At 41.8% G+C, this 144,179-nt stretch overlaps 1 protein-coding gene across 2 annotated transcripts; it reads right to left on the bottom strand.

The window, feature by feature from the left end:
• Nucleotides 1–72,669: 72,669 nt before the first annotated feature.
• Nucleotides 72,670–138,370, bottom strand: ATP6V1H (ATPase H+ transporting V1 subunit H). 2 transcript variants are annotated; one of them, XM_006112183.3, is made up of 14 exons: nucleotides 138,213–138,370; nucleotides 132,511–132,633; nucleotides 121,311–121,413; nucleotides 118,580–118,669; nucleotides 116,948–117,061; nucleotides 115,639–115,743; nucleotides 112,604–112,657; nucleotides 105,628–105,725; nucleotides 102,999–103,191; nucleotides 99,818–99,996; nucleotides 99,152–99,277; nucleotides 93,102–93,203; nucleotides 86,807–86,920; nucleotides 72,670–73,043 (listed from the first exon to the last, which is right to left on the bottom strand). In XM_006112183.3, the coding sequence occupies exons 2-14, from the start codon at nucleotides 132,612–132,614 to the stop codon at nucleotides 72,983–72,985; spliced, it is 1,443 nt and encodes a 480-aa protein (XP_006112245.2). In that variant the 5' UTR covers nucleotides 132,615–132,633; nucleotides 138,213–138,370; the 3' UTR covers nucleotides 72,670–72,982. The 2 variants fall into 2 exon arrangements, with proteins under 2 accessions (XP_006112245.2, XP_014432923.2); XM_014577437.3 differs by lacking the exon at nucleotides 138,213–138,370 and adding an exon at nucleotides 137,234–137,306.
• Nucleotides 138,371–144,179: the final 5,809 nt, after the last annotated feature.

Genomic DNA, 144,179 nt, shown 5'->3' with positions numbered 1-144,179 from the left:
CATCCTACTTTTACTGCTCTGTACATCAGCTCTCTCACACACACACACAGAGCCAGCTCTAGGCACCAGCAAATTAAGCACATGCTTGGGGCAGCACATTTCCAGGGGCGGCATTTCCAGGTAAGTAGCCACCCCTGGCAATGCCCGGCCCCGCCCCACCCTGCCAATTTTAAAGGGCCGCGGGAGCTCAGCTCTGGTTGGTTGTCTCCGGGAACTGGCTGCGGAGCATGGCATGGCCAGTCTCCGCCCCTCCGGCTCCAGTCCTGCCACGGCCCCAGCCCCCTTCGCCGGCGAGAGACCACTCCCTGCCAGCCTCCCAGCTTGCTGCACCCACCCCGCCCCGCACCCCTATGGCTCCACGCTGCCCATTCCCCACACCACTCCTGTGCCCCGCACCCTGCTCCCTTGCACCCCTGTCCCACTGCTCTTCCTGTTCCCTGCGACTCTCTGGCTCTGCACCGTCCTTGTACCCCGCACCTGCTCCCCTCAATCCATGCACCCCTCTGGCTTTGCGCTGCCCATTCCTTGTGCTGGCCCTGCACCCCGGTCCCTGTGCCCCTATGGCTCTGCACCCCCTCTGCACCCTGCAGCCCCTTTTCCCTGTGCCCCTCTGGGTCTGTGCCCCTCATTTACCGCACTCCCCCAGACCCCAATCCCTCTGCCCCTCCTGTTCCCTGCGTCCCATTTCCCAACCCCCTGAACCCCGCTCCTCCCAAGTCCTGCATCCCTCTGGCTTTGCACCTCCCATTCCCCGTGCCATCCCTGTACCCCCCACACTGTTCCCCACACCTCTCAGGCTCTGCACACCCCAGCACCCCAGTCTCCCTGCTTCCCCCGGTCCCCACGCCCCTCTGGCTCTGTGCCTCCCATTCCCCATGGTGAACCCTGATCCTTCTGTTCCCCATGACCCTCTGGCTCTGCGCTGTCCCTGCACCCTGCTCCCCCTGTGGGTCGGGAGTGAGGGGTGCTTGTCCATAGGGAGGGGTTGGACAGGGCAGGGAAAAGGCTGTTGTGACTAGCAGTAAGTGAAAGGGAAGGAGGAGTTTACTTGAAGCACATTTGCCTTTATGGAAAAAAATAATTAAAATTATATTTGCTATTTATGGGGCTAAAATGCTGGGACAAAAACAAACCAAAAAAAATTGCAAAGTGCAAACATGTAAAAGTCAACAAACAAGGGGGTTGCAGCAAAAATCTAGAGCCGGCCCTGCTCGCGCTCACTCTCTCTCCCACAATTTATTTTTTTAGTTTTTATGGTAACTTCTAATCAAAATCATATCACACACCTTTAGCCAAAGCTATTTTATACATTAAATCCATCTTCTGATGACAGTCAGCTTGATCACTGGAAACTTTTGTAACTGAGAACCTGGTGAACTTTCTAGGAGAGAAAGCAAATACAAATTGTCACGACACATTATTCCTCATTGTAGAGTCTCTGTATGAGGCAGCTGGCAGGATATTGCTAATCTCAGCAACTTTAATAACTAAAAAAGTCCACAATAACTTTTGTCAATACATGTTGGGATTTCCAAAGAGAGCTGGGCATCTGGTTCTTTGAAATTCAGTTCCCTCAGGCACCGTTCAAAATCCCAGCCCAAGTGTATAGAACCAATAGGTGATTTGTGTTTATTCCAAATCCTTGAATATTAACACCCCTCCAAAAAGGGAACACAGATGATCCAACAACTCCATGTTGGAATGATACCACTACACACGCACCTGAGAGAGATTTTAGGCCGATGGCCAGAAACTTTCCAATCTAAGATCTCCAGTGAGCAAACCAGGTAAGCACACAGTTAATTTTAAGTCTGAGGCAATGGTATTTAAGTATATGCTCAAGTGATTTGCTGAATCAGGACCCTACGTATCTATCCTGTAATTAGATCAGTACAAATGGCTCTTAGGCCGTGTCCACACTCAGGGGTTTTTTCGGGAAAAGTAGCCTTTTCCCGAAAAAACTTCCCCTGCGTCCAGACTCAAGCCGCGTTCTTTCGAAATTATTTCGAAAGAACGCGGCTTTTCTTTCGATGGCGGTAAACCTCATTTCACGAGGAAGAACGCCTTCTTTCGAAAGCTCCTCTTTCGAAAGAAGGCGTTCTTCAATGTAAAGAGGCCGTCTTCGAAAGAGAGCATCCAGACTCACTGGATGCTTTCTTTCGAAAAAGCAAGCCGCTTTTTCGAAATTTCTCCGTGCAGTCTAGACGCTCTCTTTCGAAAGAGGCTCTTTCGAAAGATGCTTTCGAAAGAGCCTCTTTCGAAAGAAGCCTGCAGTCTAGACATAGCCCTGGTGTCTATGTCAGGGATGGGCAAGATACAACCTGCAGGCCAGAACCAGTCCACCAAGCCTTTGAATCTGGTCTGTGGCCTGCCCCACTGGGACCCAGAGAGCAGCCCCAAGCCACTCAAAGCAGTTGTCTGCTCCATGTGCCTCTCCTAGCTGGCGGATGGGGGAGGGAGGATTTCACATGCTACTCCTGCCCCTAGCACAACCTCTCAGCTCTCATCGGCTGTAAGCAGCCTGGGCCTGCAGCAGGCAAGGAGTCTGCCTGAGAGTCTCACTGGGCTTCTGGCTGGGAGTCATTTAGGTAAGCAGAGCCTGCCTCTGGTACCCTACCCCCCCTCTGCAGCCCAACTCCCTGTCCCAGGTCACCATCCAAATCCTTTGCATACGCACACCAGGTCACAACTCCCTCCCAAACCCTTCCTTCATCCCTCCCCCAGGCCAGAATCCTCTCCTGCACTCATACCCCCTCCTGAACCATGCACCCCAATCCCCTGCCCCAAGTCACAACCCCCTCCTTCACTCAAAGTACCTCTCAGACCCCACCCCCTCTCCTGCATCCCAATCATTTACCCTCAGCTCCTTTCTGCACCCAATTTCCATCCCTGACCCTGCACTCCCTCCACAGAAAAGTGCAGCCCTTGACCACTTTCTATAATTGTGGAGTGGCCTCTCATCAAATATTGTTGCCCACCCCAGTCTATGTGGAGCCTCAGTGACTTCACTGGGACCCTTCACAGGCACCAGAGTATCCCCAAAAAGGTAAACTTACAGAAGATTCCACTTTAATAGCAACTCCCCTCCCTGTAGAGGTTTAAAATGATTCTTCTCTGTCTGTATCAAAGGAAGGCCACTCCACCTCACTACACTACCTAATGGCTGAGAACTGAGCAAGAGGAGATCAGCACTGTAATGCAGACCTTTGATCTAGGTTACGCAACTTCAGCTACATACATAAGGTAGCTGATGTACTTAGATCAATTTACCGCATTATCTTCATCGCGGTAAGTTGTCAGATGATGCTCTCCCATTGACTTTACTCTTCTCTTTCTGGTGGAGTACCAGAGTCAACAGGAGAGTGCTCGGTGGTCGATTTATCTCATCTATTCTAGACAAGATAAATCCACCCCTGCTGGCTTGATTGCTGCCTGTTGATCTGGCAGGTAGTGAAGATATGTCCTAAGTCAGTAAAGAGTCTGTAGCCAGCTGGGCCCTGTGGCTGGGCCTGGCCGCAAATAGTGAGGCTCGGTGTTCTGGGCCAGGCCAAGCAATACAAAGCACTCAGGCTCAAGCCCTTGAAACTGGGCAGAACAGAGGCAGTCTGTGGCCTAGCTCCTGTAAGGGGGGGAAGGGAGCACGCAGGTTCAAGCCCTGTGGGTGGGACAGAGCAAAAGCAGTCTGTGTCCTAGCCTCCAGGGAGGAGCAGATAGCAAACAACTCAGGCCTTCTGCCCTAAAGAAGTTAGGCTGCCACCCAGGCTATGTCTAGACTGCAGGCTTCTTTCAAAAGATGCTCTTTCGAAAGCATCTTTCGAAAGAGCCTCTTTCAAAAGATCGCATCTAGACTGCAGGCGGATCTTTCGAAAGAGAAATCCGCTTTTTCGAAAGAGAGCACCCAGCGAGTCTGGATGCTCTCTTTCGAAGACGGCCTCTTTACATTGAAGAACGCCTTCTTTTGAAAGAGGGACTTTCGAAAGAAGGCGTTCTTCCTCGTAAATTGAGGTTTACCGCCATCGAAAGAAAAGCCGCGTTCTTTCAAAATAATTTCGAAAGAACGCGGCTTGAGTCTGGACGCAGGGGAAGTTTTTTCGGGAAAAGGCTACTTTTCCCGAAAAAACCCCTGAGTCTGGACACGGCCCCAGAGGTGAAGTGGGCAGCAGAGGATAGGAGGAGCCAAGTACTCCCTTCATCAGGTCCCAGCCAAGGGAATCCTGCCACTGGGCCAACAGGAATTCTGCCGAACCGCGCTGACTGCAGCTTGAGCAAACGCTATCAGACTAATGTCTGGTTTCCCTGAAACAAAATACAGGACTATGTAGCACTTTAAAGACTAACAAGATAGTTTATTAGGTGATGAGATTTCGTGGGCCAGACCCACTTCCTCAGATCAAATAGTGGAAGAAAATAGTCACAACCATATATACCAAAGGAGGCCACTTCCTGCTCCTACAGGGCTTCATCATTCACGGGTCCTCAGGCTCTTCAAAGTACTCAGTAGCCACCAGCTCTAGCAGCTCCTCAGAGTATTCATGCAGAGGCAGTGGTTGATACAGGTCAATCCCTGGTTCAGGGCCAGCAGCATCTTCCTTTCCAAGCTCTCCCTCACTGAGCTGGAGATCCCACCTCTTCTACTTCCAGCACCAGGGGTGCACCCATCCTGGCTCGACCCCCCAGGGAACACAGAGTGGTTTCTCCCAATCTGCACCTGAGGGAGGCCACTCCACCTTGCTACTCCCCATATTAACAACTTCAAGTTAATAGCAACATTTTGCTGGGAACCAAGTCTGTGCCATTGCCTTTGATGTTAATGGGATTTGGATATTGACACTGGCATACTGCTTCTGAGCAATTTTTTTATTTTTTTTTAAAGAAAGGCCCCAAGGTGTGCAGAGCTGAAGCCCGGGAAAGAAGTTGCTGGGATGTGCCCCGACATGTGCTCAGCATGTCCCACTGCTTCCTGTGGGGGTTGCATCCTTGGAAATCTGCCAGTGTCCATAAAGCGAGGGGCTGCTGGCTGGTATGGGACAGGAGGATGTGGGCGGGGCTGGGGGAGAGAGCCCTGTAGCAGGGGCTGCAGCCCAGCTGCCAGAGTTTTGCAGTATTTTCCTGGACTTCCCTGCTGGGGCACTTTGCATGGAGTAGACAGTGCTGGGATGTGCTGAGCCCCACCCCATGGAGAGTGCAAGGAAAGCTACCATGCCACTCTATAGGCCAACAAAGCCCCCTCTCTCTATAGAAAGCCCAGGCAGATGGGCTGCCACCCTCCTCTCCCCTTCTTCTCTGCCCACAAGCAAGTTTGTAGGATTGCAGCCAGGGAATGCTCAATCCCAATGCTTCCTTCCCTGGCCGCAGCTTTGCCAGCCTGCCTTCTGCTTATTATCAATTGCCAGAGAATCTTAAGGTTTTGCTGGATACCAAGGGGTTGCTAATAAGTGGAATCTACTGTTCCTGATCAGGGCCTAAATTACACAGGAGAAAGCAAGGGAAGGAATAACAGATCAAAAATAGTCAGATGAATCACATAAGTGCTGATTTTTTTTTTCATGGAGACTTAGTGTAATAGTGGAAAAGCAACAGTTAGTACTGGAAAGAAAGCCAAAACCAGACAAGGAGGAAAGCAAAGATGCCTGGCACAGGAAGGGAGATGTTATTCCAGGCATAGGGAGCAATGTGACAAGAAGTAGGAGAGGGAAAGCACGAGCAGGCAGTGGGAACAGCAAGATGAGAACAAGACAGAGCAAGAAGCAAGAAATAACAGGAAATGAGAAAATCAGACAGGGCGGTGAAGACCTCTTCATGGAAAGCAGCACAAGCCAGTGAACAGATGAGACAGTTCAGGGGAGAGAGACATTATTTTAGCTGCTGTACTTTGGATAGGTAGACAACAGCAAGTTTGTAGGAGAAATAAGCACCAATAAATTGATACTAAGTGCAGATACTTAGCGTATATCTTCTCCAAGAAGGTCATACAATATTAACATAGGCAGAGCTAATTCAGACCCTTTCCTAATTATTCTTCAAGCCATCTTCAAATCTGTAAATATTTTTACATGGAACAATGTGACTAAAACTAAGGAGTTCGATAACCCCATATTTTTCCTGCTTACAAATGAACAACAAAAACGCCATGCGCAGTATGAATCCCAACAGACTGGTGTCATCTAAGGTAAGCAGGATTTGGTTTGATTCATGCAAATAACCCCAAATGGGATTATCCATGAAATCAGTTCTGGAAGTGAACTGATGGCTTAGATAGTGATATAGGGCACTACAAGTGTTGGCTTTGTGGATCACTGATCCACTTTCTGTGGGGTGGCTGCACATTGTGAATGGACTCCACTTTACTATAAGGGGAACCAACATGTTCTGGGACCAGCTAGCTTGAGCATTCAACAAACACCAAAAAGGGAGGGTAAAAAGAGGGAATATATGAGGGTTTTTCCAGCATGCTTACCTCTTCCATCTTCCCACATTCTCTACCTGAAGAATGCACCAACTGAAAAGGGAACTAGGAATACAAACTCCCATTCAACAAATTACCTTTTATTACAGGTAGAAATTAATGTCCTATATTAGGATATGTCCACATTTGCAACTGATTGACAAAAATTGTGTTGTTCAACAGTGTGTAAGCCCTCACCCCTCAAATGACAATTTTTTTGCCCAGGCAAATGCAAGTGTGAATGCTGCTTTGTCAGCAGGAACACTCTCTTGTCGAAAAAAGCTAAAGACACTAGTGGGGGCTGGAAGTATTTTGTCAGAAAAAATACCAAGAAACAGCATTCACACACACCAACTTTTAGTTATGGGGTTGTGTTAACAGCCTAATGGTTAAAAGATGTGTAGTGTTACTTAGTTGAAACATTGTCCAGGTTAAAGTGATTCTCACATGAAGAATGTCTAGGAGACTCAGCTAAAGATTTTTTAAGCAACATATTGAAAGTTTAATCCTCGTGTGATGGGTGGGGTCACAGAGAACACCTTGACTCTGTCACCTCATGGGCTGATCATATCACTGAGCCTGCCTGCCTTCTGAGGCACCCCACCACCCTGTTCTGCTGAGCCAGAAACTCTGGTCAATCCTAGCAAAGGCACAGAGTTGGGGTCACAGCCCATATCAGAGCAACACACACCGAGAGCAGCTCAGGTCTGGGAAGGCTCAGTCATAGGATCTTGGCACAGCACCCAGCTGCACAATCCCAATGGGATATCTGTATATCAGCGAAAGGAAGATGCTCAACTGTTGTTCCCCCCTCCCAGCTATGTGTTTCTAAAATGATTTTATTAAGTAGAAAAAGTAGGATTTAAGTGGTTGCAAATTATAGCAGATACATCAAAATAAGTCACTAAGCAAAATAAAGTAGAACACACCAGCCAGCTGAGCTTAATAAGTCTAAAATACTTGTTACAAGTCAGCTCCAAACAGGATGCACAACCTCTTGGCAGGGAATCCAAAGCAAAGCAAAGCCCCCATCCTCTCAGACAGTCTGTGGTCTGAGTGATGTGGGGCTTATTATCTAGTAAGACAAAAGGAAAAAATATGTAGCACTTTAAAGACTAACAAGATAGTTTATTAGGTGATGAGCTTTCGTGGGCCAGACCCACTTCTTCAGATCATATACGATCATACACGATCTGAAGAAATGGGTCTGGCCCACAAAACTCATCACCTAATAAACTATCTTGTTAGTCTTTAAAGTGCTACATATTTTTTCCTTTTGTTTTACCAAGATCAGACTAACATGGCTACCTCTCTATTACTATCTAGTAAGAGTCCACTATCTGTCAGCTGAGCATGTGATTCTCTTTCCCCAGGCTGTGTCATATAAATACATTTATATGTATCATTTACTATTTCCAGAAAAAGAGCACAAAGTCCAAAAAATACAACATCAAATGCTATACAAAATGATACTAGGGTCAAAGTATGTCAGTTAAGAGTGCCAGAGGAGTTCTCCCATCCTACCCTCTCCCTTTTCTTGTAAGAGAGAATGGAGACTTTCATTTCTCTTAAGCCTTCTAACTCTTTGGCTCCTGTACACTCAATATATTACCACACCAGATTCTGATCATATGTTGAGGGGGGACCTTTTCCTTGGAGGCGTCCTATTGATTTCTTTGAGAAAGTTCAGAGTAAAATAAAAAGGGCGGTACAATCTAGATTTATATATAGCTTATTGTCCTCCCTAAAATAATTTTGCATGCACCACACAAGGAAAAGTAGGAAGGTGAGCTGTTTTGCTCATACTTCTGTCATCCTTAGAAAGAGGCAATGCTGCAGTCTTTAAGACTCCCTGGAGTAGCAAAGATTTTGGGTACTATTGCAAAATAATTGCTGTAGTAAATTGTTCAACCATCATCCTGAATGGCTGCAATTAACAAGAGAAAGGAAAGCTTTCAGTGGGACTAGCATTCAATGCCCCTTTCCAAGGGAAAAAGTAACATCACTAACTATGCAGTTTTAAAATTCACTGGAACGATGTCTCTGCTGAGCCAATATCAGCTTCCATGGAAACAAAGAGAGAAACTGTAGCTAACATTGGCATAGAGGTTGGAACTTGGATCAGATTCAGCTAAGAAGTTGAACATGCCATGATTTGGCAGATAACAGCGATAGATTTTTGGAGCTAGATGTCTATGGTACTTTTTTAAAAGTTTGTCTTTATGCTTCTTCTTTCATTCATCTGCATTTCCCATCATAAATGCATATTTGAATTGAAACTAAGAAGCACCACTCAGCCAGGTGCTCCTACCTCAGATACCCTACTGCTTTTGGTCTGGCTGAAACCAGTATGAGACATGGGGAAATGGTCATATTGGAGCTCCATTAAGATGCAGTACAGGGTAAGGCTGCAGAGCGCAGGCACTATCAGATCAAAGCATACATTTCTATTCCATTCTTTGCATCATGTCCTTCTTGTCTAAGGAAAAGTGCAACAGGTTTTGTTCATCTGGAGACTGGTCCTCATCAGAGAAATGGAGAGATGTTTAGCTTTTATGGAGCTGATTGAAAGCACTCTTTTCTTCTGACAGCTACTTGAGATGTGCAGTTACTGTTACGAGTGTTGTAACAGCCATTGTGCTCAGTGCTAAGTGTCTCTGTTCCAGAAAGTATACAATCTATCCAGCATGGGCCCACTGAGTCAATGGCAAAAATCTCACCAACTTCAGAAGTAATACGAGGTGAGCCCTCTACCCAGCCTATGTGAAAATCCCTGCTATTGGCTGAAAGAGATGATCATTCAGTACAAGCTTTAATTGAATCCACTGACTGTTGACAACCAGCTCAGACTGCAGAGGGCTACACAGTTACCATGCTGTGTGACTCAGCTACAGTGCATCATTCTGGAACCTGCAAAATGGCTCAGAGTTTAAGGGCAGACAGGAATACAAAATCATCTACATAAGAACTGCTATACTGGGTCAGAACAAAGGTCCATCTAGCCTAGTATACTGTCTGCCAACAGTGGCCAATACCAGATTCCCCAGAGGGAGGGATCACAACAGGTAATCCTCACGTGATCCCTCCCCTGTCACCCATCTAGTGGCCTTGACCCAACCTTGTGCTATGGCTTATTTATCCCTGGAGGCAAGCCCTCTAAAAGAATGACAGAGTCCCACGCCACTTTGAATTTAGAGGTCCCAGCCCACTCCCAGCCCCAGGTCCAGGCCCCTGATATATCTAACTTCTTACCTCTGGGGTCATACTAAAAGATTATATGACATTTATCTATTAACATTTAAGTCATTATACCAATAGCATGCATATTAAAAATGTAACTTTAATTGCGAGTTTCCACTGCAAGCAAAATTGTTCATTTTAGGAATGCTTTTCTGGCTTTGTGGTGTGCAAACTCATTTATAATTGAAGAAAAATCTAATGTATGTGCAACATCACTGTTAATGTTAAGCACTAGGAGACTCTGCTGTGAGAGTAAGAGATTTAAGCTCACTTAAAGCCTTTCTCACAAAGTCCAAATGCTATGCAACTGGTTTAGCACCATCAGTTCATGCTAACCTTCTCATTGTTGACATGCCATGAAGGGAAATAGTCAGATGCTGCTTCAGAATTTCCCACTTTTGAGGATTGCCGCTGAAAAGGTTGTACAATTGCTGGATTGTTCCAAAGTATGTAATTGCTTCCTTGCATGATTTAGCAGAATCAATGCTGACAAGATTTAATGTGTTGTTGCCACAACTTGAGAAAATACACTTTGGATTTTCCTCAAGATGGGCAGTTTGTACTCCATTGTACTTTCCAGCCATATTGGATCCATAGTCATAGGCTTGGCCAATACAAACTTGAAAATTTACTTTAAAGCCTTCCAGAATTTCTAATACACAAACAGCAATTTCTTTTCCATTTTTTTCATGAAATTATTGAACAAAATGAATCATTCTTCAATTGAACCCTTTGAACTTCTTGCAATTTTAAGATATTGAACAATCAAGGTTATCTGTTCTGAGAACAGTCTGGAGTTGCATCAATAATAATTGAAAAGTACTTTGCATGTTGTATCTCTGCAAGAATTATTATTGGTATCAATGTACCACACAGCTCAATAAACTCATTTTGTATTCTGGTAGACAGATAATGGACTTGCATGCATTTTCCACTCTCTTGTGATTCACAAACACGCTTTACATGGTCTGATAAAAGTGGGTCATCCTTGGTATACTTGAGCTTCTTAGCAAGTAAGTTTCCATTTGTAGGGTTACCCATATGTTGACTGAAACCAAACAAAGCCAATCCCCGTTCAGAAGGGAAAAGAATGACATTCAATATGTGCTCAAGGAGTTTTTCCAGTTATTCATTTCTGTGCTTATTTCACTCAGGAGTAAGTTTTCAATTGAGCTGTCAGCTAATGTTGCTCTGCTAGCGGATTTCCATGTAACAGTTATCTTTATGCAATATAGGTTGAACCTTTCTCGTCAGGCACCCTTGGGACCTGACTGGTTCTGAATGAGAGAATTTTCTGGACCACGGAAGGTCATTACTGTCTAGCAGCATTACCAACACTTCCATTACTCACTGGGCTGTTAGAGGACATTTAGGGGTAAATTGGAGCAAAATAACAGCACAGAACACTGAGAGCGAGGACTGGTGGGTGTAAACATATTTGACTGGACTGCAGGAAACTTGACCACGCCCATGAACCAGGATGTATGTTTCTGAACCAGAGAGTTCTGTACTAGAGAAGTTCAACCTGTACTGAAGTTTCATATGCACGTCTTCGGTCTTTCAACTTCCTCCAATCTCTACTGATGCTCCAACCAGATGGATCAGACCGTACTGATGCATTTGAAATATTACTGTTAAAAATGAAACAGGGTACACAATACATAGAGTGCTTTTCCATGCTCCAACAGAGCTAGTCTCTTGAGTATATCACTCCATTGGGAAGAGTTTTTGTCAGAAGATGAGCGGCAAAAGCATGATTTTCAGCATCTTTCGGTATATTACTTGGAATCTGAAAACAACTAACTTTGAGAAAGAACTACATTTGAGCAACATTGTTCTTATCAGGAAGTCCAATATCAGGTTGTGATGCCACTGTTGTTATACTGTGTCCTGTGCTAGTCATAACTTTTTGCTCTTGCTGTGCAGCATCTCCAAGGTCCTCATTTTCTGCCTGCATAGTCTGTAAATAGAGCGTAGATTCTGCATCTATCGTTACTTTTGGCATTTCTGTGTCTTGATTAATTACCTCATTTTGAGGAATTGGCATTGAGTGAGTTGAGTGAGTGGCATTTGTGAGTACAAAGTTTTCATCATTAGAACTGGAAGTGTCATTGTCAGTATGGTCACCATCTAATGGCTAACGCATCTTTTCTATGAGAAATGATGTTATTGGCTTTAAACTCTTAACTGCTGCTTCACTCTGTTGTTCTCGCCGTCTCTTACTTGCACCACTTTCAAATCTTCACTTTGTTTTTATAAAGGGGTTCTTTTAAAACACAGTAACACGCAAATTAATTTGCTAAAGGTTATTGGTTACACAAACTTTTAATTGTGTATACTTCACAATGAATATTATATATTAACAATTTGGGGGTGTTGTTTACTATTGCCCTTATAGCCTGATTTCAAAGTCTTGAAATTTTGTCTGCTAACATGTTCCCATTATTAAATTCCTCTAATAACTTGTTCATTATTATGAATATGAACATGGGGTGATTGCCAGATTAGATGTAAATTTTATTAAACAACTAGAATTAAAAGTTTATTATCACAAAAAAAGCCTTTAAAGGGGACTCTAAAACTGGAAAAAGAGGTAGCTTACTGCTGATCCTGACATGGTTATTGTATACAAAGACACATGAGAAAAAACAGGAATATGAAAATCTGCTATGCAGAGATAAACATCTAAATTAAAGGTTAAACTCACCCTCAGACCAAGCAAAATCACTTTACAGTAACAGAATTAATTACAACGTTCAAAACCTCTAAACTATGCAAAGACTGTAAACAGCCTTTCATAACGTAGAATCACTAATCACAGAAGCTACTCCAGTCAGGCAGATGAAAACACAAATGTGACTGAAAAATTAGTGAAGACAATTTTTTTTCAGATATATACAACTTCTTTTGTTGTCTCTGTTACAACTGCAAGATATATACAGTAAAACTCCAATTGTCCGGCATCCAGTAGTCTGGCACTCCTGATAGTCCAGCACCAACTGGAACCCAAAGTAATCTGGCCAGCCAGTCAATTGGAGCTGTTCTGCGCTGCTTCCCCAAGTCCGCCACTGCCACTGCTGAAACTAACCAGCAACGGACTTGGGGAAGCTGTGGAGCAGAGCAGCTGGGGTGCTGCTGGGTGCCGAGCAGGGGGGTGGAAAGGCACCGCTACGGGACCAACCAGGCAGCACCCCAGCTGCTCTACTCCACGCCACTTCCCCAAGTCCACCGCTCATCAGTTTCAGCAGCGGCAGCAGCAGACTTGAGGAAGCGGCGTGGAGCAGAGCAGCTGGCGTGCTACCCAGTTGGTCCCGCAGCACCACCCCTCACCCCCCTGCTTGGTGCCTGGCAGCACCCCAGCTACTCTGCTCTGCTCCGCTTCCCCAAGTCCGCTGCTGCTGCTGCTGAGACTGACAAGCGGTGGACTTGGGCAAGCTGCACCATTCCTGCCCAGCCCCCAGATTCAGTGCGGGTCCGGCAGACCTGTCACAACCCCTCCACCCACCCCCCTACTGGAGTAGCTCCCAATACTCTTGTATATCCGATAATCCAGCACCACCTAGGTCCCAAAGGTGCCAGATTACCAGAAGTCTACTGTAATAAATGGAAATGACTTGGTAGAAAAATGTCAAAATTTGAGGCACCTTTCTCTCCTGAGCCATCCCCTCCCTGATAGGGCCTGCCTAGAGAAGGCAAAATTGGCATCATAACTTCTGCATACACACACACAAACACACACTCACACACATACACTCTCCCCATAGCAACCATGGAGATTGGGTTGTGGCTGAGGCATTCCTGGCTGCTGGAGTCATGGGCAGTCATGTGCTCTGGCTTGCACTGGAGTCCAGACTGGCCCTTGTAGCCAAGAACAGAGGAAGTATGAAGGTAGCAAATAACTAGCTTTGCTCTCTTCTCCTTGGATCCTACACTACACTCAGCTCAGGTGACCTGATGAATGAGGTTCCTTGAGCACAAGGTGGATATAACATGCTATGAAACTGACATGGGAGTATTTTTCATGCTTTTTTTTTTCTGTTGTAAGTGACCACATTAGGTGGAAGGCCCTGCATCAAAATATTATCAGGATACGTCTAGACTACAGGCTTCTGTCGACAGAAGTTTTGTCGACAGATACCGTCGACAAAACTTCTGTCGACAAAGAGCGTCTAGACTACATTGAGTTCCGTCGACAAAGCAAACTGCTTTGTCAACATGGTAGTGTAGACACAAAGGACAGTTTACATGCAATAACACCTTCTGTCGACAGAAACTCTGTCGACAGAAGGCGTTATGCCTCGTAAAATGAGGTTTACCAGTGTCGACAAAACTGCTGAGTTCTGTCGACGTTATGTCGACAGAACTCAGCGGTAGTGTGGACGCAGGTATAGTTTTGTCAACAAAAGTCCACTTTTGTCGACAAAACCCTGTAGTCTAGACACACCCTCAGAGTGGGTGGGAAAGCATATGCTAAAATGTGCATGGGCAGTCCAGAAGCAATTTCTCTCAGTACTTTACAGTAAATTATTATTATTTGGGAAAAACACTTTTGTGGGTAGAGCAATTATTTTATCATTTAAAGCCACTTTCAAGTGGAGTTCATATTACAGAACTGCTGTGCATGTGCTGAATTCTGATCCAGATGGCCTCTCTGTTCTCTAATTCAATCTCCTTGCTCAAGTGGGATTTAAATGGAAGCTTTAGAGCTGCTGGAGTCTGTAGAAGCCATGTACCATACTTTCAACAAGCAAACCCTCACACAATCTGTGGAGAATGGAAAGAAAGCCTCATTTAAGCATCTGAAGAGCCATTCCAGGCAGTCAGATACCTGAGTATTTTATATATTTTATTGATCTGCTGCCTTAAGTTGAAAAAAAGTCAGGCCCATTAAGGCTGCTGTGAAAGAAGAGTAGCACTTCCTTTGCCTACATTTTTAATTAGTTTAATTTTAAAGTCTCAGTGAGTTACCATTCATTCTGTCAGTAATCCCTATCTCAAAGAGATCAAAAGCAGGCCTGCATTAAGGAACCTGCTCCACGATATATGATTGACAGAGTAAGCTGATTACACTCTGAAGTTAAATTAAACTGTGAGAGATCAATTTTCTCATTTAAAGTTACTGTGCCATGGAAGTTCTGATTTAAGATAACCAAAGTAGTCCAAAAGAGCAGGTCATCCACACTGTTCTTATGATAACAAGATGTTTATTTTCTTTGTTAGCCAAAATAAAGGAACCAAACAAGAACATGAGACACATTTTCAAAATGTCCAGAACCAAAGATCACTGTTTTGCTCCTGTACATCAGCCAGAGTGACTTGCTGGTAATAAACTATGTCAGTTTCCTGACATGCAAAGTCAGTTAGCTACCCAAATATATTTCCCAGACACCGCCAGCACTTGCTCTACCTTGCAGGTTAACCCCAAGGCTGCGTCTAGACTGGCAAGTTTTTCCACAAAAGCAGCTGCTTTTGCGGAAAAACTTGCTAGCTGTCTACACTGGCTGCTTGAATTTCCGCAAGAACACTGACGATCTCATTCAAGATTGTCAGCGTTCTTGCAGAAATACTATGCTGCTCCTGTTCCGGCAAAAGCCCTCTTGTGCAATTGCTTTTGAGCAAGAGGGCCAGTGTAGACAACGTGGTATTGTTTTGTGCAAAAAAGCCCCGATCGCGAAAATGGCGAGCAGGACTTTTTTGCGCAAAACCGCATCTAGATTGGCACGGATGCTCTTTTCTGCAAATGCTTTTAACAGAAAAACTTTTCCGTTAAAAGCATTTGCGGAAAATCATGCCAGTCTAGACGTACCCCAACTGTATCTCAGCTCCTGAACTCCCCAGGAATCTCCCCCTGAAGTGTCTAGCTCCTGTCACTGGACATTCACAGTAATTATCAAGGTAGCCATCCACAAAGAGGCAACACACATAGTGGAAAGATTACAGCCCAGCATTAGGTCCTTAATAGCAACACAGCACTGTAAGTTGAAATATAAGTTTTGTTAACAAAGATTCACAGATTCAAGTTAGTATTGAGTAAGAATACTGGAAACAGAAGTAGTTACAGATAAAACAAAAGCATAACCCTTTCTAGAGACTAAAGCTTCACTTTAACAAGCTACAATCCTTGTTTGAAGCAGCTTCTCATCCTCCAAGTCTTTCTACACAGATTGCTGGATTTCAGTGAAACCAGGAGCTAAGCCAATCATGAATCACCCATTCTGCCAAGAGTGTTCCTCTGTGAAATGGATAACAGTGTGTTGTCTTTGCACCCCCATCATAGTCTGGGGGAGGGAGGGGAGATGGGAATTGGCAACAGCTTCCATGAGCCCCTGAGCAAGGTGTGTGTGAGGGGGGGCATATCCATGCCCCCAGAAGGGGTGGAGCTGTAGATGGAAGGGGCAGGACTGGGGCAGCCAGCCCTCAGCTTCACCGAAATCATAGTGCCAGACCCTCTAGCCCTCAGAGCCATGTGGAATGTGTGGTGCAGGGCTCCGGTGGTGATTTAAAGGGACCATTCCCACCTTTTTTTGCCCTAAGACCCACTCCATCTGGGAGCATGGAGCCACTCCCCACCACCACCACCCCCTATGCCTTGTCTAGGGCCTGGCATATTTTTTGGCCCCACTATTCTACAATAAGCGATAGTGTAAACCTTGCTTAAAACAAGATCACTGTACCCCAACTTCTTTGGAATACACTTGCACTTCTCACATGAAGTGTGCGCAAGATCAGGGCCTAACAGACAAAATGTGGGGGAATAGGGGTAAAATATACAAGCTGAGTAATGAGAACCATATCTGGCGAGTATGCTATTTCCTTCCAAATCTCTTCCCTTTGTTAAGGTTGCCTTGTCTGTTTTCAGTATTTTATCCCTTCCTTTTTTTTTTATTAGAAAATATTTCACCATCCATTACAAATCCACCATTTGATTTATATCCACTATCATGTCTTTACTTTTTTTCCCCCTTTTAAGTCTTATCATAAAATTAAATACTGAATTTCCTTTATAGCCCTTTTAGGCATACAGTAAATAAGTTCCACTATATACAATTAAAATAGGTGTTTTGAGGTTCAGAATAAATTCTTATCACTGCTTGGAGTTTATCTCTTTAAAAATTTGGCTATTGTCAGCCGACGGTCAGGGCTCCCTATATCTGTCCCTAAGACCGGCTGAAGTTCTTTTAAATTGTGCCTGGTTCTGTTATAGCAACTGATGGAGTCAGGTTAAAACTTAAACAGTTACAGGTTTATTTGAGGAAGCTTATAAATCATATGGTTGCAATGGCTATTGTTCTATTTCTTAACTACTAGCAAAATATAGATCTTAAAAATGGTTACAAAGAAGATAAAGATAGAAAAATAGAAATAATGGTACCAAGTAACAGCTTACTCTTTCTATGTGTACACTTAAGACAGAAGACCACATCCAGGTACAATTTTTACCCCCTTCTGTGCCTCTCGACTCCAGCATGTCAGGCCAGGGCCGGTCCCTCAATTCCTAGGAAAGACGAAAATACGAGGTGGGCGTCCCCATAGAACCTCGGGAGGTCAAACACCTAACCTGACCAGCAGGTAGAGGGTAGAATGACACTCAAAGTGAGTGTGTGCTGGACCTATCTTTTATACTCATGGGGTCACGTATTTCTCTTTCTTGTCTGTCATGCCAAATGGGGCTGGTCTGTCTTCTGTGAGACCAGTTCTTACAAGGGAGTTGTGAACTTAATTTACACTTGTAAGAGAGAGAACTAAATTGGAATTACTGGGGATTCTTTTCTCAGTGGGAAATTCCTCTTCCAGGGACTGTGTGTATGTTCGAATCAACATAGGTGCCAGCCGGGCACTCTCGCATATCCTGATCTCTCATCAAAGCAGATCAAAGCTTAATGGCTATGCTGATTGCCTTAATCGCTCTCTCTCTCCACATATCTGTATTTTTCAGCTTCTCAGGATCAGATGAGCCAGCATAGACTATGCTGATTTTATTGCTCCTTCTCTGTCCTGTATGCTTCAGAGAGGCAAATAAGATGGATGTGATGGGGGTTAGTCTGTCTGGCTACAGCTATGTAAATAGCAAAGCTATCCAGGAATTCAGTTGCAGTGATATTTTGTCTATTAAGCTTTACTTGTGTGTGATAGCTATGGATGTACTGAGCCAATAGTAAGTAAATCATATTATTGGCTTGTGATATCTCAGTATTGGAATTTTGTTTACTCAGAGTTTCCAGATTTATAACTGAACACTTGATTAGACCTCTGTAAATAAGGATTGGATTTTTGCAAAGGGATTATAGTTTTAGGAAGACTTTTTCTATTACAAGGAAATGAAAAACAAATATAAAAACATTCACTTTTAAGGCCGTTATACAAACAAAAAAAATATTTTGCCTTAAATCTTGCAAAACACTTCAGTATAGAATCATACTTGTGTAGTGCTGGAAGAGCTCTCAAAAGTTCATCTAGTGTGGCCACTTTCACTGAGGCAGAACCAAGTATACCTAGGCAACCCAAGACATATGTTTGTCTCACCTGGTTTTTAAATCCTCCAATGATGGGGATGCCACAACCTCCATTCAAAGTCTATTCCCCTGCTTAACTATTCATAAAGGTAAAAAGCTTTACCAAATATCTAACCTACCATGTTTTAGCATAGATAACCCACGGGTTATGCAATGTTTTACAAACCTCGCTACCCCGCCCTCCCGTGAGCTATACTCGTCCGTGTGTAATACAGGTTTTGGTTTTTTTTACTTCGGTGACGGATGAGGTTCCGAATCAGAATCACTGACATAGCCTGAGCAGCTGTCACAGGGAGGGACCAAGCAGGCAGAGCAGAGGGGGATGAGAATTTAGGGAAGAGGTAATCAGCTGTGGGGAGGGAGAGGAGATTCCCCTGCTGTGGGAATACCCAGCAACCTTTCTTCCCCCTGTTGTGTCTGTCTGAATGTGGCTGGCTCTCCATGAGAGGGGGGGTTTAAGGACACAACTCCTTTGCTCAGCTTCTGGCTCAGCTCCTGGCTCTGGCTGCCTGGGGCAGACAGCTCACCCAGGGGGAGTGCACAGCATGGGCAGAAGGCAGCTGGGGAGGGTTGGAGACAGTGCGAGGGGTAAGCCCAGTCACCGTCCCTTCCAATGCAGCCTGGGGGCAGATAGCTCACCCCGGTGGGAGCCAGTCTGTCAGCCCTGTCGGGCTACAGCCATCTACTCTGCGCTTTGGCAGTTGTGTATCTGGGAGCTCAAATGCTTCTGCGCGAAAGGCTCAGACCATTCCACCTGAGTTAATTACCTCATTATCTTTCATTAACAGTACCTGTGGTTCACCTCCCACAGGCTATACACGTGCACAGGGTATCTAAGATGTTTTTTACTCAATCAGGGAAAACCGCAGGTAATACACGAGTGCGGGTAATACTCATGTGCGAGTTATATACATTAATTCTGGCATGCTCCAAATTAGCCTGATCATGTCTTTTGCCTTTCATTGAACTAGGGATGTAAAATCCCATTTAATCAGGTAACCGGTTAACTTAACATTTAACCAGTTAACCAGCTAAGCAGGATCCTGGGGAAGGGACCATTTCAGCTTGGGTGAAGCAGCCTCCTGCCTCTCAGAGGGCCCAATGGGGCTGGAGCAGCCCTTCACCCACAACCTGCCACAGGTGCTGGGGCTGCTCAAGGGCACTGGTTAACCATTACCTAGTAAGCATCACCTGATTACCCATTCCAAGGGCTCGACAATTAATGTAATCTACTAGCCTGTGGCAAGTAGATTACAAGCCGGCACAGCCGCACAGCATAGTCTGCGCATGCGCAGCATGCAGAACCGTGCGGCTTGGCGAGCCCTGCCCATTCCCATCCCTACATTGAACACAGAGAACAATTGATCACCATCCTCATAGCAACCCTTAACATATTTGAAGGCTGTTATCCAGTTGTTTTCCCCTACCCCCCGCCATCTTTTCTCAAGATTAAATATAGCTGTTTTTTTAACCTTTCCCAGTAGGTCAGGATTTCTAAATTTTTTTTTTTTTTTTTTTTTGGCTGCTGCCCTCTGGACTCTCTCCAATTTGTTAATGTCTTTCCTCAAGAGTGGCATCCAGAACTGCACATACTAGGCGGCCTCGCCAATGCCAAGCAGAAGAGAACAGTTACCTCCTGTGTCTTACATACGGCAGGCCTGTTAATACACTCTAGAATGATGTTCACTTTTTTCCACAACTAACTGCATCACAATTTTGACAATATAGTGGATTCCATATGGAATAACCCCTATTTCAGTAGCTCTACCAATTAGCCAGTTATTCCCAATTTGTAGTTGTGCATTTGATTTTGCCTTCTTACATGTCATACTTTGTGCTTGTCTTTATTGAATTTTTTTTCCAGCTTGAAAGCCAGTTGCCCAATTTGTCCAGATCCTTTTAAATTCCCATCTTGTCTTCCAAAGTGATAGCAACCTCTCCCAGTTTGGCAACACCCCCAAATTAATTCCCACTCCATTATCTAAAGCATTAATGAAAATATTGAACAAGTGAACCAGAACAGACCCTAGCAGGATCCAGCTAAATAACTGATAGCAAACCATTGCTAACTACTGAATATATTCACTTTCTCTTTGTACATGTGTTCCTCTGTCAAGGTGTTCTAGCATGCTGAGTGTCCCATGGGGTATGTCTATACTACCACCCTAGTTTGAACTAGGGTGGTAATGTAGACAACTGGAGTTGCAAATGAAGCCCGGGATTTGAATTTCCTGGGCTTCATTTGCATCTTGCCGGGTGCCGCCATTTTTAAATGTCTGCTAGTGCGGACTCCGTGCCACGCGGCTACACGCGGCACGAACAAGGTAGTTCGGACTAGGCTTCCTATTCCGAACTACCGTTACTCCTCATTTCACATTTCACAAGGAGTAATGGTAGTTCGGAAATGGAAGCCTAGTCCGAACTACCTAGTCCGTGCTGCGTGTAGCCACGGGCACAGAGTCCGAACTAGCGGACATTTAAAAATGACGGCGCCCGGCAAGATGCAAATGAAGCCCGGGAAATTCAAATCCCGGGCTTCATTTGCAACTCCGGTTGCCTACATTACCACCCTAGTTCGAACTAGGGTGGTAGCGTAGACATACCCATGGTTAGTATGGGCTTTCAACCAGTTTTGCATCCACCTCAATTCCATCTAGACCACATTTCTCTAGTTGGCTTATGAGAATCTCAAGTGCAACAGTGTCAGAGGCTTTACTAAAATCAAGACATACCATATCTACAGTTTCCTTCCTAATCACTAGGGGTATGTCTACACTACAGCACTAATTCGAACTAACTTAGTTAATTCAAACTAAGCTAATTCGAACTAGTGCATCTAGACTAAAAAATTAGTTCGAATTAGCGTTTTGCTAATTCGAACTAGCATGTCCACACTGAGTGGACCCTGAACTGAGGTTAAGGATGGCCAGAAGCAGTGCCGGCAGGGCATCAGATTAGGACTTAGAGCGTGGAGCTGCTGCCTCAGGCTAGCCAAGGGCTGTGCTTAAATGGACCCGACCCCCACCCCGGACAGACAGTTCTCAGGGGTTCCCCGCTTGCAAAGCAGTCCTGGCTTGGAGTGCCCTGAGTGCCCACACTCGGCACATCACAGCACTCGGCCATCACCCCGGCTGCACTTGCCGCAGGCTGCCATCCGGAGGGGGGGGGGGTCAATCAAGGGGCTTCAGGAAAGCTTCCACCCCGAGAAGCCCACAGAGCCAGCCCAGTCCTCCCCATCGGGGGCTCGTACCCCATTCCTCCCTCACCTCCTTCCACTTACCCCTCCCAAGCCCCCCTTCCTGATGTACAAAATAAAGGACATGTGTGTTCAAAAATAGAAACTCTCTTTATTGAACAAAACTCGGGGAGACTGGGAAAAGGAGGTGGGAGAGGGGAAGAGACAGGGTGGGAGAGGGGAAGGCAACTACAATATCAGGGGTTTGGAACAGGTCCCATATGAAGAGAGGCTAAAGAGACTGGGACTTCTCAGCTTAGAAAAGAGGAGACTGGGGGGGGGGGAATATGATAGAGGTCTATAAAAGCATGAGTGGTGTGGAGAGGGTGAATAAAGAAAAGTTCTTCATTAGTTCCCATAATAGAAGGACTAGAGGACACCAAATGAAATGAATGGGTAGTAGGCTTCAAACTAATAACAGAAAGTTCTTCTTCACAAAGCAAATAGTCAACCCGTGGAACTCCTTGCTGCAGGAGGCTGTGAAGGCTACAACTAGAACAGAGTTTAAAGAGAAGTTAGATAAAGTCATGGAGGTTGGGTCCATGGAGTGCTATTAGCCAGGGGGTAGAAATGGTGTCCCTGGCCTCTGTTTGTGGAAGGCTGGAGATGGATGGCACGAGACAAATCGCTTGGTCATTGTCTTCGGTCCAACCCCTCCAGGGTCCCTAGTGTTGGCCGCTGTTGACAGACAGGCTACTGGGCTAGATGGACCTTTGGTCTGACCCAGTCCGGCCATTCTAAGCTCAGGGCTCAGGGTCGGGGGGTCTCAGTGGACCACCTTGATTTTCATGCACACCTGCTCCTGGGTGGCCAGGCTGGCAGCTATCCTGCTCTAGACGGCCACTCTCCTGTGCCTAGTGCAGAGGTCGTGGATGAGGTCCACGATCTCCGCACTAGACCAGGCAGGCGCCCGCCTCTTGCGGACCCGGGCAGGCTCCCGGGAGCCGCCAGCCTGGTCCCAGGAAGAGGCGGAGGGCTGGGTGGCAGCGGGTGGCTGGCTTGAGCCGTGCCAGGTGCAGGGTCTGCTGGCTGGGTGCTGGCAGGCTTGCACCTGGCACGGGCACCGTAGCCAGCCCGTGCCCCTTTAAGGGCTCCGGGGCCGGGAGGGGGGGCAGACAAGTTTCCAGAGTGGCCACCAGGGAAAGCTGGGGAGGGCTAGCCTCCCACTAGTTCGAATTAAGTGGCTACACAGCCCTTAATTCGAACTAGCTAATTCGAACTAGGCGTTAGTCCTCGTAAAATGAGGTTTACCTAGTTCGAATTAAGTGCACCGCTAGTTCGAATTAAGTTCGAACTAGCGGAGCGCTAGTGTAGCGCCTATCAAAGTTAATTCGAACTAACGTCTGTTAGTTCGAATTAACTTTGTAGTGTAGACATACCCTAGGTCAGTAATGCAGACAAAGAAGGAAATTAGGTTGGCTTGGCCTGCTTTGTTCTTGACAAATCCCTGTTGGCTATTCCTTATAATGCTATTATTCTCTCACAAATTGATGGTTTTGTTCCAGTATCTTTCTAGGTATCAATGTTAGGCTGAGTTGTCTTTCCCCGCATCCTGTTTGTTCCTCTTTTATGGCTAAGTTCTGCAATTGACACTCTCCAGTACCCTTTTCTTTGAGAGAGACTGACAGAGACCAGAAGCTTCAGGATCTCTACCAAGCATTTATAAATCTCAACTACCCACCCAGAGAAATAAAAAAGCAAATTGAAAGAGCCAGACGAATACCTAGAAACCATCTACTTCAAGACAGACCCAAGAAAACCAACAATAGAACACCACTTGTCATCACCTACAACCCCCAACTAAAACCTGTCCAACACATTATCAATAAACTACAGCCTATATTGGAACAGGATACCATACTCAAAGAGGCTCTGGGAGACAGACCCATAGTCTCATATAGACAACCACCTAACCTCAAGATGATTCTTACCAACCACCACAGGACATACCACACTAATACCAACCCTGGTACCTTCCCTTGCAACAAACCCCGTTGCCAGCTTTGTCCACATATTCATTCTGCTGATACCATTATTGGACCTAACCAAGTAAGTTATAAGATCAAGAACACATATTCCTGCGCATCCAGAAATATAATCTATGCTATCATGTGCCGAAAGTGTCCGTCTGCTATGTACATTGGACAAACATCTCAGACACTTCGCCAAAGGATTAATGCCCACAAAACAGATATCAGACAAGATCACAAAGAGAAAACAGTTTCTTGCCACTTTAACCAGAAAGGACACTCTCTAAATGACTTAGCCACCTGCATTCTGCTACAAAGACCTTTTACATCTGCACTTGAAAGGGAATCCTCTGAACTGTCATTCATGTTAAAATTCGACACTTATCACCAAGGACTTAACAAGACTTTGAACTTTCTCACCCATTACCAAGACAGTTTCCCCAATTATCACCTGTAATACCATTAACTCACAAACATCCCACTCTCCCTACCTTTAATATCAGCAATTCACAGACACTTACCTTCCTTCCTCCCCCTTCCCACCCCCCCGCATCCCCCTTCTGTTCTGCAATGTGATTTGTCCTTTTCATATTTGTTCATTTTTTTTAATTGTATCCTTTGGTATATATGGTTGTGACTACTTTCTTCCACTATTTGATCTGAGGAAGTGGGTCTGGCCCACGAAAGCTCATCATCTAATAAACCATCTTGTTAGTCTTTAAAGTGCTACATTGTCCTGCATTTTGCTTTCTTTGAGAGCTCATCCTGAGTTCTCAAAGATAAGGACTAATGGTTCCAAGATTGTTCCAACTAGTTCCTTAAGTACCCTAGTGTGAATTTAATCAAACCCTGCAGACTTGAATATATGTAAATGATATCTTTTTAGTGAAAACTGACGCATTTGCTAATTTTCAAACAGCTGTGCTATTAAGGGCAAAATTCTGCTCTCAGTTCTGCATGGCAGATCTCATTCCATGTTGCTTTTTCTACATTTGTAGGGCTTCAGAAAATTGCCCCCAGGAGAATTACTGTCATCGGGGGTGACAGGCAATCTTCAGTGATCAGCAATTTTCCTAGAACTGTGACCACTTGCAATGAATGGTTGAGGGTCTGTTTCTTGTAAGTGATCATAGCTCTGTGGAAGTCGGTGTGGAAATTTCAAAAAAGGAGTGGGAATGAGCAGCAGGGAATGGATCACTTGATTATTGGTTCTGTTCATTCCCTGGGACACCTGGCATTGACCACAGTCAGAAGAGAAATTACTCGGCTAGATGGACCTTTGGTCTGACCCAGTATGGCCATTTTTAATGGATTTATGACTATTTACAGAAGTTAAGGATCTACCCATAAGTTTCTTTACTGCTGCAGAAATAGAAAAAAATGAGTTGGGGAGAAATCATTATGCACTGGAACAGCAAAGGAGTATATGTAGCTAATGCTGCATTTCTCAAACTGTGGGTCCCGATGCGCTGGGAGGTCACAAGCAACTTAGATGGGGGTCGCGAGCAACTTAGAGAGGCTTCACGGTATCACAAAGTTTGAGATCCCCTGAGCTAATGGATGATTTTACCTCTGAAGTTTCACTTGAGCCATTTCTTTATTGTAGCTAGATCAATGATCATCAAGTATCATCTATAGCACAAACCATGGCTGCTATTGCAGAAAGGCCGAGGCTTTTTCTCCCACGCTCACGATAACTATCTTGAAACTTGTTGTCCAAAGAATCTGTCCTCTAGTCTAGGCTAATAGTACTAGAATTACTCCTTACTCCAGTTAGTACTGTGCGTTCCTTGGGCACTTGTGGGAACCTTTACAATTGAAGAGTTTAGAGCTGTACAAGAACCAGCATTTCCTTCTTGTGGGGAAGTTTCTGACATTTTTCTTGTTCCAGATTATAACAAAAAGTCTGCGGTGCAATACTTCATTAGGAATAGAAAAAACATCACTTCTGAAAGAACCAAAATGGAGTTTTTCAAAAATTGCCAGCCCAGCTCCCTGGCCATCCTGGGCTATGTCTACACTGCGTGATTATTTTGAAATAAGCTATTCAAAAATAGATGTGCAAAATAGCACGTCTACACAGCCAATGGCCATCGAAATAACACTGAGCTATTTTGAAATAGAGTGTCTACACAGATTGGATGCAGAATCACATTTAAGACCACCTGGAAGCACTTCAAGCAGCGCATCAGGACAGCACTCACTTCCTGGAGCTTCTTTCTAAGGCTTTAGCTTAAAGAGACTCCTCTGCACAGCCATGTCTCTGTTTCGCCTCCTGCTTGCTTATCTCTCTGAGGGACACCAAAGCACTCCCAGCTATGGAGCCAGAGCTGCCTCCCAGCAGTTGATGGCTTTTACAGCTTATGCTGCACCTCATGGTGCAGTTTCTATAGGCTGCCCTCATGCGAGGAACCTCCTCTCTGCCCAGGTGCTGCTCTTGCAGTGTGACCACTCCCACTCTCCCCTGCACACCATGCACTGCTGCTTCTGACGACTGGACACCAGTTTAAACTAGTGGGACCAGATTGTCCTGGAGCAGTGGGACGACCAGCCATGGATCCAGAACTTCTGCATGCACCTTTCTGGATCTGTGTGAGTGGCTCTCCCCTGCCCTCAGGCAACAGAACACCCACATGCGACCTGCCATCCCCCTCCAGAAACAGGTCAGCATTGCACTGTGGAAGCTCGCCACACTAGACAGCTACCACTCCCTTGGGAACCAGTTTGGGTGGGGAGATCAACCATCGGAGTTGTGGTCATGCAGACATAACTGCCTTATGTCATTGTCTCGGGAGGGTGGTGAACTGCTGGAATGGGGTTTGCCCACGGAAAGGGGGGGGGCTGCTGGTGGTGATGGTGGCTCCCTCCCTGAAAAGTTTTTTGGTGCCACCCTCATCAAGGCCTGTAGGGAGAATGGGGCAAGTTGATGTTTCTCCTGGTGTGAGCGGGGAGGGAGAAGAGGAAAAGAGGAACTGGACTTGGGAACCCTGTGATTCTCTGTTGGTCTCCTTCTGCAGGTGGTGAGGGCCCTCAACACCATTCTGCTGCATCTGCTCATCGTCCTGGGTGACATGAACCCCATCATCACCAGTTTGCCACCATGGGCTTCCCCAACTACGGGGGGAAGGGCTATTGACAGCACCCATATCCCTATCCAGGCCCCTGACTATTGGGCATTGGATTCCATCAATCACAAGGGTTACTTCTCCATGGTCCTGCAGGCCATCATGGACCACTGAGGCCAGTTAACTGATGTCTACGTTGGCTAGCTGGGAAAGGCGCATGATGCCCATGTGTTTAGGAACTCCAGCATCTTCCACAAGCTTTATGCCAGGACCTTCTTCCCTGACCATACCGTGCATGGTGGGGGACACAACCTACCCTCTGCTCCCCTGGCTGATGAAGGACACTTGGACTGCACCAGGGAACATTTTAATGCAAGGCTCAGCAGGACCTGCATGGTTGTGGAAGATTCCTTCGGGCATCTCAAGGGGAGGTTTCATTCCCTCCTCACCTGCCTCGAGCTCCACAAGCAGAACGTCTCCTAGGTGGTGGCTGCATGTTGCGGAAAAATCATGCCAGTCTAGACGTAGCCTAGGTGAGTTGTTCAAGAAGGTCAGGCTATAGGCTGCAGAGATTTTTGGTACGATTAACAAGACAAGGAGTATGATTAGTTCTCAGTATCTTGTTGATTGGATGTAAAAAGCTCATCCAATAGTTGGCCAGAAGATTATTTTACTCCCTTCATCTGAGGAGATGGGTCATAACAATTTCACTCGAGCTCAACTGTCCAGCCATGGCAGGATTTATTTCGGTTCAGTTGAAATTGATTTAACTAGAGGAAGATCTGGGGGGTAACTCTTCACTGCATTAGGACAAATATTAAGATCTGACACACACAGAGACAAGGGGAGAGAAGGTGTTTTGTAAAAATCCTTTTTTTTTTTTTAGACTAATATAAGAGAGCTGCCATCACAGGAGGATAGACACAACCAGGACTTTAATGTTAGCGTTGTGAAAGCATGCTGAAAGCCAAGAGACATAAAAAACATCATTTCCTTTTTTGCTCTGATTAGGATTGTGGGGTTCTGGGGTTTTTTGGTCTGAGGATAAAAGGTCTCAGAGACATAGACCAGAACATTACTGATTACCTCACTCTCCAGATATAAGTCAGCCAACATAAAAACAAAAGTATAGCTACTTTTAGGGCCTTGTGAAACAAGGTTTTGATTGTATATACAGTAAAGATGGGCTTAGTCTAAGACGCCATTCATGTTGAAATTCATAGAAGCTACATTTGCCATGAACAGGATATTTTCGTTTAGATCATTGGGATATGGACAGAGAATGCCTCATCTTCCAAAGAATGAGCCACCTAAGGCCCCACCATGTCTGGAAGAGATATCTGTGATTACATATGATAGAAGAGGTCCTAAGCTATGTTGTATTTTAAAGGTTTTTGTATCTTAAGATCATGTTGCAAAGACCACAAGGTAAAGCAGGATGTAAAGTTGCACCGGGGGAGATCTAGGTTGGATATGAGGAAAAACTATTTCACTGAGAGGGTGGTGAAGCACTGGAATGGGTTACCTAGGGAGGTGTTAGAATCTCTATCCCCAGAGGTTCTTAATTCCCATATTGAAAAAGCCCTGGCTCGGATGATTTAGTTGGGTTAGTCCTTCTTTGGGCAGGGAGTTTGAAGAAACCTCAGGTCACCGATTCCACCTATGATTCTATGAGGAGGAGTCAGACATGCATGCTTGTGTTTTCACCTTTTTCTTGTGCAAGTGTTCCATAGCTACTCTTGCTTTAAACTTTACACCTGTAACTGATTCTGAGGACTGAAGTAAATGATTTGAGTTCTTGGGCCACTGAGCCTAGGTACATGACAAAAAGGAATAGCTTGTAAGCATTTCTGTGAACAAATAGTCATTTATTCTAAAGCCTATACAGAGTTGAGCACACACAACAAACAAGAATAGCTCATTGGCTAAGGAGAATGGGTTATCGGCAACCTTTCAAAGCCCCCTTCCCAGCAGACTCAGAGCAGTCAACATGAAAGAGTGATCGCATCTTGGAAGAGAGTTCTTAATGACCAGAATGGAGGCAACAATTGGATTAAAATTAGTACCATACAAAGAAACAAGTTAGGCCTTGTGTACACAGGGGCTGCAGCTTGCCATTGAAAAGAAGGAATCTAACTTTTTGGCTTCACATGAAGTCACTGCAATTTGTATAGCCTTTGGGAAGCTGCCAATTTAGCTCGGTAGGGGATAAGCTTGTTCCCTGCTCATTTAAACTTTGCCTCACTATTCAGAGCAATTGAAATCTTTCCCCTCTGTTTTAATTTTGTGGTTGCATGCTAAAAATGCTAGTTCAAATAGCACGGAAATAGAACAAACTATTCTTAGAATGACAAGGTGCCGGGGTACATGCTGCTCGGTGAAAATGTTTTTCTCATTTATATAAATGAAAAATAAAAGGTTTCGTGCAGCATAATTACCACTGTTAAAATGGCAGCAAGAGAGTTTTGGCAGCAATGTAACACGCGCATTTGTCAAAAACTAAACTAATTTTAAATACTGTACTTTCTGAATACCAGGCTGTTCTTGGCTGCTGGCTTCTTCTGTGCAGATGGCCTTCCCTTGTGAACTGGGGAAGAGCTCCTGGAACAGAGACCACTCCAGGGCTGGTGACCTATGCATAGAGTGACCATATTCCCTTATGACAAATACAGGACACCTGGTAAAATGTCTCTGATTGCTGATGAACTCATTGAAATCAATCAGAATTATGCACTGCAGTACAAATGCTCCAACTAACATTAAGTTGACTGAGCCCCCATTAAAAGACACACTGCATTATTATCCATCTAGATATTTTAGGAATGTGCATCCATCTGTCTGAGACACCATTTGTTCAAGAACTCCTCCTAAACAGTAACAACTAGGACCCCCATATTTGGTTTACAGCTTCCTCTTTTCCTCACTTAAAGCAAGGTCAGGGGTTGGTTTTGCCAGGAAAACAGAGGCTTCACAGCTGGAGCAGTGCCAGCCTCACCACCATAGATGTCTCCAGTAACTCCCCACCTCTCAGCCCCCTGCACTGAGCCCCCCACAATGAAGGCCCCCACCCTTGCCTTGATTTCTGTACCCCCATCCTTGGTGCTCAGACCCCTACATTTCCCATCCTTGCTGTGAATCCCAACCCCTGCCCTGAGTCCTACACCTCCCACCCCCATTTCTTACAGTGTCTCCCACATGCCTCCAAGCCCACTGCCCAAGTGCCATGTCCCTCACCATCTTCCCTGACCTCACAAGAATCTGGTCAACACTGGGAAAATCCTTTAACAACAAGTAATAGGTAAAAAATTAAAAATATAAATTTTCAATTAAGTGGTTATTGCCATTTGGAAGTGCTTGCCTTGGCCTCATCTTGCTGCCCTGCACAGTGGGATATTTCTTGTGGTCTTTCCTCAGATCCCACTGAGGAGTACTCAAAGAAACTACACCATCTGCTCAGACACTCCCTACAGAAGCACAGGAACAAATCTCCACACACATCCCTAGAGCCCCAACCAGGGTTATTCTATCTACTACCCAAGATCCATAAACTTGGAAATCCTGGACGCCCCATCAGCTTGGGCATTGGCACTCTCACTGCAGGACTTTCTGGATATGTGGACTCTCTACTCAGACCCTACACCACCAGCACTCCCAGCTATCTCCCAGACACCACTGACTTCCTGAGAAAACTACAATGCATTGGTGATCTTCCAGAAAACACCATCCTGGCCATCACGGATGTCGAGACTCTCTACACCAACATTCCACATGTAAATGGAATACAAGCTGTCAGGAACAGTATCCCTGATGATGCCACAGCACAACTGGTGGCCAAGCTCTGCGACTTTATCCTCACCCACAACTATTTCAGATTTGGGGACAATTTATACCTTCAAACCAGTGGCACCAGTACAGGCATTCTCATGGCTCCACAATATGTCAACATTTTTATGGCTGACCTGGAGCAACGTTTCCTCAGCTCTTGTCCACTAGCACCTCTCCTCCACTTATGCTACACTGATGACATCTTTCATCATCTGAACCTATGGGAAGAAGGATCTGGAAGAATTCCACCATGATTTCAACAGTTTCCACCCCACCATCAACCTCAGTCTACAGAAGAGATCCACTTCCTGGACACTACAGTACAAGTAAGTGATGGTCACAAACACCATACTATACCAAAAACCCACTGACAGCTATGCTTACCTACATGCCTCCAGCTTCCATCCCAGACACACCACATGATCCATTGTCTACAGCCAAGCACTTGCTCCAGCACCTCAGACAGAGACAAACACAAGATCTTCACAAGCATTCTTAAAATTACAATACCCACTCGAGGAAGTGAGGAAATAGATTGACAGAGTGAGACATGTACCCAGAAGCTACAAGACACACCCAACAAAGAAAATAATAGAACACCATTGGCCATCACCTAGGGTGTGTCTAGACTACAGGGTTTTGTCAACAGAAGTTTTGTCAACAGATACTGTCGACAAAGCTTCTGTCGACAAAGAGCATCTAGACTACATCCAGTTCTGTTGACAAAGCAAGCCGCTTTGTCGACATAACAGTGTGGACGCAAAGGACAGTGTAGATGCAATAACACCTTCTATCAACAGAACTCTGTCAACAAAAGGCGTTATTCCTCGTAGAATGAGGTTTACATATGTCAACAAAACTGCTGAGTTTTGTCGATGTTATGTCGACATAACTCAAAGGCAGTGTGGACGCAGGTATAGTTTTGTCAACAAAAGTCCACTTTTGTCGACAAAACCCTGTAGTCTAGACACACCCCTACAGTCCTCAGCTAAAACCTTTCCAACGCATCATGAGCGATCTACAACCCAACCTGAACAATGATTCCTCACTCTCACAGACCATGGGAGGCAGGCCCACCAATCTGAAGCAAATTCTCACCAGCAACTATACACCACACCACAGTAACTCTAACTCAGGAACCAAATTCTGCAACAAACCTCGGTGCCAACTCTGCCCACATATCTACACCAGTGACACCATCACAGGACCTAACCACATCAGCTACACCATCATGGGCTCATTCACTTGCACATCCACCAATGTAATATACGCCATCCTGTGCCAGCAATGCCCTTCTGCCATATACATCAGCCAAACTGTACAGTCCCTATGTAAAAGAATAAATGGACACAAATCAGATATCAGGAATGGTATCATACAAAAACCTGTAGAAGAACACTTCAATCTCCCTGGACACAGAGTAGTAAACTTAAAAGTAGCCCTCCTGCAACAAAAAATCTTCAAAAACAGACTCCAAAGAGAAACTGCAGAGCTACAATTAATTTGCAAATTTGACACTATCATTTTAGGATTAAATGAAGACTGTGAATGGCTAGCCAACTACAAAAGCAATTTCTCCTCTCTTGGGGTACATCTAAACTACATGGCTCCGTCGACGGTCCCATGTAGATTCGTTTACACGAAAAAGGGAAATGAAACTGTGATTTAAATAATCGCCGCTTCATTTAAATCAGCTGTCGGCAGTCTAGACAGAGATCTTCTGACCCCAGAACCCTTCGTCAGCAGATCCTGTAAGCCTCGTTTCACAAGGCATACAAGATCTGCCAATGAAGGGTTCTGGGTTCGGCAGATCCCCGTCTAGACTGCTTCACTGTGCCGACAACCAGCTGATCGGCACAGCGCGGTGGCCATTTTGATTTAAATGAAGCGGCGATTATTTAAATCGCAGCTCCATTTCCCTTTGTCATCCTGCCTAATCTACATGGCTCCGTCGATGGAGCCATGTAGTCTAGACATACCCTTGGTGTTCACACCTCCACATCAACTGCTAAAAGTGGTCCACATCCTCCCTGACTAAATTGATCTTATTATCTCTATCCTTCTCTTGATTGGTACTCTTTTCTGTTCATGTGCCTGTATATTTATACCTGCCTCTGGAATTTCCACTACATGCATCTGACAAAGTGGGTCTTTGCCCACAAAAGCTTATGCTCCAATAAATGTGTTAGTCTATAAGGTGCCACAGGACTTCTCAACATTCTTGTGGACTGTATTTGTCATGTAAGTCAGTTTTTCGAAGGATCCATTTCTTTTTCAGCAACTTGTCATAAAACACAGCATGGTCTACGTCAACCATTCATTCACACAAACAAAATAGCCTTCATGGGAGAAACATTGAGATGTGAGTTTTCAGGTGACCAAACTGCATTAATTACTGAAAGACATGTTCATTAGAGGCTGTGGTGCCTGGCACAAAATGAACTCAACTGCCTTTGCCAGATCTGAGTATTCTACTGTCTTAGTGTCCATCTCTTGAAAAATATTCCACCACTTTAAAAATGGGAGTTTTTCCTGTGTATTCCAGTCAGACACACGACAGGATATTTTTGGGTTTGCATTTGTCCATTCATCAAAAAGATTATTCCCATCTATGAAACCTGGGAATTCTTGTGTGGCAAAAGCAAAACTTCTCTGTGTATTATCCCACACTGGCATGCTTCTCAACAGAGCCCATTCAAGTTTATCTGTGCACTCAAAAGTCAGGTTTCCAGTGTTCCAACTATGTGTCAAATAAAAATTTGTGATTGAATTGTAAAACTTCCCTTACTCCTCATGACTATGAGAAGTTCCAGGGTTGATGGGGGCACCCTTAACATTCAATTTAGTGAGGCCTTACTAGACCCACTAAATTGAACACCGGAAGATCGACCTTAGATGCATCAAACTTCACAGAAACTTAGATTGCCTTGATGGGCAGAGAGAGAGAGGGATTATATTGTGGTGTCTGCCCCACTTCCTCCCTTTTAGAAGCATTTCCAGCTATCACAGCAAGGTGATAGTTTGTGTGGGAAGAAACTCCATCCTTTTCCTTTGTTCAGATGTAGTTTTTTGTCCCTGCCCCCTCTCTCACCAAAAACCAGCCACTTAGCAGATAATGGTCCATCGGCATTCTTAACACCTGGCTGAGGCTTCAGCTTGCCCTTTGTCTCAGTGGTACTGGTTTGGCCACTCCTCAGACTTACCTGGAAAACATACTTTTCATTATTTCAATTAACGTTTCTAAGTTCATATATAGTCCTGCTATGTGCATTTTGCCATGACAGCAAATTATAAGGTTTTTAAATGATACCTCACAAGGCATACCTCATGTAAATATTATTACAGTACTGTGCAGGGTGTGAACCGAAAGGTATGTTCTGTCATAGTTAGATACATACATAAGTGCTTTGTTGAATGGGGGCCTTAGAGGACTTCAATTGGTTCATATAGTTTGGGCCAGCCTCATCTACAGTAGTGAATGTCACCTATCTGAATGTCAAGCTGTGTTGGTTATTCTGAAGTTATTGGGACTACTCATTGATTATGGTGCAACTCACATTGAGGAAGGGTATCCAAATCTGGCCCTGAGTGATCCTGAAGAAGCATCCTTTTGCAAAGTACCAGGTACCATTTTCGTTAAATGAGCAATATTGTACTGGCTGCACAAACTTGATTTAATTGACCAATGTGCTGATTGGTAGAGTCCTGCATGGATACAAAATTTGTATACATATCCATATCTGCAAAAATGAAACATGGCTATCCTCAGATATGTATCTGCATCCATATTCATATCTACAAAAATGAGACGTGGATATCCACATCTACATACATGGATATGGATACCCATGGACATAAAAGCAGATATTCATGGATTTTCAGGGCTCCTCTGAAATTCCTCTTTCTAATGATGCAGAAGAGAGCTACAAGTGGCCTTGAAACACAAAAGGAACATGTTTCCCAGGCCCATAACCTGCTTGTGAATTTCACTAGCAAGCACCCAAAACACTAAATATCCCTGGTGTTTTACTTAAGCTGGGCAGTGTGTTAAAAAATAAATGGACTGGTTGGCAGATGCTCATTACTCCTAGCTGGAACTATAATTCAAAACATGAAAGAGAAATGCTAGGGAACTAGAACCGGCAAGAAGTATTTAGGCCAGCAAATTTGTCAATTCAGTATTTCAATGGATTTTCATTATTCAAGCAATAGTTTTACGTGCCATGACTGAACAACTCTGGCTAGAAAAGCAGAATATAAAAAATGCCAGCATTTGAAATGTCTCTTCAAAAAAGGGATATGCAATTAGTGCCACAGAGGTTACAATTGTTAATGAAAATATCCTGTACTAAATACATGAGATTATTTAAAAGAGCATGTCGAAGAGCCTGGAGTAGAGATCAAGAGGAAAACAAGGTATTTTGTTCCCCTCCACCAGCAGAGACATGATTATAATTAATTATTATTACATTGCTATTTAATAAAGTATAATGTTATCCATTCAATATTCCAATCATCTCCCAGTTGCATATTCCCATCACAAAATTTATTTGACTGAGAAACTGAAAGACGTAATGAGATTCATTTGATTTTTTGCCCAAAATATACCTGCACATTCACATGGACCATGCTATATTTTCAAAAAACACATTTGTTATTTCAGTTCCAAACAAATAGAGTTGCAACTAAAACAGTCCATGATGGATTTTTAAGGGACAAAAACAGTAGATTTATTTGTAATGTGTTTTAGTGTAAATGGACATTCACCCTACAGAACATACCCCATCCAGGGCTCTGGGAGCCCCAGACAATTTTAGGATGCACTTATGTAAGATGAATAGCATTTACAAAACACCCGTCTCCCAAATCAGCCGCTCTTCGCCTTACAACCAGACATCATTCATTTATGTCACGTGACCAATATAATGTTTTAATACCCCACTACTACACTTGTCCATCAGACAAAAAGCCCACCCTCCACTGTCTTACCCAGTGTCCTGCCATACAGGTGAATGTTGGAGTATGACTGGAAGGCCATTGTATTGGGACTATTTTAGCCTTTGGCAGTAAGGAGGCCTAAAGTCATGAGGCCTTTCATAGAATACCAGGACTGACAGGGATCTCAAGAGGTGATCGAGTTCAGTCCCCTGCCCTCTTGGCAGGACCCAGTACTGTCTAGACCATCCCTGCTAAACATTTATCTAACCTACTCTTAAATATCTCCAGAGATGGAGATTCCACAACCTCCCTACGTAATTTATTCCAGTGTTTAACCACAATTATTGCAAATGCTCTTCCACAAAGCCTCTCTCTTTTTTAAAGGCAGTTTTATATTCTGCATGGACTTTATATATTGAGGGATTGATCTTGTTAAATGGTTTCACTGTTGAGTATTTCCTGCCTGTACTGGAAGGAAACATTCTTGTAAATGTTTTTGCCAACTTCTGCCACAATTCAATACATTGATCCTTTGGATACCAACAATGAGCTATCTTTGATTGGGATTCATTCAAACATAATAAAATCTCACTTTCTTGACATCTCTCTAAAGGCCTCACCACATTAAAAGTAGAAGCAGACATTAACTTTCTGTAATTGATTTAATAAGGAAAAATATAATCCATATGATCAGTGATTAGTACTTTGAAATAGATTGTGTGATGTCAAAGCAACACAGGACAGAACATGTTGTGGGGGAAAGTCTGCTCAATCACAAGCCTACAAACTGTTTCCCTCTCACATGAAACAGACACTTAGCTGTTTACTCAGAAACTCCTCTTAATTTGTAGTTCTTCTGCACTATAATGTTAACTCTCATAAATATGCCAGATAAGTAGCTGCTGCCCTACAAACTGAGGCAAACTGTTTGATTAGTTTAAGGATAGATATCTGTATTTGTGGGGAGGTGGAACAGTGAGAGCAGCCTTGGAGACTGTGTTTTTCCTTTGAAGGATTATTCTAGATCCATTAATTTGGAAAATCTCCCATTTCACGCTAGTGGACTATTGAGTTTGTGTCAACCAACTGAAATTCAATAGTGTGTAATTCTTAAAAGTATCGGTAACAATTGCTTTAAAGATATGATTTAGAAAATAAAATGTATTGTTGTGAGAAAAGAATACAGTCCGGATTAATGAAAGGAAAGAGACGGAGCATTCCAACATTACCTATCTCTCCTGCCACATTGCTTTCAGAGAAACCTCACCACCTGCAGAGAATGCCTACACCACTTTTTAAAGAACTCCCATTTAGTCCTGTCCCCATTAGAAATACCTCAATTTGGGTGCCCTATATGAAGGTCTTCTTTGGTAAAGACTGGTGCAAAGAAATCATATGTCTTTTCCGAAGTCTGCTTATAACTTTCACTCTCTTATGGTCCCTATTCTCCATCAAAATTTATTGCACAATTCACTTAGAGAACATCTGGTCACATGAATTTGTCTTTGCTACTAGCTCTTCTTTTCTCTCCTACTTTCCATCTTGCATTTCTACCTACTATTGTTCACACTGCTTTCAATGATTTCAGTAAGTCTGGCTTTCCATTTTCAGGAATGTACTGAAGGACTCAACCTCTTGATCTTTGGCATTTGACAACAATGATTTTTTTCTTCCCTTGTGTTGATTCGGTCATTTCAATGCTATCATAACCACACTCTGGCTTTGGTTTGAGTGTGATTTCATGGGGACTGGAGGTTCTAACCTTGCAGTAGTACTGGTCAAAAATGGATATCAGTTTCCACACACAAAGTAACGCAATATTTTTTGTTTCCTTCTAGATATATTGTAGAATTTTCTGATTTTCAATTAAAATTACTTGAAATGAAAATGGTTTTAAATTATTTTATTTTAAAAAATCAAAATTAATCGTTTTCCAATAGTTCATAAAACCGTTTTTCATTAAAAGGTTTCCATTTAAAAATTTGTGACCAGCTCTGCCTTTTAGCTTTCTACACCTCACTAAACCATGAGAATTGCACAATCACATCCCCTATTGTTGATTCCCCATCCCCTATTGTTGATTACATCTAACCTACTACCTAGGGATGTAAGCGACTAGTTGATGATTCGATAAGCATAAGCTTATCAAATAGTCAACTAGTCCTTCAATTAGTCACTTTTCCCCGCCCCCTTGCTGCTTCTATAAGAGGCACCAAGGCGGGGGGGGGGGGGAGAGCAGAAGCCAGTGCTGGGGAGAGCTGGCATAAAAGCAGGTTCCCCCAGCACCATCTCTGGGTGGCGCAAGGGGCACAGGGGGGGTAGCGGGATGCTGTGCCTCTGCTTTTTAAATGTATTAAGAGCCAGGAGCTAACTCCAGTGTGGCTCCCCCACTTATCAATTAATCGACTAGTCGATTAGTAGATTAAACTAAATTTAACATCCCTAATACTATTACCTATAGAACTACAAATCTTAACTAGATATTGTTTTAGAATTCAAAGAGGCATTTGTAAAATATACATGCCAATGAATTAACTTCATAACTGTAGAAGCACTTTTCCCCAATACCTTCTTGGTGCCCTGTTACCCTCGGGAAAACATTATCTTGTTCTGTGAATTATTGAATCATTCTGCATGTGCAAAAGCATACTTATGGATGTTCTACTGTTACTAGGCTTACATGAAAGCACTTCTAATTAAAATGTTGGACATTTTCCACATTATAACAATCTATTAAGTTTGTGAGTTCTAATACAATTATTTCTGATATGGCACAAAACCAGATTTTATTTGATTATTATTATTGAATTTTTATTTAAAGCAGAGGCAAGCTTATAATTTCCTGAAAGAAACAAAGTTAATATCACTCTGGAATGGACTTACCAGAACGTATATTTACAGTACACATACAGGGACCAGTAGGAAGAGGATTTTCCTTGTAATAGCAGTAGTTGTTGTGTTTGATTCCTATAAGTCGCATCCCATATGTCACTAGTTTTTAGACAGTTGTTACATGTCAGTGTAACACTTCGCCACCCATGGTAGAAGTAATATCAAAATAGTGTGCAGCTCTGCTGGGGGTGAACATGCAAAATCCTGGGGAGGAATTCTCCCACCAACAATGGTCCCTCTATGCTTTTTGAGTGGTATATTGAGACTGGGGATGTGAATGGTTAACTGGTTAATAGGTAAGCATCACCATTGCTGGGTGATGCTTACCAATTACAGTTAACCGGCCAGAGCTGGAGCACCCCCCCCCCCCAGTGGGGGAGGGGGTCCTCCACCTGTTCCTGTTTAATCAGTTAAACAGTTAAACATATAATTTAACCAGTTAACTAAATGGGATTTTAAATCCCTAACTGAGACTGCAGAAGCACCATAGAATTCCCCTCATGCCGCTGCCACTTAGGGTTGCTGAAGAAAGACTTATAGTAGGCTCTTGCAAGCGTCACTCTAGAGGCTGTGCTAGGGATGCAGTAGTGCACAAAGGGGTGACTCTATAGTGCTGTTGTGGGTATTTTGAGCATCTGTGGGCTGTGAAGCTGCAAATAGGCTGACCAGGCAGGGCTGCTGAAATTCAGAGCAGCCACTGGGGCTGCTTTAAGTTACACTAGGGGCATACCAGCCCCAACCAGTTCACAATCCTGAAAGTGCAACAGTGATTTAAATCCTTTCACCTGGTCTGTCCCATGTGTGAGTTGTGCTTCTTGCAGGCATTACTGTCTCACCCATAGTTTTAGGACATTTCCCTAAACCACTGTGGGTTCACCCTCCCCTCCATTCCCACCCACAGCCCTTCACTCTCTCAGCTCTAACAACCCATCCTGTTATACACTCAACAACAAGGATCAAGCCCTAGCCCTGGATTTGCACACATTCTTAATACTGAGCACATCTCACTGGAGGCAACTGGATCACTGTTATGCGTATCAGGAAGCAGGAGTGTTTGCAGGTTTGGTGCCCCACAGATGCATCAAGTGTTTCTGCAGAGATTTCATAATAATTCAATTACAGACCCCAGAGTAGATAGCCAACAACTCTCACCACCACTCCTATGCTAGCCCAATGATCCCTCCTAATTACAAAAGCCCTTAGCACTGAATTCAATCCCAATTTTTAAAAAACTTGCACTTCTCACTGTCTGGCAGGTGGCTTTTGTGAAGGTGACTGGGTGGCTAGTTTTGATGATGGGGAGAGCAAAGTGTTTCTGTACACTGATAGCCGCCAGGTAGACACAAACCAAGGTTCAAGTGGGTTCAAACCCTGGTGAAGTCTATTGTCCTGTACAGTTTGGTGATTTGTTCTAGCTAGAAATTCTGAGCAGTTCACAGCACAGAAAAAGAAGAAATTCATGGGAGAGTGGGCAGTGTGCAAGAAGCAACAGGGAGAAAGTACAGGCAGTCCCCGACTTACGTGGATCCGACTTACGTCAGATCCCTACATACGAACGGAGCTTTTCTCGCCGCGGAGAACGCGGGCGGCGGGACCAACCCGGCAGCACCCCAGCTGCTCTGTCCCAGGCGTCCAGATTCAGCCACTGCTGAAACTGATCAGCGGCTGATTCCAGGAAGCCCGGGGCAGAGCAACTCTGCCTTCGGCTTCCTGTAGTCAGCCGCTGGTCAGTTTAAACAGCGGCTGAATCTGGATGCCAGTTCCGACTTACATACAAATTCAACTTAAGAACAAAACTACAGTCCCTATCTTGTACGTAACCCGGGGACTGCCTGTAGTCTGACTTCAGAAGTAAAGGACGACAACATAGAATCTAGTGCAGTCAAGGATTGCAAGCCAACTCCCAGGAGGGGTTCACTAATAAATTCGATGGAGCATGGTGTTTGCCACATCTAGACCCATTTTTTAAAATAAAAAATTAAAATTAAAAAAGCAGATAATATGAAGCAGGGGCAAGGAAATACAAATGACAAAAAAGTCTTCAGACTTGGAAAGGCTTCAATTTCGGCCACCTTTTATGAGTAGTACTTTTTTTTTTAAACTGCTGGTGCAGTTACATATTCTGATTGCTTGGACACAACTGCACACAAAGCTGCACACAACTGGCCAAAGAGAAACATTGTTCAAGCCAACTAGTCACACTCATCCAGCCAAATAGCCACATTAGACACCAGGATTATACAGCCGTGTTATGCAAGGTGCTAATTGCCCTCAATCCCTGTTCACTTTAATAGGAATTAAGGGTGTTTTTCACCTTTCAGGATCAGGACTCTGTCAGTCGGATCCTTGATGCTGATTAGAGTTGCATATAGGTAGTATTGAAGACAGCTGCAAGCTCAAGCAAGAATAATTGTGTAGTGGGAAGGTACCTCAGAGAGGCTATTTTTCTGTTCTCACTACCTCCATGCCCAGGATCAGTGGAGAAGCCGCCACAGATCTAGTATTTGCCCTTTCTGTGGATCTTTTGCCCATTCTGAACTTCCTGCTTTCAATTAACAGGATACAGTCAGTCCCTAAATCTTCATCATTTTGATGATCCTGTCCTGCAAGGCACTGGGCACCACTTGCAACAGGAGTGAAGGAGTTGCAACAGAAGCTGGAGGAAATACTCCACATCTTGCAGGATCAAACCATGACATGCAACTTTCCTTTAATCTCAGAGCAATTGGCATAAACTTTGCTGAACAACAGCTGAGCCTGTGTTACTGCTTGAGAATGATAATGTTCCTATGAAAAAGAAAGTGGGTGCTTTTCAGAGCCTCAGCCTACCTGGGATTTCAGTATTTTGGCCTTTTGTGTTGTTGTGTGGATTCACATACGTAACAACAATCCATTTCCTGAGTCTGTGTGGAGAAACACTACTGGCTTTTAACTGTATAAAGAACAGGGACAATCATTTTGTACAAGGCATTCATTAGAAAGTCTAAATCAACTGCCATAAAGGAAATGACTTCAGCTTTATCTTTGTCTGATTTATATTGGCAAATGTACCCAACAGGGAATGGAAGAGGAAAAAACAAAGCAATATAACACACTGAATGGATGGCCCATTTTTAAACTAATGAGGTGAGAGCAAACAATCATTAACTGTAATAAATAATCCTCCTCCGTTTCTGCTACAATGCCTTGTGTATCAGGCAATTGAAACTTTAAGGATAATTGAACTCCTTATTGCAGACTGGCAATTTTACAAGTGAATTCATGAGTTTTCACTCCTAGCAGGGATAAAAGCCTTTACTGGGCTCGTAAGTGTAAGAAAAAGATGACTTAAAATCTGTAATCCCTTTCTGGCTTTTGTATTTTACAGTTTGAGGTGACAGTAATGTCAGGAAAATTACATTGTATTTTCAAGAGTATATTTCACAAGGAATGTGAACCAGATTCTGCACTCAGTTATAGCTGAGTACACACAAACACATTACATTGCACGATTGTGACATTCTAGAAAACAACTATGTTCAAAAGCTAGAAGTAGGGTCCAAATCTCAGACCTAGGAGAATATAGTATAAAGAATTATACAGGTGACATGGCTGTAACTGAAGGCAGAATTTGATTACTTGTGTGCCGTCTTCAGAGCTGGGAGGCCACAGATTGGCAGCTGTTGGCTGTGCACCCAACTCTGAAGACAGTGCCCCACCAGCAGCAGCACAGAAGTAAGGGTGGTAAAACCATACTATGCCATCCTTCAAGGGAGCCGATAGGATCACTGGGCCCCTGAGCAATGTGGGGGCAGGGAGACAGTTCTGCACTCCTGGAAGGGGTGGGACCTCAGGCAGAAAGGGCAGGGCTGGAGCAGCCAGCGCCCACGCCCAATCTGGTGCTCAGAGCCCACCAGAGTGTGCGGTGTGGAGTTCCAGAGCACACTGCCCTGTGCTCCAGCAGTGATTTTAAAGGGTCTGGGGCTCCAGCCACTGCTGTAGTAGCAGTGGCAGCTGGAACCCCTGAGCCCTATAGAATCACCAAGGGCAATTGCTCTCTTTGTCCCCCTCTCTGCCCCCATTGGTGGGCCTGCCATACTTGCTTCTGTGCTGCTGCCTTTAGAGCTGGGCGGTTGATGAGGACCCAGCTCTGCAGGCAGCAGTGCAGACCTAAGGATGGCAAAAGCATACCACACCATCCTTCTGTACTGCTGCTGGCGTCAGCTCTGTCTTCCGAGCTGGGATGCTGGCCAGCAGGCACCACAACTCTCCAGCTGCCACAGATGTTAAGGAGCAGTACTGCAACACCCACTACAATCATGTTACAACACTCCCCTCAACATCTTTTTGGATCGGGACCCCTGCAATTACAACACCATGACATTTTAGATTTATATAACTGTAATAAAGAAATTTATTATTTCATTTTATAAATCTTATAGCCATGAAATTGTCCAAATTGGATCATGAATTTGGTAGGACTCTATCCATGACTCCACAATCACAAAATTTGCTACAAAATTCACTTCTTGCCACAAAATTGTGCTCCAGAATCTCTGCTTTTTCTCTTTTTAATCCACATTTCTAGCTTTCATAATCGTGAAGAAAATCTTAACTGATTTAAGTACCATGGGCTTTTCCCAAATTTGGACCATTTCTGAATTTTTTAAATTGTAATCAGCTTGTTTAGGAAATGTTTTTTATTTAAGTTTCATTTTCCCTAAAAATATGCCTCTAGAAAGAACATAGATTTGTATTTTTAAATTTCAGCCGCAAGATTGTTTGTGGAGTCATGTTGAAGTACACCATACTTCAAGACACATGTGCTGTGTGTTTTACTTCAGTGACTATGACCTTTGAAAAAGACGGGGGCTGGTTTTCAATTTAATAACATTTCAACAGCAAATATATTTTAATGCCCACAGGACCATTCTCAAAGTTCACAAAATTGTTTGGGTAAGTGGGGGGAAGTGGCTAAAGGTTTATAAAAATAATTGCATTTTCTTCTCAGAGGTTTCAAATCTTTACTTGGACGCTTGAGTTTACTCTTCAGAGACTTAACTCTGCAAAATGCTGAGCATCCTCCGCTCCCATTCAGACTCTCCCTTAATTACAGGTTGATCAAATCCCCACTGAAGTCAATGGGATTGACTTGATCCAAATGTCCATTGAATGCAACAGGATTTGGAGCAGACCCTTAATGGTCACATATTCAGATAGTTTCCCCTGATGACATAAATGATCTTTAAAAAGGCATCTCTCCCAGGTTTTTACTGGATAAGCATGTCATCTGTATTGCCATCTTGGAAGTCTGGAACTCTTAATACATGCTAAATTACATCATCACCAGACCATAGCAATTTCACTGATGTCGCATCCTATTAGAGTTAAGGGGTATACTTCATCATCTCAGTGTCAAAATAACACATAAGAAAAGCAAGTTGAACTTACCCTATCAATAGAATAGCAGAGTATCAGCAGTGACTTGTAATTGATCAACAATTGTGTAAATATTGTCTTGTGAACACAAGTAGAACTGCTGCTCCTTTTTAATTTCTCCAAAAGTTCAGCAACACAGAGCATTTACTAAGTCACAATCCAATACGGTTGACAAAAAAGGTATGATTCTTATTAGTAAGACTCCTTTACTCTTTTCTCTCCTTTACTCTTATTCAGTGTAAAAGGGCCTTAAAATGGAGCTCTAAAACAATTTGCACAGTGGGGGTGGTGTGTGCCATTGAACCAATCTGTAAATCCTGTATATAATGGAAATCACTTCAAGCCAGAGGGTGCAGCCCAAGTTCCAGCACTTAAAATGAATGTAAGTGTAATGTTAGTCCCTTTTAAACAGCCAGAGTGGTATAAAGGGGCCTTAATATAAATAACAATCAGGGATACAGTCTCTCTGTGAAATCCTGACTCCAATTAGAGTTTTGCCATTGAAATCAATGGAGTCAAGATGTCATCCTCTGTCATCTATTTTCCCTCTCATATGCATTATGGAGTCAAGGATTTGCACTTCGGTATTTTCCAGGATCCAATACAAGCAGCTGATGTTTCTGCTTTGGGGAATAACACTTTGCACAAGAGCAACCTCTCAAACAATGACAAATAGAACTTGGCTTTCATTTATTCCTAGAATATTGTTTTTTTGAATAGAAAAATGTGTGCATCTTTTGTTTGTATTCGCAGGAAATAGGGCAGCAATAATATGTGCACAGATGCTTTTCAAACAGTAACACTGAGAGATCAAAGGTAAAACAGAAAATCATGAAACTGAAAAGCTGGGTTGCAAGACTATTGCATGATGCAAAATTGTAGAATGAAACCTTTTGCTTCCATATCATGTACTGTATTTATTTATATTATGGTGCTCTGCACTTAAAATAATATATCAGTCCTACAGAGAGAGTAAAGCAAACTGGACTTTATAGGCAATCTGCTATAGTTTCTAGAAGAAAGGTACCACAGCAGACAATAGGCATTTCACCAAGGTTTACTATGGATATATAAAAGCAGTGAGTCAGCGACCAGGGAGTGAGTCAGCAAACAGGGAGTTTTGAGAGGGAGTTTGGAAGGGAAGTGGGACAGGGCCAACGTATACTTCCCTTTCTTTATAGTTTAGTTTAAAGGTTTTAATCAAAGCTTCCTGGTTTAACTAAAAACCCCATCAATAACCTAGGAAGCTGTAGGAGAGAATGCTGGCAGAAGCCCAGCAGCAGAGTGGGGGCTATCCTGTTTGCACTCAGTGTAGCATGTATGATTACCTGCCGTATGGGCAGGTGGCATATATGTGCATTCGATGCAAGTAGCTCCTGGCCTTCAGAGACCGCATACGGGCTTTGGAGGCCAGGGTGACTGAACTGGAGGAGCTGAGGGAGGCAGAGAGGTATGTAGATGAGGCTTTCCCAGAAACTGTAGAATTGTCCCACCTGCAGTCAGACAGCCCCCGTGCTGTTAAGGAGGATGAAAGGCTCAGGGAAGGAGAGCAGTCAACGGGAGCAGAGGGAAACCTTCCCATAGTTGGGACCCTCCTTCCAGATGTTGGGGTATCCTCTCACACTGAGGTTACCTCTCCAGAGGAGGGAACTCCAGTCATTAGGAAAAGGCAGGTGTTAGTAATAGAAGATTTGATCATTAGAAATGTAGATAGCTGGGTTTGTGTGGCCAGACAGACTAACCCCATATCATCCATCTTATTTGCCTCTCTGAAGCACAGGGCAGAGAAGGAGCAATAATATCAGCATAGTCTATGCTGGCTCATCTGATCCTGAGAAGCTGAAACACAGATATGTGGATAGAGAGCAGCTAAGTCAATAAGCTGGCCTCGAGGCTGCGGCTGGCACCTATGTTGATTCGAACACCCTGGAAGAGGAATTTCCCACTGAGAAAACAATGTCCAGTACTTCAAAATTTAATCATCTCAAATCTCTCTTACAAGTGTAAATTAAGTTCACAACTCCCTTGTAAGAACTGGTCTCACAGCAGACAGACCAGCCCCATTTGGCATTACAGATAAGAAAGAGAAATACGTGACCCCATGAGTATAAAAGATGGGCCCAGCATACACTCACTTTGAGTGTCATTTTACCCTCTACCTGCTGGTCGGGTTAGGTGTTTGACCTCCCGAGGTTCTATGGGGACGCCCACCTCGTATTTTTGTCTTTCCTAGGAATTGAGGGACCGGCCCTGGCCTGACATGCTGGAGTCGAGAGGCACAGAAGGGGGTAAAAATGGTACCTGGATGTGGTCCTCTGTCTTAAGTGTACACATAGAAAGAGTAAGCTGTTACTTGGTACCATTATTTCTATTTTTCTATCTTTATCTTCTTTGTAACCATTTTTAAGATCTATATTTTGCTAATAGTTAAGAAATAGAACAATAGCCATTGCCTCAATAAACCTGTAACTGTTTAAGCTTTAACCTGACTCCTTCAGTTGCTGTAACAGAGCCAAGCACAATTTAAAAGAACTTCAGCCGGTCTAAAGGGACAGTTATAGGAAGAGCTTGGGCGTTTGGATCTGTGTCACTCCCAGGTGACAGGATCCACTGGGGCATCTTTCAGTCTTTCCTCAAGGCTGCCCGCTGCGAAGGAATTATGAAATTCTAGCAGCTGAAATCTAAGATGTAATAAGCTCTTCCTATATAACGGGGCGTCTGTTGGCCTGCTGGCCACCCTCTGCGATGGGACCCCGGTCCTAGCAGTAAAGGCACGGACGTTAAACCTTTTCTCGGAAACATACACACACACACTGCCCTGACCATCGGCTGACAGTTTGCAATTACCGGGAGAACCGTCTGGTGACTTGCCTGCCTGGTTCAAAGATTGCGGATCTCTCGAGGCATCTAGATAGACTTATGTGTAGTGCTGGGGAGGAGCCAGTGGTCATGGTACATGTAGGTACCAATGACATAGGGAAGGGTAAGCAGAGATGTCCTGGAGGCCAAATTTAGACTTCTAGGAAAGAGATGAAATCCAGGACCTCTATGGTAGCAGTCTCAGAAACACTTCCAGTTCTACACAAAGGGCCAGGTAAGCAGGCAGAGTCTCAATGTGTGGATGAGACGATAGTGTAGGGAGGAGGGCTTTAGATTTATAAAGAACTGGGAAAACTTTTGGGATATAGAGGAAGAAAGTGGATCCAGTGCACTTAACATTAAAAAGGTTGCAGAGCAGTTATTAAGCTAAGAGATGGGGGAAAGCCGATTGGTGCAGAGGAGCACGTGGATCGGACAGACATGTCTCTTAGAGGAGAGTTTGTTAATAGAGATTCTCTAGGTTTTAGTCAGGAGGAGAGGATAGAAGAGGATAAACTATGGGCCAGATCAGATGAAAAACATTCACATAAGAAAGAATCTGACATCAGAAAAGGGCAGACAAACAGTGACAAGTTTTTAAAGTGCTTATACACAAAAACTAGAGGTCTAAAAAATAAGATGGGTGAACGCAAGTGCCTCATGTTAAAGGAGGATACTGATATAATAGACATCACAGAAACCTAGTGGAGTGAGGATGGGACACAATCATTCCGGGGTACAAAATATATCGGAAGGACAGAACAGGCTGTGCGGGTGGGGGAGTGGCACTATATGAAAAAGGGAATTTAGAATCAAATTAAGTAAAAATCTTAAATGAATCAACATGTTCCATAGAATCGCTATGGATAGTAATTCCCTGCTCTAATAAGAATATAACCATAGGTATCTATTATCGACCACCTGATCAGAACCATAATAGTGACTATGAAATGCTAAGGGAGATTAGAGAGGCTATCAAAATAAAGAACTCAATAATAGTGGGGGATTTCAACTATCCCCATATTGACTGGGTACATGTCACCTCAGGACGAGATGGAGACACAAAATTTCTTGATACCTTAAACGACTGCTTCTTGGAGCAGCTGGTACAGGAACCCACAAGAGGAGAGGCAATTCTCGATTTAGTCCTGAGTGGCGTGCAGGATCTGGTCCAAGAGGTAACTATAACAGAATTGTTTGGAAATAGTGACCATAATATAATAACATTTAACATTCCTGTGATGGGAAGAACACCTCAACAGCCTAACACTGGCGTTTAATTTCAAAAAGGGGAACTATGCAAAAATGAGGAGGCTAGTTAAACAGAAATTAAAAGGTACAGTGACTAAAGTAAATTCCCTGCAACCTGCATGGACACTTTTGAAAGACACCATAATAGAGGCCCAACTTAAATGTATACCCCAAATTAAAAAAACAAAATAAAAGAACTAAAAAAGAGCCATCGTGGCTTAACCATGTAAAAGAAGCAGTGAGAGATAAAAAGATATCTTTTAAAAAATGGAAGTCAAATCCTAGTGAAGTAAATAGAAAGGAGCATAAACACTGCCAAATTAAGTGTAAAAATGTAATAAGAAATGCCAAAAAAGAGTTTGAAGAACAGCTAGCCAAAAACTCAAAAGGTAATAAAGTATTTAAGTACATCAGAAGCAGGAAGCCTGCTAAACAACCAATGAGGCCCCTGGACGATCAAAATACGAAAGGAGCACTTAAAGATAATAAAGTCATTGCGGAGAAACTAAATGAATTCTTTGCTTCAGTCTTCACAGCTGAGGATGTTAGGGAGATTCCCAAACCTGACCCGTCCTTTGTAGGTAACAAATCTGAGGACTTGTCACAGACTGAAGTGTCATTAGAGGTGGTTTTGGAATTAATTAATAAACTTAACAGTCACAAGTCATCGGGACCAGATGGCATTCACCCAAGAATTCTAAAAGAACTCAAATGTAAAATTGCAGAACTATTAACTATGGTTTGTAAGCTATCCTTTAAATCAGCTTCTGTACCAAATGACTGGAAGATAGCTAATGTAACGCCAATATTTAAAAAGGTTTTTAGAGATGATCCTGGCAATTACAGACCAGTAAGTCTAATGTCAGTACTGGGCAAATTAGTTGAAACACAGTAAAGAATAAAATAGACACATAGAAGAACATAATTTGTTGGGCAAAAGTTAACATGATTTCTGTAAAGGGAAATCATGTCTTACTAATCTACGAGAGTTCTTTGAAGGGGTCAACAAACAAGGGGAATCCAGTAGACATAGCATACTTATATTTCCAGAAAGCCTTTGACAAGGCTCTTACATGAATTAAGTTGTCATGGGATAACAGGTAAGATCCTTTCATGGACTGAGAACTGGTTAAAAGACAGGAAACAAAGGGTAGGAATTAATGGAAAACTTTGAGAATGGAGAGAGGTAACTAGTGGTGTTCCCCAAAGGGTCAGTCCTAGGACCAATCCTATTCAACTTATTCATAAATGATGTGGAGAAAGGGGTAAACAGTGAGGTGGCAAAGTTTGCAGACGATACTAAACTGCTGAAGGTAGTTAAAACCAAAACAGACTGTGAAGAACTTCAAAAAGATCTCACAAAACTAAGTGACTGGGCAACAAAACGGCAAATGAAATTTAATGAGGATAAATGTAAAGTAATGCACATTGGAAAAAACAACCCCAACTATACATATAATATGATGGGGGCTTATTTAGCTAAAACTAATCAGGAAAGAGATCTTGGAGTAATCGTGGATAGTTCTCTGAAGACGTACACGCAGTGTGCAGCAGCAATCAAAAAAGCAAACAGGACGTTAGAAAACATTAAAAAAGGGATAGAGAATAAGATGGAGAATATCTTATTGCCCTTATATAAATCCATGGTACGCCCACATCTTGAATACTGCATACAGACGTGGTCTCCTCATCTCAAAGAAAATATACTGACATTAGAAAAGGCTCAGAGAAGGGCAACTAAAATGATTAGGGGTTTGGAATGGGTCCCATATGAGGAGAGATTAAAGAGACTAGGATTTTTCACCTTGGAAAAGAGAAGACTAAGGGGGGGATATGATAGAGGTCTATAAAATCATGAGTGGTGTGAAGAAAGTGAATAAAAAAAAGTTATTTACTTGTTCCCATAATATAAGAACTAGGGGCCACCAAATGAAACTAATGGGCAGCAGGTTTAAAACAAATAAAAGGAAGTTCTTCACACAGCTCATAGTCAATCTGTGGAACTCCTTGCCTAAGGAGATCGTGAAGGCTAGGACTATAACAGGGCTTAAAAGAGAAGTAGATAAATTCATGGAGATTAAGTCCATTAATTGCTATTAGCCATTATGGCTAAGGAATGGTATCCCTAGCCTCTATCTTTCAGAGGGTGGAGATGGATGGCAGGAGAGAGATCACTTGATCATTACCTGTTTGGTTCACGCCCTCTGGGACACCTGGCATTGGCCACTGTCGGCAGACAGGATACTGGGCTGGATGGACCTTTGGTCTGACCCAGTATGACCATTCTTATGTTCTTATGGATACATTCAGATTAAAAGAACTAGCAAAACCTTCTTTATTAGTGCCATCTACCTTTTGTCAGCTGACTCTCTGGGCAATGGCCTGAGACATCAGCCACACACCTTTACCATCTTGATGAGATACAATCTTTATATTAATGGACCTCTTTCCTCCATCCACAAGACATGCTCAGGCTGCCACCTTCCACAATAACATATATATAGAACTAGCACACAGACACCTTCCTCAGTGCACCGAGTGTGTGGGGAACATTTGTCACGGCCTTTCCGTACCTACCTCTATGTCCATTCAGCCCCATTGGTGCAAAGACCCACACGTTGGCTCTCCACACCAAGATCAGTTTCAGCAAATATTGTCACACACCAGTGCATCAGCCATTTTTATGACGACATCACATCGCTACGGAATGGTGGGAGCTGAGCAACCCTTTTTTCTTGCTCTGAGTCTAACTTGAATATTCTTCCCGCACGTTCAACACATCACATATTTGTATGTGAGAAAGGGACAGCAATAATGACAAGCGCAATCTCTTGAAGGCAGTCTGAGTGCTTCAAATAAAATTGTTAGCTCTAATTATTCATCTCATTAACCATTTACCAGAGGAAATGCAGGCACTGGGGAGAGCATAAATAGAAGTGAAAGAGGTCTCCAGTGCAAGCCTCATAAGCACTAAATTATCTATGCATATAGGGATAATTATAAAATTGATCCTTGTGGGGGAAAAAAATTTGTTTCTGTTTATACAGGCCCAAAAGGAACACAAATGGCTGAAAATGTGTTTTACCCCTATTCAATTTGAAAATTGTGTTTTTGCTTAGTTTTCAAGTCCACTGTCTCTTCATTCCATACAAGAATAAGTCAATGTAAGAGTAGACACACACTCACACGCATTCATTCCATGTAATATGTTTGGGGTATATCCCCAGCTGATTTAAAATGTCATCGCTCACCAGAAGGCAACGCAGATATGACAACTGATGTCAGCAGAGGCTCTGCCCCTAAATATTGGCAATACTCAACTTTGCTACAGTTGCTCATCAAATACTTGAAATTCTGTTTGATGTTTTAAATCATCCGTAAGAGTGGTTTATAGTTCAAATGCTCCCTTGTCACAGACCCTTAACGATTTGTGATGGCCTGCAGCTGAAGCCACTTAATTTTAAACTTTATACTAATTTTGAATCCTTATAATATCAATTGTATAAAGAGGATTTCAAGGTAATTTTCTTACTTGTCAAGTTTTTTTTTATTATTATTAATTATTATTATTACTACTACTGCTTGGACCTCTCTTGTCTGGCACTCTCAGGACTTGATCAGTCCTGAATGAGGGGCTTTGCCAGACCAGGGGAGGTCCCTCCCATAATGGGTTATGCTGCCCTGCTGCCTCCAGTCTAGGGCTCCAGCCTGGCCCAGCTGCTGTTCTCCCCTCCCCCAGCTGCCACCAGAGCTGACGCTCTGGGGCTGGCGCTCCCTAGCACTGCTGAGTCAGGAACTCTGCAACCACCTAACTCAGCGGCTGAAGCCAGAGCACTGTAGCTAGGGCCAGGGCCAGAACTCTCCAGCTGCTGGAGCCAGAATGGAACCGGAGCCCTGGAGATGGGGCCAGAGCTCCCTGGCCACAGCTGGGCTGGAGCTTTCTGCCATACTGCCCATCTCCCCCCAAGGGTCTCCCAGCTGAGTCGCTTGTTTCCCATTACCATGCTCTTGCCCCACCATCAGACCTCCATGTTCATGGGCTTTGTAGTGCAGGAACATCCATGGATGTTGTCAGACCAGAAAGTCCTGATTGAGGGAGGTATAGATAATTGATATTGACCACAGTGCCTCAGAAACCCAGACATGGACGAAGATTTCATTTCATTTCAAAGGATAACTAGTCTATTTGCTTATTCCATGATAAAATGTGCTGGGTGGGGGGAGGAGGAAGAGAACTACCTGTACTATTGGTTTACTAGTGAACAGAAATTAAGCTTGAATATCTTTATCATCTTAATTTATCTATTTTAACTCTTATTTTTATGTACACACTTTCCTAAATAAATTCACCATCATACTTTTCCTAGTAAAAACAAAGCCTTGTTGTGCCGAACTTCTATTCTAACGTCCATATGATAAACAGGCAGGGGATAAAGGAAATTCATAGAATCGCCTTTATGAAGTGCCATCATTTTGATACCACAGAATCATAGAACATTAGGATTGGAAGGGACCTCAAGAGGTCATCTAGTCTAATCCTCTACTCAAAGCAGGACCAAGCCCAACTCACTCATTCCAGCCAGAGATTTGTTGAGCCTGGCCTTAAAAACCTGTAAGGATGGAGATTCTACCACTTCCCTAGATAACTCATTCACAGTAGTGAAATCGTTTTTGCTGATATCCAGTCTAGACATCCCACATTTCAACTTGAGACCACTGGTCCTTTTTCTGCCATCCTTCACCACCGAGAACAGATGAGCTTCAATCCTCTTTGGAACCCCTCCTTCAGGTAGTTGAAGGCTGCTATCAAACACACACATACACCTCACTTCTTTTCTACAGTCTAAATAAGACCAATTCCCTCAGCATCTCCTCATAAATCACGTGTCTCGGCTCCTTAATTTTTGTTGCCCTCCGCTGGGCTCTCTCCAATTTGTCCACATATTTTCTATAGTGGAGGGGCCCCAAACTAGATGCAATATTCCAGATGTGGCCAAACCAGTGCTGAATAGAGGGGAATAATAACTTTGCTTGATCTGCTGGCAATGCTCCTACTAATGCACCCAATACACCGTAAGTCTCCTTAGCAACAAGGGCACACAGTTGACTCCTATCCTGCTTCTCATTCACTGTAATCCCCAAGTCCTTTTCCACAAAGCTGCCACTTACCAATCCTCAGCCTATAGCAGCATATGAGATTCTTCCACCCTATGTGCAGGACTCTGCACTTGTCTTTGTTGAACCTTATCATATTGTTTTAGTCCCAATCCTCCAATTTGTCTAGGTTATTCTGGATCCTATTCCTACCCTTCACAGTATCCATCTCTGTGATAAATTTCACTTAGTGTGCAATTTGCATTTAATTTAGAGTTTATGACAACAAGGAGACTGATTTTTTTTTAAGTGCAATACATTCAATGCTTACATAGACACAAAATCCTTCAGGCAGTTTTCAGTAGTACAAGACCAGAAAGCAAGAATTATGTTTCAGTTTCGAAAAATTTCAGACCAGCTCTAGCTTTCAATCCATGTGACAGTATTCACATCCAAGCCCATTTCAACTAAGTTTGATAGTAAGCTCAAGAATTTGTTACTAAATTCTCTCCAAAACCCAAGTGCCATATTTACCACTTCAAATACTCATTTAATATCTCTCTCTCTCTCTCTCTAAATTTTAAAAAGCCACCACACACCAACCAGGTGAAATCTGTTCTTAAAAACTCCACACTGCTTAGTCACTTGAGTACTTTTATCCTCCAGCCTATTTTCTTCTTAATATTTTTCTCTTACTTTACTCCACCATTTTAGGTCACAATGTTGGATTGATAAGGAGGTAATTGTCAACATCGCTCTTCTTTATTTTATGAAAAGACCAATTCTGCAATTGGTTTGCACCAAATTTCTGGTACCTGTTCAGTACTTACAAATTTTACAGAGGCAAAGTACTTTGAAGTTTGTTGATTTCCTCACTATTCTAAATGCACATAATCCAGACTGGCTCTACTCAAACTACTGTGGCCATTGGTTTTAACAACAATTAACCCTTAGGAAACCCAGACTGAAGACAAATTTAAGAACGTGTGTGAACCAATTCTCACAGTAAACTTAATTAACCTTTTGAACGCCAGTTGGCAGGAATTTCAGATCTCACGTTACTGATCCACTTTCTGCTCTTATTTCAACTACTGTCCATAACCATATGTATTTGAAGCTTTGTAGAACTCCCTTTTCTTATGACAAAGGATAGCATGAAAGCAGGTACATTTGTTTTTTCAACATAAACATTGCTGGAACTATAGGAAGCTGCAGGGCAGAATCATCTCCATGGCAAACTAAAGGCTATTCATTCTTGGACTCCTAATGATGCAGTCAGGTGGAAGAAGTATTTTTGTGAAGAACAGTTTTCCCTATCCACATGACAGTGGCATGATCTCACCTGCAAAGTGGGCAGTAAAATGCAATAGATAGCAAAGAAATATTAAGGCAATACGCATTGACTTCTACATGCTGGACAATTTGCATCTCCAGTCCTTTTACAGAAGCAATATTTTAACTATTTTTGATCTTGTTCTTCATGAAATTGTGGGCAGCATTTCACAAAGAAGAGGGTGAGCCTGCTGGGTGAATGGCAGAAAACTTTCCAACTTGCATGTAGGTGTTAGGTCATATACGTCTGAGGAAGAGTTCAGCCCTTCTCAAATACTCACCCAGTCTTTTGGGGATCACTGGGAGTGACAAAACAGACCCTGAGGAAAACGTCCTTTCACAGCTCTCTTTCTAATACATTATATACTTTTCAGACACCTTTTCTGATTACAACTATAGCAGAAGCACAGAGATCAACTCATTCCCTAAAATAAGGTACTATGGTTTGGGACCTGCCTAAGGGGCTTTTTGTTGGATATGAGCTTGGTCTTTCTAGACAGCAATTGTCACTCTAAGATCAGCCCATTTTCCAGTCCTCTGATTGATTCCCCATGAATCTTCAAAAAATAATAATCAGTTAAGTAGATTATCTGACCAATAGAAAAAAATCTTACCCATTGCTTATGTTTACAACGTATCATTCTCCCCCAAACTTTATGAAAATTGGCTTATGAATATGAATATGCATAACTTGAAGATGCTTTTATGCAAAAAGCATTATGTAACATCAATTTTAACATTGCAATCTGCTGAAACCGTATATTCTATTTTTGTGCATGCATCATTCTGGGAGTTTGAAATATGAAGTGTGAATCTGGTTGTAATTCTAAATGTGCTAAAGAGGACCATGAAGGATACTTTAGGTTCTTAATGACTCTGTACTCAAACCAACAACCTGGTCTTTTTTGTCCAGAAAGACCAAACTGTGGCTTGACCACCTGATGCTAGAACCCATTTTGTATCTGGTACTTTTCCACTTGAAGTGAGAAAAGTTTGAATTCCTGATTTAGGCAAAAGTGGGGGTAGGGAAGAAACCAAATAATAGAAAGTTGTCATACACCAGAAGACCACTCCCGTCCCCTTGCCACCTACGATGCCTTCTGGAAACATCTTAGACTGAGCAGCAGGAAGCACTGGACCCAAGCTAGGAGGCTACTTAGCTTGTATATGGTATTTAGAAAAATTATTTAGGCTAAGAATGTGTATGAATAAAGTTTTAGTAGATAAGGGCTAACTAATGTTTTGTTTATTTAGTAATTTACTTTGATCTGACTCTTTTCACTTGCAATGATTTAAATCCTACTTTTTGTACTTAATAAAAACATTTGGTGGTTATTAGACCCAGTGTAAATAATTGGTATGGGGCAGTGAGGAGCAACCACTATGCACCTCTCTCTTTCATTGATAAAGAGGGTGAATTTAAAGTTTCTCTTTGTAAAAGTTTTGCACAGAGTAAGATGGATTTAGGTCCCTTTTGGGGGTTGGTTTTCTGAGCCCTTATAGCTGAGTTGGCCTAGAGCTGAACTGGTTCAGCATCTGCTTTGCTCTGCAGGTGGGGCAATTACCCCAACTCTATGCCTTGGTTTAGGGAGACCAGAACTTCTGTTCCAGCAGATCAGGGTGGTGGGGAGCCCCAGAAAACAGGAAGGTGGTCAACAGTGGGATGATCAGCATACCAGGTGACAACCCAAAGGATCTAGCCCATCACACAGATAGGAATTCTGAAAGATCTTCCTGATAATATCCATGGCTATGCACAATAATATATGTTATTACAAATATTGTGTAGTCACTATTACCACTTATTTGGGTGATATGAGAGTTCTACATTCATCTAGCATTTTGTGGGACAGTGGTACATGCTATCAAAGCAGTAAGTAGTCTTTGCACACTTTATTCACAGCCAGCTACCCTAAACATTAAAAATATTTAAAACTACACAAAAACCTTTTTGGCTGAAGAAGACCTTCAGTCTGGAGTTTGTCAAATAGTTGTATCAGTGTAAATCAAGTTTGCATTGCAAGAAGCTATTTCAGAAGCTCAATCTAAAACTTCAAATACAGGCAGTGGGCAAGATATTTCTTACTGGTTCAATAAACAACAGAAAGCATAGAAGCTGGCAAAGTCCATCCTGTCTGCTGGTGGAATTGGCAAAACAAACTATCAATCACTATATCCAATCTTAAATTCAGTAATTTTTCCAAAGATTTTACGGCTTTTCCAGCTGAACACTGTAGTCATCTTCATCAATAACACACAGCTGGTTTTTACTTGCAGCAGTCTGAAATTAAATTAAACTGGTTTGCCTTTGGAAATAATGGCCATTACAAATCGAATGCAGTTTGCACAGGGCACAGAATGGTCTGTTAGCACTTGATCAAGTGGAAACAGAGTATTTGGAGCCAAAACATTGTGGCTTGTCATGGAATTCATGGCTTTAATCCTTGAATCAACATGTCCATCCAAAATGAGAAAGTGAAAAAAAATGAGATTGAGCTTTTAGTCTGTGTAACTAACCAAAACGTGGCATGCCAACATCAAACTCTTTCTAGATCAAAGCCACTTTATTGCAAAGGGGTAAAATAAGACTTCGGTCAATGCACTGAGTTCCTCATATCCCCTAAGTGCTTTCTTTTGACACAAGTCAAAATAAATCACTATGGCACTGTAAGGAGATTATTGGAACTTAGGGCATTGTGCACAATTTAATGTGGCAGGAAATTATAGCAGTTATTAGGACTCTGGGAAAGCAAGTGCCAGCTCTTGCCAAGGCTGTCAGTTCTTAGCAAATGCCTGCAAACTCATAGCTGGAGATCAGACCAATTCACTTATATGTTAGTGTTGCTCAAAATAGATATTAATCTTATAAGTTGATATTTCATGTTTAGATTCTACAGAATGTTTCTAAGATGCTATTTGTTTCATCTGTATTCCACGCTATAAGGAAATATGCAAGTTTGCTTTTTAACTTAGAACAGTGGTCTCCAACCTTTTTACACTCAAGATCACTTTTTAAGTCTCAGAACAGGCAAAGATCTACCACCCTGCCCCTTCCTTGAAGCCCCGCCCTCTCTATTCTCCTGTCCATCACTTGCTATCCCCAGCCCTTATACACTCTGCTAAACAGTTTATTTTTAAATTATGCAATATATAAAATTAAAATCATGTTTATAGTTATGAAATAAATGGTCTGTTTTTAATTCATGCTATTTAAATGTCAAATGAAGCATTTACAATTATACATTTTGTTCTCTGCTATTTTGTAAATCTAAAATCAAGTATTGATAATTATATATTTTTTCTTCCAATAACAAAGTCTCGGTGTTATTATCAAAGTCAGTCTTATTGCCCCTGAGATCTACCGGTAGATCGCGATTTACTGGTTGGTGACCACAGACTTAGAAAATGTTTGCTCTAAACTTGTAAATTCAAATGGGAAGAACTATCAAAAACAAATGAACTCTCAAGGAACATCACAATACAAAGGATTAATGAACAGTCCTATTGTATCTTGCTACATGCAAGCAAGCTCATCCTATGGAGCTGGAGGATGAATGAAGGAAATAAAACAATGACAAGACAATTTTTCATCTCCTGGCTGTGTGTACTTTCACAGTGTCAGAGCCACTAAACTGAAGCCAGAGATACCCCTAGGCTGCCCTTCAAGAAATTTTGAATTAACAGAGCTCTGGTGTCATTCATAGGATAGATTGCAAGGAATCCGTGTATATATGTTGCTTGCTTTAACATGTTAATAACTATTATTTACTCTTCTTCCTAGTTAATAATTTTCTAGTTAGTTTATTACAGGATTGGCTGCATGCATTGTCTTTGGTATAAGATCTAGAGCAATATTTGATGTGGGGTAAATGACTGGTCTCTTGAGGATGGGAATAAACCTGAATGCATTGTGATTCTTTGTCATTTTTCACTAAGTCCACCTTGTCTGGGTGACATGATAAATGGTAGCGTCTAAGGGGACTGTCTGTGATTCTATGGTAAGATTGTTACAATAATCCAAGAGTTCACAATTGTCACTGGCTTGGTGAAATCTAATTACAGATCATACCATCGGCTTGGGTTGTCTGCGCAGAGGTAGACATTCTCAACTGTGAATCACTTCAGACAGTGTGACACTTGTATCCGAGGGGGGAGCAATGTAGCCTTTTATATGATTTTAAAAGTGTGGGGTTGGTAAGCCCCATCGCACAAGCATTTCTTAAGCCTAACGCCAGGTATGACTAAGCTAAAAACCTTGCAAGCGACAGCCGGTAGGTCTTGCCTTTCAGTCCTATCTACTTACCTACCGAATACATAATTATCTTTTTAACTATTGATACACCTTGTATTTCCACAGTCCTAAATTTAATCCTATTTAACATATGTTTATATATGACAAAACATGTCAATTATATTGCATAATAAATTAAACTAAAATCATCAGCTATAAACATCCAGGAGAGAATGATGAAGGAACTTTGTGTAATAATGAAAAAAAGAGGATTCATTTACTGGAGGAAAGTGGGAAGAGAAGATTCAGGATGCTCAAGGTAGACATAATACATTTTAACTAAATCCTTCAGACACAGGAGAATAGTGATTTCAGGTAACACTGTGCAAAATAAGAAAAATTAGGCTTATGTTTTTTCCTACTAGAGGACAATTTGCCTGTAAGAAATCTTACACAGATTGGCAAAACCAGCCACAGGTGATTTCAAAATTATTTTAAAAAGACTTAACAGGAAAACCAAGAGTACCAAAAGAAGCTGGATAGGATCTGAAATTTTCATGCTATCTTTCAAACTTTCATTTTCCTGTGTACAAATACACAGAACATAGTCTCCAGATAATGGTTCAACAAGTGCAGAGAACAAAATGTATGTTCTAGAGAAAGCCAGTCAAGCTTATGAAATTTGTCATTGAGGAAGATGCCAATTCAGGTTACAGCATACAGATGCCTGAATATTTTCTAACTAATTGACAAGGATCTGCACCTTTTTTCTATCCCTTTCTTGTATGCTCCAAAATTAGTTAATTGGGCAGATGAGCACAGCCAGAATTTTTAGTTGGAGAAATTTTGCATGTACCATGCAATGGGACTTTCCCTCATTCCAGCATATTTAGAGTGTGTTCAATTGCTAAAGCTGTGCTACCAAATTCATACACATTCTTGTAATTCCTCTTCTTGCTTCTAACACCAGGCCACAATCTTACTGCATTTATTCTAGGTTTACACTGGTCAATGGAGTTACCCCTGTTTAACATACTACAACTGAGATCAGCCACGTCTCAAAAAAAAAAATCCATTGTGGTATGAATAAAGCCCCTTGTTCATAGAAGATTAGTAATTTTGTGCACTTCCATTGCAAGCATTTTCCTCCCATCATGGAAGACAATCACTGCAATTTGCAACCCACTCAAATCTTTTTCTGATGTAACATACAAGTGCTGATTTGGAAGAATGCCTTTGCATTGTCGAAGTCTCATAGCATTTGCAATGGCTCCAGCGGCACTACATACAAATCATTTTGCATTAGTGTTACTCTATTCCAGAACTTTGAAACATTCACAATTGCCTCAGTTCCACTTTTCATTTCTGCCCCTACAACATGCAGAACATTTCTTCAAGGTGCTGAGAGCTCTGGACTCCAAAAAAATCCACTGGAATTCAGCCTTTCCTTCACAAGAGCTACTCAAGACACATCTCAATCGAGTCCTAATTTCCTATTGACCTCTGCTATAGATCCCTTACTCAACCATAATCTCTCCTCCTCACCCCACCCCCAAATGCCATGTTTCTTCATTAGCTATAACAATTCCTAAGTAAGACCCTGTGGCACCAACCATCTGATCTGTGTGAGGAGTGAATGCTTCTGCTGACATGGAGCTCCACAAGTGTCTACCTATGGAGGTTAGGTTGCTGGACCAGCACTTAACAGGGATGAAATGAAGAATTCATATGTAGTAAGTATTCCACATAGCCCATTAGTGCAGTGAACCTAAACTATGGTTTCTCTGTGCAATCTGCTTACATGGACATAAGGGCCTAGCAGGTATCGTGTTACCAAGCAACCTCACGTACTCCTCATTGACTCTGTTAGAAGACTGAGCTCAACTCATGAAAAACCCATTTTTATACCCTGAAAAATGCTTCATTTCTTCAGCCTGTACCTCTGAGAAGGGGATAGAGTGCCTCTGGGAGGCTCTGTCAAGCTTGCTCCTTTCTGGATGCAGTATTGCTGATTCTTTAAAAAGCCACACACAAAAAAGCAGTTTCCATGGTGCAATGCTTACATGTAGTCGCCCTCACATACTACACATTCTGTACTGCCACTGTGATGATTGAGAGTATTATTTTTCAGCCACTGGTCTAGGTAAACACAGTTCCAGAGACAGCACTATTGTATAAGTATTCTAATTCCCATTAGTGTTCCAGCGGTTACTTTTTCCTCCTTTACTGCTAATGGTGTAGAAAAAAATATTATCCAGCTGTGATGGACCAGGCAGGGTCTGGGCACCACTGAGGGAGTCAGCTCAGGCTGAATTGCCCAAAACCAGGGCTACTTACAGCTCTCGACTGGAGACCTTTCCCAAATAAGCCACAAGCCAGTGGCACAGAGCGCTTCAGCTGCGGATCTGGCCAGCGGGAAGCCTCATGAGCAAAACCTCTCAGATACTCCAGCTTTCCCTGTGCCACAATCAGCCCCAGGCCTTACACACAGGTGAGAGGTTATAAAACCCCATCTCACCAACTTCGACCAGATCCTCCCAGTCCCAAAGAACCAGTCACAGTCCCTGGTCAATTTACACTTTAGATCTCACCCACGAAAGCACGCTGAGCCAATCCTTTAGAATCTAAAATCTAAAGGTTTATTGATAAAAGAAAGAAAAGGTTGAGAGAAAGATTGTTAAGAAGAATACATTACATACATCAGTCACCAAGTTCTTGATGCTGGCTCTTAGCAAAGATGTTACAAACTGCTAGCTTAAAAGTCTCTGGTGTATATCTTGTATCAGGATGGGTCCGCATTCCTTCCCGGCTCTCTGTTCCTAACAAGGCTGCATCTGGAAGCAAGAGCAAGACTGAAGACAAGATAGAGAAGGCCTCATGGGATTTTTATATTCCTTGTGTCTCCCAAACTGGAGCCAGCCACATGATCAAGTGACCTATCTGTGTTTCACATGCCAGCAGCCATGAGGCACTTGACGGTCTGCAGGCTTCTAGACACATTCTTCAGGTGTGTATTGGCCATTCCCCAGAGCCATTGTCCATGGAGCAGTGCTAGTTAGCCCAGCTATTCACTGAGCAATCCTTCCTCACAATAGGCAGTGCAGGCCCATTGCTCCCTCCTAGACAGAGAACATTTACAGTATATGAACAGAGCCCATATTCATAACTTCACATATAAAAATCATATAAACACACAAGTAGCATACATAGAATCCGTAGCGTATAAGCTTCCATTTGACACCTCACATGGCCCATTTGGTACAGAATTTGAGGCAAACACCACCCATGGGTGCAACAGTGATCTGTCCACTCACTTTAAAACTCAGTGACACCAGCTTCTACTTTGGTCAGAACATAACCAGAAATATTATTTTTCATGCTGCCACTTCGAAAGCATCGGGGAAAGAATGAATTCTTGGCTTGACAGACTCTTCCAGGAAATATTTACCCATTTAAGTTAACATGCCATGTTAAACAAGTCTAACATTTATGAAGCTATTAGCCAGGATGGGTAGGAATGGTGTCCCTAGCCTCTGTTTTGCTAGAGGTGGATGACAGGGGAGGGATCACGTGAGAATTACCTGTTGTGATCCCTCCCTTTGGGGCATCTGGTATTGGCCACTGTTGGATAGGATACTGGGCTAGATGGACCTTTGGTCTGACCCAGCATGGCCGTTCTTATGAAGACATATTAAATACATGCACATGCACACAGACAAAGGCAAAGTTTATAAAAGAACAAGAGTCTCTCTGTTCAGAATGACAGGGCCAGAAGAGTGCTATAGAACAGCTTTAAGCAATTCTAACAGGCACAGCTGGCTGTGTGGATATAAGATTTGGAACGGCATTTTCAAATGCTTTCAGCATCGGCTTAACTGTGCTACTACAACGTGCACAGGGTGTCTTACCTTTCTCTTTAGTCACTGATAAGTGCTTTTTAAAACCTCTTCCCCCTCTCCTCCTTAAGGAATGAAGCAGGTTAACAAGACAGGTCTATTGTTTGGGGCACACAAGATCAGATGGCCAGTTTAGTTAGGGCTGAACATGCTGCTGTGACATCAGGACTCCATTTGGTATTACGTGTCATGTGAATTTAGTGTTTATGAAAGGTGATGAACTAAGAACGGAAGACAGAAATGCAGGCAAAAAGCATAGGCAAGCTGCTGTGGCAATATACATTTCCCTCTACTGCCATGCCACTGAGACTCAACCTCTGCTCAGTGCACAAGCCCAGGAGCTGAAGAAGTGGCTTATGTCCCCCTTCTCCTCAGCCATAAGAAGTGGCTTATGTCCCCCTTCTCCTCAGCCATGGACCTCCCTGTTGAGAATGCCACTTTCAGACACAACAAACTTATTTCAGAGAATGTCTACACCTCAACTGGCCCTAGAGACTCCAGACACATCACCAGCCTAAGCACCTACACTGCCATTAAACAAGGCCAAGCCTCACAAGCCCAAATCAGCTAGAACAGGCCCGCCATGGGTTATAATTGCAGTGTAGATGTACCCATACTCTACCTGTAGTAAACCCATGGTTTCCATGCAGACCTAGCCTACCCTTGTGTCTAGAGATGAAAGGCCCAGAATCAGTCACCAGTCCCCTGAGCCATCCACTCCCCACAAGGGCTGTTTTGTTTTTGGGTCTGATTTTGTTTAATCCCATCTCAGCAGGTGCTGGCGGATGGGATATTGCCCACCTCTTGCTTTCTCTGTTGTCCTTTGCAGACCAAGGGGGAAGAGTTTACCTGCCATTTCTAACTAGTTGATGAAATATGAAAAAAAATGAAGTAAAGAAACCAGTTTAGTGGGAAGAGAAATTCTTGTGTGGAGGGAAAAAAAACAACTTCCAGCTCTAGGAGCAGGTGGGTGGAAGGGAATTGTCCCTCCATTGGGAGCAGCAGGTTGCAATGTCATCTGTGCCAGGTCCTGCCCCACAGTTCCATTCAGACTCACCCACGCTCTATGGGCTTGGCTGCTATTTATGCCTCAGAGAATATTTTTTCTGCAAGCACAGCAACGGGAAAGGAGAATTGAATGAAGCAGCAGTAACCACTCCTGGCAGGAAACAAACTAGGACAGCAGTGTCATCGCAAAGTAGATAAGCTAGGCCGTTCAATTTCCATTTCTCCCTCCCTGTCTCCTCCACAAGGATTTGGCGGCACAAGGTGGAAACAAGCTGTTATCCCTCCACCACTTCAGGCAACAGTATTTGTATTTAAAAAGTAAGGTGGTATGGGAGCACCAGGAGAATAGCAAGGCAGCTACCACGAAAACATTTCACTGAAACCCCATTTAAACTAGTGTCAGCTAAGGCCCCGGAGGTTTTCAAAGGTAGCCAGAGAGGCTCTTTATCTTCTCCTCACATGGAGAACAGAAGCCACAGGCATAGTTTCTTTACAACATACACAAGGCCTCCCTGACCGGTGAATATACAGCTGAGGCATTCTTCATTCACTGCCTTTATTATATGCCTCAGGTGGATTCTATAAATGTTCCCCAATTGGAAAAGTCACTCTAAACACATTTATGATTTATAGCGCCCAAATGCCTGACTCAGGATCAGGGCGCTGTAGTGACAGACACTTTAGACACAAAATAAATGACAGCCCCTATCCTCCAGGATCTCACAATCTATATATGGAGACACAATAAGAAAGTTGTGGGAAGAACTGGAAGGGAAGGAAGTCAACAGCCGAATGCAACACCAGGCTACACATGAGGTAAATGTACAATTTGAAGGTTGTTTTTAAAGATAAACAAGCACAAATATTAATCAAACAACCAAGAGGGCACCTGCTTAGCCATTTCTTACGAAAAAGCTGTCAAAGTAATTTATGCAGCAGTTAACACTTAGCTATATTTGATTGTTGAGTAACTGAGAACTGACAAACAAACAAGTTATCTACATACGAGAAATTCTCCATTTGCAAATGGATTTTAATTTGAGATTACAAATATTGTCTCAAGTCCCCCTCAGAAAGAAACCCAAGTTAATAGATTAAATTTTAGCTATTACACTGTTTATGATGCATAGATGTATTGAAGAAGAGCTATTTCTGTTCCATATATGAGACAAAACAGCAATAGATACAGCCTGAATTTTAAAATATTTTATTTACTGTGCTTTATGATTTAGGAACCCCCTTACTATAGATTATCCTATTGGGCTGCTATCAAGTCATGATCTATCAAGTCTGCCTAAAATGCTCAGCATGGCAAGTACACTGAATCAGGGCAATAAATTGAGGTTATGGCCTTGCTGACAACATGAATAATATTCGCCCTGCTCCTACCGCAGAAAGAAGTGAACAAGGAAATATTTTCTATCTCCTCAAAACACCACAGACAAAGCACAGTACTTCCAGTCACTGGTTCCAGATGAATATTGCCATGCCTCATTTGCATACCTAATGAGCCGCCATTTTGCCCAAGGTGCTTTTGTGCAAGAAAGAGCAGTCTACGCTGCTCCTTCTTGTGCAAAAACCCCCTCTTGTGCAAGAGTCGTTCTGCCTGAAAATAAGCGGCAGAACAGCTCTTGTGAAAGAGCAAGTTTTTGTGCAAGAAGGAGCAGTGTAGACTCCTCCTTCTTGCACAAAAGCACCTTGCTCAAAAATGGCAGCTCATTAGGTTTGCCTCATTTGCATACTGTGCTTCATTTGCATATCTTCTTGCACAAGAATGTGCAATGTAGACGTAGCCTAAGAGTATACCTTGAAGTGCCATAGCTATTCCTGCTACTGCATTTTAAGTGCAGACTATCTTTGTTATTGAACATAATAGCAACCATACTGGGTCACACCAATGATTCTTCTAGACCAGCACCACGTCTTCTGACAAAGGCCTGAGGGGGCAGATGCTTCAAAGGGAATGGACAGAAGGGGGGCAACTATTAAGTGATCCATACTCTGTCATCCAGTCCCAGCATCTGGCAGGCAGAATCTTAAGGACGCCCACAGCTTGGAGTCCCTGACCATCTTGGCCAATAGGCATTGATGGACCTATTCTTCATTAACTTGTCTAATTCTTCTTTTAACCCAGTTATAGTTTTGGCCTTCATAAACATCCCCTAACAATGAGTTCCACAGGTTTACGGTGTTGTGTGAAGAAGTCCTTCATTTTGTTGTATTTAAACAGGCTGTTTATTAATTTCATTAGGTGACCTCTAGTTCTCGTGTTACATGAAGGGGTAAATAGCAACTTTCTCCATCTTAATCATGATTTTATAGACCTCCATCATAGTCCCTCTTAGTTGTGACTTTTCTAAACTAAATAGTTGCATTCTTTCAATCTCTCCTTGTATGGAAACTGTTCCATACACCTAATACTTTTCTTGTCCTTCCCTATACATTTTCTATTTCTATTTTGGAACTGCATGCACTGCATTCAAGGTGTGGACTTTGTGTACTACAGATTTATATCATGGCATTGTAATATTTATTGATTTATCTCTTTTCTAATGTTGCCAAATGTTCTCTTACTTTGACTGCTGCCACACACTGGCTACGTCTAGACTGGCATGATTTTCTGGAAATGCTTTTAACGGAAAAGTTTTTCGGAACAGAGCATCTAGATTGGCACGGATGCTTTTCTGCAAAAGCACTTTTTGCAGAAAAGCGTCCATGCCAATCTAGACGCGCTTTTCCGCAAAAAAGCCCCGATCGCCATTTTCACGATTGGGGCTTTTTTGGCGGAAATCAAATCCAAGCTGTCTACACTGGCCCTTTTGCACAAAAGGGACTTTTGCCCGAACAGGAGCAGCATAGTATTTCTGCAAGAACAGTGACAATCTTACATGAGATCATCGGTGTTCTTGCGGAAATTCAAGCGGCCAGTGTAGACAGCTGGCAAGTTTTTCCGGAAAAGCGGCTGATTTTCTGGAAAAACTGGCCAGTCTAGACACAGCCACTGAGTGAATGTTTTCAGAGAACTATCCTCGAGGACTCCAAGATCGAGAGGTAATAGCTAATTTAGACCTCATCATTTTGTATGTATAATAGAAGAACATAATCCCAACATGTCCTACTTTGCCCAGTCACACAGTTTTGTCAGATTCTTTGGTAACTCTTCAGTCTTCTTGTCACTGAGTAATTTTGTAACATGTGCAAAAGTTGCCACCTCATTGGCTACCCCTTTTTCCAAATCATTTGAGAGTATGTTGTACGCAACTGACCCAAGTACTGATCTCAGGGGGGCACTGCTATTCCTATCCATTGTCTCCTGTCTTTTAACCAGTTACTGATCTATGAGAACACCAATATGTTAAATGTTAATAACACATTTAAAGCTATATTTTTAAGTCAAAATGGTAGGAGAATAATTCTGGTGCAAATTATTAGTTTTCCTGCCAATTACTTGAAGAGTCGCAAGTTTGGAAAGCTGTAGCATTTTAGTGAGAAAATGGAATCAGACATAATAGCAAATCTGGGATTTTTGATTCAAGATAGGGTAACTAAGGCTCACAAATGTTTTATAACCCATCTGTTTTCCAATGATCAATTGCCAAACTAGACAAGTATAATCAATCTAATATGGGTTACGGCTATCCTCAAGTTACTTCAATACATGAGAAATCTAAACAATTACTCTGTGTACCATCCCTTGAGCCACATATTAATCCTTTTCCTATCATTTAACATACCTGGAAGAGGAAACCTTTCAGAAGTGCTACCTTTGATACTCTCTCCATGGATTTCTCTCTGAATTCTCAACTATGGTTTTGAAAATCTCCATATTGTTCTATCTTCCTATTGTCACTATTCTCAACATAGACCATCAGAATTAGGTCATCCTCTACTCCAGTCAGTAAACCAACTACCACAAAATAAAACAGGCAAAATCATAGCTGCTCTTCCAAACCACTAGTTAAACAGGTCTGCCAGGTCTCAGTAGAACAAAGCTTCCCACCTTTATCTCAGTACAAAGAATCTCATCACCACTCTGAGCCATATTTTTCTTTCAGTTTCAAAAGAGTAATAACACGGCACTGGTTTACCTGGGTTAGCCCCTGGCAGGCCACCACCACTATATTTACCTGCCCAGCCACAGATACTGGTGATCACAGCTCCCATTGGCCACTGATCACTGTTCTTGGCCAATGGAAACAACAGGAAGTGGTGTGGACTAGGACACCACTTCCTGCAGCTCCCATTGGCCAGGAACAGCAATCCACAGCCAACTGGAGCAGCAATTGCCAGTACCTGAGGACGTGCAGGTCAATATAGTGATGGGAACTTCCAGGAGCTAATGCTGGCAGACCGGAACCGTCCCATGAGCCAGTGTTTGCCCACCTTACTCCTTTCTGATGCAAACCTATATCAAATTCTTTCCTTCATTCCTTTCCTCCATAGCTAGTTCCACATGCTGACTGGGGTGGTTAATGGCTGTGGGTATTCGACCCCTTATGGCTCAGCTACTGTGGCTTGTTTTGTAGGTATATTTACCTAACACTCCCTAAACTTGTAATCACTAACAGTCACTCTGTTAAGCTTCTTCTGTAGGCTAATAAGGGAATTTATGAATAGGAGAATCTTAGTCCCATGTGCTGCTGACTATTTATTAGATAGTGGTACCTGCAGGTCAACAGGTGGAAGTAGTTTACATGGGTCCCAATCCTCTCATTAAAGTCAATGGCAAGATGGTCATCAAGCCATTTAATGGCCCTCAATTTGCACCTACTTTAATTCTTGTCTAGCCCAGATTTCATTGGGAAGATGAAATGAATGTAGTGAATTAATATTATCAGTGCAGAAATATCAGTGTTATTTTTAACATGCCAGGCAGTTCTAAATAGACAACAGGAACTGCTCTGTAGAACCTGCCTAGAGGCAAAGTAGAAGTTTCGAAACCTGGGTACAGGTCTGGTAGTGGTATCCCTTATGACATAGCCTTTTGCTGATTCACAGCTGAACTGATACCATCAGATAACTAAGTGAACATTGGCCTATCAATCCTGAACTGCAACACGTCTGGTTCTTCCAAGTTACTGACAGCCACCATTTGTTCAGCCAGGCATGCAAATTATACTTGTGCAATTTTCATGAGCTGCTAAGAAAGCTCAACATTGCTAGACTCCAAACATTGCTAAAAATCTTGGCAGTTGTGACATTTCACACATTGCGAAGGGGACAAATTCAAATTCAAAGTTTTACTTCCCATTACTCATTTACATTTCAAACCTAAATTTCAGATAAAAATGAGCTCGCTACCTACTGATCAGCAAGTCATTTTCTTCTATTGAGAATTATGTTGGTTGCATAATTAAAGGTAGACTCAAGGTGGCTTAATCATTCTAGGAAAAGCCACACAAAATAGACGTGTCCAATATAATAGGCTTCAACCTTTTCCCAAGAGCCTCCCTTGGGCTAGTACTTTTCTGGGTTAAGTGCCAGTTTAGCTGTTTGAATTAAGGTAGTACTTTGATTGTCCTGTCATGAATCGGGGCCTCTTTGTGCTGGGCACTGTACAAAAACGTTTATATCCCCTGAATATTTTAAAATCCAAGTAGACTTCAATAGATTACTTATAATTAAAAATCAAGTCCATGCCATAAAGGACAACAAATATAATTAGGGGTATGGAGCAGCTTCCATATGATGAGAAATTAATAAGAATCGAACTATTCAAGATGGGAAAAGAGTAACTAAGGAATATGCTAGAGGTCTATAAAATCATGATGGGTATAGAGAAAGTAAATAAAGTGTTATTTACTCCTCATAATGCAACCAAAGGTCACCCAATGAAATTAATAGGCAGTATGTTTAAAACAAATGAAAAAATAGATCTTCATATAGCTTTGCCAGAGGGTGTTGTCAAAGTCAAGATTATAACATGGGTTAAAAAAGAACTAGATAAGTTTATATAGAATCAGTCCATCAAAGGCTATTAGCCAGGATGGACAAGAATGGTGTCCCTTGCCTCTGTTTGCAGGAAGCTGGGAATGGGTGACAGGGGAGGGGTTATTAGATGGTTACCTGTTCTGTTCATTCCCTCTGAAGTATGTGGCATTGGCCCCTGTCAGAAGACTGAATATTGGGCTAGATGGACCTTTGGGGTCAGATCCAGTATGGCTATTCTAGTGTGATTCGTTTCAGTTGCCACCACTGCACTTATGGTCGTCTTACCTTCAAAAATATCCAATTTCACCGTCTTTACTTCCTTCTCTGCTCCCTTTAATTTTAATTTAAGCTCTCATCACACATTCATTGCCAATTCAAACCTTAATCAGCGGTGTTCCCATTGCATTTTCAGACACTGGTCATTTAAAAAGTATTATAAAAGTGGAAGATGTCCTCAAGTGATGAAACTGTGCAGTCTGCTGATAAAGACATTAAACATTTATTATAGGATAATTAAATCCCGTTTATCTTGACACAAATTTCAATGAAAAAAACAAAAGTGTGTTAAAACTACAGAATTTTTGCCAAGGGGAAATGGAGTTAATATGGGAAGAGGCAATTATAGTGCCTTCATCAAACATGTCTCAGAAGCCAAAAGACACTGCCAATATCAGTTAGATTTCAGCAATTTGAAAACCCTTACACTATCCTCATGCAAGAAGGAAGCTGTTGATATACACTTTCATGCACAAAAGTCTCAACTTTGCATACATCCCTGTATCATACTGTATCGACGAGTTCCATCTGCTTGACATTTCATTGTGAACAGAGGCAGCTAACAGGGAGTTTCGTGAGACAGTTTAGAAGGGGAATGGAAAGGGGGCTAGGTACACTAAACTAAAACCAAAACTACCTGATTTAAATAAAAACCCTGTCAATAACCTCGGAAGCTGTAGGAGAGAAGGCAGGCAGAAGCCCAGCAGCAGAGTGGAGGTTATCCTGTTTATTGCACACAATGTAGCATGTATGATTACCTGCCCTGTGGACAGGTGACGTGTATGCATTCAGTGCAAGGAACTCCTGGCCCTCAGAGACTGCGTACAGGCTTTGGAGGGCAGAGTGGCTGAATTGGAGGAGCTAAGGAAGGCAGAGAAGTACACAGATGAGGCTTTCCGGGACACTGTAGAACTGTTCTTACTCCAGTCAGATAACAGCAGAGGGGCTAAGGAGGATGAAAGGCTGAGGAAAGGAGAACAGTCAACTGGAGCAGAGGGAAGTGATCCCATAGTTGGGACCCTTCTTCCAGAGGATGATATGGTATCCTCTCGCACTGAGGATACATCTCTGGGGAAGGGAACTCGTAATTAGGAAAAGGCAGGTGTTAGTAATGGGGTATTTGATCATTAGAAACACAGATAGCTGGGTTTGTGATGACCGGGAGAAACATCTGGTGACTTGCCTGCCTGGTGCAAAGGTTGCAGAGCTTTTGAGATATCTAGATAGACTTATGTGTAGTGCTGGGGAGGAGCCAGTGGTCGTTGTACATGAACGTAACAATGACATAGGCAAGGGTAGGATAGAGGTTCTGGAGGCCAAATGTAGGCTGCGAGAAAAGAGATTGAAGACAGGGCCTCTACGGTAGCATTCTCCGAAATGCTTCAGTTCCACATGTCAGGCCTGGTAGGCAGGCAGAACTATAGAGTCTCAATGCGTGGATGAGACGATGGTGTCGAGAGGAGGGGTTTAGATTTATTAGGAACTGGGGAAACTTTTGGGATAGAAGAGCCTATACAGGAAGGATGGGCTCCACCTAAACCAAAATGGAACCAGACTGCTGGCACTTAACATTAAAAAGGTTGTAGAGCAGTTTTTAAAACTAAGGGATGGAGCAAAAGCCGACAGGTCAGAGGAGCACATGAATCGGACAGAGACATCTCTTAGAGAATCTCTATTAATAGATGCTCTCCTATGTTCTAATCAAGAGGAGAGGATGGAAGATGAAGAAGTATGGATCAGATCAGATGAGAAACAATCAAATGAAAAAGCCTAACATCAGAAAATGGCAGACAGATAAAAAGTGACAAATTTTTAAAGTATTTATACACAAATGCTAGAAGTCTAAATAATAAGATGGGTGAATTAGAGTGCCTCGTCTTAAAGGAGGGTATTGATATAATAAGCATCACAAAAACTTGGTGGAATGACAATCAATGGGACACAGTCATACCAGAGTACAAAATATATCGGAAGGACAGAACAGGTCATGTAGGTGGAAGAGTGGCACTATACGTGAAAGAAAACGTGGAATCAAATGAAGTAAAAATCTTAAATGAGCCTAAATGTTCCATAGAATCTCTATGGATAGTAATTCCACGGTCCAATAATAAGAATATAGCAGTAAGGATATATTATCAACCACCTGATCAGGACAGTGATAGTGACTATGAAATGCTAAGGGAAATAAGAGAGGCTATCAAAATAAAAAAACTCAATAATAGTGGAGGATTTCAACTATCCCCATATTGACTGGGTACATGTCACCTCAGGACGAGATGTAGAGATAGAATTTCTTGATACCGTTAATGACTGCTTCTTGGAGCAGTTGGTTCTGGAACCCACAAGGGGAGAGGCTAATCTTGATTTAATCCTAAATGGAGCAGAGGATCTGGTTCAAGAGGTAAATATAACTGGACGTCTTGGAAATACTGACCATAATGTAATAAAATGCAACATTCCTGTGATGGGAAAAACACCTCCACAGCTCAACACTCTGGCATTTAATTTCAGGAAGGGAAACTACACAAAAATGAGAATGCTAGCTAAACAGAAATTAGAAGGCACAGCGACAAAAGTAAAATCCTTGCAAGCTGCATGGAAACATTTCAAAGACACCATAATAAAGGCCCAACTTAAATGTATGCCATAAATTAAAAAACAAAGTAAGAGAACCAAAACAGTGCCACAATGGCTCAACCACCAAGTAAAAGAGGCAGTGGAAAAAGCAGAAGTCAAATCCTACTGAGGAAAATAGAAAGGAGCATAAACTCTTTCAAAGTGTAAAAATATAAAAAAAAAGCCAAAAACCCAGCATTGGAAAAAGTTCAGAAAAGGGAAACAAAAATTATTAGGGGTTTGGAACGGGTCCCATATGAAGACAGATTAAAAAGACTTGGACTTTTCAACTTAGAGGAGACTAAGGGGGGAATGTGATAGAAGTCTATAAAATCATGACTGATGTGGAAAAAGTAAATAAAGAAAAGTTATTTACTTATTCCCACAATATAAAGAACTAGGGGTCACCAAATGAAATTAATATGCAGCAGTTTTTAAAAAAAAAGGAAGTTTTTCTTCACTTAGCGTACAATCAACCTGTGAAACTCCTTGCCAGTGGATGTTGTGAAGACTAGGGCTTTCAAAGACGATTTTATGAATTACTCTGTATATAGAAATAGACATTTATTCTTTTTTTCATAAATGGACATTAAATAATGCTGAAAGAAAAAAAATCAAGAGAGTCAAGACAGTGTCCTGGAATGAATATACTTTAATAAGGTTATTATGAGACAACAATAAATACATACATACAAAGGCAGTACGTATCAGCAATGTTTCTTCAGAATGTTCATAATATAGTTGGATGTCAACTGGCAGATTTGTCAGAAGTGGCTGAACGAACACTAAATTTTACTAGTTGACAGCACCAGAGGAAAACAGGAAAGAAGTTGACACATTAGCAGCAGGAAATATTGCAACCAAGAACATTTGCTTTTATCAATTTAACATATATATATCCAACTATACTCAGGAAGGAAGGGGTTGCACCGTACAATCTGAAATGTTTAGCTTCGTGCCGTGGCTGTTGGAGGTTGTTCCGACTGTAACTGCTTCCCAAGATATTCCCTGAAATACACAAGATAAAAAAGTTTGTGAAAGATTCCCATGCAGAATATCTCAAGCCAAGTAAAGAAAGTTAAATCATACAACAACAGTGACTAGCGATATTGGATACCCAACCTGAGATCCCCTAATGGCCAGCGCTTCATTTTTAAAGGGTGGTTGCTCAGCAATTTTTGAAGCTAAGGCAAAAGGTTTCCATTTGAGCATCCCCGCCACCACCACACCCAAAAAGTAATCCAAAGTCATTAGTCACTTTTGGCACTGCACAGCATGTTGACTAGTGTTTTCGCTCATCCATAACTGCTGTAATTTTGCACACTGCTGAGGGTCACATATGCTGCTGGTAAATTGTTTAAAAGATTATTCATCCTACTATGCACACATGTAATTCCTGGTAATGTTAATATGCACACCCACTGATAGTATATGTTTCTCAGTTTGCACGACCTCATACAAATTACAGGTGGAAAATTTAATCAGGTTCGCTCGCTACCAGGACTCTCTTGTATTAATGGTGCTTCCTTCAGGCCAATGTAAAAATATATATTAACTCCCCCCTCCTTGCCCCCATTTTAAACATACCAGACCTATCAAAACCTGGAACTAAATTAACATCCAGAATCTTCAGTATTCCCAACATTTTTGAATCTTTGGTAGATTCCATCCATCACACAAATAATGAAAATTATTTGAAATTCCTCTATTAATCAGTTTTCTAAATAGTTTTCAGATCATCACTGCAATGTAGTGCCAATAAATGATACACAAATAGGAGTGCAAAGCATAAAAATGATCCCAAGGACCTAATCCTACAAGGCACTGCTGAATGCTTTCATGTCCAATTAGTTCTCAGGGGAAGTGGAGGGAACTCAGTACCACACAGATCAGAAAGGGGGTGGGAAGAGAAATTTTTAAAAGCAATCTGTAGCATGCTACTGACAATATGCTAGTACCATTTTTTCAATTCCTCAGTTGGAACAGGTGGTATCAAAAGACGTTAAGTAAAGGAGCCATTCCCCCATTATATCACAGTTACTACTAGAGGAGCAGAATAGCATAAATTGCTTAAACGAAGGCAGAAAGCCACCTTGGAAAAAGACATTAAACCAAGTTAATGTGACTTCAGATTGTAAGTTTACCTGCATTTTTCAGATCACCATTGGCAGCCCGTTTTATTACCTACCTCTCTGCCCTAACTTCAAGCGCTAAAGAAAAATGGTTTTCAAAAATCTTCAAAAACAAAGTTCAAAAGGAAACACGTCAGAAGCTTGCATTTTCAGTATTACATTACAACCTGTTAAATGTGAGTTTGAAAACCTTTACATAACTACCTTATAGTATGGATGTCCTGCAAAAGTACCACAAAAGTCTCCAAAAAGATGACCAGTGACCATCGTCCTCACCCCTGACTAAAGTTTTGTTGAATTCTGGCACCTTATTAGAGGAAGTGCTATTCAGTTTTACATGCCCCCATTTTCTATAGCACAGATAAATCTCAGCACCAATGCTGCATTCACTCATAACTAGGCCATTTAATTTGAAGATTGGGTGTGGGAAAATACTCCAAGTGTCCACAAAAGTAATTTTACACCTTGCACTTTGCTAGCAGTAAAAACATGATCTCACACAATTTGAATGCTTTAGAAATATAACACACAATATTACTTTCCTACATAGTCAGATGGTTACCAGTATGTATTAAATAAAAGCACCCACAACCTGAGCAAACAAATGTCAAATGTTGTCACAGGATCATAGTACCATAGTGCAAACAGATACCAGTCCTGAGACCTGCTAAGGATATGTGGCTCCTCTTCACAAGCTACCAAATGCTGCAATACAGGGAATAATATTAACCAGAGCTGTGGTACAGTGGTTTGTGCCATAAGGTCATGAAGGCTCTACAATGCCATGCTGTTGAATTAAGAGCAATCCCTCAATCCACAGGCACTTGGAATAAGAAAAGCAACTCATGCAGTCCCTGAAATGTAGGAGCATTGTATCTTCTCTGACCTACACTTCAGGTCTGGTTGGGATGGCATTTATAGGCATTTATATGATGGCACTGCAGCATGTTGGGAGATAAATAGCAACTGTGAGCAGTTCTGACTGCCTTCACAAACACCGGAAGAGATTAGTGTTATGCTTTACTAACTGCTGAAAGTTAGACAACTGGTTCTCTTTCAGACTCTTTAGTGAAACTCTTTCAAACCAACATTTTAGACATTCTGTTTAGAGAATAAGCAAATAGTCAACTACCCGATAAACCTAAGCTTATCAGGTAGTTGAGTCACTTCTCGATTAGTCACCTCCCCACCCCCTTGGGCCTCTGTATTAGAGGCAGCAAGGGTAGGGGGAGGGGAGCAGGAGCGAGTGCTGGGGGGAGCCAGCTTAAAAGCCAGTTTCTCCCCAGCACCGTCTCCACAGAGGAGCAGGGGAGGCAGAGGCGCAGCGGGAGAAGCATTGTTTTGATATCTTAACATTTATTTGGGAGCAGAAGACTTCCGCTGTAAGACTGATCATTTTCACACAGCTCAGGACCCGTGAGTGGGGATTGCTCTTCCGCCAAAAAAAGCAGAAGAGCAGACGCGTTCCCTGGACACGGCAAAGTTTTTCTGGGATACCAGAGATATCTCGGGAAAACCCCATAGTGTAGACGTAGCCTGAATGCCAATGCCTGAATGCCTTTAGAGATTATCAGTTAGATACTCTGGTATCAAGAGTTTGACACAGACATAATGGGCAGTTCATAACATTTTAGTAGACGGAAGTATTAAAGTAAAAGGCAGAGTGGTTTCCTTTGACAGACAGCACTGTGAAATGAAGCTATATTGATGTTTTTGAACTTAACTGTGTATCTAATAAGAAAATTCAATCCAAAATTTGATCTTGTCAGAGAAATAAGTGTATGAATTTGAAAAGTTGGTTCAATTGCAACTCTTCATCTTTTGAATAAATAAAAATGTCTGAATCCAGGAACATAAAACACAATACATAGCATGACTATCGACAAAAGATAAGTAACCACTAGGTGAGCTTTTAAAAGGTAAGAAATCGGAAAAGAACAACAGGAAGCACATTTTTAAAGTTATTACTGGATATACATCAGTTCATTTGACTCATCCTACTAATCTAAACTTGTTTCTAGTTACTATGAGAGACTGATTTTCTTAAATGTACTCAAAAATATAACATATTGTGGGTGTATCAGTGGTTCTAACTACATAGAACAGTCTCTAGGGGAGTGGGGGGGAAATCTATGGTAGAGAATGAATCTCCAGAATGTTCTGAACAACAGTCATCAACTGCCGGAAAGTAAATTTAGGAAAACAGAGTTTAGTAAAGCAGGGGGAAAACCACAAACTCAGGTCAACTGCAGCTACTCATGTCGTCTCCAATGCCTTTTTTTGGCCATGAGAATCGGTCTGCACTATACACTTAGAAGCTAGCCCATTGCATATGCATCTAATAGCATACGCTGTGATTTACAAAGTCAGGCACTGCTGTTGTTAAATGGGGATGAACTGAAAAAGAAAGACATCTTTGCTTAAGCCTTAGGACTGCAAGGAAGAATGATCCAGTGGTTAGGACACAAGTCTGCCAGTTGACAGATCCAAGTTCCTTTCCATGCTCTGCCAAGCATATGACTGTGGACAAGTCTCTCAGGATGTGTCTATATTGAATATATATCCACATTATAATTGGGAGCTGTGACTGCAGAACAAGGATACATTCAAACTAGCTTTGATACAATAGCAATGATGTTGCACCAGCACAGGAGGCTGCATATGCTAGTCCTGCCCACCCAATACCATGGGTACATACTCAAGTGACTGCCACTCAGCTTGTTTCTCTTACTCAAGCTAGCATCTGCAATCACACGTCCTGACCGCAGTGTAGACTTATCCTTATTAATCTGTGCCTCGATTCCCTGAGTCACCTCAGAGTTAGTTGCAAGGAAAAATACATTGAGATGCTCAGATACTACAATAATGGGAGCCATTTGAGTGACTAACAAATAAAAATGGCAGTGAATGTTTGCAACAGGAACAAAACTAGAATGCATTTCAGTTAGAGAGCATATCCTAAAAGACACAAAGCTGCAGATGAGCCAGGCCTGAATGACAAAACATCAAGCAAGACTGAATTGTTAATCTTAACACTACTTATAGCATTAGGTACCTTTGCAGGAAACAAAAATATCAAAGAAACAGGACATCTCACACCATATTTTATGTATGCAAGAAGAACATAGTAGTGGATCAAAAGACAGGACTATGCAGCACTTTGAAGACTAACAAGATGGTTTATTAGGTGATGAGCTTTTGTCACCTAATAAACCATCTTGATAGTCTTTAAAGTGCTGCATAGTCCTGTCTTTTGTTTAAGCAAGCCCAGACTAACATGGCTACATCTCTATTACTATAGTAGTGGATGTCTCTTTAAATGGGATGCATGCCACAGCAAAGGGGATACAACTCTAGGTTAAAATTTACTTGTTTAAATGCACGTTAAATATCTCCTTGGCTGACCCCAGTATCACTTAACAGGCAATCTATAGATTAATACTTAGTGATCTAAAAAGTCATCAGTAGTACAGACTGTGTTCTTTATCACTTTGTAACATGAACAATTTTGAGTTCAGCATGCAGATTGCTTTTTATAACATTTTAATACAAGCTATTAAGTACCCAGTAGGAAACCTCACTTTTCAGGACTAATTTTCCTTCTAGGATACATTGTCTAAAAAGCCTTTTTTCACCAAATATGTTTTATGACACTTAAAATTAGATGTTCCACAAAAACATTTTCCACATACTAGGTTTTGATTTAACCCAGTGTTTCACAACCAGGGTTCCGCGGACCATCATCAGGGGTTCCATGAGAAATTGCAGAATAAATAACACTGGGTGGGGCCTGGAGCGTCTGTCACGCCCTTCGCCTCCCACCCTGGTGCTCAGCTGACTTCTGCGCAGCTCAGCCGGGCCGCCGCACGGGAGCAAGCAGCCATTTGGGCTCTGAGTGAGAGGCAGGAAGGGGAGGAGAAGAGAAAGAGTGAGAGGCCGGAGGGGAAGAGAAAAAAGAGAGTGAGGCAGGAGGAGGAGGAAAAGAAGAAGAGGAAAAATGCTCCATTTTTTTCTTACAACGTAAACTGACATTTATCTAGCTATCAATAAATAAAATAAATAAATAAATAAAAGTTTAAATTGTAATATATAATAAACAGCTCTTTACAATTAAATTTTCTTGAAAAAATTTAGCAGTAATTGAATTGCGCTCCCTGATCCCAACTTTTTCTGGCCAAGCAAACGTTTTCATAGGTAGGGGTTCCTCGGGATGTGAAAAATGATTTTAGGGGTTCCTCCATGGGAAAAAGGTTGGGAATCACTGATCAACCACATGACTGCTTAGTAAGAATAAAGCAATATCAGTACAAGTTATTTTCACTCGTTTCTGTAATGTATTGTGACAGCTGAAGTTTATAAACACATTAAGGATAAAGTCTCCGATTTAATATTCATCTAAACGGATTCATTTCTTCCCAGTAATTTCAAATTCAACTTTAAACTTAATTAATATCAGGCAGCTTAGTTTTCATTTGTGTTTTACAGATCAAGAAGCCTTTATTTACTATGCTAAACAGAAGGCAAAAAACACTTCAATGTTTAAAAGCTTTAAATTTATACAGATGGCAGAATAATTCAGGAAGGCTGAAATAAATTAGGTCTGACTGACAATTTTAACGAGACCTCTTAACATCAAGGAAAACTTTAAAGTGGCAATTATCAGAGTGAAATTTCATCCGAAAAATTCTACCTTGCTGTCAACTAGCAAATGACTTTTTTCAATTACTGTGCATGGAACTTTAAAATGCAACATTAATTTGGAACAAAAATGTAAAACTACCCATGATATGGAACACATACTGCAAATGAGGAAAGCAAATTAGACCTACAGAAAAATAAGTAAGTAAGTTGTACAAGAAGTCTAGGTTTCAAGTAAATGATCATCATGCACTGTGAAATCCTGGGGAACACATGCAGAATACAAATTTCAATCACCCAATTACACAGACTGCAGTCTGAAATACATATTTATGTACAAACAACAAAATGGAGACCTCAAACATTAGTAGGCAGGGAGCAAGTGTCCTTGCAATCAATTACTTCTTTGCTTATTTGTCATCTAACTAGATGAATGGTCTATAAGAGTGTTTCTTAAACGGTGTTCCGTAGCACACCGGTGTGCCACGAGGCAGGCAGAGGTGTGCCACAGAGAACAGAATTCAAAATGGCCACCCATTTTTTGCTCAATAGCTTTCCCCAACCCTTCCCCCCCTCCCCAGCCTCAACCTCTCTCACCCACCCCCACCCCCAACAAAACAATCCTTGGTGTTCCTCATAAAAAATTATTGTTTGGTGTTCTTCGGTCTTAAAAAGTTTAAGTAACACTGGTATATAAAAACATTAATTTTTATCTAATATAGCTGTTTGCCCATCTTAAACTTTTCAATTAGCAAAACAATGTTAGCTACACATTTTATGTTTTCTATTACTGAGAAATATGACAGCGTTCAAGATTAAAACTGTGTGAAGCTGGCTACATCAATATAGTTCAATTTTTCTTAGTACGTGGATTGCATTATTATTCACTGAAGTACCATTTACTAGAATTAAGCTTATAGTTTGTCAGCTTTAATTACTGAGCTGTTCATTATTACAAACAGATGCAAGACAGCATAAGAGATACAGATTGGACCTCCTTGGTCTGGCACCCTCAGGAAGGTCATTTCTGGGCCAACCCCTGTCATTAGCCACCCCCATTTATGGTCTTGCTGCCAGCCTCCCAGCTGGCTTCTCCCTGCCACTGACCCCTCCGCACGCAGGACCTTAAAAGAGTTAAAAAATAATTATATAAGTTCATGAAGGATAGGTCCATCAATGGCAACTAGCCAGAATGGGCAGGGATAGTGCCCCTAGACTCAGTTTGCCAGAAGCTAGGAATGGATGACAGGGGGTGGATCACTTGATTTCCAATTCTGTTAATTCCCTCTGCAGCTCCTGTCATTGGCCACTGTCAGAAGATCAAATTATATTCTAGATGGACCTTTGTAGAAACTCATGCAACCTTCCTGACTTTGAAAACTATATTTTCCTTGAGCCTCCTAGAATGTTGTCAGACAAGCTCTGGCATAAATAAATACATATTTACAGATCCCAGCATGCCAATTTATCATGCTAAAAAGTCATGAAATGAGTTAAAATGCAATAAAAATAAGGTATTCAAAAGTTTAACAAATTGAGGGGGAGCACTGAAGAGTCTCTTCGCCTGGGACACCATTTGGTCTAGGACCAGCCCTGCCTAATGATGGTAAGAAGCCAGCTTTGTGCTGACTTAACCTGACCCAACAAAAAGCAAACAAAAAACTCCCCACCAAATACACATTTCCTAAAGGCTGCATAGTGGTATGGATCAATATGTCTAAGGAGAAGCTGAGAATGTTTGACATCTACTCATATTTTCAACTCGCTTACCAAAGAACTGACGATATGTAATGCCATATTACTTCCCTTATGCGCAGGATGAAGGCGAGTATGCTCAGAGTCATGAAGAAAACTAAGGAAGCCATTTCCACTTTCTACAGAGGGAGGGAGCTTTTCTACCCTCCACTTATCTCTTCACGGCATATGCAGAAAAAAGGGAAAGCAGAGCCAGGAGGCTAACTGAGCTTGCATGATTCATCCACCCTCACAACTGCAGACTAGCTTCCAGGAAAATTGGGAGTTAATGCTAGCTCCAGAAACACCAGCATGTGTGCTGACTCCTCTCTGAAGAGCCAAAGAGCACAGCTGGGAACACTGCAATGCTGGCTACACAGATGAGAACTGCTGAAAAGCTCCTTCACAGAGCAATGTGAGATCTGTGGGATTCGGTGCTGTGATTCCTGAGAATCGCTGGTCTCCGCTGCTTTTTTGAAGCTTAGCCCACTAGCACTCCTGCCAGCTCCGCAGTGACAATGAAGTCTCTGATCTGAGTGTTAGCTTGATCCCTTTGGCACACTTAAGCAGAAGGTAGGCCTCAGAGCTGTACAACGTACATTTCATTGTGGGTGACTGATGGGAGTATGAAGCACATATTCCAAGCATAACATTTAGAATCAAGTCAACATTCCATGCCAGCAAGTGGGATAATGGCAATGGCTCAATAAGTTAGTTAATGGGAAGCTACTTTCCTAGATTCCAAGACCAGAATGGACCAGGGTGACTTCCCATGTAGCACAGTCCCAAAATAATTCCCAGAGCACATTTTGGAAAAATTCCCAATCTTGATTTTAAAAAGTCACAAGTAATGGAGAATCCATCACAAACCTTGGTAAGCTATGCCAGTGCTTAATTATACTCCGTTAAAAATTTACACTATTTCCAGTATGAGTTTGTCTAGCTTCAACTTCCAGCCACTGGTTCACATTATATTTTTGTCTGCTAGATTGCAGAGCCCAAAATCAAGCATTTATTTTCCATACAAGTATTTACAGTCCGATCAAGTCATCCTTTAACCTTTGCTTAGATTGAGCTCCTAGAGTCTATATCACTATAAGGCACATTTTCTAAACCTTTAAATCATCTCATGGCTCTTCTCTGAACCCTCACCTTTCATCAACATCTTTCTTGAACTGTGCACACCAGAACTGGATACATTATTCCAGCACAGTGTTTTAGTCCTACTTGAGATTCCCTCTTTACGCATCCAAGGACTGCTTTAGTCTTCTTAAGCCAGAGCATTACACTGAGAGCTCATGTTCAGCTGACTGCCCATCACAAGCCCCAGATCTTTTTCCTTGTCCTAGAGCTCCCACCCCTAAGTAAGGCTTAGATTCTTTGTTTCCAGATGTACGCATATAGCCATAATCAAAACACATTGTTGACTTGTGTTCAATTTACCAAGCAATCTGGATCACACTGAGTCAGTGACTCTAAACTGCACAATCCCCCTCTGCACATGAAAAGTGAACCAAGGCTCCAAATACCTTTTCCAAAAAAAATCTCTGCAGTCCTATATATTTTTCCTGGCTAGCAGTCCATTTCCACATTCTTCTGCCTTCTTTCACTCATGGGACAAGAAGATCACATGGGCATTCTTCAGCAGCATGCCTACGAGTTCCCTGGAGTCATCTATTATCTGAGAGAGATCCCAGGATGCAGTGTCATTAATGTCAATATGAACCATCACCCATTGATCTTGGTCCATCAACTTCAGAAGCCTATCCAATTTCAGAGCAAAATCTTGTGTCTTGGCTCCCAGAAAACAGCACACCATCCTATTGTCCATCTCTGCCTTGCAGAATGTTTTCAACTCTTCTGAATACTGAATCCCTAACAAGCATCATCTGTCTTTCATAGATGATTGGAGAACTCTTTGTGGGCAAGCTTCATTTTCTTACAAGTTGAGTTAAGCTGTCATCCACAGGTATGTCCCATTCATCTCTGTTCCTTTGGATCTTGAGACATGTCTTCTAAAGTTTCCACATTGCATACCTTGTGTGGATTGGAAACGTCCAGCAGTGTGAACTCCTTTTGATCCTTTGCTTTCAGGTGGCTACACAGTCTGATTATCCTCATTGGTTTCCAACTGGGTAGAATGTAGCTGTGACCTTTTGCCTCTGATGGTTATGAACTCATCTCCTCTCTCTCGCAAACTCCTTGGACACTCCTTATTGTTCATAGATCTTAAAATGGGGTATTATGCCTTGAGGCACAAGAAAGGCATGTTGCTGCATTCATCAAACAAATGAACATGTTTACTGGCTCTTTTTGCGCTAGTATCTTAAAACTGCTTTAATTTAGAAAGTTAATGCTTTTTTTTTTTTTCAAATGAAATTCTTCATTATATACACACTGTTGCAACTGACATTAAGTTGCGGATACTAATCCTTGGCCTCATTAAATGGATGCAGTATCCTGCCAGAACACAGACACAGAAATTGGCAGAGAGAGATGGTCTCTCTAAAACATAGCTAACATGACTCTTCTAAAACAGGATAGCATGTAGCCACTTTTGATCAAGACTAATTTTGTCCTCCTTTAACTTCAACACCAGTGAGTTTTCTTTTGCTTCTCTTAAAACCTTTTAGAAACCAAAATCTAACCAAGTTGTAAATAGAATTTTCAGATGGTTTGGAAATTAACTGAATTTGAAGAGCAATTTTATAAGCTTTATAAACACATGTTTTAAGCAGAAAATCTACCATATCTCTCCCTCATTAAAATTCTTCTTTAATGATAAGTGATTTGGTAGGAGGCTACTGTACAATCAAAATGTTGTGACATTCAGGGCTGGTAAGTCACTTGAGTAATTCCAAAAAAGCATTTCACCTACAACTCTGATTTACTAGTATTCTACATACTGGACATTTTGTAAACATTAGCACCAAACTCCTTCCCTCTGTAACTTCACAAAGTTTGAAAGAGGACCAGACCGGTGCTGCCATGCAGAGATCACAAATGGTCTTCCAGAAATTTAACTGGCGACAGTGGTCTAAGTGAGGCAGGTGCATTCTCCCCCCCCCCCCCCCCAACAGAAATTACTGGATTTCCTTTACTTAAGGGGAACGGAGACTAAAAATATTCTTGGGCTGCTTTGTCAGAGCAAAACAAGAACATGGACAAATGAGACCCAAAGAGGGTTGCTGATGTTTACTGGGTTATTTGTGTGGTGGCAAAAATTGAGCTTGAATCTCCAAAACCACCAAATACCACCAGTTATACACACTGCATTCTTTAAAAAATTAAAAGCTTCCATGGGAATACTCAGCCTTTCTTTGCACATTCCCCTTATGAGATGGGAAGCAACACAAATAGAATCAAGATTTACAGGCCAAATCTGCGAAAACCTCATTTACATGAGCTAACTGTAAATCCTGTCTACAAACTACAGGGTCAGAAACTCAGCCCTGGCCAAACTCCCTTTGTGCTGCTCCACTTCTATACCATCTCTGTCCTCCTCCTATATATGGGGTAATATTGCTCTAGAAACCCTGGGCTCCTCAATGTCTATTCCAGCTAGTATAAACAAAAACAGCTTCCTTATTGCAAAAGACAAGGAGGTAGTTTAGAGACAGATTTACCTCCCCTACTGTGCGAGCATGCTAATCCCATTCATTTAAGTGGGAGTACTGCACGCATTGAAGGTGAAAGACAACATTAAGAGTGCAATTTGGCTAAGTGGTAATGTGCAATAAATTCAATTTGGCTAAGTGGTAACAATTTATTTTAAAAAAAAAACCCTGAGGGGGGTAAACACAAACAGAGGGAAAACAGCTATGGTGTAAACTGCCAGAAATGAGCTGAATTTAAAATGGAAACAGTTGGGCTAAATATATATATGAGAAACTTTTCCTGACCATGAGTGCTATTGCAAACAATAGTGACAGAAACACCATTGTTTGGAGTATGTGTGATTAGATTTGACAAGGCACTAGAAAATGTACAAAATGAAACTGTCTCCCGTTAGCAAAGATGGACTAGAACAGTGGTCCCCAACGCGGTGCCCGCGGGCGCCATGGCACCCACCGGGGCATTTGTGTGTGCCCGCCGACAACCTGGGCCAGCCCCGCCCCTGGCGCCGCTGCCGGCCTCAGGCGCGCGGCTCGGGCGGCGGCACTGGCCCTGGGCCCACGGCACAAGGCGCTCGAGCGGCCCCGGGGCACATGCCGGCGCCGTGTGCAAGGGCATCCCCACCCCCCGGGTGCCCGGGAGCCTCTAAAGGTTGGGGACCACTGGACTAGAAGATGATCGAATGAGTCTTTCCATCTCTAACTTGTATATAGTGATAGCCTCGTTATAATTCCTAAATAAATTTGCAGTGAACCCGAATGGCACATTCCCAACTAGTAGGTGAGAAGTACAGGGTGACATTTACTACCATTAAACTGTGAAGCACATTAACATCATAAAAACATACAGTCTGAAAAATGTCAGAAAAATGTCAGACCACCATTTAATTTCCATCTATATTTGCTCAGAAATCAATGTTCCTTTATTTAAGTCCTCCTTATACAGTGAATATTCCTCCTGATTTGTACAATATGTTGCTTACTTGTATCATCTTTATGTAGGAGAGAAAGGATAGTAACGTGTGTATTGAAGGGAGGAGGATTATAATAAAAGAATGTTTGAGGGCTGAAAAAGAGTGCACTAGGGGGAAACAGGTTTGTATGGTTAATTACATAATACAGGTCTTTTAACACACATTTTATTAGCCTGTCACTACAGTTACTAGGAAGAGATTTTTTTCAATCTCTCTCTTTATGTTGTTACTAAAACTCTCTCTCCGCCTCCACACTATTATAATCATCAATGCTTAGCTCTTTATATTGCATTACATTGGTCTCAAAACGTCATGTACAATCATAAGCAATTCCAAAAGCATGAAGTTCTCAAAATAGACAAAATTTAAATATGCAGTTTAAAGTCATAATAAAATAGGTGTTTGTCTCAATATTTTCCCCTCTATTATACTTATCAACATTAGCATCCCAGCTTCTATATTAAATTTTATCCAAGCCATTTTGGAGTAATCTAGTATAGAAGACAACCTTTGGGTATGTTTGCATTTACTAGTCGGTATGGAATACACCACTTATTCAGACTTGGCTTACTATCAGCTCTACAATATGTATCTCCAATATATTTTGGATAGGTATTTTCAGGACTGCTAAGATGAAGTAAAAAAATTAGGTCTTGTGAAATAACTCTTTTTCATGACACAGAAATGAGGTATTTCAAAAGGGAAGAATTCCAAAGAAAAACGTGTTTATATAGGAATTTAGTTTTCCATCTAGTTCAACAAGTTACAAATTGGTTATTGTATCTGACAAACAAACTGCATAAGAAAGTGAAAGATCACATTTTTCCTATGAGAATATTTTATTACAGTTTATAGCGTACATAGGTGATTTGAATGTGAAATGTACGCTATATGTGAAAAGGCACGTTTTTAAAAGATCTTGCCACTTCTAAAGGTTGCCTTAGACATTAAATCCTTCATCCACAGGACATACAATTCTTCTCCCACTACAATGAGGAAGGAAAACCTACAGCAGCAGCAGGTTCTTAACACTTGGGAAAGATTTTCAGGCCTTGTTTAAAATTAGCCAGACAGCATAGCACTAAATGCTAGCCCCTTCAAAGGCTGTCAAATGCTATTCCTTAAGTAATTCAAGGAAAGGGGCGTTAGTGAGTTACTCTGAACATTATTAACACCACAGAACTTCCACGCGCCTGAGGCCGGCACCGGCGCCACTCGAGCACCGCGCGCCCGAGCCCCTGCATGTGCCCCGGGGCTGGGGCCGCCCGAGCGCTGCGCACCCAGCGTCGGTGTGTGTCGCGCACCTGGGGCCGGCGCCTCCCGTGCACCGGGGGCGGGGCTGGCCCAGGTTGTTGGCGGGCGCCCACGAATGCGGGACCACGGTTCTAGTGTAAGTGTGATGTGTGTTCCGCTGAACACTTGAAAAAAAAAATCAGACAACTTAATTCAATTAGTACAAAAGCAGCAAGGCAATGGAAGCCAAAATGATAATTTTTCATGTTAGCACAATTTCATGTAAAATTTTAAAAATACTGGGTTCCCCAGAATGGTTATTTCACTACAACATTAGTTTAAATATTTCTCTATAAAGAGGATCTTTTCTTTAAAAAAAAAAATTGTAAATGGGATTCTATCCAATTCCTCACAGGTAATAGTGACTAAAGTAAGTTTTCACATACCAGTTGTGAACCATCAGCTTCTGCACAGCCAGAAGAGCATTATAGCGAACTTGCTGATCTTCGTGATGCATGTGGTTCATTACAAGCTGTTTACCACCAAGCTGCTCAATCACTCTGGGGAAAAAAAAAAAGCACACATTTTCAAATATCTTGCAATTACATCAGCCTCTGCCTGCTGACAATCAGATAATCTTAACAACTTAGGACCAAGGGATTCAAACAGCAGGCTTATGAGTCACAAAGAAAATGGTAAAGGCCATTAATTTCTTATTTCATATTCACAGTAAATGTGAGGATTTCCTTATTTCTAAACACTTTTGTAGGCACACTCCTTGCCTCCCCTTTTTCAACAAGAAAGCCCTCCATATAAAAGTACTACTTCTACAAAAATCCCAAACACCAGAAGCAAAACTAATCAAAACCAACCCTAAACTGATCTCTGAAGGGACACTGCTGAGTGCCTGACCCTGAACAAAGATACCAGATCAACTTTCACCATAACCCCTGAGCCTTCCCTTTGAAAGCATGCCACTACTTCTAATCACAAGTGGAGAGGGAAGTCTCATAAAAAGCCGGAAGGGTCAATCACTGTGTCTCAGATAAAATCCCTGTCTGGTAGTTTAGTTTTCCCCCCTCCAAATGCTGCTCTTGCTTGCAAAATGACAGTAGCCACTCTCATCTAACCCACACTCCCAACAAGTGTTCTAATCGAAACAGCAGAAACTTCTCTCCCTCGACATGCTAATATCTCAAAAATAATTTATTCCTGTTCTCTCCCCCATGCCTTTTATGTCCTGTTTTCTTGGCCAGGCCTTACAAAAAAAAAACCAAAGGCAAGAAAAGGAAATATCTACTCATAGTATACAATGGACAGAGAGAGAGAGAGAATCTAGATATATTTAAAATTCAGCATTGCTATCCATCAATTGTTCCTCCTGTAGTCTCCTCATGAGATTAGCATATCAAGTGAATAGCCAGTTTATTAATGAGGTATATATACACATGTTTATTGCATATTGCTCTCACATGTCCCAGATAATTAACAGTAGTATCCTGTGAAAAAATTAGGGATGAACTCATATTCTTACATATTAACTTGTTGCCTGCTACTGTACCTCAAATGAGTAGTCTGTATTACTGTCACTACCCTATTTATATTTGAATAACTGTTGAATAATGTTTAATAGATGAGCAACATAATTATTTTTAAATTAGGCAATAATATAGCATTCTTGCTGGACTTCAACTTCACTGACATTATAATTTCTAACTTGGCCATAACAGTAAATGAAACAAAGAAACATTATCAATGTGTTACTTTACACAATGGTAAGATGCTTTGTACAAAATGACTGCTTTCCAATCCCATTACCATTATTATATATCAATGTCCTCAACATGAATACTAAACATTCTTAATAGCATAGGAAGCTCATAAAGGTTTATTTCTGTTTAAGGCCTCCTCCTACCTTTCAAAAAAAAAAAAAAGTTATAAAATACAAGCAATAGCTCGTTGTAGGGCTCTGACTTTTACAAGATGCTAAATAGTAAAAAAGTAGCAGAAAGAGATGTTCAAATGTTCTCCTCTTACAAGTTAAAAAGAAAATGTAAAATTCTCTGTCATCACAAATAATGCTGAGCACTCCAGGTGACAAACACTACAGTGGAGCAACACTGGGGCTGAGAATTTAAAGTCATGAAATCCAGTATTATTGTTCCTACATCAAGTATAACTTGGCCTACTTATGCATATGCAGTATTTTGTGTTACTATGCTTGATGTTAGCTCTGCCTTAATACAGAAGTACAAGTTCTGAAAGCAACAGCTGCACTAGGAAATCCAACTACAAAAGTTTCCTTCTCCAATCCATGAACACCTCAGATATTTAGTTTAATGTCGCCTCTTCCTCTTCTTTCTCCCTCAAAGTTGGATAAAGGCAACCAGCTAGTCCAACTAGTGACAAGTTACAGGCACCTGCACTGTGGATGAATGACTTTCACAGTGAAATAAGGAGATGAGCAGTAGCATGAACAAAGAGAAAGAAACCTGAATTCATTCAATCCATTCTAAGTTGAAAAGTGAGGAGTTCGAATAAACTAAGAGGAATTCAGCAGTGGAGCAAGGAAGAGTATGCCAGCAAAAGGCATTAAAATTTACACTTTGCTTGCACAAGACCAGGCTGAGGTCAGAGAGATGGTCCTCAAGATGCTCTCTGATCTTAGGAATTAAAGAAGAGGAGAATTACTCCATGTGTTAGTCAACATGGTTATCACCAGAAGAACATCTCAGCCGAGTCATGAGTATACACCTTCTACTATAGCACACAGTGACTTTGAACACCGAAAGGGTTGGAGACCTCTTCCCACCTGAGACCTGTCTCTTCCTTCTCTTGTCAGAGGAAGGTGTGCAGGAGAACGTGGGATCCTATTTGATCTCCCCTGACAAGCACTTTGTATTAGACCATAGGAATGATAATAAAATAGGATTACATACTATTGTACAATCATATTGTTTGGCAGTATAAATTAACATAGTTCCATTGATTTTAACTGAGCTGAATAACTAACACTTGAACTTGAGGATCTGGTACATCATTTCTAAATGTTTAATATTTGTAGCTTTCCTTAAACCAGTGTGGTGTTTTGAAATAACCTAATCAAAAGAATAAAAACAAATCTTTGGTCTAATGACAAATAAAAAAAAAGAGTGGAGCATCAATAGCCAGGACGGGAATTCTAACTCTCACCTTAATGCAATTAATAACTAAAGGATGTTTTACCTTTTTATATTTAAGCTTCACGGGCTTCAAGTTCTAAGGACAAAAGTTTTAAACAACTGAACTTTTTGCTAAACAATGGAATTCTTCTATTCTTCTGAACCAGCCTCCAGTGTCACAAGATTAACTGAAAATGAAAATTGCCAATATGATCCCACATCTAGATTCAAATTTGATAATTTTATACTGAAATCCAAATATCACATGGAAGGAAATGGAAAATTCAGCTTTAAGTGAAACACCGCTTTAAAGATAATATGCTCAAGTCACAATGAATAAAGATTTCATTAGTGTTCCCGTATGTGCCTTCTAAAGAACAAGTTATTATTCCTGTTTTAAACATCTGAGCAGGGCTCTCTTTTAGCAGGAAACATTTTGGTTCATATTTTGTAATAAAGAGCTACAGCGCCCATACAGATTTTTGTACCTAGAAGATATTACTCTACTTTCAGTATTCATAACTTAATATTCAAGTATGAATGTTTCATTATGAATGTGATATTTTAATGGACTGGAATGACAGGGTTATTTTCCTGCACCCTCTGACTTTGAAGTTTAAAGCTTTGCTGAAGAAGTAAAAAGTACAAAGCTATGGTGAGCAGGGTGTGATGGTAGCATCACGGAGTACACTTTTAAAACTTCAGCTGGGGACTTGTGCGCACAATATGGTTTTGGATTATGGAAAAAGTTTAGTAACGTATTCCTATTTAAAACCCAGCCTAAGAATATAAAATATTGACTACACCCTATCTTCAGACAAAATTATGGATTGTTATCTCTTCCTAAACTCTAATTGAAGGTCATAGATTTCTTTCAGCTCAGTCAAACAACTCTCCAGTATTGTTCAATACATATGGTCTGATGGCCACACTTGAACTTTCAATAGATTCTAGACAACATACTTGATTTGCTCTTATATTTTAAGAATATCTGCAGTTCTAGTAGCTAAAATAAGATTAGAGCAGCTGTCAATTCTCCGTACCCCATAACTGTGTACACGTTCCCTTCCCACAAGTACACAGTGAAATCAGTTACTAAAGTTTTAATAAGGCTCCAGTAGCAGTCAGGGATAGTGCACTAATCTAGATGTGCCTCTAATCCATGCCAGGAATTCTCTTACAAAAGACAAGAACTTTTCCATTTTTTTCATTAAACCTCATCAGGAGATGAATTACAGCTCATCATTTCTTCACAGGGGAATTTTTTTTTTTAATTACATGTATAAATATGACTTGCAAACATGAGAGCTGCAAAACCCTATCAAGGTCTCTGAGACAAAGGCCACAAGTGTGTCAGATCAAGATCAGCAGATGTGACTAAACAGGTTCTCTAATATTACATGAACAAAGCTATAATATGGTGACAGGGTGAACCAGGCCCAGGCACCTCCCTATGGAGGCCTCATGGTCCTGCCACACCTTGTCCCAAAAAGAAGCAGAAGAAAAGTCTTCCAAACAGCGTAGAGCAGTTGCAGGGAAGCAGCCAATGACAGAGGTGTAAGGAACAGCCAATCAGTGCCATATAAAAGGAGCTGCAAAACAGAACAGTAATCAGTTGATGCCTACAGCTAGAGGAGGGAGAACTGTGTTCCTGGCTGGATGAGAGCAGCAGAACCATGGACAACTCAGTGTACACAGGTACTTGAGGAGCCCCTGGCTGATTGCTGGACTGAGCAAGGACTGAGCCTAGGGAGGGTCACAAGACAACAGTGTCTCCAGGAAGGAAGCTCTGGGGGTAAAGCCCCATACCAGCGCTGGGACAAGTTAAAAACTGTATCCCAGAAAGGGTTTGTTCTGTTTCACATACAGAGACTGAGAGAGACTCAGAGGGCTGAGTCACTGAAAGACCACTTGAGAAATCATTGACAGGGGGTCACCATAAACTAAAAGACAAACAGCACACCCATCTAGAAGGCAAATCAGAAAAGTGTGCTTGTGAAAGGTGGTTAACACACCCCATTACCATATGGTCTTTTTAAAAAAAAAAAAAAAAAAAAAGTATCTGACAGTACATAACTTGTAACCCTTTAAAAACCTATATATCACCTACTAATATTATGAACCCTGCCCTGCAGAAGCATCTCACTTTTCAAGTTTCATAGATTTTCAAGTTTTCTAAGTTTCACAGATTTCTTCACTGACAGACCATTGTAACATTTGTATTTGTTTGCCTAATATAAATAATAAGTTTGTCTGCCTTTATACTATATCAGCGATATTATACATTTCAAGTAAAATATGTAATATTTTGGGTAAGGTATTTAAATTTCTATGTATTTTAACTAATATTTTATATGGAGTATGGTACCAGAATATAGTAGTTTAATTTATCTCAAGAATTACCAAAGCAATATTTTATGAGAAATAAATCTTAGCTTAAAAACAACAAAATGGTTATCACGACAAGAAACTGAAGGATTTGTTACTATGTGGAGAAAGCCCTGTAATATTATATTTTGTATTAAGATCTTGTCTTTTTAGATATATCTTTGTTAAGTGTTCTTACAGAATCTCTGTAACATTTCTCCTATAACTTTGTATTAAGATATATAGATCTTGTAAAAAAAAAAATGTCTTTTGAGCTCTCCCCTTTCCTTGATTGCCCTGTTGAAATGACTGAGGTGTGAATGGAGAATGAAAGGTGAGCACCTCTAGCAGCAGCTGCAAGGGTGGAGGAGGTCTGGGAGCCAGATCCAAGACAAGACCTGCAAAGTGAGCTCGTTAAGAAGACTGGACATACAGACACCATGGGAGTCAAGCAGCAAGTGCCTGCCCTTGGAAGAACTCTCTTTGAAGCAGCATTAAGAAAGGCCAGTTGATGACTAATTGGCTGCAGGAGAGGGATAAATAGGAGGCATCTTGCAGAGGGACCCCCGGTTTTCCTCTTGTCAACATGGGAGCATCGATCCGGATTGGCAGAAGCCTGGCTCCACCCCTCCCCCATCTAACTCACCTGGCCAGTGCAGTTAGGGGGAGCAACTTTTGGTAACAACAAGATGGAGTGTGCTTGTGTGTGTGTGTGTGAGAGTGCATGAGCGTGATGTGTCATATGCATATGATAAGTATTGATTATTCTGTGTGTGATCAATAAATGTGGCGTGTTGCCTTATCCCTCTGAAAAAGATCCCGAGTACTTCTTTTAAGTACAACAACTAAAGCTTCCCCATGACTAACGCAAGACTAATATTCTGGTGTTTATAATAAAATTCTGATAAATACTTTCAATATTCATCAGGTCTGTGACTGAAGTGATTATAATAGCTACTAAATGCCTGAACAATTTTCAAGAGCCCTTTAAATGTATTTTCCTCCTTAGTTAAAATCCCCAGAAAAAAATTTACTTTATTGCTCACAGGACCAAACAGCTATTTAATATTCCTAACTACCTGTTTTATAATTATGTTGTGGAAGTTGCAGCTCTTGTTGTACAAGCACAGTGTTTAGTAGGTGAAGTGGAATATTCTGCTGCCTTGGCAGTAAGCATCGTGAGTGATAAAGGCAAAGAAAGTGTTTAGCTTACCGCTTCCCTCGAGGATAATGTCGTACATATTCACCCACATCATGAGCAGCTACAGCTAAGACTTGCGGATCATCAGAAACCTCCAGAAGCTTTGTCAGGATTCTACAACAGGATTTGAAACAATCAGATGCTAATTTCTCTACAAAGTTCTAATTTAAAGTAACTTCGTTTCAGAGACCAGAAATACATCATGTGTCACCTGTTCAGTAAAACTGGGATTATAAACACAAAAACACACTTCTCAAGCAACAAGTAGAAATTGAATAGCAAAAACTATCTACTCCAGGCAAAAGGCCATCGCAACAGCATCTGCATGCAACTGCCTCAACCATTTTATATATAATGTTGTTCATATCACAAGCCTGCAGAATCAACAGTGAGAACTTGAGCTCAAGTCCACCAGCCAAGCTTATGAAATTCAACAGTGTGGAGAAAAAAACTACAGAATTTGCAGGTCTACAAGCTCTGTTGCTGCTAACTCCATTCCATGATTAAGTGCCCACTGTACCCATAGCCCTACCCCAAGAAACAGGACAGATGATTCAGAATCCCAGAATACATCATGGCTTTGTGGCTTGCTGTATGTAGCATGCCAAAATGGTCCTATCAGAATGGTTGTGTGATTCCACCAAACTGCTGTCAACACACCTTTCATGCACTACCCCCCACAATGGTTTCCTTGTTTACTGTAAGCTATCCCAATGACAAACACAACCAGATTTTTTGACAGAGCAGGATGACAATCAATCATTATCCATGACTGCAAAGAATTAAAGTGCATTACAAGAGTAGAGAAGAAGACATGTTACTGGAGATGGAGAGTTACAGCATTTTAAAACTTTCTAATTGTGATTTTCTAGTTTCAAAGACACCATTAACAGCAAAGAAATATGCATCCTTTTCTGCACTTATCTACTATGCTTCAGCAAGTAACTCTGATTTTCTTAAAAACCAAGATTACAGAGGAGATACCACATCAGAATCAAGGAGGACGTTTGTTAGTTATATCCTTAGCAAGACAAAAGATATAATTCTGTAAGTTTCATAAAGAAAAGAGTGCTCTTCAAACTTCAACTCAGTATGCAAAATAAAGATAAGCAATTTGAAGGCAATTCAACAAGAAAACATTTGCCAGTGTAACTCTTCACTAACAAAAATACAATTTGACATTCACAAATTATGGTGGTCAGAGACCACAGGTTGTTTAAGGTAAGTCATGGAAACTTGGTGAAAGAGGAGGGACAGACTGCCAGAAAAATTGATGTGTCTGTGCTCAGTGTGAAAGGAAGAAATATGAGCTCCCAGGATAAAATATTAGTAATTAAGAGAAATATTAAAGTAGGCTTAAAAAGAGTTGTTTAGAACAACTCCACTCAGGAAGTTTCCACACCAAAACAATAATAATCCTAAAAGTCTGAAGTGAAATGGCTTCATAGCTTGTGCGTCTCACTGGAATCAGATCTGAATTTCAAACAGGCCACTAAATTCAATACAGAAGAGGAACAAAAATATTGTAGGATTAATTATTTAGCCCAGTCTTTGTTCCTGTCCCTTTACAGTTGGATAAGAACACCACTTGTATAGAAGGTTACATGAGCACTTCAAAACTTCTGCTGTAATTTACCAAAAAAGACTAAAAGATCACTGATTGGGATGAAGAATGCAGAAACGGTTTCTGAACAAGTTGTAAGGTTCTCCTCCCATATCTGCTTAATGTGTAAAATTATAAATGGTCCTAGTACAGAAACAATCATCATTGCCTGGATAAAGATTAGGGTTGGGGGCTTTCTTTCACCAGCCCCAAGCTCCAAAATACAAATTAAAAAAAGACGAGAGCAGCTCATTGTGCACTGAAGATACTAAAGTGTCTCAGACAGAGTCAGAGAGAGGGATTGTATCAATTCTAGGGCTGTTAATTAATCACAATTAACCCACATGAGTAACTCAATAAATTATTCTAATTAATAGCAGTTTTAATTGAACAGAATACTAACTGAAATTTATTAAATACTCCTGATGTTTTCTACATTTTCAAGTATGCTTCTACATTGACAGAAAATACAAAATGTACAGAACTCGCTTCATATTGTAATAAACATATTTCATTATAAATATGGTAAATAAAAGAAACAGTATTTTTCAATTCATCTCAGATACTGTACTATAATCTCTACCATGAAAGTACAATTTACAAATGTAGATTTTTTTATTGCTAAACAACTGTGTTCAAAAATAAAACAATGTAAAACTGTGGAGCCTACCAGTTCATTCAGTCATACTTCTTGTTCAGCCAATTGCTAAGACAAGCAAGTTTGTACACATTTACAGGAGATAATGCTGCTAACTTCTGATTTACAATGTCACCTGAAAGATATTTATGTGCCAGATATGCTAAACATTCATATTCTCTTTCATGATCCAACCACCATTCCAGAGAATATTCTTCCATGCTGATTAGTAGTAGAGAGGTAGCCATGTTAGACTGATCTTGCTAAAACAAAAGGAAAAACTATATAGCGTTTTAAAGACTAACAAGATGGTTTAATAGATGATGAGAGTTCGTGGGCCAGACCCACTTCCTCAGATCATATTCTGGAAGAGAATTAAAAAAAATATGTTAATTAAATTTGTTAGTGACTTACTTGGGGGACAATTTCAAGTCTCCTGCTCTGTTTTACCCACATTTTTGCCATGTATTTCATATTATAGCAGGCTCAGATGCTGACCCAGCATATGCTGTTCATTTTAATAACACTTTCATTGCAGATTTGACAAGACACAAGGAAGGTACTAATGTGAGATTTCTAAAAATAGCTTTGTTACTTGACCCAAGGTTTAAGAATCTAAAGTGTTTTCTAAAATCTGAGAGGTTTGTGGGGTGGAAGATGCTGTCAGAAGTCTTAAAACCGCAATACTCCAATGTAGAAACTACAGAACCCGAACCATCACACACAAAAAAAGCCAACTACCATGTGTTAGTGACATCTGACTTAGACAATGGAAATTAACATGTCAGTCCACACTGCTTTGGACTGTTATCGAACAGAACTAACCCATCAGCAGCATGGATGCATGTCTTCTGGAATGGTGCTGAGGACACAAATGGGAATACTTCAGGACACAAATAGGAAGACTACAATGTAAATAAAAAGTAGTCAGCATTATCTCCCGCAAATGTAAACAAACTTGATTGACTGAGCAATTGGCTGAACAAGAAGCAGAACTGAGTTTGACTTGTAGGTTTTAAAGCTTTTCATTGTTCTATTTTTAACACAATTATTTTTGTACACAGTACAACATTTGTATGTTCAAACTTTCATGATAGAGAGATTGCACTATAGTACTTAGAAATATAGGACTGGAAGGAACCTCAAGAGATTGTCTAGTCCAGTCTCCTGCACTCATGGCAGGACCAAGCACCAACAAAAACACCCCGACAGATGTTTAACTTGCTCTTAAAAACCTCCAATGATGGAGATTCCACAATCTCCCTAGGCAATTTATTTCAGTGCTTAACCAGCCTGTTAGGAAGTTTTCCTAATATTCAACCTAAGCCTTCCTTGCCGCAATTTAAGCCCATTGCTTCTTGTCCTATCATCACAAGTGAAGAACAATTTTTCTCCTTCTTCCTCTTAACAAATATCAGAGGGAAGAACAAGAGGCATTCTGTTTTACAATCCTTAGTAAAAGAAAGATAAGCAAAAATGTCCTCAGCATCTTCTCTTATACTTCTAGTCGCATCTAGGTTCTGTTTTTGGCTTGCTAGCACCTACCCAGGCTCCAGTCTCAAATAGTCATAAAAGATTAACTGAACTGTGCAGTGGATGAAAGAGGTAAAGTTGGAGATCATCTACACAATAAAGGCACCACTTACTATATCACTTAACTAAAGCTACCCCCCGGCATACAGATTAAATGGGGGTGTTGCTCCAGAACAACAGATCCTAGTATCTCAGCAAATATATACACTGAAAAAAAACTCAAAAAAAAAGGGGGGGGGGGGACGGACTCAAGCTTTTGAGGGACATCTTTTAAGAGAAATATTGATTTAAATGATTGATCATAGCCCAAGGTACTCTGAGCACTACCAGAACCTCAGCGAGAGACTTTCAGCAATTCAAGCAGATGACTGCTAGTTCCTATTCTGTCTCCTCAAAGGTTGACAAGCTAGTCTGAACAATCTTAAACAAAGCAAAGTGAAAAAATTATTGAGGCATGAAACACTGGTTTCTGTAAGTGTGACAAGACTCTCCAGACACCCGCGTGCCTACTACTGGGACTCCATAGATTCTGTGCTGAAGGTCAAGAAACTCTGTTGCACAGCCACAAGCTGTCCAATCTCATGCCATGCCTTCTTCTTTATCACGCACTCCAACCATTTCCGGGTTTTACATGTTGTATAAATATTGGCTGCAACACTGACACTGAGGAACAAATTAGAACAAGAAGGGCCACAAAAATCAACCAGACAATTAACAGAGCATTCACAACAATTTAAAATCCAACTTTAACTGGATTCTGAAAGCCAGCCAAAAAGAAAGGTACTTATCATGGACAGAGTAGGATCAGTAGCTGCACTATTAAATCCCACCTCAGAAACTAGATACAGTGTGGACCGTAACGTATTGAGCCAAAGGTCTCACAGAATAATCCCATATCTCTAAAGAGATCCTCAACCTCAAAACCAAAAAAAAAGGTATTATTTAGAAGAGTGATGGGACGTCTCACAAAATGTTGAGTAAGGTACAGTGAAGTCAGATTTTGGGATTGTATTAGCGGGTATTACTTAAAGTTTATTTAACTGAAATAGTTCAAACATCATCATGTGAGACTGCAAATTAAGCCAGCGTTTTTGACACGATATCTATTATGTAATCAACAAAGTTGTGATGGGGTATATCAACCCCACACTGGAGAGCAGAGAGTGAGCTCTGCCCAACTGGTTGAAAGAGTCCCTCCTTTACGGCCCTGATGGGCATGCTCCCAGTGGAACTGGACTAAAAAAACCCTCGGACAGCTCAGTCCAGGCGGCCCGCTAATGAGGAAGGAGCCGCTGGGATAACCCCAGAGTGGTATAGCCACCTGTTGCCGGCAAGAGTAAGTCTCAGGTCCGACACTGGGTTCTCAAAGTACAAAGGACACTACATAAGTATCTGTCAAGCACAAGTAGTTTATTTCCTGACAACTAACAGCTGCACCCCTTAACTAGAAGGGCAACATAACAAAGAAGCGGCATCTCTTACGTCCCTTCCTGCTAGCCGGGGATCCCGAGTCGGCTGCGGACCAAGTGGGAGGTTGTCTCAGCTTCCGAGGTGCCGGTACCCAAAGCCCATCGGTGAGGTCCACAATGCTGTGCTTTGGTGCAGCCTTAAATACAGTTCTCTTGCCTTGTTTTGCAGTTTGGAAATTTCCAGGGGTTACTCATTACGTGCTGATGTAGGGCTTTGCTCTTAGTTATCGATCTGGTCCTGATCTAGTTCTACTTGTTCTTTGGCCTTGTTTACGTGATCAGTATGTTAGGGTAAAAAGAACTGTGTATGCGTTCTTGCCCTTTATCCTTATCTTATACTTGTTCTTGCTATACTGGCAACAATGCTTATCTTAAATGGCGTATGTTCCCAAAGACTTGCTTCTGGCTCATCAGATATAGGGGAAAGGGGGGAAAGAACGCAGGCCTCATCCCCCCTAAACTTGTATGTACAAAGGTCTTCTGCAATTAACCCCTACTCCACCAGACCTTCCAGCAGCAGGGGCCTCCCAGAGGAGGTCACCCCTCAACAGAAGTACCTTGCTCAGTTAATGAAAACAACCAATTCAACATCTAAGCAGATAATTCTCGCTTTCAAAAAAAGCCGCACACACTTTGAATACTAATGTTCTGACCGCCTCTTCTTCCTGGGTAATGTTTCTACAAAACTAAATTACGGTACTTATTGTTCATGTTGAAATAAATACCACAGTACACTTGGTTTGAATTTGAAAACTAGAAATATACTTTAGAGAACAGTAAGGCGAGAGAATGAGAAGTTTATGAAAACTCAAGAACTTACTTCAATAGCTCATAATTCTTTTCGTTTAATCTCACAGCATTCTCTCGCCAAAATTTTTCAGATTTGTGTACAGGACTCCATTCCAATCTTCCTGACTTGAGTTCAGAACTGTACTCATCAAATGAGCTAGGATGCAAAAAAACACACAAGGTAAAATTCTAGTTTCCCAGGAATGGGCCCTGAACAATATATAAGGAGATGAGCTGCTGGAGAAACAGTAGGATTTATTACAATAAACTGAAAATCATCATTTTTACAAAGCTGTATCAAAATTCTTATCTGGGTAAGTTGTTAAAACATTGATGGAACATCCTAAAAAAAACATGAAAGTGAACACAAGTTGAGGGAAGAGGACAAATATTTTCTGAAAGTTCTCTCACTTGGCCCACTTCAGAAATGTAAGCCTTAGGCCTGATGTACACTAGAAAATTAGGCAGGCACAACTATGTTGATGTGGGATGTGAGAAAAATCCACATCAAGTGACTTTGAGCCAACTTAAGTATTCTATCACCCAGAAACTGAGCTGTCCATATACTGCTAGAAAAATACAGTGTAGCAGATCATCACCAGTGTATCTACATTTTCTGTTTCAAAACATAATAAAAATCAGTAAATTTACCAGTATTTCAAGTGATAGTGTTAAAAGTGTATACTAGAAAATATACCTAAGATCCTGGACACTCTCACCAAGTTTTTCCAGTAGAAACTTAATATCCTCACTTATGTCTTCATCATCATACTTCTGCTGATCCAAGTTCTCTAGTTGCTTTAGAATTTTGCATTGGATCATAGCGAGAGCATATTCTTGGCGAGTTTCTCTTTCAGTAGATTTTTCTAAAAGATTCTGAAAAAAAAGACCAATTTAAAAAATTCAATGTAAATAATCATTTACAATTTAAAAATACTAATATTTATTACCTATTTTTCAGCTAAAAACATCTAAGATGCAATTAAATTATGCAAGAAGGTATGCATTTTCATCAATAGTGTAAATCTTTTATAAAAATGCTTACTTGAGAGGGCAGTATTATGAGTCAACAAGGATTTCAACAGGTTTTGGCCCTAATTTTCAGTTAGGTTAGTTCAATTACGTGTATTACTTTGCAATGGTATGAAAGTGACTGATTTACGTTATTCCCACATAACTTCCAATACAGAGAGTAATATAATGGTTTTAGGAACTAGAGACAGGCCTTGTCATGCACAGTTCACGTCTGAATCTAGAAGTCAGCCTCCTCAAAGTTTGGGCATATTCAGATCAGAGATTTTAGCTCAAACCCATCTCTATTAGTAGGAAGAGTGCTGACAATCACACAATGAAATCATTGGCTGCTGCATTGAATCCTAATATCAGTTCAATTTAATCAAGTTGAAATTATGCTATTCAATCAAAGTCAGTCACTTTTTATTCTGATAATGCTTATTATCAATATAAAAAAGCCTCAGTAAGCAAAAGATATGTTCCTATGATATCTTTCAAGCAAGGGAGAATTAACTAGACCACCAATATAACATATGCACTGTGGTAGAGCTGCAGGTCCCAGAATATTAGACAAGGCCAATGAGGTAATATCTTTGACTGGACCTGAAGAAGAGCTCTATGAAAGATCAAAACTTGTCTCTTACCAACAGAAGTCTGTCCAGTAATTTAGTAAAGTTTCAATTATCATTTCTACTAAATTTCCCAATACTTTGCTTAAATTATAAGCAAGCGATGTTCATATTTAGGGTTCTTCAAACTAGGGATGTGAAGGACTAGTCGACTATCCAATAATCAATGCTTATCCGATAGTGGACAGTATAGTCGACTAGTCGTCTTCCTCCCCCCACCTGCTGCCTCTATCAGATAGAGGCAGCAACGGGGAGGGAAAAGGGGGGGGGTACTTCAAAGCAGCAGCACCGCACAGAGCCCGGGGTCAGCTGCTCTGTGAGGCACTGCCACTTTGAATGCCATGGGAAGCTCAGCATCAGGAACTTCGCGGCATTTCACAGTGGCAGCACTACTTGAAGCCCAGGATTAACTGGGGACTCCTCAGCTGACCCCAGGATTCACGCTGCTGCTTTCAATGCTGCGGAGAGCCCAGCATCAGGATCCTCGCAGCATTTCAAAGAGGCAGCACCACTTGGATCCCAGGATCAGCAGGGGAGTCTGCAGCTGACCCCAGGCTTCAGCGCTTTCGCCTTTGAAATGTAGCAACAGCCCTAGTTGCATCGACTATTCAGTTAGTAAATTACCCAATACTTATTTCTTTTAAATATAACCATTGGTTTTTTTTTTAAATTTACTCTCAAGTTCTACTGATGCCCTGAATAGACAAGCACATATAAACTAGCTTAAATGGATGACAAGATACTCCCAATTTCATAACCTATCATCCTTTACATCCTGACAGCTGGAAGAATGTTTAGGCACAAGTGCCAACCAAGATTTCTGTGGTAACATTAATACACTTTTTTGTGCTTTATATCCTAGAGCTTTTTAAAGAAGATTCACAAAAAAACTCCAAACATGCATTTCCTGTAGACAAAGGTATGTTATTGGACAATCCTAAAAACAAAAAGGTATGCTACTCAACAGTTAGCATAGACTGAACATCCTTCTCCAATCCAGAGCTATAGACTAAGGAGGAGAGAAAGTGATAGGAAACCTCTCTGCAAAACATGATGATGATGATGATGATGATGATGATTCAGGAAATTTTTAGCCAAACACAGAGCAGACTAAAATGAGAAAGCAGATTCCTGTGTTTTGAGTTTCTCTGCCCAGAAGATCCAATGCACTGTTGGACTCAAGATCCAACAAGTATCAATTTGCATGAGACATCATATATTCATACACTATTATGGTAGGATTGGAGAGTTTTCTGAGATTGTTATGAAGACCAGAAGGTTACTTTTCAACACGTACAAAAGTGCAATGAATATCACTGCTGAAGTACACACGTTGCAATTTAAGTTCCATACTTCAAAGTTTTAAAATTCTTATACTTCTGTTAAATCAAAAACAAAATTTAAAAACACCAGAAAGACTGAAATTCAAAATGAAGATTACATCTGTGTCAGATATCAAGTTTCCAAATACAGAAATTACACTGGAGCCCAACCAAACCATGTACAACTGTAGTTCTTCCCATAAAAAGGAAGTTTCCCATGTCTGCACCATCCTCCCTCAATTAGCCATTTTAATTCACTATAATATACACAACCACATTTGAAAGGTGTGTGCACATAAAACATCCAACGCCTGAGAGCAAAATGGGATGACACACAAACCAGAGAAATGTGTGCATGCTCGCCCACGAGCACACTTAAAGATTCAGGAGGTAACAATGCTTTGGTATTATAAAACATCCGATAGGATCAGCCCTTTTCACACTTTATTGATATAATATTCACAAGAAGTCAACCACTCAGCACTTTTGCATAAACATCTTATTCCAATACACAAGTCTTAGGAAGTTTCTCCTCGGAAAGGCCGGTGAGAACATTTTCTGTCAGAGTTGGTATTTTTATGAAATATCTGCAAGGGCAATTCACCCTTTACTAAGTGTTAAGGGGTATAATTCTTGTGTGGTAACACCAATTTTTCCAGCAGCATTTATTTAAAATACATTCTGTAAATAGATGAAGGAACATTCATATTGGGATCTGCCAGTTTAGGAAGTCACAGACAACTGCATACATTTTACCCTACAAAGAATCCACATATTGACTCTGAAAGGAAAGCCAGAATTAATGTGAACTGCACAGCCAATCCAGCACACCTGGAAATAATCTAGGGACACAGTTTTTTGGTAAGAGACAAGTTCACGTAACCACAATACAATTACAGTCAACTACACTTACCCGAAATGCTGCAAGGATGATCCTAGTTACTTTCTCTTTGACAGATTCTTGGAGAATATCAGACAGAACTGGAACAATATTATACCTTCGCAGATATTCACACATTTGAGGACTGAACGCCAACAACCATATGGAAAAAATCATCTGATACTGGAGCTGGAAGCCACATTTGTTGCTCAGGACTCCCATGATACTGAAAGACATTTAACATATGTAGTAGAGCAAATGTTTAATAATGGGCAAGTGCACGGTGTACATGACCCTGAACATGTGAGATTTCTTTAATTTAGCAAGAGCTCATTGGCAAAAGCTACATTAAGTTATATACACAACCGAGGACTGAATGAAACCAAGTTCATGACACCCAGCACTTGCACTTATCTGATCAACTTAATCACTTTATTCAGGTAAACTTTCATTTTTAATGAGTTACTAGGGGTCCGCACCCTCTGCTCCCTACTCTTGCCAACCCCCGCACTTTGGCTGCTTTCGCTTCACTGAGAGAACCTGTTGATGTCATTCTGTCACCTGGCAGGAAAGATCAGATGAAATCAGACTGACACACATTTCCAAGCCTTATGGTTGCAAAGAATGTTTTCTAAATAGGATCTAATGCAGTACTTCTCTAAATATAACCTACTACAGTACATTTTACCTCCCGCATTCAGATTAACTGCCACTGGACAGATAAAGTAATCTAGAGAATGTTAATATAATTAATATATGTCACTATCATTTTAGGAGAAACGTGCATCTATTCTGGGATTGCTTAGGGAGTTGGAGAGTGGACAGAAAAAAAAAAAAGAGTAAGACCATGATCTTTGGACGTCCCCAGTTTTATCTTGAAATGAAACAGTTTATCGCTCTACAATGTGCGCAAAATGCAAATTAATGTGCACTCTTTATGATGTGTCTTCTAATCTCAGCCTGTATTCAGAGTCACGCCAGGTCATGAAAGTCAAATACTTATCAAGAAATTAGATGGAACTATGACCACAGTAATATATCTACTGAACAGAGTTTTCACTTATGTGCAGAACAATAAGTAGAGCAGGCCACAAGATTTTAGACAATACCGTTTTTAATAGAAAATATTAATTTGATAAAAATATTGTGGAAATATTTTGATTCTCTCAATTTTATGAAAAACTGTCCAAGTGCTTCTTTTCAACAGAGTCAATGCACTTTGTTTCAACTTCATTGTTTTGGCTATTAAATTGTATTAGTTTATTTCTATATGCTAACTGAAATACACACATTGAACTTACTAAAAGGACATGCATCAGGTAGATATTTGCCAAACAAACTTTTTCAGAATCTTCATTTCACCAGAAATTTTGACTTTTTGATCCACTTCAGGACAAAAGGATTTTTTGTTGTGAATTTACCATAGAATGAAAAATTTGAATCTCAAATCAGTTCTAGTAACAGGTAATTTACAATACAGAGATTAATAATGATTTTTTCCAGGTCAGGCCAGTGACAAGTTTTTGAACTCCTGAAAAACTATTTATTCCATTTTGAAAATAATTGTCAGGGTTTGGGCAGAAAATGACCTATTAAAAAATTGCATAATAAAATGGAGATATAATTCCACAAATTATCACTTTTCACCAATCCTAACATTAAAGATCACTTCAAGTTTCTACCAGACCTTCAATATTTTTTAAATCTAAGTCTCATATGTAACAAATCTCCTGCATAGCGTTCTAACCTTAAAGACAAATAGCTACGATCACCTTTAAGTTAATAAAACAATACTTTATGAAGACCCAAACAGCTATGTGGCCTCAATGAGCACCCCTAATTTTTCAATCATGTATTTGCATGCATAGATTTTTATATGAACACAAATAAGGGTTTCAGGCCCAAACACTATACCTATAAGATGAGAAAAGTCTTTTGAAAATTAAGCTTAAACACTTAGGCTGCATCTAGACTGGCAAGTTTTTCTGCAAAAGCAAATGCTTTTGCGGAAAAACTTGCCAGCTGTCTACACTGGCCACTTTGAATTTGCACAAGAACACTGATGATCTGATGCAAGATTGTCAGTGTTCTTCCGCAAATACTATGATGCTCCCGTTCGGGGAAAAAGCCCTCTTACGCAAATGCTTTTGCGCAAGAGGGCCAGTGTAGACAGCTGAGAACCGTTTTGCACAAAAAAGCCCCAATGGCGAAAATGGCGATCGGGGCTTTCTTGCGCAAAACCGCGTCTAGATTGGCACGGACGCTTTTCCGCAAAAAGTGCTTTGCGCAAAAGCATTCATGCCAATCTAGACGCTCTTTTCCACAAATGCTTTTAACAGAAAAACTTTTCAGTTAAAAGCATTTGCGGAAAATCATGCAAGTCTAGACATAGCCTTACATTGCAAGGAAGGTCATTTGGGGAACAGACTACTGAGCATGTTTGAAAAGCAACTACGGGTTGGACCTCTCTGGACCAGCACTCTTGGGGCCTGACTGGTCCAAGACAAGGGAGTTTGCCCGACCATAGGAGGTCTGGGAGAGGGAGGTGCCAACCTTCTCACTGGGCTCTGCTGCCCTCTAGCAAACCACAGATGTTGCAGGACCAGAAAGTCCCAACAGAGGTTCAACCTGTATTCCTGTATAGAGTAAGCAATACACTCACCAGTTTACTCCATCTGCTTCTACCCATGCAAAGCGATATTCATTGACCCGGAGCATCAGCTGCAGGCATCCAGCCACACACTGCACATATTGGGAACTCTAACGTGGAAACAAGGCCACCTTTATTTTAAGATAATTAAAACATTAAATATTCTTGAAATTTTATAAAAACCTCAGTAGGTCAGAGACTGAATTACAGAAAACAGTATCACACAAATATGAATTTTTGAAAGAAAGCTTCAATAATTTGAAAGGCATTTTTCTAAAAAAAGGGACATAACATATGCCCTGTAATGGTGAGTCTGTAATTCAATCTAAACTAGTGTAGGAGAATCATGTGTGTAGATGGATGCTAGTAGAAACTCTTGCAAAATAATATTAAACCTGTGATTGTGACCAGATTTGCTTTATACAAGTGTTCAAGTGCCATGAAAAAAACAGGCAAGTATTCATGCATGCAGGAGCATGTGTCACTGTTTTATACACCTAAAAATGCTTGGAAACCTCTGCAAGTCCTTTGGAAGGCCATTGAATTTCTGACTTTATGCATTGCAGTTTGAGATGGTTACCTTCAGGAAGTGAAATGCTAACCAGCCTCTTCATCTTAAGAAATGAAGATTTTTGTCAACAATCAGCGAATCTCCTTTGCTAAACCCTTTATTAATAACTTCTTGGGTACTACACTACTACTGCTTTGTTGGCATTCAGAAAAGGTTGACACTTGATTCCATGTTTTAAAAAGAATTCCATCAATGCAAACAAGGTACATAAATTTTCAACCTTTCAGTGAATGTGTTATCCAGAGCGAAGAGAGGAAGAATGGAGTTCCTCTCCCCCCATCCCATCCCCTTCCAGTATGAAGGGAACTGTGGGGTCAGTCAGGAACAATTCAGCATGTGAGCAACTTCAGATTCAACTGCAGAATTATTATTCAAAGCTTTCATTGAAAAAAAGAGAAGTGAATCACTAGCCACCTTCCTTCCATTCAATACACCATTGACTCTACAGCACTAGTGAGGCCATTCTGAGACAAAAGTTACTCTAGTTAGGATCTGAAGAAAAAAAGAAAAAAAAAGACTGTCTATAAAGGAATATCACCTTGCCCTTACTGAACTTTTTGGAATTCTCATCTTCTTACATCTGTGATTCGCAAGTGTTATTAGAAGTGTCTTCATTTGATGGTGATCAATAAATACGTATACTTCAGAAAAACTTCGTAATCAAACCATTATGGCAGACTACTGAAAGTGGAATACTGCTACAACTTTGGCAACTAGCAGGATTTCTAACAAGAAGCAGGTTCTCTGAGGAAAATATCCCCTCCCCCCAGAACTCCAACTGTAATCTTAGCTCTGTCACAGACCCTCTCTGTGGAACTAGATATAAATTCAGAAACCCAGAGGCAGAGATTAGAATAAGAGAAGACGACAAGAGGATAGTCAGTCATGCTGCTTGAGCACATAGAAAAAGGATTAGAGGACAACAAAAGTCACAATGTACAGGGCTTTGATGCCAGTAACAGTACTTGCCCACTGGAGCAACTGTTGCAAAGATTGGAAAAATGAATGTTAAATAAGCATTAAATATCTAGTAGCTCAAAAAAAAAGGGGGGGGGGGGATAGGTTATAAAAAACACTATCTACACATGGTAAAAGACATTCACAATCCCCAAAACCCAACAATCTAAGTAGAGAAGAACTCTGAGTATGAAAATATGTACACAAGTAGGAGCATTTTCTAACATCTGAATATGCCTTCTCTCTGTGTGTGAAACCAAAGTCCATTGTTTGCTTCTACACATTTAGAACAGTTCCTCCCACTAAATTAATTCTTTGCCTTGTTTACCAGTATGTAAATGGCCTGTCTAAAGCATCTCAACTTGATTTAGCATAAAAACATGTATTATTTCCCAAAAATCACCTCCACATTTTAAAAAGGGGTTTTAAATTATAAACAAATTGTTTTATTGTATTAACAAAAGAGCCCATAAGTTGTATAACCAAAAAGTTTCCCAGAAGTGAAGTCTGTTATATTGGAGAATAATCTCCAAAATAAAGCTGAAAAGCCCAATCATTTGGTATTATATGTTCCTCTGTATACAAACACACTTATATATGAAGTAGTCAATGGGCTAGATTGATTGAGAGATGAGGGAAATCTTTTTAATCTCAACAGCTCCATGACTGTGAGATATATACATGATAAGCTGACTGAAGTTTAAAGGGTTATTTGGACTGCATATTATACTTTTCATAGTCACAGCAAAACTCTCAAGGTGCCATGAGAATAGTACTTTACTCTGATTTTCTTCAGATTCTCAAACATTTTTACTAATTTATCAGAAAATATTTAGACATGGTTAAAACACTTAAAGGAAGAAAGACTTTTCAAAGCAAGTCCTATATGAAACGAAAAAGTACAAAGCAATAAAAGATGCTGACAGTTCCACAAGAACAGCAAATGAATTTTTTCACCCAGTTCCCACTTCCACCTTTTTATTAGGGGGTGTAAAAATGCTTTAAAATGTAACCATTGAACTGTTAAAAATCCTAGCAGTTACGTACACTGTGGGCTCTGCAGAATAAAGATTATACTGCAGACCCCACAGCCCAGCCAGCTTCCCAGAAGCAGGGCCAGTAGCTGGGGATGCTCTAGGAGCCTGATATAAGCACTCCTGTTCCCAGCTGCTGGACCCACTCCCAGAGAGCTGGCTGAGCTGTGGGCTCTGCAGTATAAGCTTTATATTGCAGAGCCTACAGTGCAGAGCAGCAGCCAGCTCCCCAGGAGCAGGGCTGGGAGCCAACATGTAACTATAACGGAAACCAATAAACTAATGTTTTATCAGTTAACCATTTAAACAGTTACACTCTTGCATCCCTACTTCATATAACCAGACCATTTATATCAACAGATAAGTATAGGGGTTGCCAGGTGTCCAGTTTTGAACAGGTCAGTCCAGTATTTGAGCTTTCTGTTTGGGAAACAAAATTGAGAAAATATAAATGAGAAAATATAAGTGCCTGGTATTTTCTAAAAGTAAACTTCTGATAATCCGGCACCTTTGGGACCCAGGGGGTGCCGGATTATCAGATATGCCAGACTATCAGAAGGGGGGGCTATGAGAAGTCTGGGGTGGTGGGGGGGATGCCACCCCAGACCCCTCATAGCCCCCCCTTCCGAAAGTCCGGCTCAGCCCCAGGCGTCCCTGATTCAGCTGCTACTGAAACTGACCAGCAGAGGCTGAATTGGAGACGCCTGGGGTAGAGCAGCTGGAGTGCTGCCGGGTAGGTCCGGTAGCGACGACCCTTGGCGCTGCGAGACCAACCCGGCAGCACCCCAGCTGCTCTTGGGGACACCTGGGGCAGAGCAGCTGGGGTGCTGCTGGGTTGGTCCCGCAGCACCGCTCCTCGGCGCTACTGGACCAACCCGGCAGTCCCCCAGCTGCTCTGCCCCAGGTGTCCCCAGGTCAGACGCTGATGATACTGATCAGCGGCTGACTCCAGGAAGCCCGAGGCAGAGCTGCTCTTCCCCGGGCTTCCTGGAGTCAGCCGCTGGTCAGTTTCAGCAGCGGCTGAATCAGGACGCCTGGGACAGAGCAGCTGGGGCGCTGCCAGGTTGGTCCCCGCAGCACCGCACCTCGGCGCTGTGGGGACCAACCTGGCAGCGCCCCAGCTGCTCTACCCCAGGCGTCCCCAAGTCAGCTGCTGCTGAAACTGATCAGTGGCTGATTCCAGGAAGCCCGGGGCAGAACAGCTCTGCCTTGGGCTTCCTGGAGTCAGCTGCTGGTCAGTTTCAGCAGCAGCTGAATAGGGGAAGCTGGGGGCAGAGTGGCTCCAATGGTCCGGCTGCCAGAGCACTTCTGGGTTCCTGATGGTGCTGGACCATCGGAGTTTTACTGTAAGATGTAATATAGATTGTGATGTAATGTCAAGTGTGTTTGGTATTATTGTTGAAACCATCTGGCAACTCTAGATAGGTATTTGTTTTCATAAATCTGTCAAACAAAAGGGAATATGGATGGAAGCATCTGCTGTACACAACAAAATCCTTCACTCTTGCAACAAATTTACTGTACAAATGTCAATCATTTTAGTCACTTATTTGCAACATAGGAAGTACCTCTATACTACTGAAACTAAGAATTGCCACATCTTTAAGACACCATCTTCCATTACTGCTTTCAATTAAAATATAAACCCCTCATATCTTTCATTAGGATGAGGCATAATTTCCTTCAGTTTGTGTAAAAAGCTGTCACTGTATCTTGAATTCATCCTCCGATTACAATTTTACATACTGAAGGATATATGAAAGTAAGATTAGTCACTGTTCTAAGGCCATCTGCACAAAGGAGAGTTGAAACAGCAGTATTGTAAGGGAGTGTCTAAGGAAATGTTTCTATCTCCACTTTTAGGCCTTGTCTTCAAAAGGGGGGGAAAGGTATTTTAACTAACTATAATCTAACCTGTATTAAAAATCTTAGTGAAGGCATTGGAAGCTGTAGTTTTAACCCATATTAGTTGGTAACTGTTGACCAATAAGCATGGGTTAAAATGAAGACATTTTGTCTTCATTAACTATCTAGTTAATGCAAATTAGAAATACATCTTTTTTCTTAGTGAAGATACTGTTTTCAGGGTTTAGTTTACATTTAAAGGACATGCAGCAACTCCAGGTTTATGCTTATAAATCTCAAAAAAATCAATGCCTTTAATTTTAAACACTCTTTGGACCTTAAAAATCATCACGGATCATACTGTTTATCTTGCCACAGCTTTTGCAAAAGTTAGTTGGGTGACATTTCTTGACTATGCCACAACCATATAGAAAACTGATGTTATGAAGTCCACTTTCACCTGCTATTTTGCCACACTGCATTCGGAACTGCACTGCCTACATCACAATGCAGAACTGAGCCTAATGTTCCCTTTTAATCCAGCTACATGCTGCTGTTTCCAGTGTACCGGCTGAGGCGACAAGGCATGGAATTTAGTTCTCCCCTTCAGAGGTCAATTTTCTCAAGAAAGAAGGCTTGATAAGGCTTAAAGCATGAAGCTTTCGAGGCATGTTTCTGTAGCTGCATATTGTAGAGGTCTATCTGAGGGGGATTTTATATGTAATATTTGCTACCATATTTATAATAGGATACATTAAAGAAAGAGAGCCACATTACCTTCTGAATTTCCTTTGCTGCCTGTCAGAGTTTGATACTGAACAGCTAGTGTTCAGTTTTTAGTATTTAAATTGCCCCTTTGTTTCCCCTTCTCATAATCAGAATGATGCTACCACTGCCAGCTGTAATTGTAATATCCTGACTCAATGTGAATTGATAAGCAAAAGCACTAATGTCCCACACATTTCATTATCGGACAACATCCACCACCTGTGTTAGATAAATACTTTTGTTTCTTGGTGCCATCAAGTGGCAAAATTGCATAGTGCAACTTGAAATCAAACTGCTTTGAATAATAACCATCAAAGACTCTGCAGTCAGAACTAGAGCTGTTAAGAGATGGATATTTAACTAATCAAGTAGTCGACAGTAGTTGATAAAAATTCTCAATTAGCCAATAGGTATCCCGGCTCTGTCGCAGCTCATACTGGGGCACAGGACCAAACCCTGTTGCAGCTCTGCCATTTAAACGGCAGGAGGAGCCAGGAAGCCTGCCCCCCTGCTGAGAATCCCCATTGACAGGGGCTGCTTCACAGCAGCAGCCCCTCCGCCCCTGCTGCCTCCGACAGAGGTAGCAGCAAGGTGGGAGACGGCCAGCACCATGGAGACAGAGCTGGGGGAAACTGGTTTTTCTCCTGCTTCCCTCCCGCTTTTGCTGCCTCTGATACAGAGGCAGCAGGGGAGGGAGCAACACAAATAGTCAACTCGACTACCTGATAAGCATAGGCTTACTGGGTAGTCAGCTACTCCCTTACATCCCTAGTCACAACTGTTCATCCACATGAAAATAAATAGTAACTGATCTACTGCCCAAGTAGATTCCTTTTTCCCCCCACAAAATTCAATATAGATTTTAAAGTATTTAATATATCCTTCAGTTCATACAAGTGAATGTTTTCTGAAGAGCTATATTTTTGTAATTTAAGAGTTTTGATTCAACAGGTACAACATTTTGAACACAGAATGGAGAAAGAGTTAAACTGTTTCACTCTATTGTGCAAGGTCTAGAAGATATCAGATGTTTCAATTCAATAAAATTTCAAAAAGACTGGATAATAAGCCCTTAGGGAAAGACAAAAGATCAGAATTGAAATACTGACTGTTCTCAATCAGATCACAAAATGGTCAAACCAAAACTGGATTGCTTTGCATTCAAATGTCAGCATTTTTTTTAAATCTACATTTATGCATCACTCATTAAGCTTTCCTGATGCCAGGTCAAAAGATCTAACAAACCTTTTTCCTCAACAACTAGAGAAATCAATTGTTTACACCAATATTTAACAGGCGTATACACATTTTTAAAAGCCATCACCACGAGGACTATCAATAATGCAATAATTGTAATTCTGCTCTCAGAAGCCAGTGATATTTCAACAGATTTCTTGCTCTTAGCTTCCTTCCACAGCTCTTAAGATTTCATTCCCAGGAGTCATTAGAACCTAGCAGAGTCCAAGTCAGACCACTCATCAGAGTCTCAATATCCCACTCTGCATGTTCTCATTAATTCCCTTGATTGCACATGAGGCAGAGGTCCTGAGGTAAACCCATACAAGAAGAAAACAGTATAAAAATAAGCTCCAAAGGGGGAGAAAAATCAATGTAAGGGTAAGCATCGGAACACTTTTAAAATCCATTTCCCCTTTCCCCATCTTCTCACCCCCAACATCTAGTTTTTAGGGCTGGTTATAATCTGGGCCTGTTTAACACTGATTGTATCAATTTGAAAACTCTGGATAATAATACAAGACTGTTTAATGTTTTGAGAGGCCACTATGTTAACATGTTACAAAGAGATACTCACATCACTTGTTGAGACTGTTCCTGTTTCAATAGCACCCATAGTACCACGAAGTTTCTAATGCAAAAACAAAAATGGTTACATTTTTTGCTAAGTCAACTCTATTGCTATTAAAATAAACTTAGAAAAATCAGGATTGTGTCAGAGATACATCCTCCTCTGTTTTGTCCAGGCCACTTGAGTCACAAGTGTCATTGTTCTCCACTACTTTCACTCCGAGACTATTCTACAACTGAACACTGATCTGTTGGAAAACTTTCTTGTTAAATCAATATCTAATAAGGAAGATAATCACACTAATTCTACCCTTACAAAATTGAGACTACAACAATTGGCAAAAAGTGCAGCATGATCTCACAATCCAATGTTTTATATTGCCCCATTTACATGAAGGAGGAAAAAAGAGCAACAGAAGAGTAATATTCAAGTGGTCCAGGACAACGTTATGAGAAACACTGACGCACATTTTCTCCTTTGAGTTCTTATACAAAGCACTTACCAGAGTTAGTCTCAGAGTGGTATAACTAGAAAGATTATAACCTTGCATTGAATAATATCAATAAACGATCATGAAACAGCTCAAAACTTCAGGAAGCAGAAGCAAAACTAAGCAGTCCAAAATATATAGCTTCACATCGGACTTGTCAAAGTATTATCCCTGCCTAGAAGAGCATCAGGGTTACTTCCAGACATCACAAAATACATTTCAAAATTTTTAAAAAGGTGCATTTATAACAATGTTTTTTATATTTCACATTTAACTGCAAGTGATCTAAATATCAAGGCAGAATTTGGAGTTTTTAAAAAAGAAAGTTATTGTTAAGATTCTTGGTTTTCTCTTAGTTTCCAAAAACATTTAGGTAATATTTCTGAATCAAATTTGTTCAATAAAGCCTATTGAACGGAGTCTCACAACTTATTAGATTTCAGTTTAATTCCAAATATAGCCTTAGAGAATGACCAACAATTTGCTTTTGCAACCACTCTTACACAAAAGTACCACCACCACAGTTCCCACTAAGGTGCACACCTACACACACATTTTTTCCCCCGCCCACCTCCTCTGGAGAGTCGCACAGCAGCACTCATGCAGCAGGCAGCTGCTACAGTGGGCAGAGCTGGCTGAAATGACGTGATGAGAACACCGCTCGGGGGGACAGGACCTGCCACAACCATGTGGCGGGCAGAGGCCTGCTCTGGTGGCCAGGGCTGCCACGTGGTAGGGAGGGTCCGGGGCCTGTTCTGGTGGCTGGGGCCAGGAATGGGTGTTGCCGTGTGGTTGGGTGGGAGTGTCTGCTCTGGGGGCTTGGAACAGGACATGCTGCATGGCAGGGATTGGGGGGGTTCTGTTCCAGTGGCCAGGAACATGTGTGTGTTAATAAACTGGATGCCATGGTGGCACAAAGCCAAACCAATGCACATGACCTCAATGTTGGTACACAATCCAAAACTCACTCTGCTCATGGTTGGGAAAATCTTGAGAGAACACTGACCACCTCCCATAGTAAACAGCAAAGAAACATAGTTTTGTTTCTAAGTAACAAGTCATTCTTATAATACTAGAGCTTATGCCATATGTCAAAATTACTCAAATATTTATGCACCTTTAGGTGACTTCACACTTTCAGATGTTTCCGTCTCAGCAGCTACATAGGGAGCCTTAAAAAAACCCCACTCTTCAATCTAGCAGAGAAAGGTATAGCACACTCCAATGGCTAGAACTTGAAGTCAGACAAAGTCAGATTGGAAATAAGGCATAAATTTTCAACAATAAGAATTATTAATCATTGGAACAAGGGTTGTGGAAGACTCTCTATCACAGGCCATTTTTTAAAATCAATATAGGTTCTTTTTCTAAAAGATATGCTCTAGGAATTATGTTTGGGAAGTTCCATGGTCTGTGTTGAACAGAAAATAAGACCAAATGTTCACAATGATCCCTTCTGACCTTGGAATCTATGAATGTTCGTTAGAGTGCTGTTCACTATAGAAAGCACTAAGAAAAGGATCTAAATGTATCAACTCAGGATGATTTCCAAAACTATTCAACACACAAGATGTGATTTTTCCGAGTGCAACCCTCTGAAACAAAAAAAACCCCATGAGATCTGAAATAGAAGGATGCCCTCTCACACTTAAAGTCACCAGAAGTCAGCAACTTTGTTATGAAAACATAAAATGCAGTTTACTCTCATATAACTGTGCACTATGATGCTGACATCTTTTAATCAATCACAAAAACATGAGAATAAGAATGGGATTTTTCCCTCTCCCTTTCAAGAAAATCCTTTTTTCTCTAGCTGCAATTCAGTACACTTCCAAATACTGTCTATGTGAAGATACAAAATCTTTTACCGTATATACTCGAGTATAAGCCGAGTTTTTCAGCACAGTTTTTGTGCTGAAAAATGCCCCCCTCGGCTTATACTCGAGTCCGCATCTCGAGAACTGAGGCGGGCAAAGCCTCAGAGGCGCGGGACCCCCCCGCGGCTGCGGCTTCAGTCCGGGAGCCTGTGGTCTGCTGGGGACGGTCCCCAGCAGACCACAGGCACCCAGATTGAAGCGGCAGCAGCGGCGGTTCCCCGCGCCTCTGAGGCTTTGCTCTGGCAAAGCCTCAGAGGCGCGGGAACCCGCCCGGTGCCCCTGGTCTGCTGGAGACGGTCTCCAGCAGACCAGGGGCACCGGAGCAGCTTTCGCCCCGACTTCCAGGGCTAGACCCGGTATCTATCTTCATTTTTTACATTTACCAGTAGCTGCCTCATTTCCTACACTAGGCTTATACTCGAGTCAATACTTTTTCCCAGTTTTTTGGGGTAAAATTAGGTGCCTCGGCTTATATTCGGGTCGACTTATACTTGAGTATATACAGTATTTTAAAAAGCTAGTCTAAGGATTTGAGAGTTACAATGGTAATTACTGAAGTCTAAAGCTTGTTTCTTTAACAAATAATGCATATTTTGTTAATACAGTTACACTTTATATACCATTAGGGAAGATTAAAAATGTAAACCTTTTAAGAATGCATTTAATTTTTTTACCTGTGAACTAAGTTGAGTTTTAATCCAGTTGAAGTAATAATTCAGATCACTGCCTTCCATAAGCTCTTTTCCCCAGGCAGCCAATTTAGCAATAATTCTTGCTGCCTGAAAAAGAATTTGATAAACAGAACTTCAGTTGCAAGTGATCAAAGACTGAGTAACAAACAGAAAAACCAAACACTTGTAAGCTTTGGAAACCAAATTTCAGTGAAAACATTGATACTTAAAACAAATAAAGTTGCTTTACTCATTTTTTCAAAGCAAACCCTTATAATTTGATTTATACCCAATATCTGTTCTTCAGCTTTTTTTGTTGGCTCTGTACCTCATTAATATGAGGAAGCAGGTTACAGATCAGAAGTTATAAAGTAAAAGAAAAATCTATGACAACACTGTTGCAATCTATGGCTTGTGTCCCTCAACTAGTTCCTTTCAGAGGCCAACAAAAAGCCAATTGCAGGATCTGGTCCTAATTGGGTATGTAGCATTGATTAACATCAATTCACTTAACTTTAATTGTTTTAGGCTCACAACATTTCTTTGTGAATTGATACTGAAGCAATAAATATAGTTTTCAAGAAGAAAGATGATTTTTCTTTAAAAAAAATAAGATGGGAAAACCACAGTGGAAAAGAGACAATCTTCTGAGGAGGAAATTACACAAGTTTTCATAAGTAGTTCTTCAAGATGACTTCATGATACATGAGAAGCAACACATTTGATCAGTTTTCTAGGGGTACTATCTTCTCAAGACAATTTATATGCATTCCAGGAATTATTTGAAGAAAGTCAAATTTTATAGCAGGACTTCTACATTCTGCAGCACCCCAATGCAGTGGACAAGAGACCCTATAGTAACCTCAACTTTTACAAATTATATATGAAAATGAATACAATTATTGCCCCTCAGTTTTGAAAATATGTGCTAAACATTTTTATACTAAAAATGCATAATTACAGAGAAATCTTTAGTTATCAGATTTTTTTTCTAGTAAGCAAACAGATTTCTTCAAAAGAAATCTGTTTTTAAATCACAGATATTTCCTAATCAATGGGACAGACATGATAATTCAGAAAAAAAAGAAGCATAGTTCCACATAACATTATTTTGATTCCCAGGAAAAGCAGCAAGTATTTTTTAAACAAAGGGTCATACAAAATTTGTTGTGCAATAGAACTGGTTTAGCTGACTTGCAAAAGAAAAAAAGTATGCCACAAAAACAAATTATTTACGTTATGAATCTGTAAACTGCAAAAAGAAAATAGGTTTCTATTTTCACCCCAGCACTGATGCATTTTTAAAGCTTACCATGTGCACAGTGAAGTGATCTTGGCGGTTCAACATAGGCAGAAAGTAGGACCATGCAGTGTTCTTACCACGTTTTGCATAGTCAAAGAAGATACTAACACGCTGATGATTTTCCTGCAAAGGAGGGGGAGGAAAGGATCAGCTCATAAATATTTCAGTCACAATTTTATGTTATTTTTCATTACTTTGTCTTATGTTTTCATGAGATATATTTCATGCATCAACCCCTTTCATTTTAACTGCTACCATATAGCAGTTGGATATCCAAAGTGGTAAAAGATTTAAACTGCTATTCCATGCTGATTCCCCATCAACCTGTCAGACAGATGCCTCACACACACCCTGGGTTATACTTCAGTTTATGCAGCATCCATTTAAAGGAAAAGCATGCTCCCTTCCAGCTCTGATATTCACAATGAAAGATTACATAGCTTCTGTGAAAGGGACACGTTTTCAGAGGGTCATAACTCTGCCTCCACTGGAACTTCAACTCTGTGTGAACTTTTTCTACATTGTGTATATATAATTGTGTCATCTGTGCGAGCAAGAAACAATCTGTATGCACCAATGGGGACAGTTTTGCACTTTCAAGTGTCTGTGCATGCACAGGAATGTTCTACCTGGCCCTGAAAGTGTCCTGAAAGCCACAGTTGAGGCTTTTCTCTAAATGCAAGCTCCCATAAGAGGAATTAGACATGTGCAGACACACTAGCCACAGTTGTGGTGTTTTCGGTTTTGTTTTTAAACACAAGTTTCCAGCTGCATGTGGCCCACAGTGCAGTTTGGGTTTATGTGGGGCTGAACATGCAGCCCATGGGTGGGATCCTTTGAACATGGCCTTCACTGGGAACACTCACCACAATGGCAAGTCAATATAATGGTCTTCTGTCGATGTGTTTTAGTAGTTAAATTCCTGGGCTGTCATTGCTCATTAGAAGTGCTATCATGGAAATCAGGTAAATATTGCATTTATTAATATCAGCAGAACTGACATAAATGGGGCTTGCGTGTTGTGTAGTCTTGCCTTAATCTTTGTATTCATGCCTGTCAGTGTGAAAGAAGCTATTTGCATATATATGCAACCACACTTTGTATATATATGCGGCCCTCAGCATGTGTTGTGAGTATCCTTGTGGCCCCAGGGGCTTCCAAAGTTGAGTAGCCCTGGTTTATACCGTTAGCCTGACTAAGAGATAGAGCTTCCATCTGCCTGAAAAAATGTGCCCAAACTTAAGCCAAGTCTAAAAACAAAACTGCATAATTTTAAACTAAAATCCTTAGGAGGTTGGATGTACAATACACAGTAAATAGGGCTGGGACCACTAACTGCATGAAGATAAAGATATTCAACAGCTGCCTCATTCCCTGTAAGCATCCATTCTGTGTATTAAGTGTAACTGGAGTTCAATGTCATCATATACTTAAAGTCTTGAAGTATCATAATGCACCAGCACAAAGTTAAGTTTGCCTGTGAAACCTTAATTCTGGCATTTCCCAACTGTTGAGGGCTTGGCTTTGCAGCCTAAATGTTTGTTATTTGAATACAGTATTGCATGCATAAACAAAGATCAAAATTACATCAGATATCCAAGCATCAGAGGAAAACAAACATGAAATAGGTTGACGACCTACTTGCAGCATATCATCAATCATAGTTAGAATGTACTGAACTGTCTGTTCCTTGGAGATATGAGTCATCAGGTTTATGAATGTTTTAGCACACTAGAAAATGAAATACATTGAAATTAATATTAGCAATTGATTTACAATATGCAGTGGTATCACAAAACCAAAATGTGAATGTAAATTTTAGTATCCTAATGGCTTATTTGTATATAAACAATATGAATACATTTGATATTACAGGCAGTCCCCGACTTACGTGGATCCAACTTACGTCGGATCCGCACTTACGAACGGGGCTTTCTCGCCCCAGAGGTCAAGGTAGCAGATAGCTACCTGCGAGCTCCGGGGCGAGAAAACCGTTCGTAAGCTGCTCCGGTGCCCCTGGTCTGCTGGAGACCGTCTCCAGCAGACCAGGGGCACCGGGCGGGTTCCCGCGCTTCTGAGGCTTTGCCAGAGCAAAGCCTCAGAAGCGCGGAAACCGCCGCTGCCGCCGCTTGAGACCCGGTGCCTGTGGTCTGCTGGGGATGGTCCCCAGCAGACCACAGGCACTGGGACTAAAGCCGCAGCCGTGGGGGGGGGGGGGGGTCCCGCGCCTCTGAGACTTTGCCAGAGCATAGTGTGCCCCCCCCCCAGCAGACCAGGCTTTTGTTTTGGACCCTGGAGCAGAGCAGCTGGGGCGCTGCGGATTGGTCCTGCAGCACCAGCTCTGGGCACTACTGGACCAACCCGGCAGCACCCCAGCTGCTCTGCCCCAGGTCCTGATTCAGCCGCTGCTGGTCAGTTTCAGCAGTGGCTGAATCAGGACACCTGGGGCAGAGCAGCTGGGGTGCTGCTGGGTTGGTCCAGTAGCACCAAGGAGCGGTGCTACTGGAGCAACCCAGCAGCACCCCAGCTGCTCTGCCCCAGGCGTCCCCAAGTCAGCCGCTGCTGAAACTGACCAGCGCTGACTACAGAAAGCCCGAGGCAGAGTTGCTCTGCCCCAGGCTTCCTGGAATCAGTGCTCATCAGTTTCAGCAGCAGCTGACTTGGGGACGCTTGGGGTTCTTAAGTTGATTCTGTATGTAAGTCAGAACTGGCGGTCAGTTTCAGCAGCGGCTGAATCTGGACGCCAGTTCCGACTTACATACAGATTCAACTTAAGAACAAACCTACAGTCCCTATCTTGTACGTAACCCGGGGACTGCCTGTACATTAACATGAAATAGGTTTGCCATACTGTTCATTGCCTTTTACAAATTGGTCTATGGTATTCAATGGAAACAGTAAGAAGTAACTAGTGGGAGTTAGCAAAGTCCTCAAGGTTAGTTTTCAAAAGATTAAATCAGACACAATTAGAATCTTTCCTCCCTCAAATGTAATTTTTCTTTTTCTTAAATAAACATAAATAAATAAATAAATAAAAACCAGGAAACAGGCAAATTTAGTGACGGATGCTAAAGGGTTTCCAAGTTTCTGTCAACGGTGCAGGAACACTCAGAACACTTATCTGGTCTGCCCATGTGTTTGACTGGAAGAGAGATACAAATTGCACCTTTGAGTTATTCCAACTGCTTTTGTCCCCCTGGTACAATTTAATAGGGTTGCCAGATAGTTTAACCAAAAATACCGAACACCTCCTCCCCTCTCCCCCCCCAAAAAAAACAAACACACAAACAAACACCACCAGGGAAAAAAATTCTGTTGAGGGGAGGGAAAAAAAAAAAAAAGAGAGGAGACCAAAGTTGAGCATAAAATAAAAGAAAATAAAAAAGCATTAAAACAGCATAACCCCTTTCAGTACATGCAGTCAGAATAGGAATAGGAACAGGGGAGAGATTGAGCACTAAGACCCAGGGAAGGCATTGCTTCCCCTTGGTCTTTAGGCTTTTTGCCGGCAGCCATTTTGTTTTCTTGATCAAGCCAGAACGCAGCTTCCCTGTGGAACCAGGTAAGCAGAATATCCAGGGGCAGCGGGTGTCGGGAGGCCGGGGGCTGGGCCCAGTTGCTGAGTGTGTTGTAAGGTTGCCAAGTGTCTGGTATTTTCTGAATTTTTTTTTTACTGGACAGCAGGCGAAAATATTGGACTGTTCCGGTCAGTACTGGACACCTGACAACCCTACAATTTAATCATGTGTTATGGAAATCATATAATCTCATAAACTGCTAGAGTTAGAGATTCATGTTTTCTATTACTTGAAAAGAACATGAAAGCAAGCATCTGGAGAAAAGGGGGGATAAGGCTGAGGTGAAGCTAGGAAGAGTCACAAAAAAAAAAAAAAAAAAACTTACCACTGCTCTTTACAGTCTATGTAACCTTAGGGCTACTATTTCAGACAATGCTGTGTTAGTTTAATGTACCACCTTGAATAGCTACCCTGTCCCTATGCAAACAGTGTAATTTACATTAAGCTATTTAAATACTACATGCACTAGACACACCTCAAAATTCAAATTCCATTCATCTGAGTTTAAGAAGTTGTACTAAAATGCCCCCAATCATATCAGAAAACAAACATGTAAAGCTTTACCAGCTCCTTTTGGTCTCATCCCAGCTGAGCACATTTAAAAATTTAAAAAGCCTGTCAACGTAATTGCCAATTTTTATTTCACAAAGATTCAATTGCAACTGATGTGTCTAAAGCCCTGCTAAAACTTGCTAAAAAGTGTAACAACACATATTTCAAACATTTCATTAGAGTTAACATGTCAAGAGTTCCCCTCTTTCCCCCCAAAAAAATGTAAAAGGAAGTTGGGTTACCTGACTGCCTTCAGCTTGCAACATTTCTTGCTTTTCTTCTGGGCTCCTCTTCTGCTCAAATCTTTGAATAAATTCACAGTCTTCACCAGAAATCATCTGTCCCCTAGAAAAGTAAAATAATAAGCCATAGCAACTTCATACATTCTCGGTTATTTCAGGCCTTAATTATTTAAAGACGCTATTTGACATGAGAGGAGCTCTTCCTTTAATAAAGTTCTAAAAATGAATTTAGCCCTACCATGATGCATGAGGCACTCCTATTCTGCCAAGAGCCTTGTGTGCAAAGAAATGAAAACTCTCAGTACAGGAAATGATTGACAAATGCAATTCTGTGTCTCTTGACTACTCAACAGCGTCACCTCAGTCACCCTTTGACTGCCTCTAGCCCAGGCCTGAGCAAAGTACAGCCCTGGGCCAGATTTGATCAGCAGACACTGCAGGGAGCCTCAGCGCATGTCTAGACCATGTTTTTATTTCAAAAGAGGATATCCAAATTCCATGGGCATTTGCATATCTTCTTCCGATCGCATTTTCGAAAGAGGATCTTTTGAAAGTGAAAGTAGTCTGGACGCGGGGGGGGAGGGGGGGTTTCAGAAAAAAAAAACCTTTCAAAAACTGCGTAAATTTTTTTTTTTTTTTTAAAGGAAGAGTGGGCTTCCCCCCCCTCCCGCCCCCCTCCCCAAAAAATTGCATCCGGACTACTTTCACTTTCGAAAGATCCTCTTTCGAAAATGCGATCGGAAGAAGATATGCAAATTCTTCTTTCAAAATAAAAACAGTCTAGACATGCCCTCAGGCAGGCTCCCTGCTTGCCTCTCTTCACTCGCACACAACTCAAACACGGCTGTGGGATGGTTTCACTTTTAAAACTGAGGCTAGGATGGGGGGGGGAACTTTAGGAGCTGCTTCCGCCCCCAGCACAATCCCATTGGCCAAATTCTGGCTAATGGGAGCTTCCTGTTTCAATAACAGGCAGTCACGAAGCACGAGGGGCTCGTAGTTATTCACAGACCACATGGCTGAAGCCTGTGCAGGGGTGGAGCAAGCCAGGCTGATTCAGGAACAGGCTGCTGACTGGTAAGTCTCTTAGCCAGGCCTTCCCTTCACCAACCCTCTGCCCCCCTACTCCACATACCCAAATCCTCTGCCCCCCTCCCGCACTCATACCCCCTCCCAGATCCAGTACCCTAATCACTTGCCCTAGATCACAGTCCCCACCTGCCCTAATTCACAACCCAAATCCCTGTACCCTCATTCCTTGCTTTAGGTCACAATCCAACCCCCTGCACCCAGTCTAGTGCACCAGGTCACAACTGCCTCCTTCACCCACATTCTCTCCCACACCTAACCTCCATCCCAGACCCCACACCTCCTTCATTAATATCATGGAAGAGTGCAGCCCTCAACCAGTTTCCAAATTCTTGGAGTGGCCCCCCTCCCTATCAAAATTATTGCCCTTGGAAACACCTAAGGAACACTTGACAGATGCATTACTGTCCATATACATGTACCTGAAGTACATGCTGAAAACAACATCTGCAACACTATTATAACGTTGTTATAAAAACATGTACAAATATAAAGTTTGCTAGCCTTATTTTATAAAATAAGTTTTAATGCCAAAAAATGAAGTGTGGAAACAGAAAAATGTGTGGACATAAAGTTGTGGTTTCCAGGTTAGATTTTTACTGTTTCAAAATTGTTAACACAGGCTTGTGGATTAAATTGGTTGATTCATAGTAGAGTTTAGAAAGCAGTGTGTCTACCATTCTGATTCGACTTGAACCAGTTTTGTGAAGTTGGAAAAAAAATCCCCCCTAGATCAGATTGGCAGCAACCTTCAGAGTTTTTCACCTTTCTCTGCAGCCTGCGGTTGCAGGTCACTTGCCAGGATTAGCTAAGTAGATCATACCAATTATTTCCCTACCATTTCAGGGCCTTTTGGCACTTGGTGCATCTCGTTTCCTTATATTCTCTGATGACACAGTAAGTAGTGTCCTGTGAGTTGTAATACTTTGTCTCATATCAGTTGGCTAACATGTGAGTGCTGGAAAAACTTAAACAACAAATAGTCTAGTAGCATCTTAAAGACTAACAAAACATGTAGATGGATGTTGTGTTAGTTTTTAAGGTGCTACTAGACTATTTGTTGTTTAAGTTTCTCCTGTTACAGATGAACTCTGTTAACCCACTGAAGCATGTGAGTGCTGGTTAGTGTAAGCAGCCTGTACCACAGAAGATGAGAACAGATGATGGAGCGACTCCTGCCCTCAAATTATTATCCTATGGATAGGTAAGAGATTGAATAGGGAAAGGACTTGAGGTAGCATGTTCCAGAGTTACTTATTTTATCCATCCAAAAATGTAACTGAAAGTCTGTTGTAGCCAAACATTAGCAATAACAAAGACCATTCAGGTAATTGAAGAGTCACTATTATATTTCCATTTAGCAAACTGAGCTATGGGACTGTCAGAATCTTCTACTTATTATGCAAAAGATACTCCCACACCTGATTAATGAGCAAGATGAGGCAGCAGGAACAGCATTTATTGTTTAGATATAGTAAGGAAAATGAAAGCCCACAGCATTAAGACTTGTCATATATCACAGATTTAAGGGACCAAGTTGCAGAGCCTGAAACTCTTCAGAGAAATGGAGAATTGTACATAAGCCATCCAATGTCAAAATTACACATGTATGACATTACTACTCCTTGTTTCAGTGTTTCCAGCATTTTTAACTCTTCTTACATTTCCACTGAATGAAAAGTCTTTTCCACCATCCACAGCCACACAGAACAAGTTCTTCTTGTCAGCCTTTTCCACAACCTGAGTCACTGCCTGCAGGTGGTCCATGATTAAAAATGGAGTAAAAACTCTGCCAATTCTCTCAACAGATTTAAGTTGAGTAATCCCGATAGCATGTTCACCAAGATTTATAAAGTACAGAAAATGGAATATCGATAATATAACATATATGCTTTTCCCTGTTCTGAATTAAATATCACTGTTAGTTGGCTCATCCCAACGTATCCGTCACTGGTGCCTTTAAGAGGAGATGAGGCCAGCCACAATTAGTTAGCTGCTTCACAGTGTGAGAGGGTAGGACTAAGGAAGGCAGTGTGACACCTGGGCCTTATAAAACGATAGTGTGAATCAATCTGGAGTATGGCCTGGAATGGAGCAGGCTGCAGTGGAAGGCCCTAGAGAAAGGGGGTGTGTCTAGACTACATGCCTCCTTCGACGGAGGCATGTAGATTAGCCAGATCGGAAGAGGGAAATGAAGCCGCGATTAAAATAATTTCACATTCCCACAATTTTAAACCCCCCCCCACAAATTTCATTATTTCAGATCTTTAAATCTGAAATTTCAGCATGTTGTAACTGGTGGGGAGCTGACCCAAAATGGAGTAGTGGGGCATTGTAAAGTAATTGTAGGAGGGCCAAGATATTGTCATCCTTACTTCTACACGGTTGCCGGAGGCGGTTTTACCTTCGGAGCTGGGCAGCCAGAGACTGGCAGCTGTTAGCCAGGTGCCTAGCTCTGAAGATCGTGTCACTGACAGCAGCAGCCCAAAAACAAAGATGGCATGGAATGGTATTGCTACCCTCATTTCTGTGTTGCTGGCTTCAGAGCTAGGCCCTCCGGCCATCCATTGCCACTCTTATTTCTGTGCTACTGCTAGCAATGCTGCTTTCAGAGCTGCGTACTGGCCAGTAGCCACCTCTTTGCTGCAACCCAGCTCTGGAGGCAGCATACAGGGGTGGGCAATACCACAACTCCCCATACAATAACCCCTCCACGACCTTCTTTGGGGTCAGGATCTTCTGCTGAAAAACACTTGTCTCCCCTGTATAATCTGTATAGCAAAGGATAAAAATACAAAAGACCAAATTGCACAGTCAGTGATGTTTTCTTCATGGCCATGAATTCGGTAGGGCCCGACCTATAGGCTAGTACTTAAAGAACATAAGAATGGCCATACTGGGTCAGACCAAAGGTCCATCTAGCCCAGTATCCTGTCTGCCAACAGTGGCCAATACCAGATGCCCCAGAGGGAGGGATCACAACAAGTAATCCTCACAGGATCTGTCCCATCACCCACCTTCAGAGAAACAGAGGCTAGGGACACCATTCCTATCCATCCTGGCTAATAGCCATTGATAGACCTAACCGACAGAACACATTACCAGGTACTGTTTATAAAAGATTACCAAAAAACAAGTTGCAAGGTATTGACACTGGTATTCCAGGATCGAATCAAATCATGTTTTTGACAATTCAGCCAGCCTTCCCAAATTTTAGAGCTCTAGAATTTCTAAAGAACTCACTTGTTGAGGGGTCTTCAGGTTTGTATTCAGACTAGATTGCTATAGGTCTGCAATAAATTATAGCTTCTGTATTCTTAAGGAGAACACTGATCAACAAGTCATGGCCTAAAAATAATGTTTTAAAAATATGTAACTGCATTTCAAAGGGTCCAATGCAGCCTAGTAATACGATTTTTGTCCTGTCCTCCATCCCCCTCTCATTAAGAAAGCTACCTGGATTCAGAACACCCAAATAGCATTTGTGTTTAGTGCCAAGCGTTAATGTAAAGCTGTGTATATGCGTACCAAGCTGAACTATAGGGAAAATGAAGACTGAATTACCACTGCTCCCCCACAGGAAGAGGAACATCACACAATTATATTCTTCTGATGACGTCTTCTAATGTGCGGGTGGGGAGTGTTCCCTTACATACAAGTTTACTGTTGACACCAAGAACAGAAAAAGATATCCAAGATTTCATTTTTATTTCAAGAGATAATTTGGTGAGGTAATCTAACTAGATTTCCCAGGAACACACAGCGAAGCCCTTTTTATATTGTGTAATCTATTTTTGTAGGCTTTGACATCTGAAGGTTTTACTGTTCAATGTGATGTTCTTAACATTGCCTCAACAAGCCATCTCTCAGCGTATGTAGCAGGCAACTGACTGCTACCAAAAAGATTTTTGAAGCCAAATCTTATTGGTACCCTTAAGACACTGGCTTAAGGGTAGCAATGAAGGTGATTTTTAGAACACAGCCTATGGAGTCTGTGATACCCCCAGGGATTAACAAACCTGTACAGAAGGGATGGAGAATCTATGGTCCACAGGCAGATCCAGGCTCCAGCTCATGGGGCTTGGAGCTCCCCTCTTCCCTACAGAGGAACAAGCCAGAACTGGTGGTCCAACCCCACAGCAAGTCTGAGCCGCAGTGCCCCCCACATGGCTGGAGCACCAGCTCTGGCCCCTGCTATGGGGGAGAGGGGAAAACATCCACAGCCAACAAGGGCAGCAAGGGGCAGTCCCTGCAAGCACAGGGTGCATGGAGTCACTTGTGTTTCCCTAGAGCTGCTCCAGGTAAGCACCCCAGCTCCCTGCCTCTTCCCTCACCCTCAACCTGCTTCCGCAACCTACCTCCTGCACAGACCTCACATCCCCAGCCCAGCACGCTACTTCACATCCAGCCACCACACTTCCATCCCCAGCAGCCCCCTCCCACACACTGAACCTCTCATTTTTAGTCCCATCCCAGAGGGAATACTGATTACAATTTCAGAGTTTGAGAAAGCATCAATGGAAAAATAAGGAATGCCAGTGTATTTGTTTAAAAAAAGTGGTAGAAGTTTACTAACTGTCAAAGAAAAAGCTTTCAAACAAATAAAGCTCTGTACTTTGATCTAACATTAAAGCTCAGAGAAATCAAAGGACGGAGGAAGACATTCCCTAGAACAAAGGAAGAATTGAGGTTTAATATTTATTTATAAGTGTCACTCTGAATAGACATTTGCAGCAAAGGCTGCATAAAAGAAATTTGACAGTTTAGTAAACAATCCATGAATATTTCCATCAGAGGCTTCTGGAATCTGAATAATGACTTGCAAAATGCCACCTCCCAAACACTTCATTTTAAAATTAAAATTACTAGTTATCTAATAACCCTGAGGAATCTCATGAATACCAATGTAAAAGCCACACAACCATGATAGAAAAACTCAATCTTCCCCTCTGGGACCAGCAGTCATGATTTTTCCCCATTAACAACATGAGGAGATTTACCAATTCTTTACAATTAAGGGTTTAAAGCAGAGGTGGATAAGATACGTCTCATGGGCCAGATCCAGCCTGCTTCCCTCAATGGAAGTTTATCATATAGCAGCACCACAAAGACATTTTCTACAGTATATACACAAAATTTAGTGTAAACTACCACACAAAGGCTGTTAGGTTTTGGTTTGTTTACACAACTAACTCTAGTTAGAATTATACCCCAAATCAGTTAAACAGAAGTTTTGGAATTAAAATAATGAATTCAATTAATTTGCGAAACTGACAATATATTCAATGGCAAATGTAGAAAATATTTTCAGTTACAATGATACTAAAAATGTAAGTTTCTGCAGACATGCTACACGTTATGGAATCAAACGCTGCCAGTGAACACTGCTACATGTCTTGTGTAATCTGATCTTTTGTTTACATGCATAACATTCAGAGGCAGGATAAACAATAAACTAGTTAGACTTAGTCTAAACTGACTCTGTGCTAGAGAACTCAGGACCTAGATACTGGGATATACCATAATTTGAGCAACTAGGAACAAGCAACATTACTCCAGCACTGACTGCAGTGCAGAATGGGCAGAGTGAACTTAGGTAGCTGCCTTTCCTGTGTGCTTTAAAACTAACATTTTAATGTAATTTCAAAACAGCTCTAAGCTATAATTGATAGTCTCTACATGCATATACCTACATGCATATACTGTGTCAAACTTGGCCTTAAAAACTTCTAAAGATGGAGATTCCACCACTTCTCTAGGTAACCCAATTCCAGTGCTTTGCCACCCTCTCAGTGAAAGTTTTTCCTAATATCCAATTTAGACCTCCCCCACCGCAACTTGAGACCATTGCTCCTTGTTCTGTCATCTGCCAACACTGAAAACAGCCTAGCTGCATCCTCTTCGAAACCCCCCTTCAACTAGGCACCACGCTGGATACTATCCCTACCTTCCAACATATCTCCCGCCAGCTCCGTGTCATCCACCAACTTGCTGAGGGTGCAATCCATCCCTTCATCCAGATTATTAATGAAGATGCTGAACAAAACTAGGTTCATGACCGACCCCTAAAGCACTCCCCTTGATACTGACTGCCAACTAGACATTGAGCCATTGATCCCAACAATCTAGCAATATTTCTACCCACCTGGCCCTAACATCAGTAATTCACCACTGTCCTCGCTTTTCCAGCCCTTTTGCAGACTATTATTAGGTCCACGCTCTGTCTCCTTTTCTCAAGACGAAGCATGCCTAGTTTATTCAACTTTTTCTCATATAAAACATTTAGAAACCTTAACCTCTTTGTAGCTGCTCTGGGATCACCTCAGTTTGCCCGCAACTCTCCTAAAATGTGGTGCAACAACTGGAATCAAGGTGGGGCTTCACCACTGCCAAGTAGAGTGGAGGAACAATTACTTCCTGTATCTAACAAATGACATTCAAGTTAATATACCCCAGAAAGATATTAGCTTGTTTTGCAATTATATCCCACTGTTAGTCTGCATTCATTGTGTGACTCACTACAACTCCCAGAGCCTTTCTACTGTACTTCCCCCAGCCAGTTATTCCCCATTTTGTAAATGTGCATTTGACATTTTCCTTCCTAACTGTAATATTTTGCACTTGTCTTTATTGAATTTCAGACCAATTCTCCAACATGCAAGTCCTTCTGAATTAGTCTCAGAGGGGTAGCGGTGTTAGTCTAACTTTAAAAAAAAAAAACCTTTACAAACAATGAATGGTTCTGTAGCAGTTAAAGACTAACAAAAACAAAAAACAAAACAAAAAAGATAGGATCATGAGCTTTCGTGGGCACAGTATTCTTCTGAAGAAGTGAGTTGTGCCTATGAAAGTTCATGATACGATCTATATATTTTTGGTTAGCTTCTGAATTAGAATCATGTCTTCCAAAGTGCTTGCAAGCCTTCCCAGCTAAGTGCCACCTGCAGATTTTATAACTAAGCATATTCTCCCCTTCGTTATTAAAGTCTTTAATGAAAATATTGACTTGTACTGGACTCAAAACAGACCCCTGCAGGCCCATATACATCTTCCCAGTTTGACAATGAACCATTGAACCTTCTTAAATAGGGTTTTTCAAACTGTAGTGCACCCACCTTATATTAATTTAATCTAGACCACATTCCCCTAGTTTGCTTACTTATGAGGCTCTCATGTGGAAGACTGTCAAAAGCTTTACTAAAAACCAAGATTTAAAAAAAAATATATCACATATACTACTTCCCTCCAACCCACTGGGCCAGTAACCCTGTCAGAGAAGAAAATTAGGTTGCCTTGGCATGGATTTGGCTATTGCTTATCACCCTATTATCATAGTTGTTTTCAGACTGATTGTTTAATAATTTATTCTGGTATGTTCCCAGGTATCAAAGTTTGTCCAACTGATCTATAATTCCCTGGATCATCTTTGTTTCTCTTTATAAAGACATATACTATACATGCCATTCTTCAGACCTCTGGGTCATTGCCCATCCTCCATGAATGCTCAAAGATAACTGCTAATGGTTCCATCATCAGGTCAGCTAAATCCTTAAGTACCCAAGGATGAATTTTTATCAGGGCCAGTCAACTTGAATACAGATAAATCATCTAAATATTCTTTAACCTGCTCTGGCTTGTGTTTCTTCCCTCTTGTTGCTAATATTGTGTTAAGCATGTTGTCACAGCATGTGTGGGGGTGCACTCGTGCACTAGGGATCTGAAGGTTTAACAGGGGACAATTACCACTTTGGGCCAGTCATGAACGGGGGCCACTCCTATAGGAATGCCAGAGCAGCCCTTGCCTACGGGGCACCCTGGCTCGCCACAGGCAGAGACTGCTCTGGTCAGGCTATCGGAGCCCCAGCCTGTGGTGAGGGGTAGACGTTTCCGCCCCCCACCCCTCCCTTTAATCAGTTAACAAATATATTTAACCCATTAGCTATTTAAATGGGATTTTACATCCCTAGAACATGCACAGAAGTGTAGTATAGTTAAGCCTGCTTGGATACTTCTTTTGAAATAAGAGTGGCATTGTTCAGTTTTGCTTAAACCCCTTCCAAAGCAATGCAAGTTAAACCTAACAAAGCCATTTTTATACCAGAAGAGCGTCCACACAAGCAGTTATATTTGTATACCTATCCCTCTCTAAATTCACTACTTTTCCAGGCAGACAAACCCCTAAGCATAGAGAAATGAAGAGCACACACTCCCACTTCAATGCAATTAGTTAGCCATTAAAAACTGGTCTACACCTAAAACTTTTACTGGCATAGCTGTGTCTGTTTGGAGTGTGGGGACAAAAATACTACACTCCTAAATGACAGTTATGCTGGCTGTTAACATTAAGCCAAAAAGGGTTAAGCAACTAGCAGGCTAAATGACTTAAACACAACCTTTGCAGACATGTTAGAACAGTATATAAATGGGAAATAGAGCCATGTCTTGTTAATAGGCAACAGCTTTGAAATGCAAATCAGTATTGTTAAAGAATTAGAGGTAATACTAATTCTGTGTGTTTACTTATATCTTATTCGATGTTAACCATTTAAACAGAGTGGTTCCTCTGTCAGCATACCTGTTGATTTAGACATCAAAAAGGAATATTGACGTATAGATGAAATCTGAATATATAATGCTATTTTCCATATTTCTGTTTGAAGTTAGTAGTAAACTGGCTATGAACTGCTTAATGGATGCAACTGATGACCTGTGTATATATAGGAAATAGATAATTCTACTTATAAGCCACAATGCCTCACCCAAGAACTGCATGCTGTCAAGAGTTTGCCAGAGAACTATAAATAGAACTTTTGAGACCGGATGCTTTCACCTCAGATCTGCTTAAGTTTCATCAGGGTAAGTTTGAGTCGCAAGACTGAGGTCTCTGATTTCATTCAGGACTGCTTGATAGTGGACATGGATATTGGACTCTAATATACTGATTCTGGAAAGGACTCTGCAATTTTAAAGTTTTCTGTCTCTACTATGAAACTGATCTATGAAGTCGGTTCATGGCTGTATATATAATGGTCTTTTAACCAATACATTCTTCTCTTTTTTAATACATTTTAGTTACTAAGAACTGGCTGTAAGCATGCATTTGGTTATGATCTAAGATATTTATTGACCTGATGGGCAATGTGTGTAATCCTTTGGGATTGGAAGAACATTTTACATGCTGAAAAAGATTTTCAATAATCCTCATCATATTTGACTTGGCTTGGCTTTCTGGGTGGGAGCTAAGGCTGCGTTTTATAAGGGAACTGTATTTCTAGCTTCTGAGTAACCAGAGTCAAGTATTGTAGAAACTGTTTTGTTGCTGGCTTGGTGAATCTAATTGATGGATCCACTAGTTTTGAGGACTGTTTGCTTAATTTTGTCTGGAAATGGGTGATTGGAGAGGGATCACATGAGGATTACCTGTTGTTCCCTCCCTCTGGGGCATGTGGTATTGGCCACTGGTGTTGGCAGACGGGATTCTGGGCTAGATGGACCTTTGGTCTGACCCAGTATGGCGGTTCTTATGTAATTAGGGCAAACCTCAAAGAATAGTGCAATCTCAGCATGCCCCCCCCCCCCCCCAGGGGACCTCCAGTCACACTGGCATAAAGCTTCAATGTCAATGCTGTTAAACCATCAAAACTCTGCTATTGCTAGCATAGACAATTTGTTCAGGGATTGGAATACAACAAAACTACACTTTTGTCAGTATAAGCTGTATACACAATGGGAGTGCTTTGCAAGTACAGTATATCTAGAAGTACTTCTTGTGTAAACCTGGCCTCAGTTCTGTGTTTTTCCTATTAGGCCATGCTTTCTCTGGAAACGCTGTTCTAATGGTAGGTTGAATGTAATCAGTGTTAGTAAAATAGTCTTCAAAGTAATACTTCCTAGGAAACTGTACTCAATTCAAAAAATGAAGTTCCTTTTCTTGTAGTATGTCACTTGGAAATTTTCCCAGTCATTTCCATTCCCTACAGTTTTTTTCCATTTTCATAACGTGATGCTAGAATGACACTTCTCATGTTACACATCATAACTAGTATTCACAGGAATCCAAAAACTAGAAGAAAATGCAGCAGTGATTGATTCATAGTCAGTTTATACTTACTGGAGATATGACTGCCAGTTTACTTTGTTTGCCCGAACTTCAGCAGCTTTGGCAGCAATGATGTTTGTTGGGACAGCAGCATCTACAGCTCCTCGAATATCCATTTTAATCTCAATTTAAAATCTGTTCAGAAATACAAGTCAAATCTGAGACAACAACAACATATTAGGAAAACAAACTAAGTGGCCAAGATTTTCGGCAGTTTTTAAACAATATTAAGTGCCCAACTTGGGACCCGTTAAAGGACCTAGTTTTCACAGTGTGGTTACCAAACAGCTTGCTTTTGAAAACTTTGGCCTGTACTTTTAAACCAAATTTTAAGTTACAATGAAAAAAGTTTGCGCTCATTCAATGGTGTGAAAGTATTTCATGGGATCAGGCATCCATTACAATTAATTTAAATACTGATTGCTGTTTATGTTGCATAGAAAATTTCTCCAAACCATCCACAATGAAGGACAATTACCAATATGTAAGAGACTAAAGCAATGGTCTCCAACCTTCTTAACCACAAGATCACTTTTTCAATTTAAGTGCAATGAAAGATCTACCTCAAACCCAAATACCATTGCCCCACTTCCCTCCAACACCTTCTTTGAGGCCACGCCCCTGCTACTCCCCTTCTCAAAGGCCTCACCTTGCTCATCCCATCCACATCCCTCCCCAACTCTCACTCACTTGCACGAGGCTGGGGTAGGAAGTTGGGGTGCAGGCTCTGGTCCCAGGCCAAGGAGTTTGGAGTGTTGGAGGGGCTCCGGGCTTGACCTAGAATGGGGGATTCGGGTCCAGGAGAGGTTTTAGGGTGCAAGCTCTGAGAAGGAGTTTGGGTGTAGGAGGAGGTTCAGAGCTGGGATAGTAGTTCAGGATGCAGGATCTGGCTGGGCAACATTTAACTGAGATGGCTTCCGGGTGGTGGATCAGAAGGGTTAAGGCAGGGTTACTCCTGCCCTGGCCCTGTGCCACTCCTGAAGGCAGCTGGCATGTACAGCAATGGTTCCATGGTACCATGTGTTGCCCTTCATCTACAGGCACCGTGCAACACAGCTTCTGCTGGCCACAATTCCCCATTACTGATCAATGGGAGCTGCAGGAGTGGTGTCTGCAGGCAAGGACGGCATGTGAAGACCCCCTTCTCTATCTGTCTCAGGGACACACCAGCCACTTCCAGGAGCAGCAATTACCACAGGGATAATGACTCCAAATGTTACAGGTGAGGCACTAGAACTCACTGTGCAAAGAAGTAAGTTTAAGCATAAGAGAAACGAAAACTATGAAATGCACAGACCAGTCAAAAACCAAAACTAACATACTTTGCAAGCAGTAGAAGAAGCAAAACCAACAACCGACATATGGAGATGAGTGAAGGACAGTGTGTGTTTGTGAAAATGACAGAGACACACAGTGTGAGTGTGACAGATTTGCATTGCCAAGCTCCCTGCATCCCCTTCTCTCTGTATGGAGATGAGGTACAGTGGTGGGGGCACGGGCGACACCCTGACACAAGCACCCCTTCCTCTTCTCCCTCCCACACCCTGCACAGCAAGCAGGAGGCTCCCAAGGGGGCAGCTCCAAGGCAAAGGGCAGGAGAAGCATGGCAGTGGGTTGATGGGCAACTGAAATGCCAGCACTTGATAGCTTTCCAGCCAAACCAGTCAGGATCACCTATCAGAGGCTCCAAGATCTACGGGTAGATCCCAATCTACTGGTTGGTGACCACTGGACTAAAGCATTTGTGGCTGCCTCTGTAGTAGTCCTCTAGCTAAATAATATAAACTCTTCATGTGTTTAACTTTTGGCTGTCAATAAAGAGATGACATTCAAAAATACATACACCTCAATTTTTACAGTCACATCAAAGACAACACTTGAAAGACATACAAAAGCATTGAACAGTGGGAAAATAAATGAATCACTTTCAACCAAATTGTATTTGACAAAAAGTCTTCAAATATTCCTTTAAAAACCTGAAAAATTCTTCACAACAAATCTCAGCTTTTCTTCTTTGAGAGCTGCAGAGTTTGACAAATATCCGCTTGCCTGTGGCAAAAAAAGAGTGTTTCTGAACAATGTAAGATATCCTTTTCTGTATTTAAAAAAAAAATCTGGACTTCTGGTTAGTATGACCTACCCAAAGTGAACCTAATGTTCATTGATGTAGTGAGCATGCAGACATCTCTAGTGCTAGCTGCTCAATTTTACCAACCTATAATAGTGAAATGACTGCTAACTAACCCAGGCATGTCCAAAGTCCGGCCCGCGGACCGGCCCCCCAGGTAATTTGGCAATATCTATCTTTTATGGCCCCCAACGAATCCATATGTATTGAGATGAATACACTGTAAAATCTCAGTTAATGTCAGTTGGTCTAAATCAGTTATAAATATATTTGGACATGACATGTATACTTGGTGTTATGTTCCTGTTCATATTTTTTTAACTTAAAAGTTGACAGACAACCTTTATTACCAATAATATGTAATGTACTTTACAATGTTCCTGACATATTTCAGCTTCCTGGATTTTTTTTTTCCATCTGGCCTTCAGATATGAAAGGCAGAGTGATTTAACACCTGTTTAGATTTGTCATCCATGTGACGAAATGAAAAGTATGCCGTTTGCAATAAACTTTGAATAAAATAGTTAATTTGCATTTAATTTTAATGGTTCAAAGAATGTCAGGCAAAATGGTCGGCCCTCACGCATGTTCACTTCATCAAATCTGGCCCTCTTTGAAAAAAGTTTGGACACCCCTGAACTAACCTGACACTGATTCTTTTCAATCTTATTTTGCTGTTGGTTTGTCAAGGTCAATATTGAGTTGCTCATTGGGGATGAAAATGTCAGAAAATAGCAGACACTTCCTATTGCCTTCATAACCATTTAGAGAGTATGGTAGAAGTGTATATTGAGAGAGTACCTAAGGAAAAAAGTTTAAAAAGCCACAACGTGTGGAGATAAAAGGAACAGAAGTATGTGGAGGAAGAGGGAAAGGAAACACATTAATGGGAACAAGTAAAACAGAAACATCACAGTCTATTTAGGGCAGAAACAAAAATAGAACAAAGCCAGAAAATAAAAGAAGGCAAAACAGCAGGAATAGTGGTCTTTGAAGCAGGCAGCACAGATATTTTTCACTTACCGTATTTTCCGGCATATAAGACAACCTTTTATGCTAAAAAACATCCGCCAAAAATCGGGGGTCGTCTTATACGCCGGGTATACAGGCAGTCCCCGACTTGCAGGTACAAACAGGGCTTTTCTCGTCCCGGAGGACACAGACTATGGGACCTCGCGGTCCTGCCGCCCGTGTACTCTTGGGCGAGAAAAGCTGCTCCACGTCTCCCTGGTCTGCAAACCAGGAAGACGCGGAGCAAAGCTGCAGAGGGACTCCGGAAGCGGGGCAGCCCAGGCGCGCCTGGGATGCCCCACTGCCGGCTTCCCCCGAGGCTTTGCAAAGCCTCGGGGGAAGCCGGCAGCGAGGCAGCCCAGACGCGCCGCGGCTGTCCCGCTTCCGGCGTCCTCAGAGGCTTTGCTCCCGGTGTCCCTGGTCTGCTGGAGACGGTCCCCAGCAGACCAGGGACACCAGGAGCAAAGCCGCAGCCGTGGCGGGGTCCCGCGCCTCTGAGGCTTTGCCAGAGCAGACCAGGGACACCGGGAGCAAAGCCGGGGAGGTGGAGGGGTCCCGCGCCTCTTAGGCTTTGCTCTGGCAAAGCCTCAGAGGTGTGGGACCCTGCCACGGCTGCGGTTTTGCTCCCGGTGCCCCTGGTCTGCTGGGGACCGTCTCCAGCAGACCAGGGACACCAGGAGCAAAGCCGGGGAGGCGGAGAGGCGCTGGGGCGCTGCCAGTTGGCCTCTTAAGGGGGGGTAGTCTTATACGGCGAGTAGAAGATGAAAACCTATCTTTTAACTAGAAAATTAGGGGGTCGTCTTATACGCCCAGTCGCCTTATACGCCGGAAAATACAGTATATGAGTACACAAAGTTATTGAGTTAATACATGTTCAGTAAGCTTTTCAGGGTGGGTAACACTACAAGCCAGAAAGGTCAATCAGATACAGTAAACAAATAGCCATTGGATATTCAATATCAAGACAAGCATAGGCATGGGAAAAAGTCACAGCAAAATAAACTAAGCAGCATTTGCAATAAGAAAAACTGAAAGGGCCAAGCTCCTGCATTTACTCCACAACAAAAAATGGAAAGAGTTTGTGAAGTAACACAAAAAGTTTGTCACTGTTTCATTGAGACACAATGAAAGCAATGCATGAAAACTTTCTGTAAAAAGGAAAAAATAAAAATGCATCCGACTGAACATCTCCCATTCTGCTGTTATGTATTTCTTTATGTTCTGCTCCCCAGATAAGCCTTGCTGCCCCAATAATGAAGTTGCTCTAGCTTTAAAGAGACATTTCCCAAATAGATCTGAGACACATTAAAACAAATTTCACTTAGACAATCAAGGAAATTATTTAAATGAAGAGTTCTTCAAACAATTGCATTCTTTACAACTCGAGAAGTAGCCCTAACAGTAAATGGAAAGCAGTATGACTTATACCCAGGAGCTATCAATTAGAAAAAGCATGGCTGTCCTATTCAGTATATACCACATAATTTGGACCTAATTTAATTTAGTCATTTGTCTAAATCATTTCCCCTAGTGACATCAATTTTTGCATCTCAAGAACTATCCAAAAGTCAGAAGTCATGCTGTATAAATATTTACCCTTTGGCAATCACAGCCAGTGACCTTCACTACTTCTGTTTTCTTCTTCATTTGTCCTAATCTCCATTTGACTCTGATTCCAAAACAAGAAGTGTGTTGCAGCAGGCTGAAGTCTGGCAGGAGCAGGAACTCCACACACCCTAAACTAGAACTACCTCACTCAACCAGCCAGACCCTAGAGTTTTTGGTGATAATCAAAGAACAAGCAGAAGTTCTCTCTGTCATTCTCTACTCCCCATATTCTCTACTCCTATTCTCTACATACTGCTAACTTCCATTATTGAATGAAAGAAGCAACTTTACTTCCCATTATTTCAGTAAGGAAAAGTAGCCCCCAAAAAGGAAAACAATAAAACACGCTTCAACACTGCACTTTTGGAAGCTTTACTGTGAACACACCAGAGTGTTAGTTGTGTCCCTTAAAAGGCTCTGTGGTTATCTAGTTCTTAGATTAAGTAGTTAGGTCCATTTTAAATGCTCCTCAAATTAGTGGGGACCGGAAGATGGAGTTTAGGGGGCTCTAAAGTAGGGAAGCGTAGAAGCAAATAGATAGAACCAGCCCAAGAGGAAACCGGATTGAGGGTGCACCCCTTTGCTGTACGCAAGCAGCCTGCAGAGCCCGGCTGCAGCAGTCACAGTGGGATCAGCACGCTGCAAGATCCCAACACTCATGTGCCCAGGCTGCCCACCAAACCTTACTAGGAGCCTTGGCGCTCCACGCATTGCTGGGGGCGGGGAGGGTCTGGATAAAGCAGCTTAAGCGCAGACCTCGGCGGGAGCCTCATCCCGTTACCCACCCGCGAGCCCTGCACTGGGGCAAGGGGAGATCCCACCCCAAGCTCGGCCCCGGCCGGCTCCGGCCCCTCAGCAGCCCGGGCGCGGGGAGGCAGAGGCCGAGCTTGCTCCGCTCACACGGGGCGGGGGGCGCAGCCCCCGCCGAACAGGGCAGGAAGACTCGGGCCCGCAGGGCCGCTCTTACCCCCTCGGTCTGTGGCCGGGCCCGCGGGGCGCTGAGCGTCTCCGGCAAGGGCGCTGCGCTCTCGGGCTCCGCAGCTCCAGGGCAGCTGGGGGACGCAGCTGAGACAGCGGGGGCTGTCATGTGACAGCGCCCAGCTGACTGCGCCGCCCGACGGCGGCCGGGAAGGCCTAGTTCGCGCGGGGAGGACGCGAGCGCTGGGGGGCGGGGCCGGTTGCTGGGGTTACTTCTTTGCAGCGCGTTCCAAGGCTGTGGCTGGCAGAGCCAAGTGCGCTCTGAGTCGTTCCAGGAACCCCTAGGCTAACACACCCCTGGGTCTCAGGCCTCCAGCCAGCACCTGGCCAGGGACCTGCATCCCACCTCCTCCAGCCTGGGGGCTACAGCCCCCTGGCAAGTCACTGTGGTCAGCCCAGTCACTGTCCCCTTAGTGCAGCAGCATCTGCCAGTCACTAGTCACAGGGATAGTGCCAGGCCAGGACAGTTAGTTTAGGATATTGCAGAGAAAACAAAATAATAAACAATCTACATGCACATGGAGATTCTTCCACATGCAGATTCTGGCAGGCCCCAGCCTTTCAAACCCTTCCAGCTGGATTTTGACTTCTCAGTTACAGAAGGAATAAACAGAAGAGGCAATCATCTGGAGTCAGGGCATGCCGCTTTAAGCAATGAATGCAAAACAAATTAACTAGATTAAAAAATTAGTCATGATTAATCACAGTTTTATTTTCACCATTAGCAATAATAGAATATTAATTTAAAGTTATAAATATTATGGATGTTTTCTACATTTTTAAACATATTGATTTCAATTACAACACAGAATGCAATGTGTCTTAGCCTCACTTTATATTATTATTTTTATTACAAATATGTGTGTAACCCACACACCCAGGCTACGTCTAGACTGGCATGATTTTCCGGGAAATGCTTTTAACGGAAAAGTTTTCCGTTAAAAGCATTTTCGGAAAAGAGCTTCTAGATTGGCATGGATGCTTTTCCACAAAAGCACTTTTTGCAGAAAAGCGTCCCTGGCCAATCTAGACACGCTTTTGCGCAAAAAAGCTCCAATCGCCATTTTCACGATAGGGGCTTTTTTGCAGAAAACAAATCTCAGCTGTCTACACTGGCCCTTTTGCACAAAAGGGACTTTTGCCCGAACGGGAGCAGCATAGTATTTCCGCAAAAAGCACTGATTTCTTACAGTAGGAAGTCAGTGCTTTTGCGGAAATTCAAGCGGCCAGTGTAGACAGCTGGCAAGTTTTTCCGGAAAAGCAGCTGATTTTTCCAGAAAAACTGGCCAGTCTAGACACAGCCCTACTGGGTGTGGTTCACTGTCCCATGTAATAGCATTTAGACCACTATTCAGAAAAAGAATGAGTGTGCTGTACAGCCTGAGCTGAGAGCAAGCTGACTTTTACCTCAAGTGGTAAAGACTGATGTAGGAAGTTCTAGAGGTCCCAGCTTTGGTTCTGCCTGTCAGGGTTACATGTACACTGTAAAAAAAGATACATTAAAGAAATAGTATTTTTCAGTTCACCTCATTCAAGTAAAGTTGTGCAATCTCTTTATGATGAAAGTGCTTACAAATATAGAATTATTAATTTTTTACATAGCTGCACTCAAAAACAAAACAATGTAGAACTTTAGAGCCTACAAATCCCCTCAGTCTTACTTTTTGTTCAGCTAATCACCAAAGCCATGTCTACACTACAGATAACATCAAAGCAGCTACAGTCGATCTTCCAGAGTTCGAATTAGCTGGTCTAGTGAAGACACATTAATTTGAACTGAAAAGGTGCTTGTGTCAATGCCGGTAGTCCTGCTTCTATGAGGAGTAAGGGAAGTTTAAGGGACAGTGTGCTTCCTTCGACTTCGAGCATTGTGGACAGCACCAAAATTCTAGTTAAGATACTTCAAGCTACATAATTAACGTAGCTGAAGTTGCGTATCTTAATTCAAACTTATCCCCTAGTGTAGACCAGAGGTATGACACACACATTTGTTTACATTTATGAGAAATAATACTGCTCACGTCTTATTCATAATGTCACCTGAAAGTGGAAAAAAAGCATTTGTATGGCACTTTTGTAGACAGCGTTGCATGGTATTTAAGTGCTAGATATGGTAAACATTCATATGCCCCTTCATGATTTGACCACCATTCCAGAGGACATGCTTCCATGCTGATGACAGATTCTGCGCAATAACAATCCAAAACAGTGCAAATCAATGGATGTTCATTTTCATCATTTGAGTCAGATGCCACCAAGAGAAGGTTGATTTTCTTTTTTGGTGGTTTAGGTTCTCTAGTTTCTTCATTAGAGTGTTGCTCTTTTAAATTTTCTGAAAGTATGTTCCATACCATGTATACAATGGACTAGCACCCTCTCCACCTTGTACAAGTTGAATTTTTCTAGTAAGGCACCCTTAGGATTTATGCAGTGTCAAAACACAGACTTTTTTTGTGCCAAACCACATGAGGTCACTATTGCCTAGCAGCATTACCAACACTTCCACTGCTCACTGGGCTCTTAGAAGACATTTAGGGATAAATTAGAGCTAAATAACAGCTCAGACCACTGAGCGCCAGGACAGGTGGCTGCTAACAAACTTTAAGAGACCACAGGAAACTTGGTCACACCCATGATAAGTGGACATCCAACTAACTAAAATCATGCCGGACCACGCATGTTGCCGGACCAGAGAGTGCCAGACTAGAGAGATTCAACCTGTATCGCCACTGCAGTCTAACCAAGATGCCCTGTATAAGGGAACATGCGGCAGCCGAAATCACCCTTCTGGTTCTCCAGTCTTCTTTGACTGGAATCATCTTTATCCTTGACCTGCTTGTTACTCTTGTGCACTCACGGAACTCTGGCAATCCACAGTCTTCCCAGTATTGCAGCCACTTCAGCACCTTGGTCACTGCAGATAGGTCACACACACAAAAAAGAGTCACAGTCAAAGTATATGCTTCCTAAGGCTACCTCTATACTACATGCTTCTTGTGCAAGAGTTTTTGCGCAAAAATTTCTTGCGCAAGAGCACATCCACACCTCAAAGCACATCGCAAAAGTGATGTGCTTTTATGCAAGAGAGCATCCACACTGCATGGATGCTCTTCCGCAAGAAAGCTCTGATGGCCATTCATAGAATTGCTATCAGAGCACCTGTGCTTTTTCCCATAGGGTTTTCCTGCGGAGCGTCCACACTTGCCTTTTTGCACAATAGCTGTAATGCAAAAGGGAGTTATGCCTCATAAAAGGAGGTTTACCTACACCAGAAAAAGCCCTCTGTTCTGCCATTTTATTGTTGATTTACTTGCGCAAAAGCGCATTTGAGGTGTGGATGCTCCACGGATTTTTGCACAAAAACCTTGCAGTGTAGACGTAGCCTAAATGATCACTATTACTCTTATGCCATGTCTACACTAGGGGGCAATGTCGAACAAAGGTATACTTCTCAATCCGGTGGAGTACCAGAATCAACAGGAGTACAATCAGGAGTGAATTTAGCAAGTCTAGACCCACTAAATCGACCCTAGAGAAATTGCTTCCCGCAGTATTAAGTGTAGAGCAGTGGTTCTCAGACTGCAGTGGTCTGTGGCTGCTTTGCAGGTGGGACATGGCTTGAGGCTCAGCTCTCCCCTTCCACACAACTCCCCACAACTGGGAGCCCACGCTGGCTCTCTTGCCCTGCAGGTTCCCCTCCCCGCCGCGAGGCTGGTGTACCAGTGTTGGATTCCCACTGCCGGGAGAGGGAGCCCCAAGGCTCACAGGCTGGATCCTGCTCACGGGGGGAGCAAGCGGCTCCATGCGTTTCCACTCCCCCGTCCCCCTGGCTGGGGGAATGGCAACAAGGAATCACAGCCAATGGAAGCAGCAGGAGGCAATGCCTGGAAGTAGTGGGGGGGGGGGGGAAGTCAGGTAAGTGCCCCCTCATGCCCAGACCCTGAACCTCCATTGCACTCATGGACCACCCCCCTTGCCAAGACCCTCCTCCTCCAGCCTGCTCCTTCACCCTCCCTCCCACCATGACTCACTCAAACCCTTCCCCCCAGCTGCTTCTGTGCCTTCCCTCCCTCCCTGACACCACCTCCAGCCCACTTCTACACCCGGGGCGGATATAGGGCAAGGCAAGCGGGGCGGCCGCCCTGGGCCCCGTGCTTCAAGAAGCCCCACGCATGCGCTGTGGCAAAGAGGGGCCCCACAAAATTATGCTGCCCTGGGACCTGCGAAATGGTCTTCTGCCCCTGTATGCACCCTCCCTCCTGGCCAGATACCACACCCCCACCTGCACTTGAACACTCTCTCCCAGGCAGGCCTTGTATCCTCATCCCCTCCTGCCCAAACTCCCAGCCAGAGCTCCTCCCATTCCACTACAGCACCCTACCTCCCATCCAGACCCCCTGCCCTCACCCCTTCTGCACTCCCATCCCTATTCCGATCCCAGGCAGCCCTCTGAGCCCCTCATTTTTTGTCCCATCCTAAAGTCTAGGGTGGCTCACAAAATCTACTAACTCCAGGACCCCAAAAGAGATAATTTGGCCTGTGGGAACCCTTAAACCTTGGTCCTCCCTGCCTTCTCTCCCCACCCTGTGGGCTGGAACACCAGGAGAGTGAGGTGTCTCAGTTGGTGGCCACATCAGTAAGGGTTGTGTGGCCCCCAACTGATTTTTCTGTTAATCAGTGGCCTCTGGCCCAATACAGGTTCCTCACCCTGTCATAAATAAAGACAATGTTGAAACCTTTTGTTTTGGACATAAATTAATATTTAACTTTATTTAAAACAAATTTTAGTAAACTAACAAACACAATAAAGTTAAAGTGTTTAATCTGTTTAATTATTTTGATTTTTATTAATATTATTTCCTTTCTTACAGGTTATAAACAGACCCTTATGTTATGACTACATAATTTAAGTGTTTATGTGCTAGTAGCCTAATATGAATAATATAGTATTTAAGACATTTAGAGATAAGCAAGTCATTTTTCCATAATGGGTGGTTGGCTGGTGGTCCACAGAAAAGCTTGCATTGAGTTGGGTGGGCTGCGGGCCAAAAAGTCTGAGAACCACTGGTGTAGACAAAATCTTAGTACCAAGCATATAATGTTCCTTTAATAAAAATGCAGAGGGGAAATAATCCCCTCTGTTGAAGATTCTCAACAGCATAAACCCAAGGAATATGCAGATCTGGAGATATAAAAGCAAGAGCTGTTGCCAGCTGTCAGCTCCTGAAGCCCATTAAATTGTGTACTTTGCAGAGAGTCATAATAGAATGCTCATGACAGAATCAAGACCTTAATCTTTGTGTTTTTGTTAGGTGGCAAATCCACAGTGATTCACTCTATTCATATAATTAGATTAGTATAAATACCAGTAAAAAAACAATAATAAAGGGAAAATAAAAACCAAAAGTACATGGAAATGCAGAAACAAAGTCACCAGTTTTGTATGAGTTTCAAAAGTGAAAAGCTCAACAACTTTTTCCCTTACCAGACTAAGCATAGGCCAAAATTCAGCAAATATGCACCAAAATTTAGTTACAACAATGGATGTCAACACTAAACATCTATTTAGAGGGTAAGACATCACATTTCATCATCTGGGTACAGTAAAAGGCTACAAATTGCACTTACAGATGAGAGACAGTCACTGTAGCCTGAGAATACTGAAAAGTTCCCTTTTATGTCAAAAAACTAGTTGAAGGTATTACAAAAAGCTTAAATTCTGATCGTGCAGAGCACTTGCATGTATGCATAATTGTCTGCCCACATTTGGCTGAGATTTGCTTCTTGTTTCCTTGTCCTTTGATCACTACTGTAAGTTATCCATGTGATAGTTTCCTGTAATTTCTCAATAATGTGGTGCTCTCTTAGACACCAGTCCTGCAAAGCAGTTGAGCACATGCATAAATGTGTCTACCATAAAACTCCTGCAAAGCACTCACTCAGTTCAAAGATATGC

The sequence above is a fragment of the Pelodiscus sinensis genome, chromosome 2, assembly GCF_049634645.1.
Source record: "Pelodiscus sinensis isolate JC-2024 chromosome 2, ASM4963464v1, whole genome shotgun sequence".
NCBI classification, from domain to species: Eukaryota; Metazoa; Chordata; order Testudines; family Trionychidae; genus Pelodiscus; species Pelodiscus sinensis.
This window is presented reverse-complemented; position numbering and strand designations above follow the sequence as displayed.

Excerpts from the sequence above, each read along its gene's own strand:
- ATP6V1H (XM_006112183.3), bottom strand. The coding sequence starts at position 132,614 with ATGGATATTCGAGGAGCTGTAGATGCTGCTGTCCCAACAAACATCATT. Across the intron at positions 117,062-118,579 it reads TGATTGATGATATGCTGCAA|GAAAATCATCAGCGTGTTAG; the intron begins GTAGGTCGTCAA and ends CCTCCTTTGCAG. Across the intron at positions 105,726-112,603 it reads GAACAGTCTCAACAAGTGAT|AGTTCCCAATATGTGCAGTG; the intron begins GTGAGTATCTCT and ends TTTCCACGTTAG.